This window comes from Cavia porcellus, unplaced genomic scaffold, assembly GCF_034190915.1.
Source record: "Cavia porcellus strain 051 isolate PalLab524CR breed Dunkin Hartley unplaced genomic scaffold, mCavPor4.1 scaffold_17, whole genome shotgun sequence".
NCBI lineage: Eukaryota > Metazoa > Chordata > Mammalia > Rodentia > Caviidae > Cavia > Cavia porcellus.
In genome coordinates this window covers 51272828-51417006 of record NW_026947500.1, presented here as the reverse complement: position 1 = coordinate 51417006, position 144179 = coordinate 51272828, and the positions used below count along the sequence as shown (strand labels likewise).

At 44.1% G+C, this 144179-nt stretch overlaps 2 protein-coding genes and 1 pseudogene across 2 annotated transcripts; 2 read left to right on the top strand and 1 right to left on the bottom strand.

The window, feature by feature from the left end:
- Window positions 1-2158: 2158 nt before the first annotated feature.
- Window positions 2159-3112, top strand: LOC100734041 (olfactory receptor 6Q1). Its single transcript, XM_003464311.3, has one exon. It carries the CDS (start codon window positions 2159-2161, stop codon window positions 3110-3112), a length of 954 nt encoding a protein of 317 aa, XP_003464359.3.
- Window positions 3113-47834: 44722 nt separating this feature from the next.
- LOC134471108 (extracellular calcium-sensing receptor-like) lies at window positions 47835-62342 on the top strand. Its single transcript, XM_063229078.1, has 6 exons — window positions 47835-48034; window positions 48840-49131; window positions 51692-52516; window positions 55898-56125; window positions 57830-57953; window positions 61669-62342. Exons 1-6 carry the CDS (start codon window positions 47835-47837, stop codon window positions 62340-62342), a joined length of 2343 nt encoding a protein of 780 aa, XP_063085148.1.
- Window positions 62343-66519: 4177 nt separating this feature from the next.
- Window positions 66520-143452, bottom strand: LOC100734324 (olfactory receptor 6Q1-like; annotated as a pseudogene).
- Window positions 143453-144179: the final 727 nt, after the last annotated feature.

The following is a 144179-nucleotide window of genomic DNA, read 5'->3' as shown; positions in this document are numbered from 1 at the left end:
GAGGCTGTCCATTGAAGGTTGATGTGGCATGGACCTGCACCTGGTAAAAATACACACAGGGATCCGAAGACCCTACCTTGCTCATTTCTGGTTTGGTATCTCTCTGTGCTTGCGCACTACCAGGAAGTCATGGAAAGGTGAAGCTGGAGGACCTTGGTTATTTATACTGGAAAGGACAGGGGGTGGAGAGCTTGGCAAATCTGGATACAGACTCTAGCTCAGAAATTTGTGACTGTAAACATAAAATTATTTGTTTTTCTCCAGAGAATCAAAAGCTTAAAATTTTGCTCTAAGTTACAAAACTGGTATGTAATTGCTTTTTATTATCTGCCACTTAGTAAACCACACCTAACTTAGTGGCTCAGCTATGATCAGTTGTTGAGCTCACAGATTTGCAGTCTGAGAAAGGCTGCTCAGAAGGGCTGGTGTCTGCACAGCTGCCTTCTCTGGGCACTGAAGGTCTGTTTCTCAGGCCCCTCGTGCACCAGGCTGACTGTCAGGGGTAAAGGCCCTTAGTTCCTCTGCAAGGATCTTTCCACACAGAGCAAGGGCTTTCTCACACCATGCACTGGGGTTCTGGCAGCAGAAAGCAGAGACTGATGGCTCTTAAGCTCTGGATCTCTAAAACAGGCACCACAGTGTTTGTTTCTTTCCTATTGCTGATCAAGCAGCCACAAAGATGTGACTGTTGTCCCCACTGTGCGATAGGAAGAGTATCAAGAATGTGTTATAAAACTGCGGTGGCACTGGAAATGCTGTATTTTTTCATCTAATCTTAAAATAAGGTTGACATTCACTTCTCTGAATCTCTGTGTTACTCTCTGGTTTTGAAACGGGATTGTTCAGCTTGCATTGGAGGTCAGTCTGCTGATTCTGTGTCTGTTAGCTATGTTCAGCCTCCAAGTCTTCTGACAATCCCTCACCCGCAGCAGCCCTGGCTCCTGGTCTCTCGCCTCTCCTCTCAGTACCTCCAGACCTGTGTCTCGAGAAGCACAAAAAGGACAGCAGGTTAGGACCCCTCGAGTTCTGCTGCCCTTTCCCCTGCTCTGGTCATTGCCCCTTCCTAGTGTCCCCCTAGCCTACCCCACTCTTCAATACAAAAAGAGTCATTTGTCCTTTACCCTCTGCCCCAGTAGAGGTCAATGTGTAAAATTCCCCCTAATACTTACCAACTCACCGTGATGCTAAGTGCTTCTCAGTTTTAAATTTCACACGTCTATTAGTTATGTTCTCCTGAAGCTGTGATAGTTCACTGCAGTGTCCATTTGAATAAGAAACACCTTTCAGATTACTTTAGCAAAGTTCTGTGTGTGAATGATGATGGATTTACTGAGGAGGGCAGACCCTCCTGGGCATGGGTGGCACCAACCAATAGGCTTGCATCCTGGATGGAATCAAAAGGGAAAGAAGGAGGAAATGTTGCTTCAGCTTCTTTGGAGGACTCCAGCCTTCATCACTGCCTTTAGACGTCCACCACCAGGCTTCCTGGGCAGACCCTCTGGCTTCCTGCTATGGACTCACATGGGACTCTGCAGTGAGCTCCAGGTCTTGGATCCTTGACTGGCTCCTCCAGCTCTGCAGTGCATGGACAGCCTTCTTCCATTTCTCCACCTTTGACTCTGCAGGCAGCCATTGGAAGGCTGCCTTGTAATTCTTTAGCTATCATTCTATCAGTTATATATATTTATGTATGCTGTTCCTCTAATGAGCCTCATGGATACGCCAAATGCGCTCTTAGCTTCTGTGATAAACTGAATCTACTTGACGCTGCCCCCAGCACAGTGTCTTCCACCATGCCTGGGGTTTTACACTCAGTGCCCTCTCTACTTCTCTACATTTCCTCTCATTAACCGAGACTTCTTTTGGATTCAAGTTTAGCCAACCCTGTCTCTGGAAAGATTTCTCAAGACTGGTTGAACGTTCCTGCTGCCTCTTTCCCTCGTGGTCTGTCTTTTCATCCAGCACGTTTCATCTTTAACTGAAAGAGGGTTTTTATTTTTTTGGTCCCCACTACAGACTTTAAATTCTCAATTGCAGGTCCCTGTCTTGACTTCACTCCCCTCTCTCAGTGGAAGTTGTTTTAGTTCAGCATCCTCTCAGGTTCTCTGACCTTGGGAACTGTGAGGTTGTTGGATATTCTGAGTTTCTGTTCTCAGCCATGCAGCCATGTAGCCCAAATAAGACCCAGGTGACAGAGTTTATCATGCTGGGCTTTGCTGGGGTGCAAGGAACATACCTCCTTTTCTTCATGCTTTTCCTCACCATGTACCTGTTCACCTTGGCAGAGAACCTCACCATCCTCTTAGTGGTGGGCTTAGACCACCGGCTGCGGAGACCCATGTATTTCTTCCTGACACACCTGTCCTGCCTTGAAATCTGGTACACCTCGGTCACTGTGCCCAAGATGCTGGCTGGTTTCATCGGGGCAGATGGAGGCAAGAGCATCTCCTATGCTGGCTGCCTGACCCAGCTCTTCCTCTTCACTTTCCTGGGGGCGACTGAGTGCTTCCTCCTGGCCGCCATGGCCTATGACCGCTATGTGGCCATCTGTGTGCCTCTTCGCTATGGGTCCCTGGTGTCCTGGGGCACCTGCTTCCGTCTGGCAGCTGCTTGCTGGTTCTTAGGCTTCCTCACACCCATCTTGCCTGTCTACCTCATGTCTCAGCTGACATTTTGCGGCCCCAATATTGTTGACCACTTTTTCTGCGATGCTTCCCCCCTGCTGGCCCTGTCATGCTCCGATGTCACCCTGAAGGAGACTGTGGATTTCCTGGTGTCTCTGGCTGTGCTCCTGGTCTCCTCGACAGTCATCACTGTGTCCTATGGCAATATTGTCTGGACCCTGCTGCACATCCGGCTGGCAGCCCAGCGCTGGAAGGCCTTCTCCACCTGCGCAGCTCACTTGACTGTTGTAAGCCTCTTCTATGGGACGCTCTTCTTCATGTATGTCCGCACTAAGGTGGCTTCCTCCATCAACTTCAACAAGGTGGTGTCTGTCTTCTACTCTGTTGTCACGCCGATGCTCAACCCCCTCATCTACAGTCTTCGGAACAAGGAGGTGAAGGAGGGCCTGGGCCGCGCATTTACCCTCAGGTTTTGGAGGGGGCAGTGAGGAGACAGATCGGGATGACTCAGATTCCTCACCTTGCATATTTACAAGGACGGTAGTGAGGACTGTGGAAGGGACCTGGGAGTGCATAACTGTGGGTGACAGACTGTGTCAGAATTAGCAGGAAACTATGAGCTGCTGCCACGGGAGATGACTAACTGCAAGGAGGCTGACAGAATGGAGCACGCTTTCTCTTCCATGGGAGAGTCCAAGGTGCTGCCTGGTCCAGATTGATGCACAGCCCAGATCCAATGGTATCCAAGGACCTATGTTCCTTCAATCTTCTGGGGCCAGCATCCCCTACAACACTTGCAAAGCCAAGTCTTCAGGGTGAATCTGGCTTAGCGCTGGATTTGTAATAGTCTGTGAGCTAAGAACAGATTTCACACTTTTAAATGATTAAAAGAACTGCAAAGGAGAATCATACTGCATGACTTGAAAGTTTTATAAAACTCAAATTTCAGGGTTCATGGATCAAGTTGTATCACCTATGTGTCTTGCTCTGATGACATTGAAGGCTACCCTTGTGCTTCAGTGTCAGACAGAGGTGACTGACCTAGGCTTTCTTGTTATGTGCATAGTCAAACTGGGCAGAGGGTCAAGGATACAGCAGGTAGCAGAAGCACCCCGGGGCTCAAGGGTTCTCTGGATACAACACTGACCACTTCCACTCACCTCAAGGTGGGAAGTGAGCTGGGGATCATATCTCATTTCAAGGGTGGTGAAATGCTCTACCGTTGCGCAGCACTCAGCCACCGCTGAGGTACAGGAGAGAAAGAGGAGAAGAATTGGGCTGACAGCAGTTTCTACCACAAATAGAGCCCCTGGAGTCACAGCTGGCTTTCTGTGGGATAGATGCTCTTAATCTTTTATGTGTACAGATTCTCTTATTTGGGACAGAATGGTCTTCCCTCTCCAGACCATGTTCGAAAATTGGTTAAGGAAATCACCGAGGCAATGTCATGTCTCTCAAAGCAGTCTTAAAAAGGCAACTATAATTTGAATAATCTCCTTCAGGTAGATAATGGAATTTCTAAAGACACTAGATGTCATAATCAACATTTGAATGTGAGTTTCCCAAATGACAGTAAATTCAAGAGGAATCTGCTGAGCTTGGTTCTGTGTGCAGAGGAGAGGTTTTCTGTGACAGTCTCTGCCAAGTAATGTGAGCACTGCACCACAATGTCTTCAGCACAGTTTTGCTCGATAACATCTGAGCTATTGTATTTTTTGTAGTTAACAAGGAAGACACAGATTATACATTTTTAAATCTTTCAGGATTAAATAGAACAATTCCTGTGAACGAAAGAGGATTCCATACTTTTAGGTACCTAACCAAATAGATGTGAACACAAAATGAGTTAGACTCAGGTTTCCAGCTGATGGAAACAATGCAAAATATGTTGGGTTATAATTGGGAATGTTTTTAGTAGTAGTTAGAGTGAAACTTTAAACACAGGGGCTGGTCTCTGAATTTTGAGGATTACTCTAAGAATGACTCTAAGGGAAGTATCAGGAAGAGTTACCATTTGTTAACGCAGATGACATAGTAGGGTAAAAATTCTGAAGTATACCCCTAGAAAGGATCCAATACATATAAAAGTGTATTTTGCTTTAATGAAACTTGACTTCAGGAACTAATCTGGAAAAAGCCTGTTTTTGTGAGTGTGATTATTTACATTACAAAACTAAAACGATTGCTGTTTTAAAGAAACATAGCTCCGGGGCGGGCCTACACTAACCCCCGAGCCCAGCCGCACCTAGCCATCTCCTGCAGAGGAGGAGCTGGGCGGATCCGGAGTCCCTGCAGAAGCCCGTTCCTTTGTCTGAAGGACTGAATACTTCTGCAAGCAGGGAGGCATCGCAGCTTCCTGAGGCACCTCAGCCTGTGGTGAGTGCCCAGCACAGTCTGCCCAAATCTCAGACTGTTCCGGACCCCCCAGTCTTCTGGGTGCAGAGAAGTGGAACAGTGGGTTAGAGGCCACTACAGCTGCCTCCCCATCCCCCCCCCCCCCCGGCTACACTTGGAAGTCTGCTGAGCTCCTGACGGATGGGCGGGCCTACACTAACCCCCGAGCCGAGCCGCACCTAGCCATCTCCTGCAGAGGAGGAGCTGGGCGAATCCGGAGTCCCTGCAGAAGCCCGTTCCTTTGTCTGAAGAACTGAATACTTCTGCAAGCAGAGAGGCATCGCAGCTTCCTGAGGCACCTCAGCCTGTGGTGAGTGCCCAGCACAGTCTGCCCAAATCTCAGACTGTTCCGGACCCCCCAGGCTTCTGGGTGCAGTGAAGTGGAGCAGTGGGTTAGAGGCCACTACAGCTGCCTCCCCATCCCCCCCCCCTCGCTACACTTGGAAGTCTGCTGAGCTCCTGACGGATGGGCGGGCCTACACTAACCCCCGAGCCCAGCCGCGCCTAGCCATCTGCCTGCAGAGGAGGAGCTGGGCGGATCTGGAGTGCCTGCAGAAGTCCCTTCCTTTGCCTAGAGGACTGTGGATATCTCTGCAAGCAGGGAGGGATCACAGGCTCCTGAGGCACTGTGGCCTGTGGAGAGCACCCTAACCCGGCTGCAATTGAAGAGCTGTGGATCTTCCAAGGGGCAGGTGGGCGCACAGTGTCCCTGAGGCCCAGCTTGTCTGGAACTGCGGAGTTCTGAGCAGGCAGAGGAGGGACACTGGTTCTGCAGGCCCAATGGCTTGGGGTAGTGCGGTGTCAGAGGCTCAGTAGCTCCAAGCATAGAAGGGGATTTTCAACAGATCCTGAGGAAGCTTTCAAATAACACTTGAAACACAGAAATATACAAAATGACAAAACGAAAGACCAAATTACAAACTCAAACCTCCAGCCCATCTCAGGAAACCCTAGGAGCGATGTATATAGAAGAAAATATATCCCATCCACCTCATATATCGGACATAATAGCTACTGAAGTTGACAAACAACTCCAGGAAGCTTTAAAGAAATTCAAACTCGAAATAATCTCCCAGATAAAAGAAGAAATGATAAAAGAAATGAAAGAGATTCTAAATATATCTAAAGAAAACACAGATAAAAAATTGGAGGAACTAAACAAAAAGATAGAATCCCTAGACGAGCAATATAAGAAACAAACAGAATACATAATGCAGATGCACAGAGATATACAGGAAATAAAAAACTCCACTGAAAGTTGTAAAAACCGCCTTAATGAAAGTGAAGATAGAATTTCAGACCTTGAAGACAGGATTGCAGCTAGTGAACAGGAAAGGAAAGATCTCTTGAAAATAACAAGGAATCAGGAAACAACAATTCAACAACTGCAAGACGATGCAAAGAAGAATAACATAAGAATGATAGGGATTAATGAAAGAGAGGGAGACAACATAAAGGATGTCAAGAGGATATTTAGAGAAGTAATAGCTGAAAATTTCCCAAGCATGAGATCAGAAACTGACATCAAGATCAGTGAAGCATATAGAACTCCAAACACTCATAACCAAAATAAAACTACACCCAGACATATAATAATCACCATCCCAGAAATCCAACACAAGAATAGATTACTAAAAGCTGTCAGAGAGAAAAGACAGATCACTTATAAAGGAAAACCTATCAGAATCACAGCAGACTTCTCAGCACAAACGATAAAGTCAAGAAGAGCATGGAGTGAAATATTCCAGATCCCAAAGCAAAATGATTTCCAACCAAGACTGATATATCCTGCAAAACTATCATTCAAAATAGATGGTGCAATACGATACTTCCATGACAAAGAACAGCTGAAGAACTTCATGAACACCAAACCGACCCTGCAAAAAATATTGAAAGACAGTTTAGATACACAAAGGAAAAAACCACTAAGCAAAGCAAATAATTAAACAGAACAGAAAGATAAAGATGCAACAGCAGAGAGATAACATTCCTACAATTAACCAGCATTTAACAGTAATAACCATTAATGTAAATGGTCTCAATGCACCAATCAAAAGAAACAGACTAGCAGAATGGATCAAGAAACAAAATCCAACCATATGCTGTTTACAGGAAACCCATCTAACCCAGAAGGATACTCACAGACTGAAAGTCAAAGGATGGAAAACAATTCTTCATGCAGCAGGAATCCAGAAAAAGGCAGGAGTAGCCATTCTGTTTGCAGACAACGTGAACTTTAAACCAACAATGACCATAAAGGACAAAGAAGGTCACTACATACTTGTAAGGGGAAAACTCCAAGAGGAAGAGATAACTATCTTAAATATATACGCACCAAACTCCAGAGCACCAAGTTATATAAAACAATTATTAACAGAAATGAAAACTCAAATTATCAGTAACACAATTGTAACAGGAGACCTTAATACGCCATTGACACCAAGGGACAGATCAACCAGACAGAAAATGAGCAAAGAAATAACAGAACTGAATCATACCTGTGAACAAATGGGTTTGATAGACATATACAGGATGTTCCACCCAACAACATCAGAATACACATTCTTCTCAGCAGTACATGGATCATTTTCTAAAATAGACCATATATTAGCTCACAGAACATATTTAAACAAGTACAAAAGACTGAAATCATCCCTTGCATGTTATTGGATCATAGCGCTCTGAAATTAGAAATTAATGATAAAAGATACTGCAAAAATCCCACAAACACATGGAAACTGAATAACACACTCTTGAGTAATCAGTGGGTAACAGAGGAAATTAAAGAAGAAATCAAACAATACCTAAAAGAAAATGAAAATACAGATACAACTTACCGGAACCTGTGAGATGCAATGAAAGCCGTCCTGAGAGGAAAATTTATTGCACTGAGTTCCCACATCAGGAAAACAGAACGAATACAAATAAGTAACTTGATGCTACACCTCAAACAGCTAGAAAAAGAAGAGCAAGTCAAGCCCAAAGCCAAAAGAAGAGAGGAAATTATAAAAATCAGAGCAGAAATCAATGCAATAGAGACTAAGAAAACAATCCAAAGAATCAACAAATCAAAGAGTTGGTTCTTTGAAAGAATAAATAAAATCGATAAGCCCCTAGCCAACCTTATTAAAAAAAGGGAAGAAAAAGCTCAAATTCATGCAATAAGAAATGAAAAAGGAGAAATCACTACAGACCCAATAGAAATACAGAAGATCATCAACACCTACTTCGAAACCCTCTACTCTCAAAAGTTTGATAACACAGAAGAAATAGACAGATTCTTAGAAGCATATGAAGTGCCAAAGCTAGATCAAGAGGATGTAAAACTGTTGAATAACCCAATCTCTGTTACTGAAATTGAAAATGTAATTAAGTCCTTACCCACCAAGAAGAGCCCAGGCCCAGATGGATTCACTGCAGAATTCTACAAGAAATGCAAAGAAGACCTAATGCCGACACTCCTCAAACTGTTCAATGAAATTGAAAGGGAAGCAATCCTTCCTAAGTCGTTCCTGGAAGCAAATATTACTCTAGTACCAAAACCTGAGAAAGACCCAACTAAAAAAGAGAACTATAGACCGATCTCCCTAATGAACACAGATGCAAAAATCCTCAATAAAATATTGGCAAATAGGATCCAGCAAATCATCAAGAAGATTATACACCATGACCAAGTGGGATTCATCCCAGGAATGCAAGGATGGTTCAACATACGCAAATCAATAAATGTAATCCACCATATCAATAAAGCCAAAAATAAGAATCACATGATCATTTCTATAGATGCAGAAAAAGCCTTCGATAAGGTCCAACATTTATTCATGATAAAAACTCTACAGAAAATTGGAATAGATGGTCTTTACCTCAATATAATAAAGGCCATTTATGACAAACCAACAGCCAGCATCATTCTAAATGGCCAAAAATTGAAAGCCTTTACTTTAAAATCAGGCACAAGACAAGGATGTCCTTTATCACCACTCCTATTTAATATAGTACTGGAAGTACTAGCCAGAGCAATTAGGCAAGAAAGAGAAATAAAAGGGGTAAAGATAGGAAAAGAAGAAGTTAAGATGTCGTTGTTTGCAGACGACATGATACTCTACATAGAAGACCCCCTAAGCTCCATTGAAAGACTCTTAGATACAATAAATAAATTCAGTAATGTGGCTGGATACAAAATCAATACTCAGAAATCAATAGCATTCCTATACTCAAACAACAAAATCACAGAGAGGGAAATAAGAGAAACTGGACTATTCACATTAGCAAGCAAAAAAATGAAATATTTAGGAATTACTCTTACGAAAGAAGTGAAAGACTTATACAGTGAAAACTATAATACACTGAAAAAGGAAATTGAAGATGATCTCAGAAAATGGAAAGACATCCCTTGCTCATGGATAGGAAGAACAAACATTGTGAAAATGGCCATTCTCCCAAAACTCTTATACAGATTCAATGCAATCCCAATAGAAATACCATCAACATACCTTATAGATCTAGAGAAATCACTCCTAAATTTCATCTGGAACCAGAAGAGACCTAGAATCGCAAAGGCAATTCTAAGCAGCAAAGGCAAAGCAGGAGGCATCACAATCCCTGACTTGAAATTATACTACAAAGCAACAGTAGTAAAATCAACATGGTATTGGAATCAAAACAGAGACGAAGATCAATGGAATAGATTAGAAGATACAACCACAACTATAAACACACTCAACCACCTTATCTTTGATAAAGGAGCCAAGCAGGTTCACTGGAAGAACGACAGTCTCTTTAATAAATGGTGCTGGAAAAACTGGCTCTCCATTTGCCGAAAACTAAAGCTAGACCCATGTCTATCACCATGTACTAAATTAAAATCTAAATGGGTCAAAGATCTGAATATTAAAACAGAAACACTAAATCTATTGGAAGACAAAGTGGGTAGAAACCTTGGAGACATAGGAGTAGGTAGAGAATTCATGAACAGGACTCAAACCGCACGGGAAACACTTCCCAGAATCAATAACTGGGACCACATCTTATTAAAAAGTTTCTGCATGTCAAAAGAAATCTCCAGCATAGTGAAAAGAAAACCCACAAACTGGGAAAAGATTTTAGTGAACTCTCTCTCAGACAAGGGACTCTTGTCTAAAACATATAAAGAATTAAAAAAACTCAGACCTCCAAAATTCAAAGATCCAATCCAAAAATGGGCATCTGAGATGAATACGCAATTCTCAGATGAAGAAATGCAAATGGCAAATAAATATATGAAAACATGCTCATCATCATTGGTCATCAGAGAAATGCAAATTAAAACCACACTGAGATTCCATCTCACTCCTGAAAGAATGGCCAGGATCAAGAAAACCAACAACAACAAATGCTGGAGAGGATGTGGGGAAAAAGGAACTCTCCTGCACTGTTGGTGGGAGTGTAGACTGGTACAGCCTTTGTGGAGGTCTGTCTGGAGGTTTCTCAAAAAGTTGGGATTGGAAATCCCATTTATTCCAGCTATTCCACTTCTAGGCATATTCCCAGAAGAACTGAAAGCATCATACCACAGTGATTTATGTGCACCTATGTTTATAGCAGCACAATTTGTAATCGCCAGATCTTGGAAACAACCCAAGTGTCCATCAACTGAGGAATGGATAAAAACGTTGTGGTATTTCTATACAATGGAATATTATTCAGGTATAAAGAAGGATCACATTGAGATATTTATCAATAAATGGGCGCAGCTTGAGACCATACTCATAAGTGAAATAAATCAATCTCGCATGTATGAATACCGAATAGTTTCCCTAATGTAAGTAATGATTCAAATATATGAAAATATGTGGCAATCATGACTCCCCATTATGTGGCCTTGAAGCCTTATAAAATTTTCACTTATTAATTAGAAAGGCTTTATTCCGGGCTTCTTGATATGGAAATATTTGAAGCTATAGTATATGAAGTTTTATCCAAATATCTCAAGGAAAAAGACAAACACTATGGTAACTATTATTCTTTAAAAAAATTATTTAGTTATTTCTTATGTTTATTTTAATTAAGGGAAAAATTTTAAAAATTAGGATATATAATAGTAACTCTTTGCGATTTCCTATTAACTTGTTTTGAAGTCCTGTAATGCTCCCACGATCTTGTTTTGACTGATTAGACTCTGTTCCATTCTGTGGGATAGTATCAGGTCTGAGGGTATAGGCAACTACTTTGAAGGCAGTAAGATTCACTGAGATGCCCATTCTGGTTTGACTATTGTCTCCTTTGGAAGTCCTGTAATGTTTACAATGTCTAAGTTTTATTGGTCTTGTTCTCTACTGTTTTGTCCAACTTTATAATATCTAATGAGATAGACAAATCTTTTTAAGGAAACAGGAGACAACGTTGATAACTATTGTTAATAACCGTATACTCTGTTCTACATCATGTGCTAAGTCTATCCTTGGTTTTCACTGACAGCTTTGTTCTGCCATATTTGACTTTATTCTCCCCCCCCCCAAAAAGTAATAAGAACTAAGGAGTAATAAAATCTAAAATGTGTAAATTTTGTTGTAAAAAGAGAGGAAGGGGAAAAAAAGAGCTCTAACGGATATAACAGCAAGTGTGTATAGGGATGTTGAATAGCTGACTATATTAATGTTTTTGGATCATTGAACACAGCTGTTTGAAGTCTCTCTGTTTGAATGTCTACTTTGTATTCTTTGATACTGTGATTTGAGCAACTATTTCCAAGATGATAATATGTAATCTATTAACAGGTGATTTCTTACTGTTATGCTTTTTTTTTTGTAGTTCTGTATTATATGTAACCTTACACTGCTTTGTTTTGTTTTGTGTTTTTCTCTTTTTCCTCTTAAATAAAAAAAAAAAAGAAAGAAAGAAACATAGCTCCCCTTCAGAATCTGGGTTGCATGATTTCTGTAGGTACAGACAGCTAACATTTTTAAAGCCACTAGCAATAGCAAATCAGTCTATACCAATATATTATGAAATCATGTTAGGTAAAATGCATAGTTTTGTAAATAGGGCATTTCTAAAAATTGCTTTTCGGGATATATCTATTTATCCTGTGAAGCTCAGGCTCTGAAGAGCTGGTTCAATGCAGACACTTCATTAGCACACAGAGAACGTCACAAGGAACATTCTAGATAAACAAAACTCAAAAATACAGGGTACGTGTCTTCGTTACTTTTCCCTCATTGCTGAGACAAAATACCTGATGCCCAAAATTAGGGATGGAAGAGCTTACTTAGCTTCCAGGTTTTTTGGAGGTTTCAGTCCATACTCAGATGGCCCAAAGGCAGGATGTCATGGCTGAGGGGCTATCATTAATGGTGGCAGCAAACAGCAAGAGTCAAAAGGGCAAAAGAAATGCATGCTTCCTTCCCACCTTACATTGTATGCTGACTCTGCCCCAGAGTCAGTGCAGCATTGGCACCATCAATCCCAGCACTAGACAACGAACCAGTCACAAATGCTAGATTCAGCTGCTTCCATGACTGCATGAAGCTTGGGGAGTCACCTAGACACAAACCATAACAGTACAGGAAAGAGTGCTGCTTCTCCAGTTTTCCCCATGCTGGGTGCTAAAATACTGACTTATTGTACTGACTTATTCTCTATTTGGTAATCATCCTGCAAAACCCTTCGGTTTGGAACTTGGTGAGGATGACTAGATTTACAGCCTGAAATCAGCACTCTACATTGTTCCATGCGCTGATATATGAACAAACCAAAAGCTTAAATATAGGTCTTCTCTTCATGAAGTCTGTCTATCTTGCCTGTGTCCATGTTGTTCTTAAACCTTGTGCCTACACTGGGATTCCCATTTTGGTCTCATTAGTCTGTTTAGTCTCTTCCTTTTCTATTTCTGCTGCTCAAGTCCTTAGGACTTAGTCCGAAGGCAGGTTTCTCAGAGTGTTGCCTTCAGCTGAAGAAGGCTTACAGCTCTCTGATCTCTAAACAATCTGATTTATTGATATCCTTGGCTTTTGGTGACTTCATTTTCAGCATTTGGAGCCACATCCTTGGCAGCCGTGTCCCTTTGGCAGATCATTAAAATGTGTTGCGAACACAGAACTGCCAAGGCCTTGGTCCTTGGAGACATTTAGTGCAACACCATAAGTCATTCCCTTGCCCAAGGAGCAGCCCGCCACACCATCAAATTCATGATCCCGTGTTTCCTGGGCCTCGTTAGCATCCGACCAGTCTCGGGGAGGAGAAGAGGCTTCATTTGCACTCTGCCCTGGGTTCATTACACTGAGTCTGTGGTAGCCACCTGTTCTCAGCTGCTCAAAGTTATTCAGGTGCCCAGAGTAGGTACAGGTTGTTAAGAAAAGTTTTCCTGACCAGTGTGTTCAGTCTACTCAAATCAAGTCAGTCTGGAAATGACTTGATTGAAATGACTTGATGGAAATGACTTGATGGAAATGACTTGTCTCGTTCTTTATAGGAACGAGACTTTAGCCTCTCCAAGGCCTTTTCCTTGGGACTCTCCTCATGACCAGGCCCTTTTAGAAATTTCAGTGTTTCCTCAATGAATCAGAGACCTAAATTTGTCACTATGTATAATTTTATTCAATTATTGAGCCGATTGTTGATTAGTGCTTCTTATGCACCACACACTACTCTAAATGTTTAATATTAATTCATTTGCTCCTCATCGCTAATCCCACAAAGTTGTCACTGGTCTCCTTTACAGACAAAGGAAGAGAGTTACAGAGAAGCTGCAGAAATTGTCCCAATCATGCATCCCATTAAGCCTTAGAGCTACGGTTGAAGTCTTGTTCACCTGCCTGTCCACCTGCATGACGAGGCGGGGGCAATTGTTCTTCTCCCTTGTCACTTATTCCCTTATCTCTTACAGTTCACCATGCCAGAGGTTTTCACAGATCCGCTTTCTCAGGGTCTGACCTGTGCTGTGACATCACACGGTTTCTCATTTCATCCTCACCTGCCCTCAGAGAAAGGCTCAGGGGCATCTTAGATGGAGGACAGTCGGGCAGCAAGGGGTTAAATAACACGCTCAGGTTCTGACAGCTAGCATGTGAAAGAGCCAGGACGGGAGCCCAGTCTGGTGACTCCACCGAACCTTGAACCACTCCACCGCCTCTGTGAAGTCTCTTCCCTTGCTAAGTCTGCCTAGGGTGACATTTCCATCAGTGACAGCGCTGTTGCAAACTTGTCTGTCTCCCCCTGGTAGACTGAAATGTAAAGTAGACTGAACTGTAAAGCAGCTCGGTGACTGCAGGGCCTGAATGGTGTGACGGGCTCAGAGAAAACAGCATTTCCATGGTGGGAAGTTCAGGAAGGGCATCACAGGAAAGTGGCCTCCCTGTGGTCCACGTCTGTGTTGCTCACTTGGGATCTCGTCTGCCAAGCACTTGTCCTCTGGTGTTCCTTTCAGGGTGGAGAAGGATGATGTAGCATTTGGGGAAGAAGAGGCAGCACATGAGGCCTGCAGCTGATGCCAAGATGGCGAAGACCCCCACGGCCACCGTGTCTTTGCCTTGGGTGCTCACATGGGCAGGGATGAAGGACACCCAGACGCAGGAGCAGACCAGCATGCTGATGGTGATGTGCTTGGCCTCATTGAAGGTGTCAGGCAGCTGGCGGGCAGGGAAGGCCATCATCAAGCTGACCAGAGCCAGCAAAGCCAAGTAGCCTAGCACGGCATAGAACAGCACCACGGAGCCCCTATCGCACTTGACCGTGATGCTGGCCCCGGGCTCCATGGAGTTCATAGGTCTCAGGGGCCATCGGGCCACCCAGAGGGTGCACAAGGCAGCCTGGATCAGGGATCAAACACCAGGGATGGTGCTAGGAAGCTGGGATCCCACTCACCTGCTGATGTGGATGCCAGCTGTGTGCCATGGAAGGCAGTCACCACCACCACCGTCTTGGCCAACACAGTGGACACGCAGACTGTGAAGGTGACCCCAAAGGCTGACTGGTACACAGTGCAGGTGAAGACACCTGGGTGGGAGTATTACAGGACTTTCTCTCTGTTTGAATGTCTACTTTGTATTCTTTGATACTGTGATTTGAGCAACTATTTCCAAGATGATAATATGTAATCTATTAACAGGTGATTTCTTACTGTTATGTTTTTTTTTTGTAGTTCTGTATTATGTGTAACCTTACACTGCTTTGTTTTGTTTTGTGTTTTTCTCTTTTTTCTCTTAAATAAAAAAAAAAAAAAGACACCTGGGTGGCCCAGGAACAGAAAAGGGCAGCAGAAGCAGTGTGCCAGGGAAGCCAGCAGTAGGTAGCTGAGCTGGCGGTTGTTGGTGCAGATGATAGGGCTGTGATGGTGCCAGATGAAAATGCCCAGGACAGCCAGGGCGAGGAGGAAGAGGAGGGCCATGCAGGTGGCCAGCACTGTGGCGAGGGGCTCATTGTAAGACTGAAAGTCAAAGGTTCTGGGGATGCACTGGCTCTTCCCCATACCAGGCTACTGGTCCCTAGGACACTTCTCACATAGGGCACAGTCTGAGGAGAAAGAGAAGCTGCGGGGAAAGAGAAGCTGAGAAGAGCAGCGTGGGGATCCCTGGACGACGTTCCACAAAGGAGCAGCTGTCCCACACATAAGGACCTCTCCAGAAGTCCAGCATGTTTTGGTCTCACAGCCATGGGCCTTCTGCACTTCTGCTTCCCCTGGATCTAGGATCAAGCCACAGAGGGCAGGAATCCCAGCCTCAGCTGCTTATCTTACATCAGATGAAGATGAAGTAACGCTGTGTACTCTGTAGTTACTCTGACTCAGAGTGTGCATTTCTTTGAAATGCACAACACTGTAGAAGCCCCACATTTCACTACCACAGCTAACTAGACTAAGCATGATTCATACTTTGACTATTTAATCTGAGCGGTGTGTATGGGTTCCTTTCTAAATGCCCACACTCTCTTTCAGAAATAAAGCCCTTCAAGCCTAAACAATTTCAGGGTGAGATGTTTGAAGATGTTTGCAGTTCATAGTGATTTTGTGGCTGGAGTCTTGAATCCCCCTTTCCCACTTTATGTCTTTCCTTAACTTGGTAACATCCTTCTACTCCTAGATCCTTTGATGGCATGTCCTCCCCTAATCTCCAAGCTTGTGAATCTCTTACTTATCAGGCCCTGCATCCTTTCTTCAGGATCTGGTTGCTTCTGAGCTTTCTTCAGTGGCATCATTTCCTTTCAAAGGCAAAGGATATTCCAGCATCTCTCTATGATGTGGGAGAACTTATTCACATTCCTTTTTAGTGTACCACTTGTTTCTTCATCTCTCCCGAGCCATACTGAGACATTTGCTGCTTTTCTATTGAATTATATCAGGGGATCCCCATTCAGGAATAAAGACCCTACCCATACATGTGAAGCATAGAGCCCTCTCTGATCAGCCCACCTGATTCCTGCACATCTTCCACCACAGGCTGCCCTCAAGCTGTACTTGGATCCTTATTGTTTTCACCCCTCAAATGTGTACTTGGTCCTTGACCTCAGTGTTTCTATCATGAATCACTTCCCCAGAAACCCTACTCATAGTTTTGGACCTGTGTGAACTGCAGCATAGATGTCTCTCTCCATACTCTTCACTAGAGTCAATGATCCCACCCTATTCTCATATAAGGGTGAACTAATAGAAATTAGTAAAACTATCTTAAGTACCTTGTATATTCCTTTGTCTGCCTCTCTAGAATGTCCTTCAGTATTTTCTGTAGAGTTGGATTGGTGGTCATGAACTCCCCCAGTTCCTCTTTGTCATGGAAGCATCTTGTTTCTCCATTAACTTTGAAAGACAGTTTTTCAGGGTACATCAATCTGAGTTGGAGGTTATTTTCTTTCAGGGCTTGGAAGATTTCACTTCAAGCTCTTCTTGATTTGATAGTTTGTGTTGAGAAACTATCATAATTCTTTGGGTTTTCCTTTATAGGTCTGTTTCTTTTCTCTGACAGATTTTTTTTTGTCTTTTTCCTTTTTATCGGTACCAGGGATCAAACTCACGACCCCCTGCTTACAAAGCAGGCATTTATGCCGCTGAGCTAAATCCCCAGCCCCCTCTCTGACAGCTTTTAATATTCTTTTCTTGTACTGACTTTCTGGGATCTTCATTATTATATATCTGGGTGTAGGTCTATTTTGGTTATAGCTGGCTGGAGTTCTGTATGCCTCATATTTGAATATCATTTCCTTTTTCTATGCTTGAAAAGTTTTCTTTAATTATTTTGTAAATAGCCTTTGTATTTCATTTGTGTTTACCCCTGCTTCTTCACTCACACTTTTTATTCGTAAGTTATAGATCCTCTTGTCATCTTCTAGCTTTTGTATTGTTACTTCCTGGTTCCTTGTTATTTTTAAGAGAACTTTCCTTTCATGATCACAACTTGTAAATCTGTCTTCAAGGTTTGATAGTCCATCTTTAGTTTCTTTCAAGCAGTTTTGCCAGCTTTCAATGGAGTTTTTAATTTCCTAGTAATCTCTTTGAATCTGTTTCATGTATTCTAGATTTTGATTATATTCTTCATCAAAGGTTTCCCTCCTTTATCTATTCTGCTCCATTCTTCCATCTGTGTCTTCTTGAGAGGTGCTTAGCATTTCTTTTATTATTTTTCTTATATCTTTCTTTACTTGTATTAGTATTTCTATTTTAAGTTTTTTTATAATTTTACAAAGATATTTCTTTATGTCAGATGCTATTTCTTCAGAAACCACAGGTGTGCAACCCCTAATCTCTTCTGTGTTTATCTCTCCTGGGCCAGTACTGCCTGGGTTGGAGGCTGGAGACTTCCTTTCCTTTCTTCCTCTTGTCAGGTTTCTGGTTTCTTCCAGATAAGTGGATAGTGGGGGTCCCCAGCACTTCCTGTCTTGGTTATAATTACTCTGAAGCATTCTGGCTAGGGATTGCTGCCCTACCCAGTCTGCTAATGATCACTACAGTACAAGCAGGGGTGGGGCAGGCTGGCCCCTCCCTTCTGAGCTGGTCAACCACTGGGAGTGTTCACTACATTAGTGTGTGCCCTGTGGTCAGTGCTGGTTAGGGATAGCTTCAGGGAAACCTTGATCTTGGCTATTGGATTGCGCTCAGTGGCGGAACTCGGTCCAAGCAATTCTCACCAATCTGTCCTGCGCCAGGAGTGCCTGAATGAAGCCAGCTGCAGTTCTGGTTCTGGGCTTATCCTTCCTGACTCCAAAATGTTGCCCAACCAATTGCCCAATCCCTCAGGAGGACTGAGTCCCCCACACTTACCATCAGCTGGTGCTGTTCTCTGCTCTGCCGCTCTCCTCCACAACCGCATCCTCCCACCAAGACTCTCGGCCTTACCAACCCCCAACTTCACCGTGACCATGTGTCTTTGGATTCTAGTGGTGTTTCATACACAGTGGGACCAGCTCCAGTGACAGTGCATCTGTCTATAGCTTTCTGTCCACATTTTTTTTTCCTTTTCTTTTCTTTCTTTCTTTTTTTTTTTTTTTTCACTTTAATTTCTTCCTGGGTCAAGAGGATCCATCTTCTATCTGGTCTTCTCCAGGATGCTATATTCCAGCATCTGAGATGCTTCTCTCAGAGAGGCTTTTTGCTTTGCTGCTTCTTGATCTGCCATCTTCCCAGCTTCCCCTTTTTTATTATTTAAAGAGAAAAAAAAACAATTTAAAAACAATATAGGAGAAGAGGGGGCTGGGGATTTAGCTTAGCAGTGTAAGTGCCTATCTGGCCAGTGCAAGGTCATAAGTTCAATTCCCAGTACCAAATAAAAAGATAGTAGGAAAGTAGTAATTGCTAATACATTGCATACTGTTATCTTCAAAGTAGTTGCTCAGATCACAAGATATAAGCATGAAAAATATAAGCACAAACCTATCATTTTGGTGAAGTAATAGAAATTAGTAAAACTATCTTAAGTACCTTGTATATTTTTTCCCTTTTCTCTTTCCTCTTTTCTCCTTTCCTCCATCCCAGTTTCTCTTTCCTTTTGAACAGCTTCTTCCCATTTCCCAAAATCTAGTGTACAAAATACAGTAAATAAGATTTAGTGAATCTGCTACATCTTATTTACTACATTTTGTATCTTATTTACTGTGACCTTTCGTATACAGTCTGACCTTGGCTGCTGGCTGGCCACCCTCTGGCCAGGGTCCAGCCCCCGCTTACCTGGTACCTGATTGATCTCCCCTTGGGGCAGGGCAGGCAGTCGTAGCAGCATTTTGACTTCTCTAGCAGGGCTGATTTCCTGGTCCCCACTGGGGACTTTTCATTGCAGATTGAGGAAGGGACCTGCACAGGAGAGGAGAGAGGGCTGGGGGCCACCAGGAAGCTGAGTAGCATCCCAGTCAGGGTTAGAAGGGATTACTCACTTGTCGTTCTCATTAACTGGGTCTTATCCTCTTTCTCCCCCTCCTTCCTTTTTATTAAACTATTATTTCCTCACTTTTCCTTTTTTAATCTTTCCTTTCATCTCATACTGATATGCAAGTTGTGTTTGAGAAACAGAAATAAGAATGAGTTTGTGGACTTTAAAGTCTAGTGGAGAACTCCAGAAATCTTGAACAGGATCTAGACTTGGATTAAATTTCTGGTTCTTGCCTCTTCTACCTGAGCAACTCTTGGCTGAACCCCACTAAACCTCAATGTCTGTTCAATAAAATAGAAACAGCCACCATGTCCGCTTCAGAAGACAGTGAGATGAAGCAAGGGAGCCACAGCAGAAGCCAGGATGCAGTGAGGACACAGCAGATGGGTGGAAGGCGGGAAGTATGCTAAGGTGTTATCCAAGAGGTTCACCCTTTGCTCTGGCCTCAGGGAATACCTCGGTCTGCTCTTCCAGGGACTCACTTCTCCACCAGTGCAAATGGAACCATAGCAAAAGCTAAGGCCACACACACTAGCTAAGCCTGACACCATGCAGGGATATCTTCATTCCGAGGTTTCCCACTACTAACTCTGGTGCAGGATAGTTCTCAGTAATGCCAGCTGCCCTGAGCACACTTAGCAAGACTGCACCCCGGATGCCCACACCAACTCCTACCTCTACCACCAAACTGTAGCAACCAGACATGCTTCAGGTATTGCTGAGGTTTCCTGGAAGGTAAAATCACAAGTTGAGATCACTGATACTTGGACTAGCAGAATGAAGTTTTTAAAGCACTGATGAAAGAAGAAATAAAAGAATGAGAGGGAAAATAAGTAATGTTATACTCTTATGTCACAAGTATGTAGAAGATGTTACCTTTCTATCATTGTTCACCCTGAATTCACAAGTTGGAGGAAGTTCAGGGGAGTGTGATATTTTAGTGGACATGCAAGCAAATTCAATTAGAATCCTCCGTTCAATGACTCAAGAAGCAAAGTAATCCTGGAGGCTCCACTGGTTATTTTCCATTGCTTAAATAAAGCTCAGTATTGTCTACTTTTGACCTAAGGCTGCAAAGCTACCAGGGTAGCAACTCTGTGTAGATATGGACTACCTTGGGGTGAACCCAAATACATGATTCCCCACCACCTACTCTCCCTTGGCTCATTACCATCCCCTTTGGCCTGCTTCTGCATTGTGGGAGTCCAGGAGTGGTGTCAGGAAGCCTCCTTTCCTAAAGAGCCTCAAAGGTGCACCAGCCTCCCGCCCTAGCCCCTCCTGACCACATCAGATCCATGCAGCAAAGCTTGCCCCACGCTGGGATACTCTAGGGGCTCTGGGCTCTCACCTTGGAGCCTCCCATTGCCCAGGTGACAACTCCTTCCTGGATCTCCAGCTCTTCCCAGGCAGGTACCCTGAAGTCACAGTGTGTTTCTGTCAAATTTTCCACCATCCACTCATGAGACTGCACAGAATGTTTCTTTGTGCCAGCTGACCAACACCCAGAATCCGGTGCTCTGTCCTGCCTTCAAAGCACCAAGCAGGGTGACTGGTACAGAATGCTTTTGATTAATGGCACATATGGTCTGAGGAGTGGATTTTACTTTTTTTTTTTTATTTTAAACAGGATAAAACCAAGAAAAATAAAACAGAATAAAATCAATCAAAATAAACTAGTATAAGTGATACAGAACTTCAAAACATTACAAACATTACAAATCAACAATAATTACCATAATGCCTTTTGTTGTTTTCAAAATAGCTTTGGAAACAATAAAAATCAAACAGAACAGAATACAATAGAAACAATAAAACCAAAACAGTGAATGCAATAAAGGACTTCAAAACAAGCCAACAGTAAATCCAAAATGGTTACCATAATGTCTTGCTATGTTTAAATAGCTGCCCTGGCATCAAAATTAACATAATAAAACAAAACAAAAGAGAATAAAACCCAACCCAACAAAACAATGAAAATGATATGGTTTCCAGGTGGGAATCACCTCCTGGTGAGGCTTGGGGTCCCCCCCACTACCACAGCCCCCGGACCCTGCAGTCCATGAATAGCACTGACTCATGGAGAGAGGTTTGGATCTGGCTGTCCGATTCAGGCAGCTGCCCACACATGGCACTGGTTTCTAGGCGGACATCATTTCCTTCAGGAGTGTGTTTTTAATGCATCCCAAATTATTTACCTGGAGAAACTTCTGATCTGTGACCATTGGTGGGTTGTCAGCATGCCCTTTGAGGAGCAGTTAAAAGAGGAAGACAAGTGTTTTAGGTCAACAGCTCCTCTGGTCATCTCCCAGTCCTCAGCCCTGGGATCAGAGGTACAGCATGGTAGCTATTATTAACAACATTCAATTATTTATTTGAAATTTCACGAGAGAGCAGATTCTAACTGTTTTAAACTCACACCCCTCTACACACCCAGATCACCAACTCTAGGTGGTAATGCATGTGATCACTTAGCTGTTGTAATTATCAAAGTGTAAATTTATATCAAATTATCACCCCTATGCCCTTGAATATATTCTATATCTGCTAATAAATTTCCCTTGTATAAATCTAGGGAAAATCTGCAAAAAAAACAGGCACAGAGTACTGGGGAATCCCTGAGGCCCCTTCAGGGCAGGTTCCGAGAGATTTTTAAATGCTTTTGGAGAACATGGGTCAGACTTTGATTCTGTGATTAGGAAGAAAAGGTTGTCATCTTCCCAGACACTTGGAACTCTCCGTCATAGCACTCCCACTTGCCTTTCCAAACTGCTTCTCCTATCTGTCCCCAGGGCTTGAAGAATCTGGTTCCTATTTGCACTCTGCTTACGCTACTTCCTCCAACCCACTTCCTGTTTATGATTATTTATCCTCCTTTGCAACTCGAGTGTGCACACCCCAGGATAAGTGCACACGCTGCACATTGCTTATCCCCTGCAACTCTAAGGAACCTGGACATTGTTTAGTAAATTCTGTGGCATAAAACCATATTTGTTGAGTTAGGCCAGAGGAGCCTGTTAAGACTATGAAAAGGAATTTAAGCAAAGTGCTTGTCTGGGAGAAGAGATGGACCTAGATGCTGAAGGAAGTTGGAGATTCTTCAGCACAGAAAGGGAATGCAATTCCTAAATCCACCTTGAACTGTCAGTGGGACTATCAATGTCTTATTCTAGCTTTTAATTTTCTTGTATATGCAAAGCAGACCTACCTGGAAAGATTGTTGACTTTAAACATCACATAATTAGTGACACAGTAAGTACTGTTTGTAACAGCAGGGGCTTTGGGTTTTCCAGTTGCCTTGCTTCCCAGCCCATCCCTGTCCTGCTCCCTCTGCAGAGGTACTCTAGGGGTTGTATGAAATGAGGGACTCTCTGCCAGGTTCCTCAACTTTCATGGACTCTCAGAATTTACAAAAACAGAATCAGGAAGATCAAGGGGTTTTTATTACACAATACTTCAAAATTTCTTAAGACACAAAGATGAAGGAAATCTGGAATTGTAGCAAAAAAAGGAAACAGCTTTTTTCAATCCAGGGAACTGGGCTGCTGGAGGTGAGTCCCAGCACACCAGCACCAGCCTGGGGAGAGTTTAAGGTCATCGATCCCAGTGGTCAAGGACCCGTCCAGGTTCCAGCCACACTAGACTGGGCTCTGCAGGTTCCCATCCTGGCTGGGCCACACCCAGCAACCTTCTTTCAATCCGGGGAACTGGGCTGCCAGAGGTGAGTTTCAGCACACAAGCTTGGTCTGGGGAGAGTTCAAGATCATCACTCCCAGTGGTTAAGGACCTGCCCAGCTTCCAGCCACACTAGACTGGGCTCTGCAGGTTTCTCAGCCTGGCTGAGCCACGCCCAGTGACCTTCTTTCAGTCAGGGGAACTGGACTGCCAGAGGTGAGTTCTGGCACACCAGCTCAGCCTGGGGAGAGTTTAAGATTATTGCTCCCAATGGTTAAGTGCCCACCCAGCTTTCAGCCACACTAGACTAGGCTTGGGAGTTTTGTGGCCTGACTAGACCATGCCAAGCAACCTTCTTCAATCAGAGGAATTGAGGGCACCTGAAGTGTGTTCTAGCACATTGGTACTTGCCTGGGGAGAGCTTTGGACCATCACTCACAGTGGTTAGGAGCCCACCCAGCTTCCTGGAACACTGGAGGTGGCACAAGAGATACTGTGGGCCTGACTGGACCATGCTCAGCAACCTCCATTAGATCCCAGGAGCTAAGGGCATAGAAGATGATTTTCAACATGCCCAGGGAAAGCTTGGGAACATCAGCTGAAACACAGAAATATAGGAAAATGACAAAAATGAAAGACCAAAATGCAATCTTAAATCTCCAGCCCATACCAAAAAGCTTAGAAGCCATGAACATAGAAGAAAATATATGGCATACACCTGAAGTAATAGCAACTGAAATAAAGAAGCAACTCTGGAAAGCTTTAAAGAAATTCAAATTAGAAATAATCTCTAAGGTAAAAGAAGAAATGACAAAAGTAATGAAAGAGATACTAAACACATCTAAAGAAGACACAGTTAAAAATTAGACAAACAAAACAAAAAGATAGAATCCCTGGATGAACAATATAAGAAACAAACAGAATACATGAAGCAGATTCAAAGAGATATACAAGAAATCAAAAATTCCACTGAAAGTTTTCAAACCCGCTTCAAGGAAAGTGAAGATAGAATTTCAGATTTTGAAGACAAAACTGCAGCTAATGAACAGGAAAGTAAAGATCTTTTAAAAATAACAAGAAATCAGGAAATAACTATTCAACAGCTGCAAGATGATGCAAAGAAAAACAACATAAGATTGATAGGGATAAATGAAAAAGAAGGGGACAACACAAATTATATCAAGAGGCTATTTACAGAAGTAATAGCTGAAAATTTCCAAAACACAAGAATGGAAACTGACATACGGATTAGTGAAGCATATAGAACTCCAAATAGCCATAACCAAAATAAAACTATACCCAGACATATAATAATCACCATTCCAGAAATCCAACATAAGAAGAAAATATTAAAAGCTGTTCGAGAGAAAAGACAGATCACCTATAAAGGAAAATCTATCAGAATCACAGCAGACTTCTCAACACAATGAGTCAAGAAGACCTAAAGGAAAATGACTTTCAACCTAGGCTGATGTACCCTGCAAAACTGTCCTTCAAAATCGATGGAGAAATAAGATACTTCCATGACAAAGAACAGCTGAAGAAGTTCATGATCGCCAAGCCAACCCTGCAAAGAATACTGGAAGACACTCTAGATACACATAGGAAAAAAACACTAAGCAAGGCAGACAGTTAAACAGAATGGAATGATAAAGATGCAACAGCAGAAAGATAACATGTCAACAATAAACCAATATATAACAGTTATAACCATTAATATAAATGGTCTTAATTTCCCAATTAAAAGAAACAGACTAGCAGAATGAATTAAGAAACAACATCCAATCATATGCTGTCTACAAGAAACCCATTTAACCCAAAGGGATACTCACAGACTGAAAGTCAAATGATGGACAATAATATTTAATGCAACAGGAACCCCAAAAAAATTCTGTTTGCAGACAATGTGAACTTCAAACCAAGAATGATCCACAGAGATAAAGAAGGTCACTACATACTAGTTAGGGGAAAACTTCAAGAGGAAGAGATAACAATCTCAAATATATATGCACCAAATTCCAGAGCACCCAGTCACACAAAGCAAGTATTAACAGAAATGAAAAATCAAATAAGCAATAACACAATTATAACAGGAGACCTTAACATATGATTGACACCAAGGAACAGATCAAGCAGACAGAAAATCAGCAAAGAAATAACAAAACTGAATCAGACCTGTGAACAAATGGACTTGATAGACATATACAGAGTGTTCAATCCAACAACGTCAGTATATACATTCTTTTCAGCAGTACATGGAACATTCTCTAAAATAGACCATATACTAGCCCACACAATATATTTAAGTAATGCAAAAGAGTTGAAATTATCCCATGCATGTTCTCAGATCATAGCACCGTGAAACTAGAAATCAATGATAAAAGAAACTGCAAAAACCCCAGAAATACATGGAAATTGAATAATACACTCTTGAGCAATTAGTGGGTCACAGGGGAAATTAAAGAAGAAATTAAACAATACTACAAGCAAATGAAAATACAAATACAACTTACCGGAATCTGTGGGATGCAATGAAAGCTGTCCTCAGAAGAAAATTTATTACACTGAGTTTCCCACATCAGGAAAACAACACGAATACAAATAAACAACCTAAAGCTACACCTCAACCATCTACAAAAAGAAGAGCAAATCAATGAATCAAAGAGGTGGTTCTTTGAAAGAATAAATAAAATTGATAAACTCCTAGCCAATCTTATTTTAAAAAGGGAAGAAAAAACTCAAATTCATGCAATAAGGAATGAAAAAGGTGAAATAACTACAGACTCTGTGGAAATATGTATTATCAACAACTATTTCAAAAACCTCTACTCTCAGGTTTAATAACACAGAAGAAATAGACAGATTCCTAGAAACATATGAAGTACCAAAGCTGGATCAAGATGTAAAATTGCTGAATAACCCAATTTCTATTAATGAATTGAAAATGGAAATAAGTCTTTACAAGAGCCCAGGCCCAGAGGGATTCACTGTGAAATTCTATAAGAAATACAAAGAAGACTTAATGCCAACACTCCTCAAACTCTTCAATGAAATTGAAAGGGAAGCAAATTTTCCTGTCATTTCTGGAAGCAAATATTACTCTAGTACCAAAACCTGAGAAAGACTCAACTAGAAAAGAGAACTACAGGCCAATCTCCCTAATGAACACAGATGCAAAAATCCTCAATAAAATTTTGGCAAACAGGATGCAGCAAATCATCAAGAAGATTACATACCAAAACCAAGTAGGATTCATCCTAGGTATGCAGCAATAGTTCAACATACATAAATCAATAAATGTAATCCACCATCTCAATAAAGCCAAAGGTAAGAATCACATGATCATTTCTATAGAAAAAACTTTGATAAGGTCCAACATTCATTCAGGATGTGAACTTTACAGAAAATTGGAATAGATAGTCTTTACCCCAATATGATGAAGGCCATCTATGACAAACCAACACCCAGCATCATATTAAATGACCAAAAACTGAAGACATTTCCCTTAAAATCAGACACAAGACAAGGATGTCCCTTATCACCATTCCTATTCAACATAGTGCTGGAAATACTAGCCAGAGCAATTAGACAAGAGAGAGAAATAAAAGGGGTAAAGATAGGGGGCTGAGGATTTAGCTCAGCGGTATAAGCGCCTGCCCTGCAAGCAGGCAGTCGTGAGTTCGATCCCTGGTACTGATAAAAATGAAAAAGACAAAAAAAAAGGGGGGGGGTAAAGATAGGAAAAGAGGATCATTATTTGTAGATGACATGATATTCTACATAGAGAACCCCCAAAACTCCATTGAAAGACTCATATATGATAAATAAATTCAGCAATGTAGCTGGATACAAAATCAATAGCATTCCTATAAACCAACAACAAAATCACTGAGAGAAAAATAAGAGAAGCCACATCCTTCACACTAGCATCCAAAAAAATGAAATACTTAGGAATTCGTCTCACAAAAGAAGTAAAAGATCTATACAGGGAAAATTATAATACCTTGAAAAAAGAAATCAAAGAGGGTCTCAGAAAATGGAAAGACATCCCTTGCTCATGGATAGGAAGAACAAACATTGTGAAAATAGCCATTCTCCCAAAACTCTTATACAGATTCAATGCAATCCCAATGAAAATACCATCAACATACATCATAGATCTAGAGAAATCACTCCTAAAATTCATCTGGAACCAGAAGAGACCTAGAATAGCAAAGGCAATTCTAAGCAGCAAAGGCAAGGCAGGAAGCACCACAATCCCTGACTTGAAGTTATACTACAAAGCTACTGTAATAAAATCAACATGGTACTGAAACAAAAACAGATCTGAAGATCAGTGGACTAGATTAGAAGATATAACCACAACTACAAATACACTCAACCACCTTATCTTTGATAAAGGGGCCAAACATGTTCACTAGAAGAATGACAGTCTCTTTAATAAATGGTGCTGGAAAAACTGGCTCTCCATATGCCAAAAACTAAAACTAGACCCATGCCTATCATCATGTACTAAACTAAAGTCTAAATGGATCAAATATCTTAATATTAAAACAGAAATACTAAATATGTTGGAAGACAAATTAGGTAAAAATCTTGAAGACAGGAGTAGGTAGAGAATTCATGAACAGAAATCAAACCACACAGGAAAAACTTCCCATAATCAATAACTGGGATCACATCTTATTAAAAAGTTTCTGCATGTCAAAAGAAATCTCCAGCATAGTGAAAAGAAAACCCACAAACTGGGAAAAAATCTTAATGAACTGTGCCTCAGACAAAGGACTTCTGTTTAAAACATATAATTAAAAAAATCAGACTCCCAAAATTCAAAGACCCAATCCAAAAATGGGCATCTGAAATGAAAAAATTCTCAGATGAAAAAATGCAAATGGCAAATAAATACATGAAGAAATGTTCATTATCATTAGTCATTAGAGAAATGCAAATTAAAACAGAACTGAGATTCCATCTCACTCCAGAAAGAATGGCCAGGATCAAGAAAACTATTTACAACAAATGCTGAAGAGACCCTGTTGGTGGAAGTGTAGACTGGTGCAACCACTGTTGAGGTCAGTCTGGAGATTTCTCAAAAAGCTGGGATTGGAAGTCCCATTTGTTCCAACTATTCCACTTCTAGGCATCTTCCCAGAAGAACTGAAAACATCATACCACAGTGATATATGTGCACCCATGTTTATAGCAGCACAATTTGTAATATCCAGGTCTTGGAAACAACTTAAGTGTCCATCAACTGAGGAATGGATAAAAAAAGTTGTGGTACATCTGATTATTGCTGTTTACATTCCTTTGTTGAACCTACATCTTCATAAGCTTCTTAGCAGGTAAATTTGAACACTTCTGCTTCATGATCAAGATGGAATCAGAGGCCATCATACAGGCAACTGACTTGTCTGTTTTCTTATGTCTTTTTCCATGACTCTACTGCCTCGTCTTGATTTATAAGCAAAACCTGGAAAAGCTACAAAATGAATGTTTTGTGGTTTATCTAGAAATAATACAGAAAACATTGCTGTTATTTTTGGTGAAGAAAATTTTGTATAGTTTATTTCAATTAAATAAAATGTGAATTTTGTTTAAAAAAAAGTTGTGGTATTTTTATACAATGGAGTACTACTCAGCTATAAAGCATGATAACATTGAGATATTTATAAATAAATGGATGCAACTTGAGACCATACTCATAAGCGAAATAAATCAAACTCACATGTATAAATACCACATAGTCTCCCTAGTGTAAAAAATGGTAAGGGTACATAAGATTTTATGGTAATCATGATTCCCCATTACATTGCTTTGAACCTTATACTGTTTTCGTTCATTAGTTGGAATGGTTTTGTCCTGGTTTGTCTGATTCTATTATCTGTGATGATATCAACAGCCATTTTCAAGAAAACAAGACATTATAATAGCCAGTGCTGATTTAATATCATCTTGCTTTGAAGTCCCACCATGCTTTTGTTTTTCTGTTTCCATGGATTTTATTATGTGTGATAGTATAAAAAAATTTTCTATAGAAAATGAGATAATATAGTAGCCATTGTTCATTTTCTGTTATTTGGTTCTAAATGCCCTATAATACTTTCATTCTCTTGAATGGTTTTATACTATTTTGTTATGTTTGGTACTATTATTATATATGAAGTTATACTCAACTATTTCAAAGAAAAAGACATTATAGTAGCTACTGTTAATCATGGGTTACCTAGTGGTAAAATACTGTGTTGCTTTTATTGTTCTGTTCTAATCTGCTTTATTATGTCCTCTTTTGTCTTAATTTATTAAAATAAAAAAATTTAAAAATAAAGGAAACAGCTAACAGGCAAAGGTGTGCTGAGGGAAAGATGCCAACAGTCTCAATGAATCCACCTGCAGGACTGTGGACCTAGGAGTCTATGGCCCCTAGGGTGCATCCTGTGGAAAACCACTTCACACTGTCTGAGGTCAGCACCTCCTCAGTGCACCCGCTGGGCTTGATGCTAAGGACACACAGGGCTGAGCCAGGTCCACTCAAGCCTGGATGGACTCAGAAAGCTCTCTCCAGGCACATGCCTAGCAGTGTGCTGGAGAACAACTCTCCCTGCCTGGGTGTTTCCATGGTCCCTGATGAGCCAAGCACCAGTTATCCAGGGAGGTCTGACCCCATAGGGACCATGACCCAGTCATCTCCCTTGCCCAGTGCAGAGTGGTGGGGCACCCTTCTGAGAATGCTTTGGCTTGAGGCAGGGGCTTTTCTGCAAGGAAAGACTGTGCCAAGCAGCCCACACAGCGCTGCTGGTCTCAGAAGCTGCCTTTGCCCTGCCAGGTCATGAGTACAACAGTATCTAGTGTTGATGGCATTTGCATAGATCCCAAGCTAGCCCGTGGGTACCATCATTCTTGGATGAGGCCTGCTTCCTCATGCCAGGACATTGCCCCACTGTCTGTGACCATCAGCTCTGAGCTCCACAAGGTTGGCAGCTGTGTTTTCCTGTGCTCAGATGCAGCTGTCCTTCAGAGCTCCATTGTGAAAGGGCTAACCTGAGGCATGGCTGGAGCCATGGGACAAGTCTGTGGTAATGGGTCTGTGGGGAGCTCTGTGCCCCTGGCTGTGGAGCTTGACCCTGATAAAGAGGTAACTGCCCTGTTCTGACCACGATGACAGGAGCAGGAAGGAAGAAGAGGCACTGGAGGAGTTAGGGGAGCATGTGGGAAGGCCTGGGTGACCATGGCTGACACTGACTAAATTATGGATGGATATAGTAGCTCTTTCGATATTAACAACACATCACACATTTAGCAGCTTAACTTTTAAAACAACACAAAACTCCTAATCACTGTGAGTCATTGGTATGTTGTCTGCTTCCAGATCCCAACCTAAAGTCACATTGTCAGGAGAGCTTCTGTCTCAGCTGAGTCTTGAAATCTTCTTCCCTGTTCTTTCATGCTTTAGGCAGAACTTCTTTCCTGGCAGTTGTGTGGTTGAGGTGTCCAATTCCTGACTACCGCTACTTAGCATATGCTGTTTCAGTGGTCACCCTTAAGCAGCTTCAAAGTGCCCCACCAATTCCTACCACAAACTAAATCCCCAGAATCAGTACCAATTTTTTTTTGTGGTCTATGCACTTTACCTTATTTATACCTGGTTTATTTAAATTATTGATAGATCTTTTCTCTTAGATGTTTGGAAATGGAGTTGAGATCTCTGTGGAAACTCAGCAGCTTCAAGTAAGTGACAAACACAATCACATCCATTTGTCTGTTAATGGACAGGCGATGGTTTATGTTCTGTGCTTTTTGTTTACAGCACATGGTCCATCGACAGATGAGTGGGTACAGATACAATGGAGTACTATTTATCTATAAAGAAGGATAGATTTCAGTTTTTTGGTAGAAAAATGGTTGGATCTTAGGACCATAATGTTAAGTGAAATACATGAGACATTGGAGATTAAATATTGCATGGTTTATCTGATATAAGACACTTAAATAAATAATTTAAAGAACAAAACAAAGGAGAAATGTTAGTAAACAAGGAGATAGACTCTGTGGACATAGGACAAATATCTGGGAAAGAGGGATAAAGGGGAGGGTGAGAGGGAAATAGGGAGCAAAACAATCAAGATACTACATGTAGATGCACGACCTCCCCAAGATGAATGCACTTATCTTGAATTGCAAACTAATATGAATATAAATTCAGGACAAAAACAAAAATCCCACAATTATAATTCAGGTAGTAAAGGCAGTAAGCTTCACTCTTAAAAGTAGTAAGCTGCATTCTTAAAGATACCATTTGTATAATCATAAGTTAAACTTGTATTCCACAAATCACAAAAATAAAAGAACCTGCTCCATTTGGAAGTGGTTGGAAGGAAATGATTTTTAATGGCAGTATTTCTTAGCTGTCCAGTAATAAGCTGTTTACATTAAATTATGTTTTGGCACCACAGGTTTTCCCAATATCATCTGAGCGATTGTGTTTTTCATAGTACACATACAGGGTAGAAACCATACCCTTTAAAAACCATTTTGGTTATTGAGTAAAATACCTGTAATGTGCTTCAGATTCTTTTGAGTGACTCAAAATGTAACTGTAAAAATGATGCGACTGTGAGAATATATCATTTCATCTCAATGATATAGAAGCCTATACACTTTTCAGACACATGATTTAAGCAGATATAAATCAAAGTGAATTATACTTTTAGGTTTCTAGCTGACGGAAAGAAAGCAAACATGTTGGGTTACATAGTTCCAATTTATAGCAGGAGAAAGAATTAAAGTTTAAAAACAAGATTGTTTTTTAATTTTAAGAACTACTTTTAGGTAACTATCAGAAGCATCAGTGAAGCCTTTTGGGTTTCTTGAAAAAGTTTACAATTCGAGAGAAATTATGTTAAATGTTTAAATTCAGTAGCATAGTCTTAGGAAATTTTATCTTGCTTCAATGAAACCTGACATAAGAAACTAAGCAAAAAAAAAAAAAAACTTGTGTGAGTGTGATTATTTACATTAAAAAAATTAAAACAAAAAGCCATATCTTCAACTAGAATTGGGGATGTATAACACATAGACAGTGGAGATTATGAAGATATTTCTTATGTTGGATAAGTCTCTGTGAAAGTTAAGCTTGACTGTGTCAGGGTGATTGAATTGCAAGCTGTGCAAATTTCTGGGTGTGTCCAGATGGGTTATGCAAAAGATGCATAAGAGACTCCTACCCCCATAGGTGAAAAAAAGAAAGTTATCATCATGAAATTATGCGGTCCACTAGGTTAGTAGACAAATAAGTGAGAAACAAAAAAGAATAACATCAATACAGTGAACCATAAAACCACAATAGTGCATAAAACTTAAATAATATTCAAAAAAACCAAGAAAAATAACAAAGTAACTAGAATAAAACCACATATTAATAATAAATCTGAACATACATGATCTGTTTTACCAGTTAAAAGATGTAGATTTAATGAATGAATTGAAAGCAAATCCAACAATATGCTGTCTACAAGAAATACTTCACCTATAAGACTCACAGATGAACAATAAAGGGATGAAAAATGATATGCCAAGTTCTTCCGGGAGAACATGGCGGACAGATAGCAACAGCTACGGAGGCTCTCTGAGAGACCCAGCTTAGAATCCAGGAATGGTGCGGAGTGAGGAATCCTAAGCAAAAGGAGATATGCCCTGCTGACCCAAGAACGAACTGGGCTGAGAGAAAACAACTGGGAATGCAATCCTGGTGCTATAACAGGAACAGATAAAGCCTCAGCATGGAAGCTGGAGCCAGCACCATCGGAAGTCACGATTTGGGTTTCCTGCCGCCACTGCTGCGTCTGAATCAGCTCGGCAGGGAGAGAGACTCGCGAAAGCTCTGAGAACGAGAATCAGTGCACGAAGTTGAGAGTGGGACGGGTGGGGAGCCGAGCATCAACCTGCGGTGAGTGAGGGAAACTGGGACTCTTCCACAGTCCAGGAGGCTCCAACAGAGGACATTCTGGGACCAGGAAGACTTGCTTGAACAGGGCACTGTAATGACTTCAGTCACATATCCCCCTCTCAAGTGGGAATTGGTGAGCAGTGCCTAGCCTACACAGTGCTGCTGGCTGAGACCCAGTAGACTAGCACAACCCAGGTCCCAGGGCCTGGAGGTGCACCCTCCCAGTGAAGTCTTCGGTAGGTTGACCTGGAGAGGCAGGCCCCACATAGGCTGCCTGGTGCACTGTGGGGGGCGGGAACACCTAGCCGGCGCAATTCAATCAGACTGTGGCCAATAGGGAAGGAAGCTGGGCCTCCTATATACCCTTGCATATACAAGGAACAAAGAATATGGGAAGAGGCAGCAACAAGAAAGGCCCCTCAGCCCCCAATCCTGAGAAACAGGCAATAGCAGACACGGCACCAATAGACATAAAGCGCTATCTCCAGAGCCTCATAGACGAGTTCAGGAATGAAGTTATTAATGACCTGAAGCAAGACATTAGCAGAATAGTTAGAGAAATGCTAAGCACCACCCAAGAAAAAACAGATGGTGGAATGGAAGAACAGAAAAAGAGGGGAGAATTATTTCTCTATGGAGAAAACATAGAATGCATGAAGCAGGTTCAAAGAGATTATCAAGAAACTAAAAACTCTATCAAAAACTGGCATAATGGCTCGAAAGAAACTAATGATAGATTATCTGAACTGGAGGGCAGATTTGTAATATGGGAGCATGAAATGAAAAACTTCTTAAAATAACAAAGAAACAAACAGCAATAATACAAAGACTAGAAGATGATAAGAGGATCTATAACTTAAGAACTAAGAACATAAAAGAAGAGGTAGGGATACAAACAAATGAACTACAAAAGCTAGTCACAGAAATAATCCAGGAGAATTTCCGTAATTTAGCAACAGGTAAAGATACTCAGATGTATGAGGCATACAGGACCCCAGCCACCTACAACACAAACAGAGCTACACCCAGGCATATAATAATCAAAATACCAGAAATCCAATATAAGAACAGAATATTAAAAGCTGTCAGAGACAAGAAACAGATCACTTACAAGGGAACACCCATCAGAATTACAGCAGACTTCTCGGCACAAACCATCAAATCATGAAGAGCATGGGGGGAAATAATTCAAGCTTTGAAAGATAATAACCTCCAGCCAAGATTGATATATCCTGCACAACTATCCTTGGAAATTGATGGAAAAACAAGGTGCTTCCAGGATAAAGAGGAACTAGGGGAATATGCAACCACCAGTCCAACTCTACAGAAAATACTTCAGGATATTCTAAAAAAGAAAAATACGAACAATCTAGAAATAGTGGCAGAGAGGCCACAATGAATGGAGCAGAAAACAAAGTGAAGAAGACAAACTGACAACTAATGACAGAAAAAGAGCTCAACAGAAATGAGGCAGAGAAGATTGGATGATAGGAACAGCTATTTTGGAGAAAATGACATCATGATAGGTAATGCCGATTTAGTATCATCTTATTTTGAAGTCCCATCAAGCTTTTGCTCTTCTGTCTCCATAAGTCTTAACATGTTGTATCTTATTAGATTTTATTATATGTGATAGTATAAACAAAATTTTTTATAGACAAGGAGATTATACAGAAACCATTGTTCATTTTCTGTTAGTTGATTCTAAGTACCCTGTGATACTGTCATTCTCTTGAATGGTTTTACATTGTTTTGATATATTTTATGCTACAGTATACGAAGTTATACTCAAAGATTTCAAGGAAAGAGACAATATGGTAACTACTTTTATGTTGGAATTATCTTGTGGTGAAACACTATTTTGCTTAAATGGTTATGTTTTGATCTGAGCTGTTTTGTTGTTATGCCCTCTTTTATCTCAATCTCCATTTTATTATTTACTTTTTTATTTTTATCCTTTTAATTAAGGGAAAAATAAAAAAGTAGCAGGATATATTATAGTAACCCACTTTGATTTTTCTATTAAGTTGATTTGAAGCCCTGTATTGCTCTCACCATCTTGTTTTGACTGATGTTCCTCTATTCTGTTTTGCTTGATAGTACCAGGTTCGAAAGTTTATGTAACAGCTGTGAAGATAGTGGGATTCATTATGATGCCCATTCTGGTTGACTATTATCTACTTTTGAAGACTTGTAATGGCTCCAATGTTTTGGTTTTGTTGGTTTCGCTCTTTACTGTTTTGTTCAATTTTATTATAACTGATGATATAGGCAATTCTATTGGAGATAGCGGGAGGCATTATGGTAACCATTGTTGTTCACCTTGTATTATGTTTTTACAATATCTATTATGCCCACCCTTTTGATTTGACTGACTCTGTTCTGTTATGTCACATTTGGTTTTACTCTCTTCCAAAAAAAGTAATAAGAACTGTGGGAGCAATAAAACCCAAAATGTGTAATAATCATTGCACAAAAGAGGAAAAGAAAGTGCTCTAAACGATATAACTGCATGTATATTTAAGTGTATAAGATAGACAATGATATTACTGAGTTTTGTTGTATCATTGAACAGAACTGTTTGCAGTCTCACTGTCCACTTTATATGCTTTAATTTTGTAACTTGAACAAATATTTCTAAGATGACAATATGTAATCCACTAACTAGTGATTTCCTACTGTTTATTTTTTTCTGAAATTCTGTATAACTTGTACCCTTTTTCACCTTTTTTTTCTTTTTCTCCTTAAATAAAATTTTAAAAAAAAGAAAAAAATGGTATGCCAAGCAAAAGGTATGCCAAGAAAGTAGAAATTGTACGTAAATATATGTAGCTATACATATCAATAAAAGACAAAGAAAGCCACTTTATAGTGATCAAGAGATCATTTCATCAGGAAGCTACAACAACTATAAATCTACATGAAGCAAATATCAAAGCAACCAGTTTTACAGAACAGAATGATTAGGCATGAAAGCAGATATGCTGTCAAATAATAACAGTGACTAACTTCAATAACCTTTATGTTTTAATAGAAAGGTCCCACAGACAAAAAAGCAGCAATGAAACAGCACAGTTAAATCACACAATGGGTTAGGAGGATTTAGACATTTATGTCTGTTCTATCCAATATTTGCAAATGACACATTCTTTTCATCTGATCAGGGAAATTTTTCCAAAATTAATTATATTTAGGCCACAAACCAAATATAAGCAAATCAAGAAATAATATGCTGCATCGTCTTAGATCACAAACAAAATGAAACAGCAAAAGAAACTGCAGAAATTATACAAAAATATGGACATTGATATGAAATACTTTAAACAAACTGACTCATTAAAGAAGTTGGAGTTACTTTAAACTTTTTGAAGTTTAAAGATTTATTGAAACCAGGTGTGGTGGTACATGCATGTAATCCCAGCACTTGGGAGGCTGAAGCAGAAGGATTGCTGTGAATTCAAGGCCATGCTGGGCTATAAAGTGTGTTCAAAGCCAGCCTGCCTTACATAGTGAAACCCTGTCTCAAAAAGACAAAAAATATTATTGAATGAAATAAAAATACAAACAAAACTTATCAAAACTTGTGGGATGAAGCAAAAATTAGTAAGAGAGAAGTTTATAGCAGAGAGTGCATTTGTTACATAAAATAAGGAAGTCTCAAATAAAGAATTTAATGGTGCATCTCCAGGTTCTAAAAAAGCAAGAATATTTAGACAACAGAAAAATTAAAGGGCATACAAAAAGGGAGGTAGGAAGTCAAATCATCTCTGTATATGATATAGTTCTATATAAACAAAAACATGAAGCCACTATCTAAAACTCTTAATATGGATAATTGAATTCAAAAATCATCATGTGAAAATCAGGAGCATTTCTATATACCAATAATGAATGTGCTAAGAAAGAAATCTGGAAAACTCTGCTCACAACAGTGTTTAAAAAAATCAAAATACATAGGAATAAACCTAAAGACATGAACAATCTCTACAATAAAAATTACCAAAAAAAACTGAAGAAAGAAGTTGAAAAATAGAAGAACTTGCCAGTAATAGCCTTTAAAATATTAGCTATCAATACTTCCAAATACCATGCACTGCAAATGCTGTCAGGTAGGCCTAATATTATACTATACTGACTTTAATCCTTAACTAGTAAGTCAAAGAGTGGTATAGCTAGGTCCCATGGTATTTCTACTTTCACTATTTTGAGGAATTGCCATACTAACTTTTAGAATGGTTATGTTACTGTACATTCTAACAAACAGTGCAAAAGTGTTCCTTATTTCCTATACCTTGGCTAGTATTTTTTTTTTGCATTCTTGATGAGATAGCCATTCTGACCCATTAATCCAGATTTTTAAATTTTATTTTGAGACAATGTCTTATTAACTTGTCTAGGCAGGCTTCAAACTTGGAATCCTCCTCCTTCAGCTTCCTGAGTAGCTGAGATTATAGGAATATGCGTGTTTGTAGGAATAGGTAGAGATATACAAGTATATCTTTTAAGGGGATGTTTTAATTTTATAACATATCACCATCACAAGGTGAGGGAGGGGGTTCCCAGCTTAGTTTCTTATTTCAGTTTTATTACAGCAAAATTTATTTTCCATCTATAGATCCTTCCTATGAGTATGCTTCAAAGTATTTACCATCATATATAATTTGTCTGCAAATATAAATTTACTCTTTAAGAAGCTTAAAATGATAAGTCTTACTATGGCTTCCCTTAGAGTTACACCTAAAGCAGTTCTCAAAACTCAGAAGACAGCTTTTGAGTTTAAAATCCAATTCTTTCTGCTGCTCTGAATGGAATTTATGCAGCCCACTATGCCTTACTTTCTTTCCATCAACCAGAAACCTAAAAGTCTAATTCATCTTTTTTGTTTCTGTATAAATACACTTGAGTCAGATGCCTGAAAATATATACTCTTTCTATTTCATTCAAGTTAATTCTTCTGTGTGCTCCTGAAAGGTTCTCATCTTGCTCTGTTTTTACATATTGCAATCATTCAAGGAAGTCTAAAGCACACTGTTGATACAATAGTCAATATAGATGAAATAGTTTGCAAAAAGTATGACTTGTGCCTTCCCTGTTAACTATGGAAACCAAGACAGCTGAGATGCTATTGGGCAAATCTGTGATGGTGGAAAACACTGTAATACAACTGCTCACTATTGAACAGTTAAGAAATAACATCACAAAAAGTCTCCTTCTACTCTAATCAACTCTAAGCTGAGCATTTTCCTCTTCCAATTACTGTTGTTTCTAAAATTTGCATTCAGATGATGGTCATAAGTGTCTTTTGATATACAACTACCAATATACAGGGAACTACTTGAATCATAATTTTCTTTTTTTAAGCCTTACTCCTATTGCCATAGAGAGATACTCTGAAATCAATTTCCAAACACCATCTGATAGAGAAAATCAGTATATTTCAAATATGAGAATGCATATACAAGTAAGATTAAATATGTAGATATCACACACACACACACACACACACACACACACACACACACACATTAAAAAAAAAAAAAACAGGTCTAGCTCAGTAATAGAAACTACTGGTAAGGGTGGGAAATGGCAGATGGTGACCTCTAGACCAAGCCCAGGCTGATAGCAATCAAGAAAGGGAAACAACCAGACAAGTGCCAGGAAATGAATTCAGCCTCAGGCTAAGGAGCTTGAGAACCACAAGTCTAAAATAAAAAGAAACTGAAGCACCTCCCAACTATTGCATTTCAGTCTTGGAAAAGTGCAAACAGACAGCAATAACCTGGCTTCTGACTCATGGACATGATGAGATTTGCATTATTTTAAGCTTTTAAATGTATGGTCAGTTGCTGTCCAGCAACATAAAATTAATTCATGTGACTCTCCCCTGTATGTCTTGTGAACTAAATATTAAGTTGAAAGCAGGGCCCAATAAATTGCTTTTTCTTTAGAGGATCAGATAGTGAATATTTTGACATTTTCAGGCCAAATAATCTCTGTTAAATTATTCACATTCCCCATTGTCACAAGAAGGCAACAGTAAGCAAAAGGTAACTAATGAGATGACTGTGTGATAATAAAACTTTATTTACAAAACACGCAGCGAGCCAGATTTGAACCATAAGCCATGTGCTGCTGAACTCTGGGGTAATGTGTCCATAATACCTGGAACGCAATTGGCACATGGTGAGTTATAATGCTTTTAAAAATTGTTAATAGTTCCCCACAGTGAAGGTATTCATTATGTATCACAAACATGCATGAATGAAAAGGTAAAAATAAAAGTTATTCATATTAAAAGAGCAAAATGGATTGCACAGAGGTCAGCTTTGGACTCTCAGATGCAGTTATGTATAGAACCTGCCTACATGGATCCTCATTTGTTCAGGCTACTATAGCAAAGTGCCATACACTGGGTAGCTTCTAAGCAGTGGAAATGTATTTCACATAGTTCTAGAAGCCAGGAAGACAAAGATCAAGGCACCAGCTGATTCCATATCTAGTGAGGGCCCATCATGTCATTCACAGATGGCAACCCTTAGCTGTGTTTTCACATTGTGGCTGGCCAGGCAGCTCTCTAGGGGCTCTTTTTTTCAGTCATGAATCCCATTCAAGAGACCTAATAATCACTCCCCAAAGGCGCCACCCCTTACACTGCCACAGGGATTATGTTTGAGCAAGTTATTTGGGGACATTTGAATATTAAGACTGCATCCCTGCTCATCTCTGGGAAGTTTTGCTCATAGCTGTGGTGAGCTCATCCACCTTGATTTTTGCTTGCTAACCAGCCCTCTTACACCAGTGTGCCCTATCAAGGCAGATCCAGTCAGAGGAAAGCAAGCTGACTTGTGCAGGCTCTAGAGAGCCCCAGGAGAGGGAAGCTTCTGTCTGACTGCTGGGGGAATTAAGAGTCTTATGAGCAAAAACTGCAGCCTGTTTGGGAGACAAAGCAAGGACATGACTTTGAGAGGGGAAAGTTTCTCTTCTCATGGCTGTACCTAAAGTATCTCTGCCCCTGCACATACAAACCAGAAATGACAGAATGTGACAGACAAGTGACAGTAAGGCTAGGAGTGTTTGGGTCCCCCCTCTTGGGAGTGGAGGGGAGGGAGCCACACAGAAGGAAGCCAGAGAGTGCATTGAGCTCGGTGATTCCTGCAGGGTGGTAGTCCCCCTGACAAGAGTAATTCACAATTCACAAAGCTTCAAGGTAGGCTTCAGCAGCTCTATCCAGGATAAGCTCCTCCTGCCTTGGAGAAGGAAGTTAACACTGAGACCAGCAGACACTCAGAAAGCTACAGCCAGAAGCAACTGAGAGGCAGCCTATTATCAGGGAGTAGAAAATTCAGAGCAGTCACAATTCCAGGTTCCCACAACTCAGAGGCACAGTAGGAGGCAACCACGCAACAGGATCGATCATCATAGACCATGGCTGAGGAGAGAGCAGCCCACAGTCACCAAGAGCCTGCACAGCAGGGAGTTCAGACTGGGATGGAGATGAGAAATGGCAGTCAGTGGTCCTGCTACAGGCAGCTGAGTAGGATAGAAATTTTACAGGCAGTGAGAAAAGGCTAGGTCCTCAAAGAAGCCAGTGCAGAAGCCCAGGTATGATGTAAATATGGGGGAGACAGACACCTCTTGCTGCAGTCCAGGCCTCAAGACAAAAGATCAAGCAAATGCAACAATATAATAAAGACTGATATTCTACATAGTTCCCTATCACCCTGAGGAAGCCAGAAGTCACCATCCCAGTACCCTAGGGAAGAGTCTGTGCTCCATAAGAGTGCTTACTTTCTACCTGACTGGATTCCCCATTTGTCCCCGATTTAATCAATTTTATCTGAACTGCTAATCTGATTGGTTAACTATAGCTCTCTCCCACCTTATGCCCATCTGCCTTGTGAGTTTCCAGTTTTCCCCACCTCGAACGAGTCACACCCCTTAATTTTACTTTATAAAAGTCCCTAGAAAACAGTCTTTGCCAACCCACTCGGGACTCCTTCTGCCTCTTTCAGACAGAAGCTTTCTTTATCTCAATAAATATATTCTGCTCTTAATCCCCGTTGTTCCTAAACTTCATTCTTCACGTTTAGAGAACACGAACTCGCCCTGGACATCTAGTAGGCTGGGAGTTTCATTCCCCTTTATCAGTCCCACCTCTGTGGTGAGGACAAGGTCAGGTGTGTGGTGAGCAGTCAAGTCTGCTGGGGCAAGGGGGACAAAAATGGGGTCCCTCTGCCCCCACACCCACCAGGGCAAATACCAGGGGTTTGACCCTCCCTCTCCATGCCTTGGGTGTGCCAGAGCTTGGACATGTGCTAGGGCTCTGGGCATGCGGACTGTAAACAGCTGGACTGAACATATGCCTGCCCAGCTCAGCCCATGTGAGCCGGAAACCCGAGAGGTAAGACACACAATGTGGCCCAGCACTGACCACCGCACTGGACATGCAGACCAGGGCCCCTGCCAAGGCCTCTCCAGTCCACCCTTGGCCAGGAGGAACTGCCCACTCATTTCTTATTCTCTGTTCTTCTTTCCCCTTCACTGCTTCTATTATCTCTATTTTATTTTTTGCTACGTCTGTCTGACTTTTAGCTCATGTGTTACACTTTATAGGATTCTCCCAGATTTCTTCGCCTCATTCCCTTCTGCATTTTTACTTTCACTCATTTATAACCTTTTAGTTTGTTGTTTAATAAATATTTTGCTCCCTTCTTTTCTGTTACCAGAGTTGGCATTGATGTAGTTTTAATACAGTGTTCCTGTATTTCTATATTATTATTGTTATTTAAAGAGAAAAAAAAAAACAAAACAAAACAATGAGAATGATATTTTAGTTCACAAACGAGCCTGCAGGAAATCAGCAGCAGTCACCACACTGCACCTTGCTGTCCTATACATGTTGCTCGGATGTTAGACACAGGCATGCGAAGATAAACAACACGAGCCCAAATTGTTTCTTCACTTCAGTTTCTATCAGTACAAAAATTTTAGGTGTGTGACCTCTAATTCTTTTGCATCCATGTCTCCAGGACGTGTTGTGGGTGGGCTGAGGTCTGAGGTTGCACTTGCTCCTTCATCTGAACATTTTCCTCTGAATCAGAGGGTTGCAGAGTCCCAGGTGCTCCCTGCACTGGCTGCCCATTCCACAGTGCAGCAGAACGGGCTGGAAACTTGGGTTCCTCTTATACAAGGTTCCCAGGGTGGCTGAGAGGTGTGAGGCAGCACTCACCAATGTTCCTCCCAGTGGTGCTGGGGCCTCAGGGCATGGCTTCTCCCCCACCCACTCACTCCCACCAGGCGGGCAGCTTTAGGCTGCTCCAATATTTCTATATCTGATTTATGTTTACATTCGGCTGTCACTGTTGTTTGTTTTCTTCTTTCTGAACAGAGCTGGGGATCAAGCCTGGCACCTCGAGCACATTGGGTGGGCGCTTGGCTGCTGAGCTATAACCGCAGGACAATCCAAAGAAGTGGCACTTTGCTCCAGACATGACCTAGCCCTGCTCCATCCACAGGGCATATTCCAACCTGAAGAATAGGAGAAGGACTGGGGAATTAGCTTAGTAGCGTAAGTGCCTGCCTTCCAAATGCAAGGTCGCAAGTTCTATCCCTGGTACAAAAAAAGGAAAAAAGAAAGAATAGGAGAGACAAATCCTTGAAGTATTGATGGCTCGGGATGGGGGCAGAAGTCTGTTCCTAGACTCTCACCCTCATAGCACCAACACAGAGAAATAACCCAGCGATTATAGGCACTGAGCCTGTTCATACAACTCATTCCTCCACCCTGCACACAGCACCTGTGAACAAGGCTGGAAGAGTAAGCACAGAAGCACATTTCCTACACTCTGTTGTCCACAACAATCTGCTGAAACACCAGACGACATCACTCCTGCAACACCAGAGAGGATGTGGGTCCCTCAGGCTCCATCACAGCACACAGTGCGTCAAAACTCACCAGAAAGGCCACGGAGAAACCGCACTACTCAGTCCACTTGGAGTTAAATTCAACATGATACTACAAACCAGTAACCCAGAGCACAGAATCAAAGGAAGGCTACTGCCTAAGAAGACTCTCAGATAAACACAAAAGAGAGTGCTTTGCCAACAGAAAATACCAATATAAAAATGAGAAAAATAGGAAATATAGACAACATGACTTCTCTAAATTTTCATCAATCTCTAGTAATTGATTCCAACTTCGACAGATAAAATGCTGAACAAGAAAGTAGAAATAATATTTTACTTGATTAATCAATTCCAAAAGAATACAGAAAAACCAACTGAGTTAAGCAAGTGCACATATGAATGAGCAATTCAATAAAGAGAGATTCTGAAAAAGATCCAAACAGAAATCTTAGAAATCAGGAATCCAATCAGAAGTCAAATTAAAAATTCAGTTGAAAGTCTTGCCATTTGACTCAATCTATCAGAAGAAGAAACAGCTAGGCTTAGAGACAGGTGTGATGACTTATTACACTTATCCAGTAATAAAAGAATGATTAGAAAGTCTAAGAAATGGTTAAATGCCAAATATGTGAATAATATAGAAGCAAAATTACAGGCTAAAAGCATATAAATCTATTCAGTCAAATAACAGCATGAATTTCCCAAATCTGTGAAAACATATAGACATCCAGATACAGGAGACATTTAGATCTCCAAATAAACATGATCAGATGAGAAGCCTCTACGTCACACAACGATTAAATTGCCAGGAATGCAGAACAAAGCAAGAATATTAGGAGGTGTAAAAAAGTAGCAAGACCCTTAAGGAGACAAATTCATCAGACAAAAGATTTCTCAAAAGAAATTCTGAAGGTTAGGAGGGCAGAGAATGATATATTTCAAGCCGTGGAAGAAGGTAACTGCCAGCCTAGATTACAATCTGAAGCAAAATTATCCTTGAAAATCAAAGGAGAAAGGAAGACTGCCCTGTACAACCCTAAGCTAAAGGAACTCATGACCCCAAACCAGCTTTGCAGAAAATACTCAAGAAAGTCCTATGCACAAAAAAGAAGCCAGATGACATTAATATGAGAGCACAGAAAAAAGAATGAACCTCGCTAGAAGAGTATGTAAACAAATGTGAGTTAGGAAAGGGCCAAACGTTATTAGTTAAATAATCATAAAGCCTCTGAGATGAATAAGAGAGGAAGAAGTGGACATAGATTGCTGTAACAAGCAGAATAAAAACAACAAAATGACTAGGAATGAGTATATAAATTTTAATAATTATCATGAACATAAATGACCTTAATTTTTCAAGAAAGGACACAGACTTTTCATTGAAAAAAACTGCCTGAGTGGATCCAAAAACAAGACCCAACAATCTATTGCCAGCAAGAAACTTCATTAGAAAAAGATATACATAGACTAACAGGGGAGGGATGGAAATGATATTAAACTGACTATAGAAGCTGAGAAGCGTAGTCATACTCATGTCCTACATAATAGACATCAAGCCAAAATCAGGAGGTAAAGTCACTGTGATGGGTGACTGTGGTGTCAACTTGGAGAAGAAACAACAAGCTGAAGGGCACAGTGTAGTTCCTGTGTATGGCATCAACCAATAGGCTTGCGGCCTGGATGGAATAAAAAGGGAAAGAAGAGATTTTCTTTTCTGCTTCTTTGGAGGACTCCAGTCTTCACCATCGCTTTTGGACGTTCATCTTCAGACTTCCTGTGCAGGTACTTGGCTTCCTGATATGGACTCACACGGGACTCTGCTGTGAGCTCCCAGCCTTCAACTTCTGACCGCATCCTGCAGATATCCAGCACACACAGTCCCTCTTGCAGTCTTCCACTCCAACTCTGCAGGCAGCCACTGTGCATCTAACTTGTACATCCATATGTATCTTATATTAAATCTGTTCATCTAGTGAACACTGACTGATACTGAAGCTACATCATTGTAACAAAAACAACCCATCATGGAGGTATAATGACTGTAATTATGCATGCACTGAACAGCTGAACATCCAACTGTATAAAACAAGCAGAACTGACACAAAGGGACAGAGAGACCTCAATACAATAATAGAGGGAGAGCTTAGTATAACATTCACAACAGTAAACACACTATTCAGAGAAAATTCAAATCCATAGCCTAGACCACATTTTTTCCTTTTTTTTTTTTTTATTAGTACATGCTTGCAATTCATGCAATTTGCAATCATCTTGGGTAGTGGTTACACGTACATATCAGAGCTTCCTTCTCTTTTTTAAAAGTCCCTTCCTCTACTCCTCTTCCCTACACTGGTTCTCCCAGCCTCTTTTTCACACTTGTTGATATTCCTTATCTTAGCTCATGTTATGGTGAATAGTGGTCACAATAATCGGGGTTAGTAGGTTACTGTGCATGGCATAGCTTTGTTGCTCTCATTCCCCTCCTCCTCCTCACCTCTCTCTTTTGTACCCTTGGCTCACTTCCCTGCTGCAAGAGATCCACTGCCTTAATCCACTCCATCCATCCTTTGTCGTTTTCTTTATTTGTACTTTGCCTCATTCAAATGAGCAGTATCATACGGTATTTAAGCTTGTGTATCTGATTTATTCCTCTCACAGTTATATATTCCAGGTAGTCTATTTTCCTGTAAATGTCTCAAATATGTCATCCTTTATAGCTGTATCCCATTTTACATAGATACCACAGTGTTTTTATCCAGTCATCTGCTGATGGGTGTTCAGGCTGCTTCCAGGATTTAGCTATTAAGAGCTGTGTTGCTATAAACATCGGTATGCGTGTATCACTGTAGTATGATAATCTAAGCCCTTTGGGGGATTGTTGGGTCATATAGAATTTCTAAATTCAGCTCTTGAAGAAACCTCCAGAATGATATCCATAATGGTTGTACTATACATTCCCACCAGCAATGCTGGGATTTGTTATTATTTGATTTCCTAGTGATTGCCATTCTTTCTAGCATAAGATGGAATCTCAGGGTTTCGATATCAGACTGAATAGCAAAAAATAGAAATAATTTCCTCTAGAATCAGGAATGAGGTCCCAGTTTCACTAACCTCATTCACTACAATACTCAAAATTTTAATCAGATCAGCCAGGCAAGAAAAAGAAATAAAATGCAAACAAATGTAACAGGAAGAAGCCAAATATCTTTGTTGGCAAATGGTATGATTTTTACATTTAAAATACCCTAAAAATTCCACCAAACTCATAGAACTGACTTGTAAAAATTCAACAAAGCAGCAAAACACAAAATCAGCGTACAAAAATGCAGAGCTTTTATAGATGTCAATGATGAACTAACTGAGAAAAGCATCATTAGAACCACTCCATTCACAAGAGCCTTAAAATAAGTAAATAAACAAACAAACGAATAACAGGCATGAGAATGAACCTAAAACAGAGAGTGAAGGACCTCTGCTTGCAGATCATAAGGAAATAGAGAAAGTAACTGACGAGGACACCGGGAGAGACAGACCCCTCTGGTACCCATGAATTGGAAGAACAAACACTGCTGTGCTAGCCTTGCTGACCAGCGCCATCCACACAGTCAGTACAGTCTCCAAATATCAATGTCGTTTTTCACAAAACTAGAAAAATAATTCCAAAATTTATATGGAACTGCACAAAACATTCTAAGCAGCAAAAGTAACCCTCAGGAAAAGGAGCCACCATCACCTGATTTGAACTCAGTGCCTGGTTTTAAAATATTCTGCAGAGCCACAGTTATACAAAGAGGGAGCTCTTGTGATCAAACACAGACCACAGAACAATGCAAGAAAGTAGAGGAGACAGAAATGAACCCTCCTATAAAGGGAAACATTTCTGCCTACCCAGTCTCTGCACGACTTTCCTTTAATGCAAGCAGGAGCTGGAAGGTTTCCAGAGACGGGTTCCACTTCCTGCAGTGCCCAAAGAAGTGACCCTATCTCTTTGCACTGCAGCTGCCAGTCTGTGCAGTCACAGTGGGGATTCTCACTGCACACAGACCGTCCTGAAAACTCGATGGGACACAGTCCAAGGGCATTTCTATTGCTATACTTTGGTGGCTACACACACCTGCCCTCAGGGTGTACAGGACCTGTCTGAACCACGGCTGCATTTGTCTCAGAGGCCCCTGCTGTCCACCTCGACTATGTGCCATGAGAGGGCTCTGCTGTGGAAATAAAGTTTGATAACCACCTGTGGATCCAAAATTTACATCAGAAGATGAAACCAAGGCCCAAGAAAGAACGACAACTGACATATGATGACTCGGAAAATTGCTACCAGAGCTGGGAGTAAGATTCAAACCAAAAGAGACTGAAGCTGAGCCCGGAGGCAAGCTTCCCGCTGTGTGCCACTGTGCCTGTGACACTAAAGTGTGTTGTCTCCAGAGAGGCTCAAAGACGCAAACCTGGGAAAGTGTGTTTCAATGGTCTTGTTTTCCAGGCTCTCCCTGGAGACCTTGGATCTCTGCGGTGCATTGCTCCGATAGATTCTGGCTGTGATTGTCCCAGGGTGGGAGCAGCCCAGAAGCCTGGGAGCAGAAACCTGACTGCTTCATAAACACTGTAGCAGTGTCCCTGTGAGCAGTGCAGGGTCCCAGGCCAGGGCCCACACCAGTTCCCCGCACTCGGGCTGTCTCCGCCAGGTCCTGCAACTGGAAAGTCAGCAGCAGTGTAGCTGCAGATGCAGAAGGTGAGGCTGGCAGTGGCTGGGGCTGGGCCGGGCAGTGTCTCTGAAAGCAGGGGATTAGACATGGGGTCCAGCAGGGCAAGGGCTCCAGGGTAGCCCTGCTCACACCTCTTCTTTCTGGGATCTCCTGGAAGCCCCAGCAGGTCACTCTAGAGACTCCTGGAGGGGGAAGATACAGATGCTCTGACCATGGAACGAAAGCCACCTGCCTGTGGGTAAGGACGATCCTCATGTCCCTTGTGGTCCTGCTCTCCACGGTGCCCTTGGTCAGTACAGCCCAGACTGCTGGCTCCCTGCCAACCATCAGACCCTCAGATGTCTTCTCCACGGAAGGAGATGTGCTCATCGGGGCTGTGACCCCCATGCATGCGGTGATGCACCAGACTCACGTCAGTTTCCAGCAGCCTCCAGAGCAGCCACTGTGTACACAGTAGGTCCTGTCCTCAGCCCCTGGGGGGAGGGGGGAGGGAGCAGCCTTCCTGGTCACTGTAGGCAGCTGGGGACCCTATGTCCTCTCACCCACTCGCTAGCGATGCCTGGCAGGGAGCTCCTTGGGCAGTGCAGCTGCTCTCTTCGTGAGGTCCTTTTCAGTCCTCTAAAGGTGTGAGAGACCAGGTTCAGGCCAGCTGTCTCCAGCAACTGAGGAGCCAAAGCCAAGTCCCTTTTACTCTCTGGGCATCACAGAGTCACCACTCCTTGACTCTTGTGGAGGCCAGAGCTCAGCAGCCTGAGCCCAAGAGATTTTAGCATCACAGCAGCAACAGCTGTGGTGAGATGTGGCTAAGGGGGTGACAGGTACAAGGAAGACACCCCCTGGCTTGTCCTACCCGAATTGGTCACCCATGAGTCCAGCTGTCAGGAACATCTGGAATGTCTCCCAGGCAAAGCCAGCTTCAATCAGATGCCAACTTGTGACTGGCAGGTCCTATCCAGCAATATGCCCAGGGAGACGGCCGCAGGTCCCTGGGTCATCCACCCACATCTGTCTGTCTTCCTCCTGCCAATAGCAGTCCTATCCAACAGTGGCCACTCTCCATGGCCAGTGTGTATATATCTGTCTCTCTGAAGCGCCCACTTTCCTCTCTAAAAAGAGGCACGTCAGTGCGTGAACCCCACTCCCTCCCATGCTCTCAGTCTCACTCTTCCCAGGGAGAGGTTCACCAGGGCTGCCTGGGGCTCCTCCTAAGAATGTTACTGACCTACAGCGATACCCCCTGTCCTATCTGCCCTCTCAGATTCAAAAGCCAATTCTTCCTGAATGCTCTGGGCCTCCTCTTTGCTGTGGCTGAGTCTCAGGAGAACCCCAGCTTCCTCCCAAACATCACCGTGGGGCTGCAGATCCATGACTCCTGCGTCTCGGGGACCCAGGCCCTGCGCAGCACCCTGGCTCTGCTGTCCAACCAGCTCCGGCCCACGCCCAACTTCAGCTGTGGTCCCCAGCGCCTGCTACTCGGGGTGATCGGGGGCATGACCTCGCCAGAGTCACTGCCCATGGCTGAGCTTCTGTCCATGTACAGAGTCCCACAGGTGAGAAACATCCCTGGAGAGAGAAGTCACTCACATAAACATGTGCCTAGTTACAGTGGGGTCAGCTCCCAATAAACCCATCATAAACTGAAGCCACCCAAGGTGACAGCCCATTCCTCACGCCTGACCTGCCCAGTGGCCTCACTAATGACATGGCTGCTGCAGTCTCGGTGTGGACCCTCAAGAGCATATGGCTGACCCACAGCCGCAGCTGACGCTGCCCAGGCTCACAAAAAAACCTTGCTCAGTTCACCACTAGCCCAGGAAAAGAGCAAACCTCGAAAATTTAAGTATGGTTTCTACCAAGTGCCTGTCTCCTTCATAGCTTTGTAAAGTTGCAAAACCCTAGGACAGACTATCATAATTCTGGGACTGCCCTTCTCAGTGCGCGAGTACTAGGGCAACCTGGTAAAAAGAACAAGCTTATCCCCTTACAAATGTCACTTTCCTGTGAGGCAGTTTTTCCCTCCTGCAGAATCAGAAGCGGGCAGGGGACCACCTGGGTGCTTTCCTGGTGCTCACCATAGCCTGGTGCTGATCCACGGTGATATTATCCTGAGCCTGAAAGAAAATTACATGAAAGTGATTCAGGGGGCACACATACAATGTGAGGTAACAATCCCCTTAAACAGTGGATTCATTTCCCAGAAAATATTTGTGGCAAAATAAAAAATTGATGCACTTGAACCAAGCTCCCCTCCTGCTCCCGCGATTGGCTGGGCTGCTGAGACACACGCTGCTGCTGACCCTAGAGACCCCCACAGTCCGGCAGTCCAGGAAGCAGGCCTAGTCTTCCACCTGGCCTGGGAGGATCCCCTTTTTCTCTCTCCCCTAACCTCGTCAGAAACTTGGGATGTTGTACAAATAACAAGGCACAAGGCTCGATCTCTTGGTGCATCAATGGAAACAGCCTAAGTTGACTTCTGTCAGATCTTCAGTACCAACCGATTAGGCCAAGAAGCAGCACCTAGCAAATTATTTCTATATGGAGAACCGTTATTTCTTTTCTCCTGCACCCCTAAGAGGAAAGTATATGATGATCTAATGGAGATCTTTAAAACTCACTCCTCCAGCACTTGAGAGACTGAGGCAGGAGGATCATTTGCAAATTTGAGACCAGCCTGGGCTACAAAGTGAACCCAAGGATGGCCTGAACTGCATAGCAAGAACCTGTCTCAAAAAGAAAAAAAATAATAATAATACTAAATTTTTGTTATTGAAAATAATGATGGGCCTAGAAAATAGCTCAGTGGCATAGCACCAGTCTGGCAAGCACAAAGTCCTGAGTTGAATTCCGTGTATAAAAAAAAGGAAAGAAAGAAAGAAACGAAGGAAGGAAGGAAGGAAGGAGGGAAGGAAGGAAGGAAGAAAGAAAGAAAGAAAGAAAGAAAGAAAGAAAGAAAGAAAGAAAGAAAAAAAGAAAGAAAGAAATTATAACAGTGTATGCTGAATTATCAATTATTTTCCTTTCTGTATCTCTTTTAAACAGCAAACAGAGACTTTTGTTTCATCAAGTTCTGGTATAGTAGTCAAAATACACCAGCCACCCTGCAGCAGGAGGGCTCAGCCCTCCTCTTTGCCATTGAAAAGGAGATGCTGAGGAGGGGAGCAGGCATTAAAGTGAGACTCTTACCAGGAAGATAAGGGCGCAGAGTGTAGGGCACTGTGGCAGGGAGCTGCAGGAGGAGCAGGAGAGGCCACCTGCAGAGCTGTGCCTTCCACAGAGAAGCCTACACCGCCAGCCAGCCCGGGGCAGAGCATGGTGCACCAACTTCACTGTCCTGCTGGATGCCTGCAGAGGCTCTTGGCAGGAGAAACAGGGCAGGGAGTTGCTAGAGATCAGACTGCTGGGGCCCCCACCACAAAGGGGGTGCAGAATTCCCCTTCACGGGGAGGTGGGAAAGATGGCACAGGCTCCTCACTAGAGAGGACACCAGTGCCATACTGCTGTCCCCGCCTCAGGGTCTCCGGTTGCTCTGCTGGCTCACAGGTCTCCTCCTGATCCTACTGCCTTACTGCTTCCTCCTGATCATAAAAGACTACAACACTGGAAGTAATACAGAGCGTTTTATTAGCTTTGTGCTTTTGTGCATTGTCTCTGACTATGCTCTATTTCAGTCTTTCTCCTTTTGTCTTTTTCTGGACTTTCCTCATCTGATTCATTTTCATCTCGCTCAATGTTTCCTTCTGCTGTGCTGGAAGCTCTGCCTGCTGTTTTTATCTTCTATGCTTAGTTAAAGTTTTAACTCACATGATTCTTCATCCTTCAAGGATGCTGACAAGGACGCACTGCAAAGACAAAACCCTTAGCCCTTCTAAAACTCTGCTTCTCCAGTGGAAAGAGTAAACCTTGCCATGCAGTCTGGAAGAGAGGGCCTCGGCTCCTCAGGCCTCACTGAAGGCGCTAAGGAGGACGTAGATAGAGAGTTTGTCAGAGGCCAGGAAAATGATGACTAAAATGCTAGGGAGAGCTAGGAGGGTTCCCAGGGCCATCGAGGCACCGAGAATCCCAGGGGATTGTGCCTGGGACAGCAGTGTGCAACTCCCTTCCTCTCCCCAGATCAGCCACGGATCCCAGCACCCCCAGTTCTCCAACCACCACCGGTTCCCGTCCTTCCTGCGCACAGTGCCCAGCAGCGCCCACCAGCCCTGGCTCCTGGCCAGGCTCCTGGACCATTTCAAATGGACCTGGGTGGGCCTGGTGGGTTCTGACAACGGCAACTTTGAGCAGCTGGACCAGCAGCTGCGGGCACTGGTGCAGGCCCAGGGTGGCTGTGTGGCCTTCTCAAGCAAGATTTCCGGTCCAAACAACAGCATCCAAAGAGCGGCCACACACATCACCTCGACTCCCACTGCCCGGGTGATCATCTGCGACTGCTACCACTTTCACTTCCAACTCTTGGCTGAAGCCCTGGAGGACCGGGTGGTTGGAAGGACCTGGGTCTTCTCCACTTCCTTCCTCTACAGCCCTTCCGTGCTGGACCCCAGGGCCCAGCGTCTGCTGGATGGCAGCCTGAACCTGGCCATCTCTGCTGGGACCATGCCTGGCCTGCAGGGCTTCCTGCTGGCTCTGCGCCCAGCCGCACACCCTGACAGCAGTCTGCTGAGGAAGCTGTGGGAGCAGCTGCATCAGTGCAAGTGGCCCGGCCTCGTGGCTTTCCCCCAGAGCTCCAGGGAAGGGGCTCCAATGTGCACGGGTCTGGAGAACACGACTGTTGCCCACCTGGCCCCCTTCCGACTTTCCGACCTCAGGGCCACCTACCAAGCCTATCTGGCTGCCCGCGCCCTGCTGGTCGCCTATCAGACCCTGACCTCTTGCTCTGCAGGTGAAGGACCATTTGTGGGAGGCACATGTACCCAGGCACAGGCTGCCAGGCCCTGGCAGGTGAGTGGACGGGAAGCCCAGCACCGCGAGGTGGCTCAGTGTAGCAGAAAGGCCTGTGGCTAAGGGAAGGAGCTGAATTTAGAGCTGCAAGGTCTGGGGGCTAGGCCTACAATGAGATTTGCAAGGACCCCTCACCTGCCTCCCTGAAGATTGGCCCCTGCTCTGTTGAGTGAGTAGAGCAGCCTTTGCTCTTGGGTTCTTATGAGGAAAGTGGCAGGGAGTGTGTGTGGTGAGGAGTGTGTGTAGCTAGTGACAGCGCTGTCCTGGGACTGAAATTCCCTGACAGTAACATCGGCAGTAGGAACACTGATAAGTTTGAGAGGGCACTGACCTAGCCCAAAGCAGAAGGAGCACAGAAACAGGAGGGGGAACCTGACGGCAGCCCAGCTGTCCCCAGGGCTGGGACACTGTGTGCAGGAGGGAGCTTCAGAGCTGTGTATACGGCCACACGGCTGAGGACAGTGAATCTGCAGTGTGGACCTGGAACCCTTCTTGGCCACCTGTGCTTCTCCTGCTGCTCAGCCCAGGGCCCACAGCTCACTGTCCCCTCCTGAGCTCTCACAGGTGACCCCGGAACCGTCTCAGAGAGATGGGAGACACATTGAGAAGGCAAAGGCCTCAGCCAGCAGCGTCAACAAAACAGCCTGGGGTTTGTAGCCAGGAGAGTGGGGCCTGAGCTTTCTGTGTCCCTAACCCAATGTGGGGTTCAAGGCCAGTTCGGTCCCCTCCAGACATAAAGTGCCCTTGCACGTGAATCAGGCAGGGCCTCCCTTGGCTTTTCAGAGGCTCTAAGTGTGGTGGTGCTGACCCAAGACTGTGAGCTTGGTCTGCGGAGCCTGAGGGTCCCATGGAGGGAGCTGAGGGCGCCCAGCTATAGGACAGTCACTCTGACCCCTGCAGGCCAGGGGTGGGGTTCTCGACCCTCCGTTGGGCCCACCAAGCAGAGCTGCTCTGTTTTCCCTGCCTAGTAGATTGGAATCCAACACAAAATTTTGGGAATGGTGGCACATGCCTGAAATCCTGACACTCTCTGAGCCTAAGGAAGAAGGGTCACTAATTTGAGCCCGTCCCGGACAATTTAGTAAGCCCCTGCCTGACTTAACGTAAAAATATCCCAGAACGTAGCTCAGTGTGAAGGCCTAGGGTCCCATACCTGTATGCCAAAAAAAGAAAAATTAAAAATGACATTGACATAAAAATTTTACATGAAAACAAAAACTTTTTCAAAGTAGCAATTACAGGACTAGGTCACACCACTGATTCCTACATAATGAGACAGATAAGGACTTAAGATTTTCAAACAACCCAGCCTAGGCCTAATGCTCACCCCCACGGCAAAGGACAAAAGCAGCCCTTGGGGAACCTTGAGCCTGTGAACATGGCTGTGCTCCAAGAAAGCTTTACAGACACTATACTTTGAATATTGTTTTGCCGTCTGTAACAATACACTATTCTTCCTTTAGTCTTTTGAACTAGTTACAAAACTAGAAGCCATTGTCAACCCAGTAACAGGTGGCAGCCAGGTTTGGCTGCAGGCAGTCTGTGGTCTATAAGAGTCTGGCAGAGGGAAGGCGAGGGTGCCAGCTTTCTGTTCATGACCTCTGTAAGACACCTCAGGGCAGATGCAAAGGGTCAAGCTGGAACAGCCAGACTCGCCTCCTCCTGCCGGTGACCTCCACTGGTAACGATTCAGGAGTTATGCAAGCTGTTTTTAAGCTATTTTTGGTTGAAACTGGCCATGCTGGGGCTATTTATTCAATAGAAAACTGAAAAATCCAAGCTTCTTGTCCTTCTGCTAGTTATTCAGACATTAAGCAGCTCAACACCGCAAATATCCAAGCAACATTACAGAAAGAAAGTTAGAAAAATTCTTCTGCTATTAAACAAGGTTTCGCCTGGGAGTGCAGCCCCATGGTAGAGAGCTTGAGGGGCATGGGCGGGCCCTGGGCTCAGTCCTGCACTCACTAAAGAAGGTTGTCTTGGTCCCTCTGTGCTGCTGGAATAGGATGAGGTTGGATTATTTACAAATAACAGAAGTCAGGAAACAAGGAGGTTTAAGATTAAGACAGTACTATCCAGTGCATGCTGGGCCTTTCTGCTGCCCCCAGGCTGAGGCAGAGGGTAGGGCAGCTCCCTTAGCTCCCTCCAGCCCTTGCAGGGGTGAGAGAAGCACTAGCATGGTCATGACACCCCGGTCCCCTGGCTTCATCTGTTTTCAAAAGGAGCCCCTCCTCACAGCAACCCGAGAGAGAAAGTTTCAGCGAGAAATTGGAAGGACATGTGTTCAGAGCATTGCAAAATCAGGCATGAGCTCTTTAGGATGGGTTTGAAGAAAATGTGTCCCTATTTACAGGATGTGTTTTCTTTAAGGCTGTAAGATAAGAAGAGGTAGCACACATCAAGGGTCTGTGCCAGATGAAATGCCGAACCCCTCATATGTGTTAATCTTTGAGATGACTCCAGGCGTAGACCCCTTTAAACATGCAAGAAGCTCAGGAGGTGGCACAGGATCTGCAAGGTCCCCCCTGTTAGTTCAGGATGACGGTAGGGGTACACCTGGCTCCAGGGTCTGTCTGGCTCCATACCACTGTATCTCGAAGAATCCCGGAAGTCCTTCAGAGTTCCAGATCCCACAGGCCCCAGCTGAGTGATTCACTCATGATTCCTCCTGTGGTCTTACTGGACTCTGCTAGCCTAATCCCACAAACAGATTTCTATGCTGCCAGTGTGTACTGAGCAATGTCCACGGACCCGCAAGTAGAAAATGTACAAGTGTGCTTGCCCTCGGTGTGTTTGCACTCTACTTGGGAAGAGCAATGTACTAGCGCTGGGCATTAGGGCACAATGGGGAGATGTTGATTAAAAACTCCTTTTGTACTGATCCTGAAAATGGAATGATGAAAGTCCTTTATTGATAGTCACAAATCTAAAGTTCCCCAGGTGTGAAATCTAAGTTACCCTGAAAATCTCTCAGACTGTATCTGCTATTAATTTCTTTTTAATTCTGTACCAGCCACCCTGCTTGGTGCTTTGAAGGCAGGACAGAGTATTGGATCCTGGGTGCTGGTCATAGCTGGCACAAAGAAACACACAGCGCAGTCTTCATGCGTGGATGGTGCATAATTCCATAGGTCCTCGTCCACTGAGCAGCCCTCTTGTGAGTCTGTTTGAGACAGGAGCTAATGCTTCCAGACTTCTCTTGCCTTGAGCTGTGCCCGCACACAGGGTACAGGAACAGAGCAGAGCTCTTCTCTCACTAACTGTGCAGACGAGGTGCCTCCTTCCTGCCCCAGAAGATGTGCAGAGCACCCGCAGCAGGGAGGCTGCATGCCCTCCCAGGCTCAGCTCTTCACCTGGTCCTCCCCCTTCTGTCCCCCTCAGCTGCTCTACTACACACAAAACGTCCGCTTCACCACCAGCGCCCAGGAAGAGATTTTCTTCACTAGAGAAAGGGAGATGCTGACGACCTTCGACATCCAGAATATCAAGGTCCTTGAGGCACAGAGGGGACAGAAGGGCACAGTGGGACATTTTAACTTCAGGGCACCCGCCGGGAAAGAGCTAGAGATCCAGGAAGCAGCTGTCACCTGGGCGGGAGGAGGCTCCCAGGTGAGATCCCAGAGCCCCTCGTGTACCCTAGCTAATGGTGGGCTTTGCTGCATGGATCTGACGTGGTTAAGAGGAGGGCAGGAGGCCAGTACACCTCTGAGGGTCTTCAGGAAAGGAGGCTTCTGAACACCGCTGCCCGGCTCCAACAGTGCAGAAGCCGCTAAAGACAAAGGTAGCGACAAGAGGACAGCAGATGGTGGGTAATCCTCTATTCAGGTTCACCCCGAGGCACTCCACGCCTACCAGGAGTTGCCATCTTTTTATCTTTCTGGCCCTAGGCAAAGAAATGCTGAGCTTATATTAGACAACAGAAAATAACCTGTGAGACCCCACTGGTCCTGTCCAGGACCCCTTGGACTCTAATGTCACTGGATGGGGGAATTCTAACCGAGGGGGAGTTGCATCTCAGTGGGCAGGTCCTGTCTGCACTTCTCTCCACCCCACCTAAGCGGGGGTGCATGCTCCCTCTGTGAGCAACCCCAGCACATCTGGAATAAGGGGAAACAGTGGCTCTCTCCAGTATGGGGCTTTTCCATTCCCATACTCTCCTCTCACCACATCATGGCTGTCTTTCCCTATTCCCACATCTATCATACTCAGTGTCCAAATTTCTACACCTTGGGATGGGAAAGGAGGTGGCTAGTGAGAATACTGAGGAGGAATCAATGTACTGGCTCTGCAGTCACCCCTGGGTGTTGAGGTCCTCACTCGGGACCATGTTGGGCACCCTGTAATGGGTACTGCTCTTCTAGATCACTGTCATTCCCCACACCACAGAACCCTTCCTTCAGCCTGTGTAGGAAAATTCACACTGCAGTCAGGATACAAACTCAGTGGTTCCCATGTAAGGGTGGTTTTGCCTCTAAAGGGACGATGACAATCTTTGGTTGTCATGACTTGGGGAAGGGCATTTAGTCTCCAAGGAGGAGATGCCAGGGACACTGCTAAGCACCCTACAATGCCCGGTTCGGCCTCTACCACAAAGGACACTCCGGCTCAGTGTCAGTGATGCTGAGGTCGGGAAACCGGGCTCCAGAAACCCCGCTGTGCTGCTGAGGCTTTGCTTGTGACTCACTGTGCTGGGCTCAGCTCTGACAGTGCTCGGGAAAATGAGTGTCTTGAAATAAATATCAGTGTGTTTGCAGAACTGGGTTTGAAGGACACACTCCCCAGGTAATATTATCCCCGCACATTGGTTTTGGCCACTGCTTCATCTCAAGTTTCACATCGTCTTCAAAACATATATCACTACTGTCCAGCTCCACTGGAGACAAACTGAAGCAGAAAGGGGAAATGCAGTCTCTACTCCCACAAGTGCAGACCCAGAATCTAACCAAATCTATCATCTCCACCCAGGATGTCTCCATGTACCCAACAAGCTGGGGAGTCAGAAAGGGCTCACTTTTACCCAGATTCCCCAACACTCTGTAGAGGGCATGAGACAGGTCATTAACTATTTGGATCAGAGATGGAGGGAAGGGGAAAGGGAAAGAGAGAGAACAAACCAAAAATGGAAGGGGAAAAGGAGGGGGAAGGTGCAAGGGAAGAAGGCAAAGAGAGGTTAATTTAAAACAAAGAATGGGAGAAAACAAGAAAAGAAGGACTCAGTACCAGAGAGTTCACCGCTCTACTCCCTCCCAACCCTGAGCGCTGATGCTACTCAGCTTCCCAGCAGCCCCCAGCCCTCTCTCCTCCCCCGTGCAGGTCCCTTCCTCGGTCTGCAATGAAAAGTGCCCTGTGGGGACCAGGAAGTCAGCCCTGCACGAGAAGTCAAAATGCTGCTACGAATGCCTGCCCTGCCCCAGAGGGGAGATCGCCCCGGCACCAGGTAAGGGGGGCTGGACCCTGGCCAGAGGGTGGCCGGCCAGCAGCCAAGGACTGCCGTATATAGAAGATCAGTTCACAAGCAGGGAGGGTCCTTTAATGAGGACAAGTCCAGCAATGTCCATGTGCCCTTCCAAACGCTTCGCTGAAACCATTTAAGACGATTGTGTTCATTTTTTCTTCCATCAGCGGTGAATTTCCCCAAATCCTGTGTCTAGTTTAACATCTGGCTCCCAGTAGGAATTACATACATGTTCTTTTAAAATCCCCCCCCAAATCCTTCTAAAAAAGAGGAGGAGGAGGAGGAGGAGGAAGCAGAAGCAGCAGCAGAGCAGCAGCAGTAGAAGAAGCAGATGCAGAAAAAGAAGAAGAAAAGGAAGAAGAGAAGAAGAAGAAGAGGAAGAAGAAGAAGAAGAGGAAGAGGAGGAGGAGGAGGAAGAGGAGGAGGAGAAGAAGAAGAAGAAGAAGAGGAAGAAGAAGAAGAAGAAGAAGAAGAAGAAGAAGAAGAAGAAGAAGAAGAAGAAGAAGAAGAAGAAGAAGAAGAGAAGAGTGTTTTCCTTTTATGATATAGAATTTCTACACCATAAGAGTCGCCTGCACTTCAGTGATTTCACTGGGGTTTCTAGAGTGACGCAGCCTCTCCCACAACCCAATCCTAAAGCTTTCCATCATCCCACCCAAGATTCCCGTGGGCCCCGTGCCTTCGGCCTTTTTTTGCATCACCACTGCACCTTTTCCTGCCTCCATAAACTGGCAGTTTCTGGATATTTCCTGAAATATCCAGGTCCATATCATATGTGGTGGCTCCTGTTTTCATTATTATATGTTTAGTATAAATGCCTATTCTTTGGTGGAATTCACTGTGACACACACCCGTGCCCTGACCCCGACCCTCCACTCTTCCTGGACGTGCCGTCTCTCCCTGCCTTCCTCCCCTCCCCCACTGACTCCTTCCCCATCCCTCAAAGCCCTTGTTAATTTCTCTCAGTGCTTCCACACCTTTACATGTCCCTTCTCTAGTGACCACTTCTGTTCCATGCCTCTGCAAGGCTAACTTCATTGATTTCTGTGCACGAGTGAGGACATGTGGGGTTTGTCTTTCTGTGGCTCATGTGTTTCACTCAACGTAATGTTCTGCACTTCCTTCTGTGTTCCCACAAACGACAAGATCTCATCTCTTGATGGCTGAGTAGTATCCTATGACACATCGGTGCTACATTTCCTTTATCCATCCAACCACTGCAGGACATCAGGGCCAACTCCATAGTTGGGTGGCTGTGAATAGTGTCACCAAGCCAAAGGGGTGGGTATATTTTGAGTATAATATTTCACCTCCTTTGGGTGCACATCCAGTAGTAGAATGGCTGGAATAGAGCAGTTTTCTCTTTCATTTTTTTAAGGAGTCCCCTTCTATTCCCCATCATGCCCATTTGCATCCCTCCCAAGAGTGTATGACTTTGAGAAATGTCTACTTAACCCATTTGGGCACTGGATTCTCCATCTTTTGGTCTTCATGTGCTTCATTTCCTTGTATATCTCAGGCTCTTATCCGATATATGACTCATCCATATACTTATGATTTTTACTCTTCTTCATCTTCTTCTGGTTGATGCATAATTTCCATCCATGATATTCTGAGATGGTGCCTGACAGGATTTAAATGTTTTTAAATATCTTAAGACCAGCATTTTACAGGGTGTCCACAGTCCCAAAACTGGAGGTTGATGAGGAGCTCTTCCTAGATTCTGGGGTCAAACAGGTGAGTGACAGGTTTATGGCCATGGTAACTGCTGTCCTGAAGTTGCAGGGCATGGAGGGGCTATGTTCCACCCAGTGACACACTCAGCAGCCAGAGCCTCCTGGCAGGACCCTCCACTTCCCAACCATCCCTGAGCCACCACAACACCTCACAATGTCTCTACTGGGAGTTTGGAGCATGGGGCTTATGGAAAGTGAGTGTTCTTTGAAGCAGAACTATTACTTTTAGATCAAATCTCTAAACTAGATGTTGTTGTTGTTGTTGTTGTTGTTGTTGTTGTTGTTGTTACTGGGGATTGAACTCATGACCTCACGTTTGCCAGGCAGGTGCTATGCCACTGAGCTAAATCCTCAGCCTCTCTAAATTTAAACCTTGCAAAAACTGTGGATTTCTCCTGCAGTTAGAAAGGCTGGTCTGCTGTTATTCTCAAGGGAGGCCACCCTTTCCAGCTAGGCAGATAGGATGGGGGCATGGCTCCCTGCGAATTACTTTTTTGCCCTTTGCTCTTCCTGTTATTCCTGCCCCCAAGCCATGCGGCCTCTGTGGTTCTCCAAGCTGCTTAGGATCACCAGTGCATCCACATTGGTTCCCAGAGTCCTTCCTCCCTCTCATTCTCATTATCACATTTTCCCTTCCACTTCCCCATCCTTCTCTGTCTCAGGGCCACAGAAGGGTTTATCTGTTTGGCCACCATGCCTTCATTGCCCCCCATCAACTCCACCTGTGTTTAACGAAGATACGACACAGTCACCATGTACCAGCTGGTGTCTCCTTTATGCTTATTCTGTGTTGGATGTAAGCGTATCGGAATTCTACCCTCACTCGGGCACAGTGCTTGTTTCTTGATAAAGAAACTAGACTATCACACGAAGGCAGTGCACCCCAACTGAAGTTCAAGCACTGAGCCACAGATCGGAGTGGGACAGCTCATTCTAATGAGGGGAGACTTTTGGATGGAAGGTGCCATCTGTGAGTAGGACACCAAAGCCAGTGAACCAGAGAGAGAGTCAGGCCAAGGACTCAGTTAACAAACATCTAAGGAACAAGCAATAGGAGTCAGCTCCTGGTGGGAGGGGTGCAGGAAGCAGGTGGGAGACCAGAGAGGGCCCGGGCCCCACATTCTGGAGCATGGAGTGCGCACTCTGCAGGGGTCAGCGGTGGGAGGAGCAGAGCAGACAATGGATGCGGAAAAAAGAAGGTGAATGCAGCAACTTTTAAAACCTAAATCACTGTTGATTCACAGATTTGGACAAAGCTTTTTCCCACATTGAAAACACTCCCAGGGGCAGGGGAGATTGTGGGAATGCTCTTTGCTCTCTTAAAAAAAAAAAAAGAAAAAGCTGTGCCACTGGAGAAAGCTGAGGAGCTACCCCACACTGAAGAGTGGAGGAGGAAAGTGACAGACAGGAAGTCCTCAGATCTGCACGCTGGCGGGACATGGAAATCAGGGATCTGAGAACAGAGAGCCAGACCCAAACCAAGGCAAGGATTATTTGGCAGTGTAGGCCTCCAGCACAAAATGCGTCACTATGGAGGGTAACTAGCTGCTAAGTGCACACTGGTGTCAGCCAGAGGGAGGTGGCTTCATTTAGAAGGAGAGGCGGCCAGCGCTCCATAGCAGAAGGCACTCACTGATCAGCTCTGGCTGGGAATCATGGCACTTCCAAGCTGGTTATTCAGCCCAGGGGAAAGAGACCCAGACAGGAGCCTGGTGCCCTAGGCTGCACCATGGCATTTCCTATTCTCCTTCAGAAAGAGCAGCTGCGGCCAGGATTCCTGCCATCTGTGGCTTGGTCCGTGGATTCAGGGAGAGCAGGCAGTGCAGAAGGCCCATGACTGTGAGACTGAAACTCGCTGGCCCTCTGGAGAGGTCACCATACAAGGGACAGCTCCTCCTTTGTGGGACGGTGTCCAGGGCTTCCCTGCGCTGCTCTCTGACTCAGCTTCTCTTACTCCTCAGATAGTGCCATGTGCAAGAAGTGTCCTGGGGACCAGTGGCCTGGAGTGGGGAAGAGCCAGTGCATCCCCAGAACCCTTGACTTCCTGTCCTACCACGAGCCCCTTGGCATGGTGCTAGCCGCCTGCACAGCCCTGCTCTTCCTCCTCACCCTGGCTGTCCTGGGCATTTTCATTCGGCACCACCACAGCCCCATCGTCCGTGCCAACAACCGCCGGCTAAGCTACCTCCTGCTGGGCGCCCTGGCACTCTGCTTCCTCTGCCCCTTCCTGTTCCTGGGCCACCCGGGTGTCATCACTTGCGCTATGCGCCAGGCAGCCTTTGGGATCACCTTCACAGTCTGCGTGTCCACTGTGCTGGCTAAGACAGTTGTGGTGGTGGCCGCCTTCCACACCACACAGCCAGGCATTCACATCAGCAAGTGGGTGGGGTCCCAGCTCCCTAGCACCATCCCCAGTGTCTGTTCCCTGATCCAGGCTGCCTTGTGCACCCTCTGGGTGGCCCGATGGCCCCCAAGGCCTATGAACTCCACGGAACCTGGGGCCAGCATCACGGTCAAGTGCGATGGGGGCTCCGTGGTGCTGTTCTACACCATGCTGGGCTACTTGGCTTTGCTGGGTCTGGTCAGCTTGCTGGTGGCCTTCCCTGCCCGCCGGCTGCCTGACACCTTCAATTGAGGCCAAGCACATCACCATCAGCATGCTGGTCTGCTCTTGCGTCTGGGTGTCCTTCATCCCTGCCCATGTGAGCACCCAAGGCAAAGACACGGTGGCCGTGGAGGTCTTCACCATCTTGGCATCAGCTGCAGGCCTCATGTGCTGCCTCTTCTTCCCCAAATGCTACATCATCCTTCTCCACCCTGAAAGGAACACCAGAGGACAAGTGCTTGGCAGACGAGATCCCAAATGAGCAACACAGACGTGGACCACAGGGAGGCCACTTTCCTGTGATGCCCTTCTTGAACTTCCCACCACAGGGATGCTCCTTCCTCTGAGCCTGTCACACCATCTGGCCCCTGTGGTCACCAGACCTGGCTCCTAACCTGGCTCTTTCGCGCACGCTAGCTGTCAGAACCTGCGCATGTTACTTAACCCCTTGCTGCCCAACTGTCCTCCGTCTAAGATGCCCCTGAGCCTTTCTCTGAGGGCGGGTGAGGATGAAATGAGAAACCGTGTGATGTCACAGCACAGGTCAGACACTGAGAAAGTGAATCTGTGAAAACCTCTGGCATGGTGAACTTTAAGAGATAAGGGAATAAGTGACAAGGGAGAAGAACAATTGCCCGCGCCTCGTCATGCAGGTGGACGGGCAGGTGAACAAGACTTCAACCGTAGCTCTAAGGCTTAATGGGATACATGATTGGGACAATTTCTGCGGCTTCTCTGTAACTCTCTTCCTTTGTCTGTAAAGGAGACCAGCAACAACTTTGTGGGATTAGCGATGAGGAGCAAACGAATTAACATTAAACGTTTAGGGTAGTCTGTGGTACATAAAAAGCACTAATCAACAATCAGCTCAATAATTCAATAAAATCACACATAGTGACAAACTTAGGTCTCTTGATTCGAGAAAACACTGAAACTTCTAAAAATCCCTGGCCCTAAGGAGGGTCCCAGGAAAAGGCTTTGGAGAGAGGCTACAAAGAGCCTGGGACCTCACATTTCCAGCCTGACCTGATTTGAGTAGACCAAACACACCAGTCAGAAAAACTTTTCTTAACTACCTGTACCTACTCAGGGCAGCTGAATAACTTTGAGCAGCTGAGAACAAGCGGCTACCACAGACCCAGTGTGGTGACCCCAGGGGAGAGTGCAAATGAAGCTCCTTCCCCTCCCCGAGAGCGGAAGGATGCTAATGAGGCCCAGGAAACACGAGATCATGAATTTGAGGGTGTAATGGGCTGCTCCTTGGGCAAAGGGGTGACTGATGGTGTCACACTAAAATGTCTCCAAGGACCCAGGTCTCGGCAGTTCTGTGTTCGCGACATATTTTAACGATCTGCCAAAGGGCCAGGGCTGCCAAGGATGTGGCTCCAAAGGCTCAAAATGAAGCCACCAAAAACCAAGGATATCAATAAATCAGATTGGTTTAGAGATCAGAAGGCTTGTAAGCATCTTCCAGCTAAAGGCAGGACTCTGAGAAACCTGCCTTAGGAATAAGTCCTAAGGACCTGAGCAACAGAAATAGAAAAGGAAGAGACTAAACAGACTAATGAAACCAAAATGGGAATCCCAATGTAGGCACAAGGTTTAAGAACAACATGGACACAGGCAAGATGGTTCAGACAGACTTTGACCAGAGCAGACCCATATCAAAGCTTTTGATCCATTCATATATCGGCACATGGAACACTGTAGAGTTCTGATTTCAGGTTGTGAATCTGGTCATCCTCACCAAGTTCCATGCCAAAGTGTTTCACAGGATGGTTACCAGATAAAGAAGCAGTCAGTATTCTAGCACCCAGCCTGAGGAAAACTGGAGAAACACTGCTCTTTCCTGTACTGCTATGGTTTGTGTCTAGGTGGCTCCCCAAGCTTCATGCAGTCATGGAAGCAGCTGAATCTAGCATTTGTGACTGGTTCGTTGTCTAGTGCTTGGACTGGTGATGCGAGTGGTGCACCCACCAAAGGGGGAGAGCCAACATACAACGTAAGGTGGGAAGGAGGCATGTTTTCCCTCTCTTTTGCCCTTTTTGCTCTTGCTGTTTGCTGCCACCAATAACAACTGCCCCTTAGCCAGGACATCCTACCTTTGGGGCAGCTGAGTGTGGACTGAAATCTTCAAAATATCTATAAGCTAAATAAACTCTTCCATCCTAATTTTGGGCTTCAGGTATTTTGTCTCAGCAATGAGAGAAAAGTAACCAAGACATGTACACTATATTTTTGAGTGCTGTTTATCCAGAATATTCCCTGTGGCATTCTCTGTGTACTAATGAAGTAAACCAGCTCTTCAGAGCCTGTGGTTCACAGGATGAGTGTATATATATATATATATATATATATATCCCAAAAAAGCAATTTTCAGAAATGCCCTATTTACAAAAATATGCATTTTATCTGACATGATTTCATAATATATTGGTATAAACTGATTTGCTATTGGTAGTGGCTTTAAAAACATTAGCTATCTGTACCAACACAAATCATGCAACCCAGATTCTGGAAACAGTAATCACTTTAGTTTTGTAATGTAAATAATCACACTCACAAAAATAGGCTTTTTCCAGATTAGTTCCTGAAGTCAAGTTTTACTAAAACAAAATACACTTTTATATCTGTATAAAAGCATACCCCTTTTTAGGGGTATGCTTCAGAGTTTTTGCCCTACTATGTCACTTGGGTTAAGAAATGGTAATGCCTCCCGTAGAGTCATTCTTAGAGTAATCCTCAAAATTCAGAGACCAGCCCCTGTGTTTAAAGTTTCGTTCCATCTATTACTAAAAATATTCCCAATTATAACCCAACACATTTTACATTGTGTCCATCAGCTGGAAACCTGAGTCTAACTCATTTTGTGTTCACATCTACTTGGTTAGGTACCTGAAAGTATGGAGCCCTCTTTCGTTCACAGGAATTGTTCTATTTAATCCTGAAAGATTTAAAGTGTATAATCTGTGTCTTCCCTGTTAACTACAAAAAATACAATAGCTCAGATGTTATCGAGCAAAACTGTGCTGAAGACATTGTGGTGCAGTGCTCACATTACTGGGCAGAGACTGTCACAGAAAACCTCTCCACACAGATCCAAGTTCAGCAGATTCCTCTTGTATTTACTGTCATTTGGAGAACCCATATTTAAATGCTGATTATGAGTGTCTTTAGAAATACCATTATCTCCTGGAGGAGATTATTCAAATTATAGTTGCCTTTGTAAGACTGTTTTGAGAGAGATGACATTGCCACATGATTTCCTTAAACAATTTCCGCACATGGTCTGGAAAGGGAAGACCGTTCTGTCTCCAATAAGAGAATGTGTATGCAGAAAAGATTAAGAGCATCTGTCCCATGGAGAGCCAGCTCTGACTCCAGGGGATCTGACTGTGGTAAAAACTACCGATTGTCTACGCAATTTGTACTCCTCTTTCTCTCCCGTTCCTCAGCGGTGGCTGAGTGGCTGCCCAATGGTACAGTATTTTGCCACTCTTGAAGTGAGATGTGATCCCCAGCTCACTTCCCACCTTGAGGTAAGTGGAAGTGGCCTGTGTTGCATCCGGAGAACCCTTGAGACCGGGGTGCTTCTTCTCCCTGCTGTATCCTTGCCCCTCTGCCGAATTTGACCATGCACATAACAAGAAAGCCGAGGTCAGTCACCTCTGCCACTGAAGGACAAGGGCAGACTTCAATGTCATCAGAGCAAGACACAGAGGTGGTACAGCCTGATCTAGGGACCCTAAAATTTGAGTTTTATAAAACTTTCAAGTCATGCAGTGTGATTCTCCTTTGCAGTTCTTTTAATCAAGTAAAAGTGTGAAATCTGTTCTTGGCTCACAGACTATTACAAAGCCAGTGCTAAGCCAGATTCACCCTACACACTTGGTTTTGCCAGTATTGCAGGGGATGCTGGCCCCAGAAGACTGAAGGAAAGTGGGTCCTTGGATACCATTGGACCTGGGCTGTGCATCAATCTGGACCATGCAGCATCTTGGGCTCTCGCATGGAAGAGAAAGTGTGCTCCATTCTGTCAGCTTCCTTGCAGTTAGTCATCTCCCATGGCAGCAGCTGAGTTTCCCGCTAACTCTGACACAGTTTGTCACTCACAGTTATGCACTCACAGCTCCCTTCCAAAGTCCTGACTACCATCCTTGTAAATATGCAAGGCTAGGAAACTGAGTCACCCCAATCTGTCTTCCCACTACCCCCTCCAAAACCTGAGGGAAAAGGTGAGGCCCAGGCCCTCCTTCACCTCCTTGTTCTGAAGACTATAGATGAGGGGGTTGAGCATCGGCATGACCACAGAATAGAAGACAGACACCACTTTGTTGAAGTTGATGGAGGAAGCCATCTTGATGCAGACGTACATGAAGAAGAGTGTGCCATAGAAGAGGCCTACAATAGTCAGGTGAGCAGCGCAGGTGGAGAAGGCCTTTCAGCACTTGGCTGTAGGCTGGATGTGCAGCAGGATCCAGACGATGTTGCCATAGGACACAGCAATGACTGTCAAGGAGATCAAGAGCACAGCCAGAGACACCAAGAAATCCACAGTCTCCTTCAGGGTGACATTGGAGCAGGAAAGGGCCAGCAGGGGAAAGCATCACAAAAGAAGTGGTCAATAATATTGGGGCCGCAAAATGTCAGCTGAGACATGAGGTAGACGGGAAAGATGGGTGTGAGGAAGCCTAAGAGTCAGCAAGCAGCTGCCATATGGAAGCAGGTGCCCCAGGATACCAGGGACCCATAGTGAAGAGGCACACAGATGGCCACATAGCGGCCATAGGCCATGGCGGCCAGGAGGAAGCACCCAGTAGCCCCGAGGAAAGTGAAGAGGAAGAGCTGGGACATGCAGCCAGTGTAGGATATGCTCTTGCCTCCATCCGCCCCAATGAAACCAGCCAGCATCTTGGGCACAGTGACCGAGGTGTACCAGATTTCAAGGCAGGACAGGTGTGTCAGGAAGAAGTACATGGGTCTCCATAGCCAGTAGTCCACACATACCACTAAGAAGATGGCCAGCTTCTCTGCCAAGGTGAAGAGGTACATGGTGAGGAAAAGCATGAAGAAAAGGAGTTTCTTGCACCCCGGCAAAGCCCAGCATGACAAACTCTGTCACCTGGGTCTGAGTTGGGGTATGTGGCTGCACAGCTGAGAACAGGAACTCAGAATATCCATAGCCTCATAGTTCACAAAAGGTCAGATGTCTTGAGAGGATGCTGAACTAAAACAACTTCCACTGTGAGAGAGGGGAGTGAAGTCAAGACAGGGACCTGCCCATGAGAATTTAAAGTCTGTAGTGGGGACCAAAAAAATAAAAACCCTCTTTCAGTTAAAGATGAAACGTGCTGGATGAAAAGACAGACCACGAGGGAAGGAGGCAGCAGGAACGTTCAACCAGTCTTGAGAAATCTTTCCAGAGACAGGGTTGGCTAAGCTTGAATCCAAAAGAAGTCTCGGTTAATGAGAGGAAATGTAGAGAAGTAGAGAGGGCACTGAGTGTAAAACCCCAGGCATGGTGGAAGACACTGTGGTGGGGGCGGCATCAAGTAGATTCGGTTTATCACAGAAGCTAAGAGCGCACCTGGCGTATCCATGAGGCTCATTAGAGGAACAGCATACGTAAATATATATAACTGATAGAATGATAGCTAAAGAATTACAAGGCAGCCTTCCAATGGCTGCCTGCAGAGTCAGAGGTGGAGACATGGAAGAAGACTGTCCATGCACTGCAGAGCTGGAGGAGCCAGTCAAGGATCCAAGACCTGGAGCTCACTGCAGAGTCCCATGTGAGTCCATATCAGGAAGCCAGAGGGTCTGCCCAGGAAGCCTGGTGGTGGACGTCTAAAGGCAGTGATGAAGACTGGAGTCCTCCAAAGAAGCTGAAGCAACATTTCCTCCTTCTTTCCCTTTTGATTCCATCCAGGCTGCAAGCCTATTGGCTGGTGCCACCCATGCCCAGGAGGGTCTGCCCTCCTCAGTGAATCCATCATCCAGTCACACACAGAACTTTGCTAAAGTAATCTGAAAGGTGTTTCTTATTCAAAAGGACACTGCAGTGAACTATCACAGCTTCAGGAGAATATAACTAATAGACATGTGAAATTTAAAACTAAGAAGCTATTAGCATCACGGTGAGTTGGTAAGTATTAGGGGGAATTTTACGCATGAACCTCTACTGGGACAGAGTGTAAAGGACAAATAACTCTTTTTGAATTGAAGAGTGGGGTAGGCTAGGGGGACACTAGGAAGGGGCAATGACCAGAGCAGGGGAAAGGGCAGCAGAACTCGAGGGGTCCTAACCTGCTGTCCTTTTTGTGCTTCTCGAGACACAGGTCTGGAGGTACTGAGAGGAGAGGCGAGAGGACAGGAGCCAGGGCTGCTGCGGGTGAGGGACTGTCAGAAGACTTGGAGGCTGAACATAGCTAACAGACATAGAATCAGCAGACTGAGCTCCAATGCAAGCTAAACAATCCCGTTTCAAAACCAGAGAGTAACACAGAGATACAGAGAAGTGAATGTCAACCTTATTTTAAGATTAGATGAAAAAATACAGCATTTCCATTGCCACCGCAGTTTTATAACATATTCTTGACTCTCTTCCTATCGCACAGTGGGGACAACAGTCACATCTTTGTGGCTGTTTGATCAACAATAGGAAGGAAACAAACACTGTAGAGAACCAGACCTTAGGAACCATCAGTCTCTGCTTCCTGCAGCCAGAACCCCAGTGCATGGTGTGAGGAAAGCCCTTGCTGTGTGGGGAAAGGTCCATGCAGAGGAACTAAGGTCCTTTACCCCTGACAGTCAGCCCTGGTAGCCTTGGAAACAGATGTCCAACACTCAGAGGAGGCAGCTGTGCAGACACCAGCCCTCCTGAGGAGCCCTTCTCAGACTGCAAATCTGTGAGCTCAACAACTGATCATAGATGAGCCACTAAGTTAGGGGTGGTTTACTAAATGGTAGATAATGAAAAACAATTATATATCAGTTCTATAACCTTCAGCAAATTTTCAAGCTTCTGATCCTCTGGAGAAAAACAAATAATGTTTTGCCTACAGTCACAAATTCCTGCACTAGAGGCTGCATCCAGATTTGCCAAGGTCTCCAGCCCTACCCTTTCCAGTATAAATAACCATGTTCCTCCAGTCTCACCTTTGCATGACTTCCTGGCAGTGGAAGCACAGAGAGATACAAAACCAGAAATGAGCAGGGTCAGGGTCTTCAGATTCCTGAGTGTATTTTCACCAGGTCCATGTCCATTCCACAACACCTTCCAAGTGGACAGCCTCTAAATACTGGCTTCCTGGCTGGATACTTTGTCGCAACGCCATATACCTTACCTTCTGTTGGCTCCATGAGACTTCAGAATGCAATCCCGAGTATTTCCCACTTTCCTATCTGCCTTCCATGGTGGCCATCTCTGAACAGCACTTCCCATCTGTGGATGCCCTCCCTGATGGGGATGCCATCGAAGCCTGGCTTAATGTTCATTGTTTCTCATGGTCTAAAGAGCATGAGACTTAGACTCATGTGGATCCAACACTGTGTCCTGGATCTGTAATATACTGACTTGCTTGTCTCATTGATTTGTTGTGAGTATTCTTCCTGAGTCTTCTTGAAGTCTTCCTTCTAAGTCCCTCCAGCTGTGGCTCATTTGCTAGTCCTGTCTTCACTTGGAAGCCTTCTCCTTCACTTGCTTCTATAAATACATATAAGACTAAGACCAAAACATGCACAGAGCATCTCTGCTCCCTACCAGAAAGCACGCCGGGCACTGAGGAGCATCCCAGCCCAGAGCAGGAGCCCCAGAACCCAGCATGTGCTCTGGACAGCTCAGGGCTGGCTCATGATACTTTCAGATCTCTGATCCTTAATGCAGATAGAGGATGCCAGAGACTTTAGAGTTGTATCAGGGGCAGAATTGTTACCTGGAATACCAAAAAGGGGTAATGAAGTGGTATATTTCAGACAGAGAAAGAAATAGCAGAGATCCATGCTTGGCTTTCCTCCATGCCCAGTTATTGCCAGGAAAAGCTGCCTGAACCGCAAATACATCTTTCCCCACAGCATCCATCAGCGACACATGTCCTCTGGGTTCTTTGAGAAGCAGGTGTCTTTCCCCACTCTCTCTTTCCCCATCCTAGAGCCCAGATCCCTAACGAAAATAACTCATGTCTTCCTAGTGCTGCAAGACTCAAACTTTTCCTGTAGAGAGCCAGGCTGTAAACAGTGTGAAACACAGAGAGTCTCTGACCATGTTTTCGTATCAGATTTTTTACAATGCTTTAAAAATGTTGTTTAAAAACATTGTTTTAAATTTATGAGTTCTAGACACTGCAAGCTGGATTTGGAGCCTGGGCTACAGTTTGCAAAACCCTAATCCACACCAGACTGTGGGGAAACAGACACCACTGTCTTGTGTTAACCTAGAGTCACCCTTTTTGGTGGATATGTATAGCAGCTCTGCCACCACCAGGATGCCAAACTCCCCAAGTCATCTGTTTTCTGGTGCTCTGCAGAGAGGTAGGCCATGGAGAGGATGACACCCAAGAATCTAAAGGTTGGACACAAGTGGGTGTGTGTCATTACCGTTTCCCCAACCCTGGTGTCTAGTTAATAAGTGACAAAGAGACCTTTCCTGAAGTCCATATTGAAAGCTGTTATCAAATGATGCTAAGAAAGAGCCTGAGTCTTCCCCAGCTCCTCCTCCACACTCTGACACACAGCTACATCCTTTAAGCCTTCAGGGATAAATTCAAGCTTGAAAATGGATTCGATTGAAACATTTCCTGCAGCTGGGACAAAATATCCAACACCCACAGCTTCAAGAAAGAGAGGTTTATTTGGCTCACGGTTTCTATCCATTGTTGACTGGCTCCAAGGCAGAAACAGCATGGCAGAAATGCGTGGCTGAAAAAGGCTCTACCACCCATGGCAGCTGGGAGCAGAGAGACAAGGAGGGAGTCAGGGACAAGAATCTTCCAGGTCACAGTCCACCGACCCTCTCCAGCCAGGGCCAGCCTCCTAAGAGCACTTCAACTATGAACTCATCCATGGATGAATGCACCAATGAGTAAATGCCCCTGGGGTCCAGTCACCTCCACACACACAGGAGAATGGGGCAACATCAAGTGGACTGGACTGATACACTGAGCAAACCACTCAGGAAGCTCAGATGAATGAAATAACCAAGTGAACATCTCATTACTTCATTTACCAGCATTCAGTCATGCACAGTTCAGTGACAGGAGTATGTTCTTCGAAATTCATGGTGAAGCAATGTTGTCAGTGTGCAAACATCAGAGTCCACTCATACAAGCTAAGACTCTAGATCATCACTAAATGGTATCACCTTACCTAACTACTTCCATACATGTGGCCCATCACTGCCCAACATGAACCATGACACCTATGACGATATATTTATTTGCTCTCATTCATTAAAAAGAGAATCTCTGGTTTACCTAACTCTTGGAAAATGTTGAAATCTGTGGCTCACACCCACCTTCATGCCCAACACATCCTTCTTCACACATTCACCAAAGAGACCTGCGATGGCTGTGGTAGTGGGAATCAGCCCCACAGCGTAATTGTGGCCGCATGTAGTGTGAGATGCCCTAGTACCTTCAAATCCCACCCCACTCCCAGGTCCCGCCTCAGAGAACAGGATGAATTCCTGCTGGAATCACTGAAGGCAGCAGACATGGTATAATGAAGAACATTTCCAGAAAGGGCGGTCTCTCCTCAGAGCATCAGTTCCTAGGCTTGTTTGTTTGTTTGTGTTTGTTTGCCGCAGTACTGAGGCCCACCCTCTTTACACCTGAGCTACATCCCCAGTCCTTTTCTACTTTTCACTGTGAGACAGGGAGTCAACAGTCCCTCCTTCCCTGGTTCCCCAGTGTTGGCTATACAGGTGTGCGCCCCTAAACCCAGACCCAAAAGCTGCTCTTCGTCTGTCCCCCCACCTGCTGGCACCTGTGTTGCCATAAAGAGCCCCAACACCAGGCCACATGCAGCAAATACCCAGATGAGTTCAGTGGCAAATGCCTGCTCCTGCCATATGCTCACCCCCGTGCTCCATTCCTTTCCCCCTCAGCTCCCTATTTTCGAGGGAACAGGGGTAAGCACAGCTGCCAACCCTTACAGGAGAGCCACATCCCCATCGCTGTCACCACGGCCTCCTGCATATCTGGGCTAAGCATCCCTCAAGGAGGCACCTCATGTGTCCACAGCAGCCTCTGTCACTGGCTGTGACAGGAGGCAAACAGAATTGATTTGCCATTATCATGTCATCTTCTTACTTCAGAATTATATCTCCTGGAAATCTCCTGGAAACTTGTTTTTAAACTTTGGTACATCCAGGGTTTAAGTTCTCTTGTTTGTCAGGTAGCTGGGAAGAGAAACAGGAGCTCCCAGCTTGCAGGATTCCCACGGGCCTGGCTTCAACGAGCTGGTAATTGAGGGCTCCAGGTGACAGAGTCAGACCCAAGCTGAGCCCTAATCCCACCAGCTCCCTGGCAGGCCAGGCACAGAGCCCTCTCTAACACACAGGTGGGATCTGGACATGGAGGGCTCCTCTTGTGGTTGTAGGGGCTCCGAGCTACATACACGTGGGCTCCTGTGTGAGGATTAAACACAAGAGAAAGCAGGGAGAAGATCGGAGCAGCCTCCCCAGCCACAAGCACAGCAGAGACCCAGCCAGCTGAGCCCAGGAGACCGAGATAGCAGCTAGGGACCAAGGAGAATGAGCCCCTCTTGGCTTCAGGCTGCCACTTCCTGAAGACCCCACAGGGCATTCTGGCAGGCCCTGGGTCTGCTAATTAGGAGCCATGAGATCACCATGGCCTCCCAGGGAAAGGACAGCCCACAGGGCTACACGTAAGTGGAACTTAACAAGATGGGAAAGCCAAACCAGAACAAGCAGGTTGGTTCTGACTGGGCTGATGGTGTCTTTGAGGGGGGCGACATCAGATGAAAGGGAGTCTGAACTCCAAGCATCTCTCAGCACCCTAGTGCTGTGTGAGCTTAAGTGATCTCTAGAGTTCTGTGTGCTTGGCCTCCCTCACTTAGGAAAGGATTGGTATTTAAGCACCGTGGCTCCAGGAAACAGCAGGTAAAAGACAAACACGAGATCACAAATTGGGAAAACTCCAGAGAAGGTCAAGTTATATCAAAGTCAGAGTCATTGCTTTAGATCTACCTGACTGAGGATGCTTTCCAAACACCAGCCCCCACATGTTTTTGGCTTTGCCCCCCCCCCCCCAGTCTCCAACACGGAAGCAAATGTCTGTACCCTAAGATCTCTAGAGGAACCACTCACCCACCCTGGGTTATTTCTCCTGTCTCTCCTTCTCTAGGTAGAACACAAAGACCAGACCCACTTGGAACCTGGGAGGTGATGGCAGGGGCAGGCATCTGGACTCCAGTGTGGAATGGACACCCCAGATTCAAGGAACACAGCCTCTGCACCAGAGGAAGAGAGCAGAGGCCTGCCTTCAGCGGGAAGAAGAAGTGAACAAACAGGAGTTAGCACTGGCTGTAAAATGACTCACATTCCACTCCCAGCCTGCAGAGGGCACTGGAGGGAGCCCATCCCTGTTGGGGGTCATAGCTCCAGACAACAGGAGAAGAGCAAGAATCAAGAGGGATTCTTCCCCAGAGGGTTGCAGAAGCTACAGGAAAGTCCCAGTTTTGCAGATAAGAGATGCAGAGGAGAGGATGAGAGCCCACTCAGGGAGGGTCCCAAGTCAGCTGTCTCTGCCGAGAGCAGGATAGAGTGAAATTAAATCTCAAAAGTTCCCAAGGCTCTGGGGCAAGCACTGTTGTCTTCTTCTACTACACAGGGTGACACAGCCACATGCACCAACCCACTGCTTACCTGCTACCCTTGGAAAATAACCCAGGATGATAACAGAGACATCACCCAGCAGCCATCTGGGCTGGGCTCCATACAGCATAGAGGTAAACAACCCAGCCTCAGCCCTCAAGGAGTTCAGTCATCCAGCAGGCTCCCTCTCTTAGTGGGCTTCCTCTCAAAGACGTCTCCAGAGCCTTGGCAACTGACTACTGTCTCTCTCCCAAAGGCAAATATGGCACCATTTCACTGTCAAGCTGAAAGATGGCCAGGGAATGCTGCATTTGATCACAGGAAGCAGCTGAGCCAGCACTAGCATAGCCTGAAGGCCCTGTGGCAGGCCAGCCCTTCTGATGTCCTTTAGGGCTCAGAATTGTTCCCTAGAGGTCAATGACTGGACTGCAGCAGTAATGGCTCTGGTACAGGTAGCTCGTGCTCCCCCAATGTACAGTAAAGCTCTTTCTGTGTGTCCTACTCACTGCATTTACAAAAGCTGAGCTCAGCACTGTCCTTGTAGACTTGGATGTGAGCCCCTCAAAAGCCTCTTCGTGGACACACACCCCTGAGCAAACCACCCCTGAGCCAGTATTGTCTTCCCTCCTATAAGGAGAGGAATCTTGCCTGACACAGATGGGGATAGAGATAAGCAGGACACAAAAGTGAAGGGGGCCCAGTGTGGGTGTGGGTCTAAGCAGCATGCTCCGCCCATTGTAGTTAAGACACGAAGTCTTCACTGCATAACATACTTGTGACTGTTTGTGAGTTAGTCCTTGAGGAGGTAGGTGTCTTAGTTACTTTTTACCTGTCACTGAGACAAAATACCTGATGCCCAAAGTTGGGAAAAGAAAGGTTTATTTCTTACAGTTTTTGAAGGTTTCAGTCCATACACAGTTGGCTCCAAGGGAGTGTGGCATGACAGGCAGCAGTTCATGCAGCTGCAAATAGCAAGGCAGAAAACGGGCAAGAGAGAGATATGCCTCCTTCCTGCCATTACATTGTATGCTGGTTCCACATGCATGACATGTGTAGCATGACACCATCAATCCAAGCTCTAGACAACGAACCAATCACAAATGCATAATGCAAAGGCATGAGGCCTAGGGGCCACCAACATAAACCATGACAGTAGGGTTCCCCCCACAGGGCACAATGACATTTTAAGGGCACACATTGTGCACATTCCTTCAGCTTCCAGGCCACCTGAAAACATGCACAGCAATCCTGGGAATGATATCAGACAGGGGAGCTGTCCACCAAGCCCTTTGTCTTTGCTGGGACCCCGTAGATTCTCTGATGACTGAGGCCCCTGCAGGAATACTGATCACCTAAAGGGAACATCAAAGATATTTCTGAGACACTGACATCCCGAAATCAACCCTAGGAGCACTGTCACTCTAGTTCCCTGAACCCCAGGAGTAACTTTTGTGGGCATGAAAAGCAATCCGCAGTGGCACTCAGGGTAGAGGCCTCCATGACACTGCCGACTTCTCTGCTGAGGGTGTCAGGCTCTCTATTCCTGATCAAAGCTGATTCAAACTTCTGTGCCTCCCCTGAATCTGGACTTTTAATTCTTTCATCCAGGGCTCCACAACCCAGGAACAAGGGAGTGAGTGAGGGGCCTGGCTTCCCGCTGACACTGTTTGCCTTTCTTCTCTCTTCAGCCATGGCAGTGGGACAGCGGCTCCTGCGGGGCCAGGCAGAATTCTCCTCCTGCCCTGAGCAGAGACCCAGTTCCAGACCAGACCTAGGGCGCTCTGGAAGCCCATGGCTCCTGCTGGCTCCTTCTCCCCTTTCCCTTCCCAAGAGGGCCTTTGCTTTTTGATGCAAACTGTGCTGCTGCCCCAGTTTTACACCACAATGGTGCAGTCTCAGGGCCACTGAAAGCAGGATTCTCTGGAGTGCAGGTGACACCAAGGGTGGGAAGGGTCACATTCCTGTTGTTTTCCTCTTGCCTGAAAAATCAAATATCCAGGCCAAAAACCAGGACATCGGCGAGAGAAAGCAGAACTGAGCTTCACAGGGGAAGATCAGGCCTCAAAAGCAAAACACCAAGGGCCTGCACCTTTCCTCCAAGCAGGGGCTGAAGCCACCACCTGCAGGAATGATTTTTATAGAGCATGGTAGCTGTGAAGTGACCGGAACCCCGCGGTGTCCTCCTCCCTGACAGGAGGCTCCATCTGCTCATGGTGATGTCTATCAGCCTTGGTGTTGTCCATATTCAAAGTCCAATGCAGTATTTCTGTAGGTATTCTTTTTTTACTGCATTTTTATCATGAAATAATTCAAATTTATACTCCGGAAGAAACATAACATAATGAAAAGTTGACACATGTGACCCAGCATTATCGATTGTTAACCTGTGATGAGATTTATTTATTACCCTTTCTTGTGAAAGTATGATGGGTAGATGATAGCTAACTAAACAAAAATAAAACACACAGCTGTGGTCCTGTTTGTCTTTCAACGCCATGGCCCTTATCAGAACTAGTCAATACTATAAACTCAGTGTCTACTCTTGTACAGTAAGTTTTTAATCACTATGACAAAATATCTGAGATAAACATCTTCAAGGAGGAAAGCTCTTTGAATAGACTCTGTTGGTCCGTTTTTATTTAGAAGTTTATTTAGACTCAATCACATGACCCCCAGGACACTCCAGTCTGAAAGAAACCAGAAACATGACAAGAGATAAAAATTTTTAAAAAATCTGCAACTGCCCAAAATGAGAAAATAAGCCCAAGAGAAGTAAACACAGAAAAGAACAAGCACAGTAACCATCCAATACTGGACACAGCATCAGCCGAAATAAAAGAATACCTCCATGACCTCATAGATGAATTTAAGGCTGTACTCCTGATCCAAGTGAGATAAGATATGAAGAGATTAATTAAAGAAATGATGAGTCCCACCCAAGAGAACACAGATGGAAGAATGGAGGAAATCAGAAAAGAAAGAGAAACTTCTGAAGAAGAATTTAAACATAACTTAGAATACATGAAACAGATCCAAACAGATTACCAGGAAATTAGAAACTCCATTGAACACTGGCAAAATGCCTTGACAGAAACTAAAGTTAGCCTTTTGAAACTTGAAGAGAGATTTATGATATATGATCGTGAAAGAAAAGACCTCTTAAAAATAACGAGGAACCAGAAAGAAACAATTCAAAGGCTAGAAGATGACAAAAGGATACATAAGTTAAGAATAAAGCATGTGAATGAGGAAGCAGGAGCAACCAAAAATGAAATACAAAGAATATTCACAGATATATTAAAGGAAAATTTCCCATTTATAGGGAAAAGAAATTATATCCAGATAAAAGAAACATACAGAACACCAACTACCTACAACCAAAACAGATCTACACCCAGACATATAATTATCAAGATTCCAGAAATCCACCAAAAGAACAGAATATTAAAAGCAGCCAGGGAAAAGAAGCAGATTACCTACAATGGGAAAATTATCAAAATAACAACAGACTTATCAACACAAGCTCTTAAATCAAGAAGGGAATGGGGAGAAATATTCCAAGTCCTGAAAGAAAATAATTTGCAACCAAGACTCATATACCCATCAAAACTCTCCCTCAAAATTAATGGAGAAATAAGATGCTTCCAAGACAAGGAGGAACTGTGGGAGTTTGTGGCCACCAACCTAACCCTACAGAGAGTGCTGAAGGACATTCTAGAGAAAGAGAGGAAGAGATACCAGGATTCCAACAACAGTGGTAGAGAAGCCTCAATGAATGGGGCAGACAGTGGAATGAGGGAGTAAGGTAGACAAATTATAACAGTAAAGTGGAGTAGCAGACATGAGGCAGAGACAGTAAGCTATAATCTTTAGTATAGATAGCTTTGATTACACTATTAAAAAAGGCAGAGATCATTGTTATTGGTGTATCAGGATTTAAAAGACACAGTAGTCTTATTGCCCTGTTTAGTTTGAATTTAATTTGTTCTGGTCTCCACTCGTATCAGATTTGAGAGCACAGACATCTGACCCAAAAATAACCGGTTATACCATGGTAACTATCCTTAATTTCCTATTAACTTAAACTGAAACCTTATATTACTTACATTGTCTTACTATGACTGATCTTATTTGAAGCTGATTCATTAGACCGCCGTTTTGCCATGGCTGATTTTATCTGAATCTGGTATGCTTGATAGTATCAACCCTAAAAGTAGAGGCAACTACTCTGAAGATGGCAAGATGTAAAATATATCCGTACTGGTATTGATTATTAACAGCTCTCAAGTCCTACATGTTTTCAAAGTTGTGTTTTTATAAAAATAGCTATGTAATACTATGCTTAACTGTATTAAGCCCAATGATATGGACAAGTCTATTGAAAATAACAAGAGAAAGCATAGTAACTATGGTAGATCACCTAATATTGTGGTCTTATGTGTCTTTTTCATTGCACATTTTTCTAGGTATTTGTTTTGCTGTCTTGTTATGATTTGTTTTTCCCTATAATACAGAGAGGATAGATATACATGTAGAAATTCACACATGAGAAGATTTTTTTAAAACTATTTACGGGAACAGATTATATAATGCAAGATGTAATGAACAGATACTCTGAAGAAGAAGAGACACTAAGAAACTCAATGCTAATTCTGTAGCATTATGATATAAAATCTAACAATACCTTATTCACTGATCAGAGTGATATTAGTCTAGTCTCAAGTTCAATTTCAGCATATGTAAAGATAAGGACAGCTATTACGAAGAGAATGAGAGACACTATGGTAATTATTATTGTCTTCCCCAATGTCAGATCTTGAAAACCTAAAAAGCCTTCATCATCCTGTAATGATTTGATTAGTTCTAAAATATGCAGTATGTATTTAATGTGCATGAAAATGGGGACAACTATTTGGAAGAAACTAGAGACAATCAGATAAACAATGAAGATCTACAGTGGACTTGCTTTGAAATCTGTATTTCTTTAAATTGTTTTTTTTAACTGTTTTGTTCTGTTTTGATATGTTTAATCTTACCCTCTTTAAGATAAAAAATAAGTGTGTAGGACTGATAACCATATTACTGAGTTTTTGTTAGATCATTGAGCAGAACTGTTGGCAGTCTCTCACTATTTGAATGTCACTTTACATACTTTAATTTTATAACCTGAACAGCTATTTCTAAGATGACAATATGTAACTTATCAACTGGTGATTTCTTACTGTTTATTTTTCTGTAATTCTGTATTATTTCTACCCTTTTTTATCTCCATGTATATTTTGTTTCTTTCTCTTTAAATAAAAAAAAAGAAAGCAATGTAAGAGACATAGATATCAAAGCAAGACAACAGAAGATCTTCACCATCTATCATATTGTCTCTGGTTCTCTTCCAAATAGTTGTCCATATCTTCACATACAGTGAATTCATACAAAACAAAATGGTATAAAACTGATCTGAACAGGATGATGAAGGCGTTGTAGGTCTTCAAAACCAGATAATAAGGAAGTCAATAATGGCTGCCATAGTGTACCTCATTCTCTTCAAAATAGCTGTCCATACCTTCACGTATGTTGAAATTAAACAAAACAAAACAGACTAAAATCACTCTGAACAAAGAATAATAGTATTGTTGGACTTCATGTCATGATGCTACAGAATCAGCATTGGATACTATAGGGTCTGTTTTTCTTCAAAGTAGATGTTCATTTCATCGTGTATTATATAATCGATTCTCATAAACTATTTAGAAGTTCTACACATGCACAAGTCTCTATGTGTATTTCTATCCTTTCTATATTAGAGGGAAAAACAAGAAAAAACAAGTTCCTAGAAAAAACACAAAACAAAAAAGACATATAAAATCACATCTACAGTGGTTACTATGATGTCTCTTGTTATCTTCAGTAGAATTGTCTATATCATCATAGTATAACTGAACATAACAGTACATAACAATATTAATAAAAACAAAACATTGGAGATATTACAAAACTTCAAAAGCAGATAACAGTCAAACCATAATGGTATTCTAGTGAATCTTGCCATCTTCAGAGTAGTTGCCTGTACTCTTAGACTTGATACTATCAAACATAACAGATTCAAATAAAATCAATCAAGACAAAACACAATCTAACAAACCAGATTCAAATAAGATCAGTCATAATAAGACAGTGTAAGTTATACAGAGCTTCAGATTAAGTTAATAGGAAATTAAGGATGGTTAACGTATTCTATTTTTTGAATAGCTCCGTGCCCTCAAATCTAGTATACATACACAGACTGGAATAGAATATAATCAAACTAAACAGAGCGATGAGAATAATGTGGATTTTAAATCCTGATACACTATTAACAGTGTCCTCTGTCTGCCTTTTTTAGACAATTCCTCCCCTTTCACTTTCACAGGGTGCTTTGTACATTTTGGGTCCCACTAACTCCTTTAGTTTTTAGATTAAGGGGGCAACTTGCTATTTACCTAAGTGATTCTGAACGTTTTTACCCCTGAGCTTGATCTTAAGTTGTATTCCTTTACCTACAAAAGCCTCAAGGTTTTCCTTCCTCATAGCTGAGTAGTTCTGCACTGCACAAAAGTGTCATGACTTTCCAACCTATCTGCAGCTGCTGGACGAGCTGCCCATATTTCTCTCTGGTTCCCTATCACATAGAGTATTGTTTTCTCATATTTGACTTTCAGTCCAAAAACTCTCTTTCAGGTTAATTATACTTCCTGTACAGAGCATCTTGATGGGCTCATCTCCTGCTCTGCTCTACCTGTGTTTTTTTGTTGTTGTTAGTGTATCAAGGCCATCTATGTAGAGATTATAGCCAACCCTTTCTGCCTCATTTCTGCTATGCTATTTTTCTGCCATTGGTTGTCTACCTTTCTCCTTCATTCAGCTGTCTTGCCAGTTCATTGAGGCCTCTCCGCCACAGTTCTGAAATTCAGGTGTTTCTCTCTCTCTCTTTCTCTCTCTCTCTCTCTCTCTCTCTCTCTCTCTCTCTCTCTCTCTCCCCCTCTCTCTCTCTCTCCCTCCCTCTCTCTCTCTCTCTGTCTCTCTCTCTCTTTCTAGAATGTCCTTCAGTACTTTTTGAAGGATTGGGTTGGAGGTCACAAACTTCCCCAGTTCCTCTTTGTCATGGAAGCCTCTTGTTTCTCCATTAATTTTGAGAGACAGTTTTTCAGGGTACATCAATCTGGGTTGGAGGTTATTTTCTTTCAGGGCTTGGAATACTTTGCTCAAAGCTTTTCTTGATTTGATGGCTTTTCCTTTATAGGTGATCTGTTTCTTTTCTCTGATGGCTTTTCTTAAAATTTTTATTTAAAAAGAAAACATGCAAAACAGAAAAAAGGGTAGAAATAATATAGAATTTCAAAAAAACACTAAGAAATCACTAATTGATAAATTACTTACTGTCATCTTAGAAATAGTTGTTCAGGTTGCAAAATTAAAACATACAAAGTAGACATTCAAATAGTGAGACTGCAAACAGTTCTGCTCAATGATCCAACAAAAATTTAATAATATGGTCATCTATCTTATACACTTAAATATACATGCAGTTATATCCTTTAGAGCGCTTTCTTTTCCTCTCTTTTTTACAATAGCAATTACACGTTTTTGGTTTTATTACTCCTACAGTTCTTATTACTTTTTACACCAGAGACACAATGTGATATTTATAAAAAGAATTCTTATTTATTTCACTTATAAGGATAGTTTCAAGTTGCCTCTATTTACCTAGGAAGACCTCAAGATCCTCTTTTTTATAACTAAGTAATATTCCATTGTATAAAAATACCACATCTGTTTCATCCACTTTGCAGTTGATGGGCATTTTGGTTGTTTCCAAGATTTAGCTATTACAAACTGTGCTGCTATTGAACATGAGTGCACATATATCACTGTGACATGACCTTTTCAGGAAGGGAATAGCTGGGTTGAATGGAACTTCCAATCCTAGTCTTCTGAGAAATCTCTATAATGGTTTCCATAGTGGCTGCACCAGTCTACACTCCAACCAACAGTGGAGCAGTGTTCCTTTTTTTTCCCCTGCAGCCTCGCCAACATTTGTTATCAGTTGATTTCTTGATGGCAGCTATTCTTTCCTCAGTGAGATGAAATCTCAGTGCTGTTTTAATTTGCATTTCTCGAATGACCAGTGATGGTGAACATTTATTCATGTATTTATTTGCCATTTGTATATCTTCATCTGAGAACTGTGTGTTCACCTCAGATGCCCATTTTTGAAGAGGATCTTTGAATTTAGGGGGATTGCTGTTTTTCAGTACTTTATATGTTCTGGATATAAGTCCTTTGTCTGAGGGGTTGCTGGCTAAAATTCTTTCCCACTCTGTGGATTTTCTTTTCACTCTGTTGGTGATTTCTTTGGAAGTGCAGACTTTTCAATAATATGAGATCCCAGTTGTTGATTCTTTGAAGTAGTTCCCATGCAGTTTGCATTTTGTTCATGAATTTGCTGCCTACGCTTATGTCTCCAAGATTTCTACCTACCTTGTCTTTCAGTAGCTCTAGTGTTTCTGTTTTAATATTTAGATCTTTGATCCATTTAGACTTTAGTTTTGTGCATAGTAATATACATCGATCTAGTTTCAGTCTTCAGCAAGTGGAGAGTCAATTTTTCCAACACCATTTATTAAAGAGGCTATCCTTCTCCCAGTGAACATGTTTAGCACCTTGTCAAATATCAGGTGGCTTGAGTGTCTTTATAGCTGTTTGCATCTTCTAATCTGTTCCATTGATCCTCAAGTCTTTGCCAGTACCATGCTGATTTTATCACAGTAGCTTTGTAGTGTAGTTTCAAGCCAGGAATTGAGATGTCTCCTGCCTTGCCTTTGTCTCCCAGAATTGCCTTTGCTTTCTAGGCTTCTTCTGCTAAAAATGAATTTTAGGAGTGTTTTCTCTAGATCTGTGAGATATGCTAATGGTATTTTGATTGGGATTGCGTTAAATCTGTATAACAGTTTTGGGAGTATGGCCATTTTCCCAATGTTTGTTTTCCTAGCCAAGAGCAAGGAATGTCCTTCCATTTTCTAATATCCTCTTCAATCTCCTTTTTTAGCATAGCATAAATTTTAGCATTTAGGTCTTTTACATCCTTAGTTAGGTTGATTTGTAAGTATTTCAATTTTTTAGATGCAATTGTGAAAGGTGATATTTCCATAATTCCTCTCTCATGGAGTTTTTGTTGGTGTACAGGAATATTATCAATTTTTGAGGGGTGACTTTGTATCCACTACACTGATGAATTTATTAGATCTAGTAGTCTTTTAATGAAGTTTTTTGGGTTTTCTATACAGAGTATCATGTCATCTGCAAATAGTGATAGTTTAACTTCTTCCTTTTATTTCTCTCTCTTGTCTGAGTACCTTGGCTAGTATTTCCAGAACTGTATTGAATAGTAGTGGTGGCAGTGGACATCCTTGTCTTCTTCCTGATTTTAGTGTGAAAGCATTAGATTTTTGTCCATTTAGGATTGGTTGTTGGTTTGTGATACATGGCCTTTATGAGATTGAGGTAGACACCATGTATTCCAAGTTTCTGAAGAGTTTTGATCATGAACATGTGTTGGACTTTATCAAAAGCTTTTTCTGCATCTATTGAGATGATCACGCAGTTTTTGTTTTTGGCTCTGTTGATGTGGTGTATTACATTTATTGATTTGCATTCCATGAATGAATCACACTTGGTCATGATGTATATTCTTCTTGATGATTTGCTACATTCTGTTTGCCAGTATTTTACTGAGAATCTTTGCATCAATGTTCATTAGTGAGACTGGTCTATAGTTCTCCTATTTGGTTGGGTCTTTCTCTAGTTTTGGTATCAGAGTGATACTTGCCTCCATGAATGATTTAAGGAGGATTGCTTCTTTTTCAATTTCATTGAAGAGCTTAAGGAGTATTGGCATCAAATTTTCCCTAAATTTCTTGTAGAATTCAGCCATGAATCCACTGGGACCTGGGCTTTTCTTTGTTGGTAAGTTTTTAATTACATTTTCAGTTTCAATATGGGTTATTTAAAATTGCTATATCTTCTTGGTTGAGCTTTGGTAGTTCATATATTTCTAGAAATCTGTCCATTTCTTCTGTGTTTTCCATCCTATGTGGGTAGAGATTTTCAAAGTAGGTATTCATGATCTTTTGAATTTCCATGGGATCTGTAGTAATTTCCCTCTTTTCAGTCCTTATTGCATGAATTTGGGTTTTTTCTTTCTTTTTCTTGATAAAGTTAGCTAGAAGTTTGTCAATTTTGTTGATTCTCTCAAAAAAACACCTTTTTGATTCATTAATTCTTTGTATTGTTTTTTTAGTTTCAATTGCACTGATTTCTGCTCTAATCTTTACAATTTCCTCTCTTCTGTGAGCTTTAGGTTTAACTTGCTTTTTTTTCTAGTAGCTTGAGATGAAGTCTTAGGTTGTTTATTTGTGCTCATTCTGTTTTCTTGATTTGACAATTTATTGCTATATATTTCCCTCTTAAGACTTCTTTCATTGCATCCCACAGATTGCAATATGTTGTTTCTGCATTTTTATTGAATTGTAGGTATTGCTTTATTTCATCTTTAATTTCATCTGTAGCCCACTGGTTGTTCAGAAGTTTGTTATTCAATTTCCATGTATTTATGTAGGTTCTGCAAATTTCTTTTGCCATTAATTTCCAATTTCAGTGTGCTACAGACAGATATTATGCATGTAATGATTTCAATACCTTTGCATTTACTTAAGAATGTTTTATGGGATAATACATGATCTATTTTGGAGAATGTCCTATGCGCAGCTGAGAAGAATGTGTATTCTGATATGGTTGGGTGGAACACTCTATAAACATCTACTAAGTCCAATTGCTCACAGGTATGATTCAGTTCTATTATTTTTTTGCTTTTTGTCCAGTTGATCTATCTCTTTGTGACAATGGAGTATTCAGGTCCCCTGTTATAATTGTGTTCTTGTGTATTTGGTTTTTCATGTCTATTAATATTTGTCATATCTAGTTGGGTGCTCCTGTATTTGGTGCATATATATTTATAGTTGTTAGTTCTTCCTCTTGAATTTTTCCACTAATGAGTATGTAGTGACCTCTTTATCTCTTTTAATCATTTTAGGTTTGAAGTTCACATTATCTGCAAATAGAATAGTTACCCTGCTATTTTCTGGGTTCCTGTTGCATGGAATACTGTTTTCCATCTTTTGACTTTTAATCTATGAACTTCATTTCAGATCAGATGTGTTTCTTGTATACAGCATAATGTGGGATCCTGTTTCATGATCCATTCTTTCAACCTATTTCTTTTGATAAGTGAATTGAGGCCATTTACATTTATGGATATAACTGATATGTACTGGCTCAATTTTGCCATGATATGTTCCAGTTGCTTGCTTTCTGCTTTTTCCCTTTGTTTAATTGCTTATCCTACCTGGTGTTTTGTGTGTGTGTGTGTGTGTGTGTGTGTGTGTGTGTGTATGTTGTTGATCTGGGAATTGTGGTCATTTTTAGCTCTATCCAGTATGTTTTTCAATACTCTTTCTAGGGTTGGTTTGCTGCATATGAATTTCTTCAGCTGTTCTTTATCATGGAAGTATCTTGCTTCTCCATTAAATTTGAATGGAAGTTTTTCTGGGTACATCAGTATGGGTTGAAAGTTGTTATCTTTTAGGGCTTGAAATATCTCACTCCAAGCTCATCTTGACTTGAGGGTTTGTGCTGAGCAACTCCTTTACTAAGGTTGTCATTTCTGTTTTTACATGAGAGATTATTTCTAATTTGATTTCCTCTATAGCCTCATGGAGTTTTCTTTTTATTTCACTTGCTATTTTTCAGAGATTTCTGTTGTGTTACTTTTGAAGTCCTCTATTTCAGTGTCTCCTGTACTTGCTCCTGGGTGGACTAGAAGTTTGAGACTGCCTTTTACTTTCTCATTTTGCCATTTTTCCCTTTGGTCCTTCAATCCCACTAGTGTCAACTGTTGGTAGTGTGTATCTTGGGGTCCTACAGTAAAATTGATGTTTGTTTAATTGCTGGGTCCCACAATGAAGAGGTGGGGCAGTCACCTGAATTCCCACTGCAGGGCCTGTTGGGTGAGTCCTCTGTTCTTCCTAGGCTTTCAAGATTAGGAGTACTGATGGAAATCAACCCCTAGTTCCTGCTGTTATTACATCTTCAGGTTGTTCAAAGTCACCAGATCTCCCTGTTTATAGTGTTTGTCTAGGCTGGGACCCTACTGTGCCTCTGGGTATCCCACAGACCCCCCCCCTTAATTGTCTCCAGGTTGGGGGAGGCCTTATTGGCACTCTTCTCAACCCACCTGATATTCTCTGTGTGGAGAAAGGACTCACCACCCCTCCCCCCACTTGCCAAGCTCACTGAAGGCCTACTTCTGGAGAGGTTTTCTCTATTTCTCCTGTTGACTCCCTGAAGGTGGCAAACTCTATTCCTATTTTAGGGGCAAACTCACTTCACTGATGGAAGCCTGCTGAGTTCTTCTTAGTGAATTTCCCCTTGATACTGCATGGTTAATCCACTGCAGTCCAAGGCTTTGGGGGGAGGTGTGGGAGCCAAAGATCAACAGCAATACTAGGTCCAGGAGGTGGGAGGATCCCCAATGGCAGCAGCGGGATGTGGGGCATGCATCATGGGTTGGAGTTCCTAGGTCCTGAAGTGGGTGGCCAGGACTGCGTGACATGGGAGGGGCCCAGTTTTGGCCAGAGCTCCTATGTGCAAGCTGGCTGGAGTTCTTGGGTCGCGCGAGGTTGTCTCTGCAGATGGTGGCAATTGTAGGACGGTTCTGGGTCTAGCAGAACTCCATGTGTGCCACTGGCTAGAGTTCCCAGGCTCTGAGAGGTCATCTGCAGAGATGGCAGGAGTCACAGGAGGGGCCCAGGTCTAGCCCAGCCCTGTGTACACTGCTGGCTGGAGTTCTTGGGTCCTGTGAGGTCATCTGTAGAGACTGCAGGAATCATAGGTGGGGCCTGGTCTAGCCTATGCATGCCACTGGCTGGAGTTCCTGGAGGTCCTCTCTTACAGCTTTTAATATCCTGTTCTTATGATGAATTTCTGGGATCTTGACTATTATATGTCTGGGTGTAGAACTGTTTTGGATGTAGATGGCTGGATGCCTCATACATCTGAATATCATTTCCTTTTCCTATGCTTGGGAAGTTTTCTTTAATTATTTCTGTGAATAGCCTTTGTATTTTATTTGTGTTTACCACTGCTTCTTCGCCAAATTTTTTTATTTTTAAGTTATAGATCCTCTTGTTGTCTTCTAGTCTTTGTATTTTTACTGCCTGTTTCCTTGTTAATTTTAAGAGATCATTCCTTTCATGATCACACATTGCAAACCTATCTTCAAGTTTTGATAATCTATCTTTAGTTTCTTCCAAGCAATTTTGCCAGCTTTTAGTGGAGTTTTTAATTTCTTGGTAATCTCTTTGAATCTGTTTAATGTAGTCCAGGGTTTTTTTATATTTTTATATCAAAGGTTTCCCTCCTTTTTCTATGTTCCTCCATTCTTCCATCTGTGTCTTCTTGAGAGGTGCTTAGCATTTCTTTTATTAACCTTCTTATATCTTGCTTTACTTGTATTAGTATTTCAGCTTTGAGTTCTTCTATAATGTCATGAAGGTATTTCTTTATGTCACCTGATGCTATGTCTGATATTGCATGTTTGCTGCCCTCAATCTTGTCTGTGTTTACCTCTCTGAACCCATATTCCCTGGGTTGGCTAGAGGTTTTTTCCTGTATCTTTCTCTTGTCATGTTTCTTGTTTCTTCTCTACAGGTGTATGGTGGAGGTTCCAGCCTCTTTCTGTATTGGTTATGGTTCTTCTGAAGCATACTGGCTAGGGATTGCTGCCTTCTGCAGTTTACTGTTGATCACTGAGGTGCAAGCAGTATAGGCTGGCCCCTCTCCTCCGAGTAGGTCAACCAGTGGGGGCCTTAACCATGTTAGTCTGTGCTGTGTGGACAGAACCGGTTCAGGAAAATTTCTGGGGCAATTTCATCCCTGGCTATTGGGTCCTGACCAGGGGCATGACCCAGCCTTAGCAAATGCCATCAATCTGCTCTGTGCCAGGAATGGCCACTGTGGTTCCTGGTTCATGCCTGTCCTGACCAATTGCAATATGTCATCCAGCCGGTTACCCCCTTCCCACAGGAGAACCAAATTCTGAGCACTCACCATGACTTAATGCAGGTTTCCATGCCAGCTCCATTCTCCATTTTGACTTGTCCTCCTGCTGAGGGCCGGTGGCTCACCAAACCCTGACTACAACACAATCGCAACTTCAGCACAACAGCAAGTCCTCTGACTCCAAGGCCCCTAGCACAGCGTGAGACCAGCTCCAGTGAGAGCACTTCTGGCTCCAGCCTTCTACCCATGTTTTTCTTTTTTTGTTGTTTTTTTTTTTTCCTTAGTTTCTTCCTGGGTCATGAAAATCCATCCCCTTTCATCTGGTCTTCTCCATGATGGTAAATTCTAGCATCTGAGCTGTTTCTCTCAGGGAGGGTCTTTACCTTGTTACTTGTCAATCTATCATCTGCTGAAGCCCCCCCCCCCACACTGATATTTTAATAGCTTCCTGAACTTTTAAACTATATACTTAAATTTCCTGGTGAGGCTTACAGTTATTTCATTTCTCCCAACTGCAGTAAGAGTCTTCTTGTGTTTTAAGGGCCTCACATCTTGAACAGCTTCTCTGCCTTGCTACTTTTTAAAGGAATTTTAACTCACAGACATCAACCATTCATTAAAATTTTCAACACATTTTAACACTGTGCTCACTAGAACCCTTTATTCCAGAAATAGGAGAGACAAGCCATTTAGAAAATACTTGGTTTTCATATTCCACATCTTTTACAATTTTCATTTTTTCCATTTCTAAAGCAAATTTTAACACCTTAGAATGACAGTATTTAAGTAGTGTTGTAGTCAGCGGTTGTACACAGAGAACAATTCAGATCAGGACATGGAGTTTATAATATTTTTATAATGGTCACTGAGAGTTAACACAGGAAAATTCAGGAAATCTATCCACAACACCAAAGACATAGATTATTTAGTCAAGAGCCTAAACCCCACAGCAATGTCCCACATGAGTCCAGATAAAAATCCAGAGCTCAGGACAATGCCTCCCACGAGTCCAACTGGAGGTCCAAAGCCCACAAGAAGGACTCATGCCAGTCTCTTTTACAGATCTGTGCTGGAAAAACCCAAGGGTCAGTGGTGGAAGCTAGAAAGTCTATGCCAGCAGGATGAAGGAGCTGTGCTAGTGGGATAAGGTTTCTATGCTGGAGCTGAAAGTCACACTCACAACAATGACCAGGGCTATCCTGAAAGGCACCACAGCCATCCTCAGTGACACGGAGGCCCCAAGCTCCTCCGATGACAAGCACAGTCAGGTACATGCCAGGAAACAGCATGACGAGTTCATCCTGGAGACCAAGCAGCACACTTCTTCCCCTCTAGAGCCAGGAAGCAATGATCAATATGAGGGCCAAGCTTCTCCAGGAGAACCAACAGCTCAGACAGCAACTTGTAGGAGTACCCACAATACCTCCTTAACACCTCAACCCTCAACACCTCCCTTCTTCTCCACCTATTTATCCTGGCAACTTTCCTCAGGTGGAACTTCATCACTCAATGCCATGCTGATGTAATCAAGCTGGCATTAAGTTGACCACCAGTTCTTAATCCATAACAAGTAATAAACTCTTTTAGTATATGTATGTCTAAAGTTGTTTTTACTTAGCATGTTTTCTTGAACAATAGTTCAACTAATGTAAAATTACAGGCCCACAAAGGATTTTTTGTACCATGAACTTAACTATTCCATTATCTTCTAACTTCTATTGTAAGAAACAAGCCTGGCATGCTGGCACCTGTAATCCTATCTTGGCACTCAGGAAGCTCAGACAGGAGGGTAGCCATAAATTCAAGACCAGCATGAACTACCCAGTGAGTTTAAAACCAATCTGGATTAGATAACAAAACCCTACCTCAAAAAAAAGTAGAATTTTAAGAAATAAAAGGAGAAAAAAAGAAAAATCTGCAGCAAAAACAGACTTCATTATGATAAAGACCTAGGAGGGGATGCTGGCTCCAAAGTGCCAGGATAACAGTTCTCCTATGACTCTGGGTGCTTTTAAGGAATTGAGGAAGAAGAGGACCTGCTATTCTCAGGGTCGGGCCTTTGAGTCTGTGGTCCCTGGTCCATCTCATGTTTGCTTGAGGTTTCTAGTTCAAGATGCTGAACATCGCTTGGCCTGGAATGTTTTCTACAGTAAACAGATGCAATGAGCTTCATAATTACAGGGCACAGAAGAAGGTGGGTAAGGGTCACAACTCATGGGAAAGCATCCACCTTTCATCCATTATCACAAGAAGTTGTCTGTCCATCTCATCATCCCTTACTCTTCTGCATCATTTTCATCTCTGTGTTCCATTCTGAATTCCCATATTCTGTTTTTCAGTTCTCTAACTCTTTCTTTTCCTATACCCAATCTAGAGTTCATCTTCTTATTACAGACAGCTAATTTAGGTAGAAACATTACAGGCTGTCAGACAGGGCTGGGCCCTCCAACGTCAGTGCAGAAGACAACTGGCCAGAGGTGGATTCATTGAAGCCAGACTTCAGGAGCAAAGGAGCTACTCACTCATACACCTCCCCCAGAGATTAAGGGGACAGTGATTGATATTCTAAGTAGCCATCAATCACCTTGGGGCAGAGGACCAAACCTCCTTAACCCTCCCCCTCCAACCAACTCCTTATCCATTCCATGTGCACTTGTTACCTGACTTGCTTCCCAATTTGATCCCCATTTAATCAATATTACCCAAGTGACATAGTTTTGTCCCACCTCATACCCACATTGTGATTTCCCATTGGATCAATGCTACCTAAGCAACTGCTTGCAATCTTATCCCACCTTGAACCCACCTCCCCTCATGGCTTTACTCAATAAAATATCCTGAGAAGCGGGGTTGCCAGGCAACCAACTTTCCAGACCCTCTTTCTATCCCACTTAGACAGAAATTTTCTTTTTTCAATAAAGTCTTTGTGCTTTTAACTTCCATGGTTCCTATAATTCACTCCTCGGTGTTAGAGAATGTGAACTCGGTGTTTCAAACATCCAGCAGGCTGAGAGTTTCTTTCTCCTATATCACTGTTTATTACATATGTTAATACTTTCTTAAAAATGAGTTTCATATTGCTCAAATCCAAAGGTTATACAGGGTATTTTAGTTACTTTTATTACTGCTGAGACAAAATACCTGACACTCCAAGTTAAAGGGGAAAGGTTTATTTAGATCACAGTTTGTAGAGATTTTGATCCATAATCAGCTGACTCAGTGCCAGGATGGCAAGTAGATGGTGGCAAAAGACTGCACAAGCAACAGTTGCAAAATGGGGCAACACACCTCATTCTTCCCCTTTTATCCTTCCCAGACTTCTGGAATTAGGACAGTGCCAATCCAATCAGTGAGTTGACCCAGCAATCATCCACCCTTAATCACAGCACTGAACCATGAATCAGTCACACACTCCAGATTCAGCTACCTCCGAAGAAGTCCCATCTAAAAGTACATGGAGCTTTGGGGGGACATCCAGACACAAACCATAACACAGGGTAAATGAAAAGTTAGCCTCCTCTTCTCCAATGTTTTCAAGGTATCTTTGTTGGAGCATAGTTGTAATGTAAGAACACACTTATAAAACAGCAAATTTATAGGTATTTCATGATCAATGAGAGGTCTCTGACCAAGTTTCTTCTGCTTCAGCTGAATTTAATTGACCTTGACAGTGTCTCAAGCCCTGCTGTGCCTCTGAGGAGCACAGAGTCAGAGTAATTGTCTATTCCTTAAGGCACCCTGGGCTACTCAAGGACACTTGTAAGTGCCCCTCCCCTTGTTCCTGGAATGTCTCTATATTATGATTAGCAATTCCTTTACTTAAACAAATCTGCTCAAGGCTAATTTGCCTGTCAATATATGACTCAATGCATGTAACCAATTATGTAACATTTGTCACTTGCTTTGTACCTCCCATTTCTACATGCCATATAAACTAAACTCTTTGTAAACTCAGGAATGTTGCCTTTGGGAGTGATCCTGCAATAGTCCTCTGATATAAAGGTTAAAGCCTGCCTTCTTATCTCCTCGCTGAGTCTTCCTTTCAGTTTGACTTGGAATTCTCCCACGACATCCTGAGATATTCTATAAATGTGTATTAGCAGACTTTGGAGTCTCATGGGCTCTTTTCAGGGATTCTTTCCAGGTTATTGGTATCCTGCACAAAGAAATGAACAAGTTATATAAAAAGAGAGAGAGAAGCTTTACATTTATTCAGGTAAGAAAAGAAATAAACTCTGCAGAGTGAAAGAAGCTCAGAGTGGTCACAGTTTCATGATGAAAATCTTGTATCTTTTATTCTTCATCCCATCATCAGACCTAGCCTGTCCTATCAAAAACCTACTTGACTTTGTTGCACAAAAAAAATTAAAGATAGCACTTTCTGACTAGTCCCAGGTGCAGAGTTCATGAAGTGTGCTCTGCACATGTCCTAATACACTGGGATTGATAGACCACGCCCACTTGTTCAACCAGCTCACCCCTCCCTAACCACCTGCCTCATACATGTAGCAATGCACATATACATTCACACAGATCGCAAAGACACACATCCATACCAGAGTCCTTTCTCCCCTTTTTTGCCAAATGTTGATGTCTTCTGATACTTTCTGTGTCTTGCCTCTGTTCACTTAGCAAAATATGGTGGGGATAATCTTCTGTAATAAATAAGGATCCTTGGGCAAGGGAGTTAGCTCAGCAGCTTAAATTCCTACCTGGCAAGTAAGAGGTCGTAAGTTTGATCCCTGGCACCAAAAAATAAAATAAAATAAAATCATAAACAAAGACCCTCATGGTTGACCAAAGACCTTCATAGTGCTTCTCCCTAAAGATGAACATGAGTAATTCACAAGGCCCCTCTGAACTTAGTTCTAGTCCATGCTGTTAAAATAATTCTCTTTTACCAGGCATTGTGGTGAGTGCCTGTCATACTAGCACTCTGGAGACTGAAGCAGGAGGATTGCCATGAGTTTGAGGCCAACCTACACTACATAGAGAGTTCAAGGCCAACCTAAAGTACCTAGCAAGACCCTGTTTAAAAAATAATAACAATAATAATAGTAATAATAATTCTCTTTGAAATGTCACATGTACACCAGTTTGAACTTGAAGCATTATCTGTAGAGTGCATTCCTGTATTCCTGTACAATACAGATCTCTAGAATACTTTCCTGAAAGTCAAAGGGTTAAAGGATTATATTCTTATAAGTAAAATGCACACAATGAGATGTGTTTATTTACCATAACTTACATTTGAATTAAATTTTTATATGTGTTTAATTTTTGAATTGGGGTACCGACACATAGTATAAATTTTTTAAAAAGAGGAAACAGATAACACTAGTTTGTCATCTATCCTTCCAGAGTCTTTGCACGGTTACACAGGTGTTTGTGTGGGAAGATTTCCCTTACCCAGCCAATAAATGTCTTGTTCTGCATTGGAGTTTACAGAAAGAAGACCCTGCATGCTATGCTGTTGATGAAAGGAGACGCCAAATTTCAGCACAATGACTCACATTAGAGCATACTTCTCAGCTGCTTTATTATTTGGTCTCCACCACGCAGACTCATCACTACAGATACTGGGTAAAAGTGATGACTCCCCTTGGTTTCACAATGTCTTACTCTGCAGGGTGTAGGCCTGAAATCTGCCTTGTGCTTGACCACAAATCTCCAAGCCTGCTCCAGATGGACTATCTTCCTTACTATACTTAATGCATGGTGATTACCCTCAGTTTTGCCCTTGGATCATCTGAGGGCTTGTTTTCCCACTCCTCTGACCAAATCTCCTGTTTCCTGAGTTCCACCCAATTCCCTTTCTGGGTTTACATCCTCATGGTTTTGGAGCACGTCCTTCTATAGCTTTCTAAGAAATCTTTTTTGTTTTTGTTTTTGTTTATGTTTTTGAGTCCTGAAAATTCACACTTTAGTGATAGGTTGGCTAAATGGGTGATTTTAAACTTGTAAATGCTTTCTCTTCAGAACCTATACGGCATTTCTCCACTTCCATCTGGGCTCTTGTTGAGATACTGAGACCATTCTGATACCTGATTCTCTGAATACATCTTCTCTCCTCTCTCCTCTCCCCTCTCTCCTCTTTCCTCTCTCTCCTAAATCATTTCCATTGTTTTGTTGGGTTGGGTTTTATTCTCTTTTGTTTTACTTGATTATGTTCAATCCCATGGCAGGAGCAGCTATTTCAAAGATAGCAAGATATATTATGGTAGCAATTTTGGATTTATTATAGGCTTGTTTTGAAGTCCTTTATTGCATCCATTATCTTGTTTTTATTGGTTCTATTCTGTTCTGTTCTGTTTGATTTTTACTATGTCTGAAGGTTTCTGCAGCTATTTTGAAGACATCAAAAGGCATTATGGTGACTGTTGTTGATTTTATAATATTTTGAAGTCCTATATCTCTACATTGGTTTGTTTTGATTGATTTTATTCTATTTTATCCTCTTTAAAATAAAATAAAGATGTTTGTCTTGAATTGGACCCTGTCCTTGCCTTCTTCTCTTTTTTCTTTTCCCCCACACTGCTATGTTTTGGAGGAAAAGAGATGCTTGGAGCATGACTTCACTACTCTACCGTATCCTGGCCAACAGCAGGTTCTTCTAAAGTTACATAGTCACACTGTGTCCACCTCTGCTGTGGCTGAATCACGATGCCCAAAGCAGCTGGACCGTATCAGCAGTGAGCGTCACTGTAGTCGGGTTTGATTTCATCTCCATCTGTCACATCTCACTGAAGCACCAAGCTCACAAGAAGTAGTGGCGATTAAATATTAGCTGAATCTGATTCTAAATGTTGAGAATTCAAGAAACAGTAGTGAAATCAAATGAAGTTGAAATACAGGTTTGGAATTAATTCGTTGCAGAAAGCTCACTGGTGCCCTCAAGACTGTCCAGTCTCAGGGGGCTGTCGTGAGAGTTAAGTGCATGATGACTCCGGGCCCTTAGTACATGGTGCAGCGTGTGTCAAGCATTTGGCTGCATCAAGTGCCAGAGTACACTGCAGAAGGCCAGAGGATTCAGGGAGCACAGAGGTCTTTAGATGATCAACAGGAAGAGAGAAACAAAAGGAGCAGGAGGTGACTCTCCAGCCGGGGCGGGGTGGGGAGAGGAAAGTAGAAACAGGGAGATGGTTATCACCAATAAAAATGAAGCTTTCCTCCTTCCTCCCAACCTTCACCCTGCATTCAATATGCAAAGAGACATCAGGCCACAGAGACCCAGAGATGCTTGGGGAAGAAGTGCACGCAACCCCCAGGCATGCTGGGGTGTACATTCCAAGGACAGAGACTCACCTCTGTTGTGCACAACTTTATGCCTAGCACTTGACAAGCATTTAATGATTGTTGAATGAATAAGTGAAAGGCATTCAGAAGCAGATCCCACTGTGGGCATCTGTGGGAATAAATACAGTAGATCCAGAGAAGCAGCCAATCAGCAAAGAGGATAGATATCCTCTCAGTACCCAGATCCAGTACAACTTCAGTTCAAAATGAGAAGAATCGAACCAAAGCAATGCACAACTAGCATTGACCTATGGCATGGAGCAGGTGTAGGGCCACTGGGGAAGGCCTGAGTAGCCACAGTGGGTCACCCATCTTGAGAGCTGGGCAATGCGAGGTTGCCCACTGGCAGAGTTGCACAGTGAGGAAAGGCTGCTCGTCGGATATGTATGTGAATAACGTTCTCAGTGCAGTCAATGAGCCAATGCAGTTCTGGACCTGAGTCCTGGACCTAAATCTTGGACATTTCCAGAAGTACTGGGAAAGTAAATATGGCAACCAGGAGCAACCCTGGAAGCCGGCTGAGAGGGGATTCAGGAATAAGCTGCATCAATGTCAGGACAGACTGCATAGCCCCTGGCCCCAGAAGGCAGCAAGCGACCTGGGTCCTTCGGATGAGCAGCCAGGATGATAGATGTCCTATGCAAGACGTGTACCACAATGAACCCCAGTTCCTGACTCTGGTCCTCAATCCTGGTGCCTGTAACGTAAGATCCTGTCTACCAGGAACACTTTGGTTGCAAATAACACAAATTCAACTTGAGCTTGTTAGATTGAAAATTCTGCTTTATGGTCTGGTGTGACAGCAGGGCCCTGGGGGTGTAAACTAGGCTCCGAGCTCACTCTGTTTCCTACCCCTGCTCTTCTGCCTGCCTCTTGTGTTGGCCTCATTCTCCACAAGTCCTCTCTCCTTGGTGGCAGGTGGCTGCCAGCAGCTCTGAACCCATGGCTCTCCAGTTCTCAGGGGGAGGAAGTATCTCAAAGTTTTAAGGGGTGAGGCACCCATCCTGGTCATCACAGTGGCCATGGGGGAGGAGGGGCACACTAGTCTCCTACCCTGGCTGATAGGCTTGTGCATCCCCAGAGCTGGGCAGGTTACCGAGGCAGCAGGGTTAGGGCCCGTGACCTCGTGTTCAAGGATTCCAAGCTTGTGTCACATTAACACCATCCATCTCCTTTCCCTCCACTTTCTTCCTGCTTAGGGACCTAGGTATCCCACGATGCAAGGCTTAAAACGGAAAAAAAGAGGCGAAAGAGCATTGCACCAGCCTTACACACGGCTGTGCTTCCCCGTGCACTTCTCCCCAGTGCACTCCCCTCCACACCCCTTCCCACTCTCCTCCCCTGCCACTCCCAGATCTTCTGGTTCCCATTGGAAAGATGGTATCAAAGCCCCATTTCACCAGCTATCTCTGTCACTGCCTAATGGCCAGTTGGTGCCCCAGGCATGTGTCAGAGCCCCTCTGGCTACACAGCCTGGGTTTCTCCTGCACTCCCTCTGCCTTGGAAGGTGCCTGCCATTTCCAGTGGATGCATTCAGCTGGGACTGAGTGAAAACAGAGGAGTTGTCCTCCTGCCTCATCTCTCCTGCCTCCTCCTCCACCACTTCTCTCATACTAGCTAGAGAAATTTAAACTTTTCTGCAAAGAACCAAGACTTTCATTGTGCTTTTATGTCTGAAATGGGAGAGAATGTCATAAAGAAAGCAGCCAATGAAATGGTTTGGAAGAAAGCAGTCTTTTCGGTTTGGTCTTATTTGAAAGAAAACCAATTAAAATTAGAAAAACGTGGGTTCAAGCCTCAGGCACATCTCTTAGTGTTAATGAAATATTCTGCTTAACTGTATCACAATATTAAACATGGAATCTGAAAAATAATATTCTTCAACCTAATGAGAAATAAACATTAATAAGTGGGACATAGGGTCACATCCTCTCGTGTATTCCCCAAGCATATTACTGTATCCTGTCTACACTTCAGCTTTCTTCTCTGAGAAGAATCGCTTTTCCTCCTGGACTTCCTGTGAGTCCCCCGCGGCTCGGAGTGCTCAGTGACCAGCAAGTAGCAGAAGCTCCTCGTTGTACTGTAGCAGCCCCTCTGAGCTGCTGCTCCTGAGCGTCAATCAGTGAGGATATTGATTAATCCCTACTATTTCCTCAGCACCTGGGAGTCAGGAAGGAGGCGTTTATAAAACTCACCAGGAAACCGCAAGACTGCAGCGTTCACTGCAACAGGTTTTCAGTTGACCAGAGCTGAACAGGTCAAGAGAGGGCGGCAAAGAGCCACAGGGCTGGAAAGCATCTGGAAACCTTCAGAGAAGAGTCATCATCTCTGATGAGGTCTACACCTCAGGAATCCAGGCCAAGGGTCGGAACCCTCAGAAAGGCACCCGGGTTTGGCCACTCCCTTGCTGTGTTAACTTACCTAAGGCACCTAGCGTCTGTTTCCCAGTCCCTACATTGGGGATAATTAATCCTAGGTCTCAAGGATGTTGCGAAGACTTTAAATTGGAAGAGGGGCTCAGTTCTCCAGCTGGGCCACCTCAGAGCAGAAAGGAAGATGGTACAAACCCTTACCAGGGAACCGACTTTGAATAAATATAAATTGGGTTATTTTAAATGACAAAGCCTGTGTCATACCCAAAATGCAGGTAGTTTCAGGAGGGTGTGTGGATTCCCTTGGTTCCCAGACCCAGGCATACTGAAAAGTGGCTGAGTTAAAGGCCATGTGCTCTGTTCACTAACCCACACACCCCCACTCCCCCACTGCAGTGCACCAGGGAGATTGTCGGCAGCCCATACAATGGGAGTGATGTCAGCACTTGCACAGTGAAGCAGTGATAAGCCCCAGAGGGACTCCTGAGCTCATCTTCTAGGATGGAAGCGCCCATGGGCCAAGTCCTTCCTCCACCCTGCTTTGGACCCTAACTGCATGAGGAACAGAACCTTGTCATAAGAGACCTTGGGTCTCTATATTACTGCAGCATAACTACAGGTTCTAATACAGTAACAGAAGAGGGAGAACCTTACAAGGGAAGCACACATTATAATATTCATCCAGCAAGATAGAACTTGTAGCCAAAATTTTTCTACATTTTAGAGCATCATTCCACACTGATTGAAGATACACTGCATCAAGAGGCCATGTGAAGTTAAGCACATGACTCAAAATTTTATAAAGAGAATCTTTTGAAAGCTAAGGGGTAAATGACCTCGACAGCAAGCCTCTTGTGGGAAATCAACAAAGAGGTTTGGGCAGAAAAGCGACATGGGCTGGCCGAGATTTTAAAAGGGTTGCTCTGCCTGTTGTTTTTTAATAGAGCCAGAGAGGCAGCGGCAGGTGCAGGAAGACTGGTTAGGTGGGTAGTTACGTAATTCAGGAGGCTCAGGGGACAGGTGAGGAGGAGCAGTCAGAACCTGGACACGTTTGGAAAGTTCAGACAAGGGAGGTTTTTATTAAGGTTGGGATGTGAGCTCAAGGCAAAGATGAGACACCAAGAGACAAGACGTAAGAAAGGTCTTTGGAATAGTAGGTGTAGTTTTAACTCTAATAGAAATTTTCCTTCTGGATGCACCTAGAGTGAAAGATCAAGTGGAAAGCTGCATTCAAGAGGCTGAAGTTGGCAAGCGCGATCAGGACTGAGATATACATTTGGAAGCCATCGTTAGATTGATCCCATCGAGGGCAGTCAGACTGCCGGAAAGCACCAAGGGTGGAGCAGAGGTGGAGAGCAGAAGCTGCCCGGAGCCGCACCCTGAGGACTTCTGCACTGAGGTTACCCTGAGGACTTCTGCACTGAGGTTAGGGAGATGAGGGGCAGGGATACAAAGGACAGAGAAGGTGCAGTGGGTGATGAAAAGGACACCAGAGGAATGTGACCAGCAGGTGACAAGTGAAGAAAGTGTCCTAGGGCACCTGATACTCCCACCCACGTTCAATGTTGCCAGTTCACTCAGTGAAGCAAAATCTGAATCCCCACTGGACTTAATAATACAGAGGCCAGTAAGGCCTCTCGGAGGGGCTGGCTTTGGTGGAGTCAAGAGAGTGGAAACTCACCAGCATGAGTGCATAGAAACCAGGAGGCAAAGGACTGGAGATGCCGGGCACAAACAGCCACTGAGAGGAAGATACTGAGCTGTTTAGAGGCCCTGCAATCAACTAGTGCAAAACAAATAATAATTATTAAAATAAGGCAATGATGGAGGAGAGAGAGGGAAAAGGTAATGTGGCTTCTTTGTGTCTTCCAACTATAAGGAACAGCCTGATGTTTACTGCAGATGTGTTTGACCTCAAACTTATGGTGAAAGGTTCCTGCTTCCCAGCCCTATGGTTCTTGCAAATGTGAACTCATGGAGACTTCAGAGAAAACGCCACATTCCACACAGCCAAGTGCTGTCCCAAAGGTGGACACAGCTGCCCCTGGCCATTCCTGCGAGTACCAACCTCTGCGGCCAACAGACCCCAGAGGACGTGGTACATGAAACACCACCACATTACCATCCTGCCTATCGTGGCATTATTCTTTATCATCAAAGATTCCTTCACCACTGCTGAAAGAGCTGAATGGTTCGTGAGATTTATAACAAGAAGCTGCCCTGGTGACCCACTCTTCCCTAAGCCCAACCCCACAGCTGTTTTCAGTTCAGCATTTGTTTCTTCTCTTGCTTACTGTCGTATATACATACGACATATATGTACATACATACATATATGTACATACATATGTCATATATACATACGTATATACATACGACATGTCGTATATACATACGACATATACATACGTATATACATACGACATGTCGTATATACATACGACATATACGATCTATACAGATCACATGCACACTGATTTTTATAGTGATTTTTCAAGATTTTAACTTCAGGAAAACCCAGATTGAGATTTCAACCTACACGTCCCATTCGTATTCCTGTATCCCTCTCTTTCATCCTCTTAATAAAGTTATATCAAGATCTTCATTAAAATTGGTATTCATGCCATGGTTGGCCCAGGAGAAGTAACAAGAAACCAATTCACCCTTCTTGGAAGCCAACTGGCATGCGGGCTCGGAGACAAAATACACACACACACCCTCCGACCTGCTGATTCAGAGGATGGGCGGAGTTGACAATGACTGAGCACTAAAACAACTTAGCACTTGTATTATTTGGTCAACTTTCCAAGTCAAAGGCTGGTAGTCTGAGCATCTATTGGGGTAACAATACGCAATAGAGCAAACAGTGGGGATTTCCTTCTGCCTTGTGTTTGAAATCCAGTGTTGTTTTCATTGTTTTGTTTTATTCTGTATGTTTTGTTTTATTCAATGTTCTGCCTTGTTTGATTTTATTACGTCTGCTGCTATGGGCAGCAATTCTTTTTTTTTTTTTTTTAATTTTATGTAAGGAGAAAAAGAAAAAAAAGCAGAAAAGGGGTACAAGTTATACAGAATTCCAGAAAAAAAAAAATATAACAGTAGGAAATCACTAGTTAATGGATTACATAGTGTCATCTTAGAAATATTTGTTCAAGTTACAAAAGTAAAGCTAATATAGTGGACATTCAAACAGTGAGACCAAACAGTTCTGTTCAATGATCCAACAAAACTCAGTAATATCATTGTCTATCTTATACACTTAAATATACATGCAGTTATATCATCTAGATCACTTTCTTTTCCTCTCTTTTGTACAATGACTATTACACATTTTGGGTTTTATTGCTCCCACAGTTCTTATTACTTTTTTTGGAAGAGAGTAAAACCAAATGTGACATAACAGAACAGAGTCGGTCAAATCAAAAGGGTGGACATAATAGATAATGTAAAAACATAATACAAGGTGATCAACAATGGTTACCATAATGCCTCCTGCTATCTCTAATAGAATTGCCTATATCATCAGTCATAATAAAATTGAACAAAACAGTAAAGAACGAAACCAACAAAACCAAAACATTGGAGACATTACAAGTCTTCAAAAGTAGATAATAGTCAACCAGAATGGGTGTCATAATGAATCCCACTATCTTCACAGCTGTTGCCTATACTTTCAAACCTGGTACTATCAAGCAAAACAGAATAGAGGAACATCAGTCAAAACAAGATGGTAAGAGCAATACAGGGCTTCAAATCAAGTTAATAGGAAATCAAAGTGGGTTACTATAATATATTCTACTATTTTTTATTTATTTTTCCCTTAATTAAAAGGATAAAAATAAAAAAGTAAATAATAAAATGGAGATTGAGATAAAAGAGGGCATAACAACAAAACAGCTCAGATCAAAACATAACCATTTAAGCAAAATTGTGTTTCACCACAAGATAATCCCGACATAAAACTAGCTACCATATTGTCTCTTTCCTTGAAATCTTTGAGTATAACTTCGTATACTGTAACATCAAATATATCAAAACAATGTAAAACCATTCAAGAGAATGACAGTATTACAGGGTATTTAGAATCAACTACCAGAAAATGAACAATGGTTTCTGTACAATCCCCTTGTCTATAAAAGTTTTTGTTTATACTATCACATATAATAAAATCCAATAAGATACAACATGCTAAGACCAATGGAGACAGAAGAGCAAAAGCTTGATGAGACTTTAAAACAAGATGCTACTAAATCAGCATTACCTATTATGATGTCGTTTTCTCCAAAATAGCTGTTCCTATCATCCAATCTTCTCTGCCTCATTTCTGTTGAGCTCTTTTTCTGTCATTAGTTGTCAGTTTGTCTTCTTCATTTCGCTTTCTGCTCCATTCATTGTGGCCTCTCTGCCACTATTTCTGGATTCTTCGTATTTTTCTTTTTTAGAATATCCTGCAGTATTCTCTGTATAGTTGAATTGGTGGTTGCATATTCTCTTAGTTCCTCTTTATCCTGGAAGCACCTTGTTTTTCATCAATTTCCAGGGATAGTTGTGCAGGATATATCAATCTTGGCTGGAGGTTATTATCTTTCAAAGCTTGAATTATTTCCCCCCACGCTCTTCGTGATTTGATGGTTTGTGCCAGGAAGTCTGCTGTAATTCTGATAGGTGTTCCCTTGTAAGTGATCTGTTTCTTGTCTCTGACGGCTTTTAATATTCTGTTCTTATATTGGATTTCTGGTATTTTGATTATTATATGCCTGGGTGTAGCTCTGTTTGGGTTTAGGTGGCTGGAGTCCTGAATGCTTCATACATTTGAGTATCTTTACCTTTTGCTAAATTAGGAAAATTCTCCTGGATTATTTCTGCGAGTAGCTTTTGTAGTTCATTTGTTTGAGTCCCTACCTCTTCTTTTATGTTCTTAATTCTTAAGTTATAGATCCTCTTATCATCTTCTAGTCTTTGTATTATTGCTGTTTGTTTCTTTGTTATTTTTAAGAAGTTTTTCATTTCATGCTCCCATATTACAAATCTGGCCTCCAGTTCAGATAATCTATCCTTAGTTTCTTTCAAGCTATTATGCCAGCTTTCAATAGAGTTTTTAGTTTCTTGGTAATCTCTTTGAACCTGCTTCACGTATTCTATGCTTTCTCTATTTTCTCCATCAAACAATTCTCCCCTCTTTTTCTGTTCTTCCATTCCACCATCTGTTTTTTCTTGGGTGGTGCTTAGCATTTCTCTAACTATTCTGCTTGTGTCTTGCTTCAGGTCATTAATAACTTCATTCCTGAACTTGTCTATGAGGCTCTGGAGATAGCACTTTATGTCTATTGGTGCGGTGTCTGCTATTGCCTGTTTCTCAGGATTGGGGGCTGAGGGGCCTTTCTTGTTGCTCCCTCTTCCCATATTCTTTGTTCCTTATATATGCAAGCATATATAGGAGGCCTAGCTTCCTTCCCTATTGGCCACAGTCTGATTGAATTGCGCCAGCTAGGTGTTCCCGCCCACCACAGCGCACCATGGAGTTACGGACTGGGCAGCCTCTGCAGGGCCCGCCCTCCAGTTCACCTTCAGGCCTGGGACCTGGGCTGTGCTAGCCTACTGGGTCTCAGCCAGCAGCGTCATGTAAGCTAGGCACTGCTCACCAATCCCGCTTAAGAGGGCGATATGTGACTGAAGTCACTATAGCACCCTGTTCCAGCAAGTCTGACTGGTCACAGAATAGCCTCTGTTGGAGCCTCCTAGATCGTGGAAGAGTCCCAGTTTCTCTCACTCACCACAGGCCGATACAAGGCTCCCCACCCATCCCACTCTCAACTCCGTTCACCAATTTCCATTCTCAGAGCTTTCGAGGGTCTCTCTCCCTGCCGAGCCAATTCACATGCAGCCGTGGTGGCAGAAAACCCAAATCGTGGTTTTCAATGGTGCGGGCTCCAGCTTCCACACTGAGGCTTTATCTGTTCCTGTTATAGCACCAGGATTGAGTTCCCAGTTGGTTTCTCTTAGCCCAGTTCATTCTTGTGTCAGCAGGGCATATCTCCTCTCTTAGGATTCCTCACTCCACACCATTCCTGGATTCTAAGCTGGGTCTTTCAGAGAGCCTCCATAGCTGCTGCTATCTGTCCGCCATGTTCTCCCGGAAGTCCAGGGCAGCAATTTTGAACATAACAGGAGGCATTATAATAGTCACTGTTGATTTCCTAGTATTCTGTTTTGAAATCCTTTGTCACTTTCACTGTTTTGTTTTGATTGGCTTTATTCTCTTTAAAATATGCATTAATTCTTTTGTTTGGATTGGTTTTATTCCTTTTTGTTTTGTTCGATTTTATTATGTCTGATGGTATGCACAGCTATTTTGAAAAAACAAGAGACATTAATGGTAGCCATTGTTGATTTCCTATTATCTGTTTTGAAGCCCTGTAACCCTTTCATTATTCTTCTCTAGTTAGCTTTATTCTGTTTTGTTTGGTTTGGTTTATTCTCTTTAAAATACAATTTTTTTTAAAATTGGTATTCAGTGTTTGCATTACTAGCTACAAAATATAATTCACAGCTCAGTCATTTGATATGCTGTGATCATATATGTTTTTGAATGATTTTTTGTTTTTCCTGAGTTAATAACTTAGTTTTTCATTTGTTTAGTGGTCTATGTACCTACAATTAATGCATGTTTAAATCATCCCTAACGCATTCCCAAGCAGACCTCAAAGCCCACCTTTATACAATTATATCCAGTAATCCGTTTGCTCAGGATGTTTCTCAGAGACACTCGTCCCTGGGGCCCAACACCCTCCTCCTCCTCTTCCTGTCTTCCTCTTCTTCCTCTTTGTCTTCTTCCTCCATTTCCTTCTCCTCCTCTTCCTCCTCCTCTACCTCTTCCTCCTCCTCCTCCTCCTTCTTCCTCCTCTTCCTCATCCTCCTCCTCCTCCTCTCTGGATGCTCTGGGTGCTTTCTTGGCCTGATGCAATCACCCTCAGGATGGGAATCCCTTTCCCTTCTCTCCTCTTTGGATTCTCCTTCCGTTGTACCCAGGACTCCTCTTTCTTGGTTTATTCCCTCATTTTTTTCACTTTGTCTTCAGCATCTTTCCAGAAGACACATAACAGGTACACTTTTATGATCTGACACACCTGTATCATGCTTGATTTCAAATCACCTTAGCTCAGTTGTTCTGTGTCCGCAGTGGACATCTTACCTCTCACAGTCTTTTGAAGACATCCGTCGCATTGTCTGCTGGCTTCCAGCTCTACTACTGGGAAGTGGGACTCCAACCACCTGTGTTTGTGGTCTCCTTTTACCCTGTGGCATTCTAGTCACTTTTATTATCACTGATAATCTGAAATTTTATAAATATGTGATTCGAAACAATTCTCCTGTCATTTATTTTCCCAACTGGTAAACTCTTAAATTCTGGGAATTCATTTCATTTTGTTCTACACAATTTTCTTTACCATCTGTGATCATATTTTCCTCTCAACTTCCCATTTTTTCTATCTAGACTTCCTGTCGGTCATGTTTTAAAACGCTTTACCTAATCTTCTCATTTTCTTATGCTTTGTTATCTTCCATCATTTTACTCTGTATTTTGAAGATATTTTCTCAATTTTATTTTGTACATCTCCATAGAAATTTTAAATTTTCCTTTCACACTATTAATAGTCCTAGTCCTTTTCTGCTGTTTAATCATCGTATTGCATAATGCCCTGTTCTTGTTTATGGATACAGTTTCTATCCTCTCAATCAGCAATAATCACTGAGCACTCTCATTCTCAGTCATGAGCAGTAGTGATGGAAAAATGACTAAGATGAAGTCCCTGTCCTGACACGGTCTGGCCTGAGAGATGGCAGAGAGCACACGCATAATTAACAGACACATTGCCTAGATACGATAGGATCACAAAGAAAGAATTTTGTCGAATGTGGTATGGAAACACAAATAGGCAGAGGTGGGCAATAGCCATCCCAGGCGGAGGCTCTCGTATTCCACCTGTTACATGTTTTGAAGTTGATGTCTTTTCTCTGGGCCATTTCCTCTAATTTACTTGGTTTGTTGCCTGTGATTTTGTCTTTCAATCTTGCTACCTCCCCCGACAAGCCTGGCTGGCTGTCCTCTCACATGTAAGAGTGAAGCATAGCTCAGCACATCTGGGTGAGGTTTCTTGGCTGTTAACCATCAGCACAGGAGAACCGAGAGGGATGCTGGCTGTCAGCAGGGCCCTCCCTGCCTTGTCTCCACTACAGGAGCAGGCGTTCTGGGAGCCAAATGCATGAGCAGCCTAGAGCCATCTTCTGGGCTTTCACTAACCACGGTTTTCAGCCAGGCATGTGGCCACAGTCCACTGGACTCGGTGCACACGTCCCAAGACTCTCTGGTTCACTTCTGCAGAGATAAAACTCTTCTCTGATCATTTTCTGGGGCAATCACCCCTCATTTGGACACCTGTCATCTTCCCAGCTTTCTTCTCCACTCTGCCTTTGCCTGAAGGCAACCTTGTGTCACGAGTTCCCTGGCTTTTGGAGATCTGCAAAGCTCCTTGGTGCCCCACTGAGGGCTGCAGGAAACAGCTTTCTTTATTTCTCCCCTGTTCTGTTCTTATTCTCTGACCTTATAGATTCACATTTTTTGTGGGTTTGTTTTTCTTTTGCTACCATTTCAGTAGAGCCAGGGAAGATAGCACCTATAAAATCACATGCCCACTCCCCCATATTTAACCAGAATAATTCTTGGTGGCTGCTTTTCCTAACTGGTGCTGATAAAATAAAAATAACAATTCTGAATCAGTGTGAGTGTTATCGTGAGTTTACTGCTGGGCAAAGCAGTAATCTCTGATCCAGCCTAGAAGGCTGTGGCCCTGTGGGTTGAAGTCTTTGGATTAACTGTCAAATATAACTCAAAATCCGTCAGTGTGAGCCCTGAGGGTTTTACCACACCCAAACCCAGGGAGCAGGCATGTTCTCTGTGGGGTTGTCTGCTCAGGAGAGCCCCATCCTGACATGCTTAATAACTGCTAAGCAAGAAGTCCACAAATTACAGAACCAGTTCTGAGTGTACAGAAGCCCTGGGCAGGGCAGCTCATCAATCAAAGAAAATCAGGAGTGAGATATAAAAAATCAATAGCCATTAAGTTTACCAGGGAAAGAGACTGCCTGAGTTAAACGATTCATTTTCTCACATCAAGATTACCCAGTAGTGGTGCTCAACTCAAGCCACCGATGAACCCCCCAAGTCCATTCCTGTGTGTTTTTGGAACCGTGTGATCAACATTAGATCTACTAGGTTGGATGCAAATCAGACATCTGACTCACTGCAGCAAGCAGTCACAAGTCTCAGCGCTTCTCCACGATTCCCATCAGCTTCTGAGAAGCAGCTCTTCTGGTTTTTCTGTGGCCCTGACCTTGTTATCTTGCAATCTTTCACACCCCTCAGCTCAGGCTCCTGTGTGGGCAAGTCTGCATCACACTTTCGGGGCCAGCTAAAGCCTTCTCACTGTGACTCACCATCCAGGCCTCCTCCTTCTTACTTCTAGAAAACAAATATTTTTGTGAATGCGGCAGCCGTGTGCCAAGCTAAAATCCGTAAGTCACAGGTTGTCCTACATTTTGGCCAAGTTAGCTCAAGTCGAAGTTGGCTATTTTTCCCAGGCAGGAATGCTTTATTTACTTACCCTTTCTTTTGTGTGTTATCCTTCCTTCTGCTGCCTAGAAAGCCGAAGTGACAGCTACAGCTACAACAAGTCATTCAACATTCAGTTAAAGTCATTAAACATTCAATTAAAAAGTATTTGTTATGTGCCAGGCATTCTTCCAGGAATGGGAATACGGCAGTAACAACATCAATATCCTTGCCCTGGTGCAGTGCCCATTAATTCCAGTGGAATCGCTGCCAACATGAGGAGAAACAAGGAGACCCCCAGCAGCCTCAAGTTTGATATTTCTGAGTACTTGGACCAAAGACAAAAACCTTACCTGAGAAAAATAGAATCCTGGTTAGTTTGTTTTCCAGTGACTTGCAATCGAATGCATTCCTAAGCAACATATTTCAGTTTATTGTTCAGTCACAGAAAAATTCCTTACAGTTAAGACGGCTGGAGGAAACTCACTATGAAAGCGTTTCTCAACTTCATCATCCTTGAAAGTCCACTCTCAGGAGCCCTGCCGAGAACTGTCATATGTTTGTTTAGCCACAGAGCTGATCTCTACCCTATAGACTACCTCCACCACACCAAGACATGACCATCAAAACTGTGTCTCACATGGAGGAAGGACCACACAGGCAAGAGACTGCATTATCAAGTCAAGGAAAAAGACCTCAGCAGGAAACAAGCCTGGGACCACATCATCCATGGACACCTAGCCCCAGACCTGTGCCGAAACTGCCATCGCTTAAGCCACCTAATGTGTGACACTTGGTTAGCACAACTCTAAGTAACCAACACGCGTACTCCCTATGACCACCTTAGGTGAGTGAGGGATGTCTTTAATTTTACCTAAAGCAGTCATTCAAGGAATGAGAAGGAGATCAAAACTTATTAGATTCATCCCTTATGTCCAGCCCTGTGTTAGATTCTTCACATGTAAAATCCCAAAATTTTCCTAACAGTACTGTGAAATGCAGACCACCATCAAGCCCATTCGATAGCGAAAAATCAACACTAAGAAGACAATAACTTAGTGTATCCTCTAAATGATCCCAAGACATCCTCTGTCTCTAACGTTGCCCAATGTTCCCTAGAGCCCACCACGTCTTAAGTTTAGAACGTCTGCATTCAGAGCCCAAGGCTGGTGGTGCTGGCCAATGCAACACAGAGTATTTGGAAGTCACTCATTACCTCCACTGTAACTAGCCTTCCTCACTGGCTCCTGGCTGGCTGAGAGCTTGGGGCTGCTGGTCTCTGAGTGTCTGCTCACCACCCAATCACCCGCAGTGGCTACGGCACAACAGCCCTTGTGTGAAAACACAAGTGTACTTGCTCACATACACAGCGGGCAGCTCCAGCCTGCTCACCAGGACAGGATGAGCACCTCTGAGCAGTGAGCCTCCTCTGTGTGGAAGCCTTCTGCTGAGACACACGTGTCTCCTCCCTCCACGCCCACCTGGGAGGGAGGTCCACCTATACCTTCCACTGACCTCAGCCTGGCCAGCTTCCTACTCTGCCATCTCCCAAATCCTGACCATCAGGATGCCTCTGGGTCTTTTGGGGGATGCTATGAGAAAATACCATCGATGGGATGATTTAGAAGCAACAGAAACTTATTTCTGTCAGTTGGTGAGGCTGGGAAGTCCAAGGTCAGTTGCCAGCATGGTCAAGTTCTAGTCAAGGTTGTAGGCTGCTGGATTGTCTTTGTGCCCTGATTGGTAGAAACTCCCTAGGGTTTCCTTTATAAGGGCACTAGTCTCTGCCCTCAGGCCCCAGCCACCTGTGAAAGTTCCCACTTTCCACCTAATTCTGCCACTTTGGAATGAGGATTTTAGTGGATGAAAACAGGGACGTGTGGACACATTTGAACCACAGCAGAGTCCAGTGCCAAACCAGGGGTAATTTTTTCCCTGCAAACTAATCAAATGGCATCCTATTGCCTACAGAACGTTCTAAATTTCAGGAGCCCAGAGGCAGAGGCTCTTCCCCTGAGGATCTTTTCTCCTGGCCCAGCACAAATCCAGCCTAATGGCTCTCAGATTACCCAGTAAATAGGTCAAGTAGGTGCTGAATTTTATTCTCAGTGTTTTACTAGGAACTATATCAGGGTGAGTAGTGTGATACATGTGAATAAGTCAAAATTTTTTAGCCTCTGAGGTGTAGTTAATTTGCATAAGGAATATTAGAAATGGCTTTGATGGACAGTTTACAGCTTAAGTTATGTGATTTATCTGAGACCACCAATGTGGCGATTGATCCAGGTTAGGATAATGAAGGGGTGTGAAAGCCCTGGGTGACAGTGGTGCACAAAGTATTCATGGTCTAAAATATCACCCAACAAATTGCTTTTTAATTACAAAGAGAAGAATACCCAGTGGGAGCACAACCTGATAGACATCAGCCTGAGGAAATAAATTAATGCCATCAGGAATGGGACAAATTGGCATTTCGTATCTCCTGGGTGAAAAGGACACATTATCTTATAAAGGACACTACTAAGTCAACTGGAAAAATTTGGAAAGATTTCATTTGGATACATATTGTTTGGTAAATAACATGCCAGTGTTAAATTTCCTTTACATATAATTGTAGCTGTATAAAAGCGTGTCCCAGTTCTCTGCAGACTGTATTTAAGAGGAAGACATCACAATGTTCCAACCTACTGTCGAAAAGTTTGGGAAATAGTGAGTCCGGGTCAACCTGAACCACAAGACCCTGTCTCAAAAGGAAGAAAAGGAGGAGGCTTGAGGAAAGATACAAGTTTATCAACAGATAAACGGATTAACAAATATATGGGTATGAAGTGATCGAATATTTTGAAGTGAATGTTTAAATTTTTTGAAGTAAGAGCCACAGAAAATACTCCCCTCACTTCTGACACACTTATCCCATCGTCCCTGCCGCCTTCTGAAGCAGTTGGGGAGTCCTCCTCCATAGGTATCTTTAAAAAGTGTGATCACAAATTCGGTAAGTGAATGCTACTGCTGAGTGCCACCAAAGGGGAAGGCAAGCTCATAACAGTGTAACTGCAAGGTTCTTGCCCTAGGATAAATTACTGTACAACTATGGCGGTGGTCTAACATGGCGGAAGGCCAAAGCGGGAACACACCATTTCCTGCTTCTTCTTCAGCCCTCATTGCTACTCCCCTCCCTGTTTAAGTGCAAAGAAAATTCCAATCAGTTCCTCACACATCATCAACATCCGCCCCATGCGCCACTTCCGATCAGAGGTCACATAACTCTCTTTCTGTGTTGGGTCAAAGGAGACAGCCCAACCGCCGTGAGTTGTGTGCTCCTTTCCATGATCTCAATAAACCTGTTCTTTTCTTTTTTTTTTTTTTTCTTTTTACTTTTCACTTCTCTATTGCACCAGAAAACTCTAACAGTTCCATGTGTCTTCATGGCCGTGTTCACCAGATCTGGCATTCCATGACTTCTGGCTTTTCCCCAAACTCAAAGTAACCAAGAAAGGCCAACATTTCCAACTGATCCGGGACATGGAGGCAGCCAGGACAGGGCAACAGTGGCTGGAATCATGGGATGAGTGTATTCAAAGCAGGGGAGAGGATTTCAAGAGAGAGTCATGGTAATGTGCCTTTTATTGCAATAATTTTTAAATTTAAACACCTATCATATATATCAACCCTTAAAAAGGCACAAATGCCATCACATGCTGCAGTATGGATGAACTTGAAGACACCATGCTGAGTAGAACTAGATAAATACTGCGGGGTTTCCCTCACACGAGGCATCTGAAGTAGTCAACATCGCAGCCACAGAGGGAAGGCGGCTGACAGGGCTGGAGAGACGGAAAGGGAGCATTATTAATATTTAACAGGTTAGCGCTTTTGGTTTTACAAACTGAAGAAGGACTAGAGCTCCGTGGCATGCTACCAGGAATGTGCTTAACACTACTGATCTACACACTTAAAATGATTAAACTAGCAATTTATTGTCATGTCTTTATAACCACAGTTTTAAAAACAACATTTAACAATATATTTGCATACATGTTAATCAGGTACATGCAGTATATGTGTAAATGTATAGATATATTCATTGTTGAGAAAGAAAAATGGGCAAAGCAAAGAAGGAAAATGCTAATAATGCTAATAATAAATATAGGAAATGTTAATAATTGTGAACTTAGATGTGTTTATGTTCTCTTTTCAACTCTTGAATAAATGAGGCAGTGGGGATTTGTGGCTCACTTAGCATTGTGTGGTGAGACCCATGTGACAGCTCTCACAGCAGGGCAGCCACCTGGGGGAAGGTGTTGGCCCTCGACTGTGCTCTGCACAGGCTCCACCATCCCTCTGAGAGCAGGTGCCTGTTTCCAGCGAGACCTCCAGGCCGGTGCTGGCCTGCAGGCCTGGCCGTGGAGACACAGCCCCTTCCACTCTACACAGCTGCTTGGGCCTCAAGAGAGAGAAGCCTGTGCCCTGCTGGCTTCCGGTCCAGGGCTTGCTGAGATCCACACCCAGACCAGCCCACTAGCACCTGCTTCTAACACCAATCACCAAAAATAACCCGACACTTGAGTCATGTCCTGGGCAACAGCGGGACAGCAACTGTGGAATGTGAGAGCCTCTGGAATCCAGAGAGGCATTGGTGATGTCATGCAGGGGGAGAGGCTGCGGAGACAATGGCACTGTGTGTGTAGGAGGAAGGGAGAAAGAAGGAGGGAGAGAAGGAGGGAGGGGGAAGGTGAGAGGAAGAGGAAAGGAAAGGTGGGAAAGGACAGGACAGGAAAGGGAGGGGAGGGCAGAGCAAGGAAGGGAAGGGAAGGGCAGGGAAAGAAGTCCATCTCTGGAGATCTGCATGCATACATTTACAATGTGTGTATATATGTATGCACACATAAAAATCTCAAAAGACAGACATCAAACCATGGTTCTTCTTAGAGTGTATCTGAAGGTAAAAGTCAGGTTTTCATTTTCTAATCTTATTTCCTTGTAATTATTTAAATTGTCCAAATCGATCTATTACAATTAGAAATTTCCCATGAAGAAAACTTAAAGCAATGAACTCTTTGAGAGGGGGTTTCCCTTGAGGGAAAAGGGCAGCTGCTCTCACTCGAAACAATTTAAGCAAAGAGCATGCTGGTTTAAATGCCAGTAAATGACAACTGGTGGGCCTCCTAGGGGGCTGCCCCCCATGTTTGATTAATAAGTTACGTTCGAACATAGCCACCCCCACTGTGCTGTAACTGCCCTGTTCTGTGTCACGGCAGAGCCTATGTAGCCTACAAAGACAAACGTGATGTTATAAATGTGCCAGTCCCTGCTTGAATCTTTATTAGCCCCAACTCGGGAGCTGCATAGCCCATATTAGATCACTGACACACAAGGTCAAACTTGGAGACGGAGGGGAAAAGGAAATTTCCCAATTTATTTTACGAAATTTGAAAATTGAAATCAGTAGATGTCACCTCATCATAAAAATTTTCCTTATTCACCCAATGTCAGCAGTTCCTAAAGCAATCCTGTCCATTATTCCTTATTGATTTTCTTCCAAGAATTGATCAACCTCCACATTCATCATTCTCCTTGCCTCTTCCATCATGGTGTAGGCATATGAGCCCAGGAGTCTTCTCAGACTTCTCTGTCCCCATATCCCCGAGGCCAAGAGCACCACCAGGCACAGATGAATGCTGCATAATATGGGGAGGGTGGATGGATGGATGGATGGATGGGCAGAAAGATGGATAAATAGCTGAATGGATAGACAGGCAGATGAATGGATGGGTGGATAGATGAATGGGTGATGGGTGGAAGGATGGGAGGAAGGATGGATGGAGGGATAGATGGATGGACAGAAAGGTGGATGAATGGGTAGATGGATGGACAGGCAGATGGATGGATAGATGGATGGATCGATGGATAGATGGATGGATGAATGGATGGATGGATGGATGGACAGGAAGATGGATGAATGGATGGATGGACAGACAGGCAGATGGATGGATAGATGGAAAGATGGGTAGATCAATGGATGGATAGATGGAGGGATGGATGGATGGACAGCAAAATGGATGAATGGATGGATGATGGACAGGCAAATGGGTGGATGGATGAATGGGTGGATGGAGGGATGGATGGATGGACAGGAAAATGGATGAATGGATGGATGGATGGGCAGGCAGATGGGTGGATGGATGAATGGGTGGATGGAGGGATGGATGGATGGACAGGAAGATGGATGAATGGATGGATGGATGGACAGGAAGATGGATGAATGGATGGATGGATGGACAGGCAGATGGGTGGATGGAGGGATGGATGGATGGATGGATGGATGGATGGATGGATGAATGAGTGGATGGATTTGCAATTCTCTGACAAATTTTTAAAATCAGTGTGAGGAAAAGAGAGATGTGGTCAATAGCAGTGGGAAACAGATTGTAAGGGTAAATAAAAAGAGTAGCCAATCTATAAACATATATCAAAACTATAGACTGTAATACATAGAGCTTATGCACCCGTGACTCTGTTGTTCCATTTAAATTAAAACTAATATGGAGAAAAAGGCCTGTCGGAGACAACAAACAGTAATGAGATACAATAGCAGCAGCAATAGGGGAAGGGTTCTGTATTATGATTTTGTTGTCTAAGGCAGGTCCTTGAGATCTTTGCCTGTAGCAGAAAGGGAGCCTGTAGCGGGCCAGGGACGACCACTGTTCAGGGTTTGGGGGCAGCCTGTGACTCAGACTAGAGAGAAAGTGGCAAATGTCCAAGCAGGAAACCTTCCCTATGTCTTGACTTTTTAAATGAAAAAGCTGTCAGGTGGGACCCAATGAGTTCCAGAGTCCTTCTCCATCCCTCAGGCATAAACAGTGTCCAGCAGGGGATAAACTAAGAGATGTGTCCTCCAGGACCCAGGGCCCAAGCAAGCCCAGTCCTGGCTGGATGAGAGGGACTGGCACAGGGGTCCTTTGCCTGCTGCCAGTCATCTTGTAGGGGGCAAAGTGAGTCCTTGGCTGCCGGCTACGCGGGCTACCGGTTGGCTTCCAAGTCTTCTCCACACCCCACTCCTCAGCTCCACCTCAGCATCATCCTTTGTTTGCCGGGCAGAGCAGTAAATGGAAAGAGACCTTGAAAGAAATGAGAACATTTTGTTTAAGAGCACAGAGAACAGAGATAAAGGAACTGTGAAACCTTTCCCCTTTGGGAAGAAAGCATAGATGCCTCCTGGGAATTTTTATTAGGTTTTGTCATAGATCAAAACCATCTCCACAGGGTCCATGGAGCTTTTCCATCTCCCCAAGAAGCATTCAGTAAAATTGTCATTATTCATTAAACTCTTGTTGAGTTAGATTTGCTTTTTGGGAAATGATAACAAAGTTCCTGCCTCAAGAACAGAGATTACTCACAGTGCCCAGTGACATCTGAGATACAAGAATAGCCTATTATATTCCGCAGCCCTGGAGTTCTTATCTCGGCCTTAAACAGAATGCAGAAAAATGTGCAACCTTGAAATACAGAGACCCATTCACTTTTGTAGGTGAAACCAGAAAGCCTTGTACTGTTTTAGAAACAAATTAACTCCCGGTTGGCTTGCAGAGACGGAAGGAAGACAACAACCCATTGAAAGGTAAATTAATCCTTTGCACAAATAAGCAAACTCAAATGCCAAAGCTAGTGGGAACTCACACACCCATTTAGAATTTCTCCAAACTTTCCACAATGTGCCCATTCTCTCGGGTGAACAGTCCAGTTGTTTGTCTAAAGTAACCTGCGTATATAAGTCTAGAATCCCATATTTTTGTTAACTCTTTCACTGCAGATCCCTCCTCTGTAGATACAGCACACCTAATATGTTTCTATTTTGAAGAGAAAATAGGGAAGCTAGACACCCAAATTTATCGTTTGCAATCTTAAGAGAATCCAGTGTTGAGATCTTTACCTTTTTTCCTCTTCAGGCGTCTGCTTTTTTCTAAAGCATCTCTGTTCCTCCTGAGCTATACAATGAGCTCAAGATCAGCCTGAACTACATAATGAGACCCTGACTCAAAAATCGAATAAATAAATAGAATCAGAAATTGTCTCTTTAACAAGACAATTGAACAGAAATGTGAAACTCAGGTCACAGAGAAAAAATGGAGTACCTGGAGAAACTGGCGGAGATGGAGCCTTAGTGGCTTGGGTAGGAGCCTGAGCCCCAGAGTACTCCGGGCACAAGAACACCTTGTCTTCTCATGACCTTCTCGAGCCATGTCTTCTCCCCCCTCATCCCAGCATAGGACCTCAAAATGTTAACGCCACCCTCACATCATCTGAGGGCACCGCCTGGCCAGAGATCACTCTCTGAAGGACTCTGATGTAAGTCAGAGGCTCTCAGCCCAGTCGAAACATTACAATTGCCCCAGAACCTTTCTTTAAAAAGTGTGCATGTTAGGACAGAGCTCACAGAAATGCTGCCTATCTTAGCCCAAGGGGACCAAGGCAACAATATTACTTGACCCTGTAGGTGATCCCAGTAGGCAAAGAAGATATTGTTATAGACAGGTGATGGATAGATAGGTGTGCATTGTCTACATTATAATTATGCAAATAGAGCATGAATTATCGACATTATGATTATGCAAATAAGACAAGACATATGGTTAACACTGAGAACAGTATCATTGATCTTTCTTATGCCTGAAGCTTCAGCTCTGACCTTCTTACATCTCATCTCTTCTTCAGTTGTTCTTCGCTCTAGACAGCCCCTCTCCTACTCTCCTGCCAGGATTTCCAGTTCTTGTTCTAGTTCTACAGCTCTCAGAAGTCTGCGGGTACAGCCACATTGACCAGGTCTCCCCGCCTCCCACCCTTCCCTCCTGTCCCACTTCCCTCCCTACCCAGCTTAGATCCTCTCATTGTCAGCACCCCTGCTCATGCCCTCAAACCCTTGCTCCCCTGACCACTTCTTATTTCCTCAGTGGAAGTTAGCAAAATTGAAGAAGAAGCCAGTCTTCCCCAGTTCCCCAATGGCCAGAGGTTGGATTCCTTACTGTTCCTTCAGGCCTCTTTCAGTCTCCTGCGTATAACCCAGAGAACTGCAAGATCATTTCCTCCACCCTACATTTGGACTACTTGAACCCAGGACTCCATTTCTCCCATTCCATGCCGTGCAGTCTCTCACTTAAGTCTCCAGTGGTACTTGTTAAAGACACAAGCCTAATAACATCCCAAAATACCTATTTTTCTAAATGGCCAAACTTATACAGGTTTACATCACCACAAAAAAGTGGAGAAAATTTTTGTAAATTTTATTAGAACCAGCAGGCTGTTTATATCCACCTCCTGGTTCCACCATGGCGCCACAGATGCAGAAAACACTGCATGCTTAGAGGTACAATTGTGTGTCCTCACCTTGTCCAAGACACAAAGGTACCAGCACAACTTCAGTCGCACACAGAAATACTACAAATCTCACTTTCACCCCTAATACTCAGTTACAGGTCCTTGCTCTCTTGCCATGAGAGCTTCCTGTCAAACAACACTGGAGCACTGTCCCGGGAGTCACACCTGGGTTTCCTTACACACACCTAGGGTTTCTCCCCACCGCAGACATACGAATGAAGTCTCTGTGGACTTCACTTCAGCATCTTTAATACCCAACAAACTGAGTAAAGCTGACACAAGAAACATAGCAACATATCTAGTCCTGTAGCTCATCAAGAACTTGGATTCACATGAAAAGTCTTCCCACAGAGAAAACTACTGACCTGGAAGGCTTCACCAGGGAGAGTTTTCACACATTCAGTGAAACAAGTGAAAAGATCATTTCGCAGCGCTATGATAAGACCAGCCTAACCTGAACCCATAATATAAAAAGAATATGTAGAAAAGGAAGCTATTAGGTCAGTCTCTCTGATGAAAACAGATCCAAAGAAATCTAAGCAAAACATTTGGTTAAACTCTCATAGTCGGTCTGAAGTCCTCACAGAAAGGGACACAAACACAACAGAGGTGAAGGATTGGTGCCAGTAGTGCATCTACCATGGGCTCTTGAAGATAATTCCTCACACCCTGGACACCATCGAGGAAGGAGGAGGCAGGGGCACTGTCCGAGTCGCTCAGGAAGTGATGTGACAGAATACAAAGCCACTTCTTGTGTGGCTATTTGGTAAAAGTTCAGGGTTGTATGATGTCGTGCAGTAGAAGGAGATGAAGCAGGCAGTGCCTGCTGAAGAAAATCGTGACACCCGATAGTGGGGGTTGGTGTCTGCGCACACCCCAGACTCAGCGCCCAGAGTTAGCATGGTCTCCCCGAAGCACATCCACCACCTTCTGCGAGCGTGCGGCGTCTCTCCAGACCAGCGCTACATCCCAGACCCAGGTACCTGGAAGTGGTTTTCTTCACACCTCCCTCTTCTTACCAATACTTTCCCGGACATCTGGAAGAGAAAAGCTCCCAGCTGCATGTGAGAGGAGCCGGTCCCTTGCTTCCCATCTGGGAACAGCCTTCCCACTTCAGTCCATTCCTGCAGCCCTTGCCAGCCTCACACCTCGCCCCAGAGAAGCCACACCCAGAGAACAGAGCAGGACTCCCAGATCAACACAGAGCCTGCCATGAAACATGTGAAGGTGACTTTGCACCCTGGCCCAGGGCATCGGCTTCTGAAGTCGAGTCCAAGCAGAGAGAGGGCACAGAGAAGCAGCAGCCTGAGCAGCCACAAAATTGTCACACAAACAAGATCGATGCAGAGACCAAGCCTCACCTCTGACCTCTCTCTTCCCTCTCTTTGTCTCCTTCATGGGGTGCAGGAGCCAAGCGGCCTGATCCCCAAGCCCATGTGCAGCACTGCTGGGACAGAGCCCAGTGTGACTCAGGAGACAGAGTCAGGCACCACCGCTGTGTGAGCATCACCCACTCCATGTGGGCTCCTCACACTCCACCAGGAGGGCGGAGAGCAGAGAGTCTTGTGGAGCAAATGCAGATGTACAAATCTGATGGTCTATTATGTCGATAGCAAGGAGCAGACAGGGAGAAGCAATGCGAAGGACAGAGATTCGAGCAGAAGCAACCCACCTGAACCCTGCACAACATGGCTATGGTGGGGGCCTCCTATAGGCTTTGAGCTCTGGACAAAAAGGGATCAAAAGAAGATGCCGGGGCCCACAGCTACTCTGCCACAGCTGCAGGACCTCACGTGCCTGGCTACTGTTCTGCTCACCCTGCTCGCAGAGTAACTGCACCTTCTGTCTGTGTGTTGGATGCAGAAAATAAGTGGAGCCAAAGGGATGTCCCGAGGGTGCCCACGTCAGATTTCCCAAACACAGAGTGCTTCATGTAACGTATGGAGCTCCTTGGTCCTTTCATGGCTTCCTGTAAATACACATTATACACAGTCTCTGCTTCCTGAATTGTAAACTTACTGGTTCTACACTTAGTTTCTCTTACTTTTTAAAATAAGGATTAAATAATGCAAGCACCTGCCACAGGTCCCTCTATCACAAGGATTTTCAACCTGAGCCTCAAGACAGAGAAAGCCAAAAGTGCTCACATCCCAGGACCACGCAGGCATGACTCGGACACTTGCCACCAAATAGAGACAGAAGCGAAGCCACAGGACACATGGGTGAAAGACAGGGACCTCTCAGATGGCAGCCATAGACTCAGGAGCAGCAGCTGTGAGCAAAAAGGCTGGTGACATGGGGAAGTATCCAGGCCTGGGACGATGCCATACCCGAGCCCAGGTGCACGAGCTGTGTCACTGCTCCCGAAAGTGACACTTACACAGCTTACAGTGTGAATGTGGTCCTCTGAAGTTGTTAAGCAAAAGACTCCAAGCCCTGTGACAAACAGGACTCCGGGCCTTGGGAACTTGTTGTGGACAGGAAAGAGAAGGCCCCTGGCCCCACAGTCTGCTGCTAAGAGGTTGTGTCCAGGGTGGTGGGGCTGCAGCAGAGGATGACATCCAGCCCTTTCTGCCTCACCTGACAATGATCTTGAGTATTTCTCGAGGCTGGGCCGGTAACAGCAAGTAACTCTAAGATGACTGAACTCAGAGGCTGGACAGAAGCAAAGATCACAAGCTGCAAGCCCCTGCCTTTGTGCCCCTGACCAGATGTGGCCTTGGACAAACCACAGCACTTCCTGAGCCTCTCATTTTCCCTCCATCATGCGGAGACCAGAACATTTGCTGAGCAGACCTCGGAGGGTTTGTGTGAAGACAAAATGAGGTGACACACACACAAGCTGTTGCCAGTGTGTAAATATGCACAATCCTTTTCTACACATAGAGGCTCCCTACGCATCCTGACTCAGTTTGTGTTACTGGAACAGAATAGCCAAGGTTGGGTGATTTACAAAAGAAGGATGTCCCTTCATATTTATCCCGCAGCTCTATAGTCTGGGAAGGTCAAGGTAGAGGGGCTGCCAATGAAGTGGGCACACGCTGTGTCCTTGCTCTAGGGGTGGTATCATGGGGGAGGCAGTGTGCACAAGTGGGCATGGCCTTGCTTCACTACATCAGCTCTCCTAGGAAAGCATCAGTTTGTCAGGACCCAGCCCACTCGTGAGAGAGCAACCCAGTCTCCTTGGAAAGACATTAATCCTTCACGGGGGCAGAACTCGTGCTGATGATCTTCAAACACCTCCCCTCTGATACTGCTGATGTAAGAATTAAACCTCAACCTGAGCTTTGGTGGAGACAACCCACAGCCAACCACTGTCCTATGTGGCTGGGAGAAAGCAAGCAAATTCCACTGGGTCTTGGGCTTTTCTTATGAGAAAAAGGAAGACAAATATTAACAGCAACAACAATCAAATACCATTAACAAACTCTTTGCTGTTAATAAGGGAAAATGCTAACTGCTGCGAGCCCCGAGATGACACTGTGAAGCTTGCCAGAGTGGGTTTCTGAGCACATCACCCACTCTGGCATCTGAGGTACACTAAACATAGACTCAGTGAGTGAAGGAAGGCAGCCCCGTGCCTGGACCCCCACAGCTCCTGGATCTGAAGGGCTCCACCTCCCAGCATCCTCCGCTTCCTGCTCAGCCCCTGGGACAATCCAGATGAGCCCGTTGGAGGGGCTTAGCCAGAAGCCTCCCGAGAGGACAGTTTTCCAGGGCTCTGAAAGCACTCTTCCTGGAGCTGGTCCAAGACACTCACCGCTGGGTGGCAATATGACACCTAGGGGTTCCTGAGAGCTAGACTGGGGGCGAGGGGATATGCTATTCCTCTGGAGGTCTGCATACTCAAGCCCCACGTCCCTGATCTATCTTGCTCTGTGCCCCTTCCTCCCAAAAGCCTTAAGCTCCCTCTTAGAAAAGCACCTAGTGTTGAACACTCAAACCCATCTCCTCGTTTATCCTAACAGCTCCCCATATGTAGGGACTATTACTTCTACTTTGCAGAAAACCAAATTGAATGAGTGAGGTTAAATAATGGTCCTGGGTCACGAAACTAGTGTGGCTGGCATTCAGATGCAGAGCTGGTATATACTGAGTCTCATGCCTTTAATTACTGGGCCATAACACTCCCCAGAATCAAGCAGCCAAGGCCTGCAGCCAGAGGCAGAAGGAGAAAAGCATTCTCAAAAGGTGGCAAGGTTTCTAGGTGTTAGAGGGCACTCCTGACAGAGACAGAAGTACAGGAAGAGGGCTGTGGTGGTCCACTGTCCCTCCAACTGTTACAGAAAGCTTCAGTGCTCACCCTGCCCCTGGGAGCTGGGCACTCAGGGAAAAGACCTCAGCCTGGTGTCTTCCACAACTCAGGACCCCTGACACCCATCAGGCCAACCTGCACTGCTTGATAAAGTTCAATATTTCCCTGCTACAGAGCAAACAGTAATTCATTATCCAAGGTGAGAGAGGGCCAGTGTCTCTCCAACATTCTATGTCCAAGCTGCAGGAGAGTAACATCTTCTTCTCCAGGGCTCTCCCTCAGCTAACCATACCACCCTGCCTCCGTAAGGCTTCCCCAACAACACCTCCCACCCACATCACTTTCAGATGCTCAGAAAAACTTACTACCCTTTAAAATTCACCCTAGCTGAGGTCTTGGTGGCACCTCTGGTCTCTGCACCTCTGTCCCTGGCTCCTGCTCTAACTCTACCCTGCTCCTTGCCCACTAAAGTCAGACGGTCTGGGGCTAAGCCACTTTGCATTTCTCCTGAGTACCAATGGCACTGATACTGCTAGCATGGGTCACACTTCAGTGACAAGGTGATAAAGATCAGGAGCCACAGCTTGTGAGTATCTGTCACATCTGCCTGAAGGGGAAAAGACCAGGACCAAAGAGCAAGCCAAAGACAACACTGAGAAAGTCCAGTAAGCTTGGGAGCTTGCGGCATGAAAGAAGCCAGGGTCTACACAACACAGAAAGGGGTTTGAGAGAGGATCTCCCCAGCACTGGATTCCAAATTGCTTCAACCGTACTGGGTTGAGGCAGGGGCTATGTTGCTGGTCAGTGCAAGATAGTGGCATTGGCCCAAATACCTCCCATTAGGGAACTGTTCAAATGGACACTCATTAAAAAGCAACATGGTGCAGAATTTTCCCCAAATGGCCAGCCTTTAATACTCACATGGAAAGATTTCCATTACGGGAACAGCTACAGTCTTGGTGCTGCTGCTTGAACTCGCTGCTTGAATTTGCTGCCACTGCTGTACTTAAACTGGCACAGCTGGGATAGCCCGCTAGTTTCAACTCACTGGAGATGCATACCCACTGAGGGCGGGAGTCAGCAAACTGAATTGAGAGCAGAGCTGGCGGGGGACCCTGCATCGACCTGCAGTGAGTGATGGGAATAAAAACCATTCCATAGGGAAGGGGGAGCTCCAACAGATGACATTCTAGCCAGAACAAGTGACTTCAGCCAGATATTCCCTTCTCAAGCTGGATTGGTGGGGACCACTTGACCTGGGTCAAGCCGCAGACTGAGACCCAATAGGCTAGCCCAAACCAAGTTCCTATGTCTGGCAGCACACCCTAATACAGTGAAGCCTTCAGCAGGTTGACTGACCTGAAGGGTCTGTACCTCCTAGTACACTGCAGTGGGCGGGAGCACCTAGCCAGCACAATTCAGACAAACTGTAACCAACAAAGAAAGAAACTGGGTCTCCTATATACACCTGTATGGAAGGAACAAAAAATATGAGAAGAGGAGGCAACAAGAAAGGGTCCTCAGTCCCTAATCCTAAGAACATTGATCCAGGAAAGGTAAATGCAAAGGAGAATGAGGACAGCAAACATGCAGTATCAGACAGAGCACCAATAGACATAAAGTGATATCTTCAGGACCTCATAGATGAGTTCAAATATGAAATATTTAACCAAGTAAAGCAAGATCCAAATAGAATAATTAAAGAAATGCTAAGCACCTCCCAAGAAAAAACAGATGGAAGAAGGGAAGAACACAAAAAAAGGGGAGAATTGTTTGATGGAGAAAATAGAGAAAACATAGAATACATGAAGCAGGTTCAAAGAGATTACCAGGAAATTAAAAACTCCATTGAAAGCTGGCAAAACTGCTTGAAAAATACTAAGGATGGATTATCCGAACTAGAGGACATATTTGCAATGTGGGAACATGAAAGGAAAAATTTCTTTAAAATAACAAGGAAACAAGCAGTAATAATAAAAAGGCTAGAAGACAACAAGAGGATCTATAACTTAAGAATAAAGAATGTGAATGAAGAAGCAGGGGTACAAACAAAGGAACTGCAAAGGCTATTCACAGAAATAATTAAGGAAAACTTCCCAAACATAGGAAAATTAAAAGATACTCTATGTACGAGGCACACAGAACTCCAGCCACCTACAACCATAACAGAACTACACCCAGGAACATAATAACCAAGATTCCAGAAATCCAATATAAGAACAGAATATTAAAAGCTGTCAGAGACAAGAAACAGATCACGTACAAGGGAAAACCCATCAGAGTTACAGCAGACTTCTAGGCACAAACCATCAAATCAAGAAGAGTGTGGGGCGAAATGATCCAAGCCTTGAAAGAAAATAACTTCCTGCCCAGATTGATATATCCTGCACAATTGTCCCTAGAAATTAATGGAGAAACAAGATGCTTCCAAGATAAAGAGGAACTGGGGAAAATTCTCAACCACCAATCCAACTCTACAGATAATACTACAGAACATTCTAAAGAGAGAGAAAAGCACCAGGATTTCAGGAACAATGGCAGAGAGGCCCCAATGAATGGAGCAAAAAGCGAAAGGAAGAAGACAAACAGACAACTAATGATGGAAAAAGAGCACAACAGAAAGAAGGCAGAGAAGGTTGAATACAATTTCTAATATAGATGGCCTAGATGCACTAAATTAAAGGAAAAAGAGAGAGAATCACAAGCAGACTGGATCAAGTGGTAGGGTCCACCAAGATGCTCTTTATAAGAAATATAATTAACCTGAAGAAGGGTATATGGACCAAAATCAAATATGAGAAAACAGAACTCAATGTGATAGGGAACCAGAGAGTAATAGGAGTAACTGGACCAGTATTTATGGATAGGTTGAAAATACAGGCTTTAATAAGTGAAGAAATACAACTACAGATCAAGTCCAGGGGTGAGAAAGTTCAGAAACACTTAGGTAAATAGCAGGTTGCCCCCCGCAATATAAAACAGAGAGTATTGGGGGGACCCAAAAATACACAGTACATCCTGAGGGAGTGAAATGGGAGGAATAGTCTTTAAAAAGACAGCAGAAGATATTGCTAATAGTGTATCAGGAATTAAAACCCTTATTACTTGCACCACTCTGCTTGGATGTAACTTGTTCTGTCCCAGTTTGTATACAAACACTGAATCTGAGGGCACAGACAGCTGTCCTGAAGATATCAGGATATAGCACAGTGGACATCTTTAATTCCCTATTAACTTAATCTGGATCCCTGCATGACTTATACTGTTGTATCATGACTGATCTTTGTTAAATCTGATTTGTTTGATTGCTGCTTATTATTGACAGATTTTATTCAGAACTGTTAGGTTGCTGGTATCAAGTTGAGGAGTATAGACAACTATACTGAAAATGACAACGATTCATTATGATACCCATTCTGATTTGATTACTACCTGTTTTTGTAGCTCTACACTATCTACAAAGCTGTATTTCTATTAATTGTTATGCACTGATATATTCAATTATACTGTATCTGATGATATAGCCAATTCTGTTCATGATAACAAGAGACAGCACAGTGACCATGGTAGAACTCCTTGTACAGCAGTTTTATATGTCTTTTTAGTTTTATGTGTCTATAGGAATGTATTTTATTCTGTCTTGCTTTGTTCTATTTCTTCCTCTAATATAGAAAGGATAGAAATACATGTAAGACTCATGCTTGTATAAGACCTATAAACAGTTTGTGAGAAGTGATCTTATGACACATGATGAAATGAACAAATACTTTGAAGGAAAAGGGGGGCACTGCAGTACCCAGTGCTGATTCTGGAGTGTCATGATGTGAAATCCGCAATACTATTAATCCTTGTTCAGAATGATTTTAATCTGCTATGTTTTGTTTGGCCTCAACATAAATGAAGCGTACATGTCTAAGTGTATAGGATTGATAGCCATATTACTTAGTTTTTGTTAGATAGTTGAACAGAACTGTTTGCAGTCTCCCTGGTTGAATTCCCATTTGTATGTTCCACTTTTATATCTTGAACAATTATTTGTGGGGGGACTATATTTAAACATCAACTAGTAGAATGTATATTTCTTTTCTTTGAAAGTATGTACTATTTCTGCCCATTTTCTGTTTTGTTTTGTCTTTCTTTAAATAAATTTTTTTAAAAATTTAAAAAATAAAAAAAGATTTCCATTACATTTTATTACCTTTAAAAAGCAAAGCACGGAGAAGCACAGAGTCTGCCACATGTGTATGTATGTTCATGCTCTTGAAGCGAGGAGAATATATAGGGGCACACACTGCCGATGCAAGTAAAGACTAACCATGGAAAGGAACCTTTTTTTTAAAAAAATGGGTAATTTCTACAGAAGAAGGCTGAGAGTTTGGGGAATCAAAGGGAAAAGTTAATTTATTTTCACTAGTCCCTTCTGAATTCCACAATACCGAAACATATTTCATACTCAAAGCAAAAACTCGAGCTGCAAGATAGTTTCCTTGTTCTTCTTTCTTTGGTCCGGACACCAAAAAACTCAGTGACATCACTTTACACAACAGACGCTGTGGCACAGCCTCTTAGTGAGCCCTGGTGGGATGAGCTGTTGGAACAGCCCTGTCTCATGTTATTGCTGGGGAGCCCCACAATGTAGAGCTCAGAGGTTGTGAGGGTCCTGGTTTACCCTGAGGATACAAGAGACTTGGGGCCAGGACAGGAACCATGGCTTGAAGAGACCCCACATGCCTGTGTCCAGGTAGTCCCTTGGAGGACAGGACAAGCAGGGAGCCCAGAACTCTTCCACACAGGGACTGCAGGGCTGGGATCTGTATCCAGTGACCCATGATGGACAAACAGTGACTTCTGAAATGCTTCCTTGTAACACACTGTACTTCCCCCAGGACTCGTTCCTTCCTCCTGAGTGATTCTGGTTTAACTATCTGATTCTGGCTGTCCAAGGTATTGGTCCCCCACCCTGGTTACCATGGCACCACAGTTCCAACCTAATCGCTCTTGCTTGTGCTACAGCCCTGAGCTGCATCCTCAGCAGAGAAGAGGAATTGTGCCCGCATCCAAACACGTGGCCAGCAGGACAAATGTCAGGTAGCGTCTGAGACCCTCAGCAGGGTACGTACTTCATTGATGGAGTCGGGGTGGGGAAGCAACTGCCCAGGAAGAGTACAAAACACACCTTTGTTTCCTCCATCGTACTATTCCTTGCTCACTCCACACAACCCCCGAGGATAGTTAGAAAAGCACCCTTCTCTCCGAAGCACCTTGGGCACCTGTATCCCCAAAGTCCAGCCCAGGTCGTCCCCTCCCCTTTCCAGATGAGTACACCCAGGACCTATGGTCTCCCAAGTGACCAGCCAGGGCCTCCTCTTACACCCTGAGGGACAGGAACATTGCCCTGCTCCACGGAGACCACAGCTCCTCAAGCCACAGCTCCACCCTCTCTATAAACACGAACCCACAACTATGGGGGTCCCCGCGACACACCATGATGCAAGCGAGGTACTTCAGTACTGGTGTCTTTAGTGAATGGCATGAATTACCTAAAGCTATTTATTAATTGATCGTAATAGTTTAAGTGTAAACTTAGAACTTTTTTTCTTGGACCACAAGCATTTTTTCAATATCTAAAGTTCAATTGTACATTCCCTAATCGTGGTGCTTAAATCTAAAACTGTGAAGTTTATCTTCAACTAACGTTCCTCTAGCCCAAAATTTTAACAGATTAAATCCCCTCAGATAATGTGAGTTTTGTAACCCCCCCAGAAAAAACCAAAGGCCCCATGATGAAAAACGGGGCAAGACAACGATGTCTTTTTAAAAGAAGCGCTTTTATTTTAGCTGGCCCAGCGATACAGTGCAGATGGAATTTGCAAAGCCGTGCAACTAAGTTAGAATTTTGACTGATTTTTATAGTTCATTTATGATTAGTCATTGATCATGAAGTATATAGCAATAAGAAACAGAAACAAGGTGGGCCTTTGTTCGCCTTTGCTTGAGGTCAGAGGCATTTCACAGTGGGTGGTTAGCCAATTCATAGCCCTTGGTCTGCCAATTCCAGGAACATTTGTGTCTCATAAAGGGAACAATGGTTGACACAGCATCATTTGTCTCTTGCAAGGGGAACAAAAGTTGACACAGCAAACAGGTTACTAAGGTGGGGGGGAATGACGCATACAGAACTGCATGACGACTCGCTCAGTTAATTTATAACAAATTTATAACAATGTGGTCGGTGCTCCAGGTACATGGTTACTAGGGCGATAAGCATAGAGCATAACAGTGAGTACTGTTTATTATCAAGTTCTTTCAATTCAGTTACCAAAAAAATCAAAGGAAACAAATTCTCCTAAATATTTAAGCACTACTTATAAACTTAATTAATTAAATTCTCTTAAAGTTTTTAAATTATAATCACAAGCTTAATGGATCTGATTTCTAAAGTCCTTCAAATGCCTTCATAAGCACTTCACTTGAGAAAATCTACTAAATTAACCTAAATCTTTTGGTACCGGGGGTTGAACTCATGACTATATGCTTGCAAGGCAGGCACTTATGCCGCTGAGCTAAATCTCCAGCCCCAAATCTACTAAATTAAAATGTATACATTTAATAAAGCAAATACTCATCTGCATCTTAGCAGTCAAATTGAACATAAATTTAGTTAATTCAACCTAACAATCATCTTCAATATTTCAAGTCAAATTAAGCAAACACCCATAAATGTTTCAAACACCTTAAGCAGTGTACACATTCTACATTCCATTATTCAAATTTGTATTAAATAGTATAATTGTTACAGAATATATGCATCTGTATAAATAGATCACATATAAAATTACTAATAAATAAATTGAAAGCACACATCCAGCTGAAAAGAATCAACCCAAGGCTTCCACAACATCTGACGCCATAAAGTAATGGTTGTCCAAAGGTCAACACCAAGAATTCAGGGGTTTGAGGACTGGAGTCCCAAATCCAACGTTGGTGGAGGGGGACACATAACTTCCCAGAAGCCTCAGCCCACCTTAGCAATTGTCAAACTGGACCTCCGTAACCAGGTTCCAATGCCATGGCAACAAGGGGAGCCCTCCTACACCAGGCTGTGTTGTCGTGACTACAGGACTGAGTCCTCCTACACCTGGTTTTGTACGACAAAGCACCACAGATCCCAGCTTTCAGCCAGTCTGGAGTGTCACAGTGGGCTGCATCATGGTCTGAATTCGGGTCTTAGTTCTGGGCATAACCATTCTCCAATTCTGTGGCCCTCTCTCAGCCAACAGAATTGTGTACTCACCCATCGGGGTAGTAATTACCCTCTTCATGATCTGATCTGCTCCAAAGACATTCTTCATCTCCTTCATAGCTTCTGTTCTCTCATTTGACAGCTGTTTTCTGAGGGCCTACTGCGTGCAGACAGCTGGAGACAGAGCGATGAGCAAAACAGACAAGAAGGCATCTCGAGCAGCTCATGCCCTCCCGTCTGCGCCAAGACCCCAGGAAAGCCACAAGCTGCATGTGAGGCTAGAAGAGAATAAGCATGTCCAGAGACAGAAGAGGGTGGGGAACAGCACATCAGGGTCACCACCGTGAGCTGCATGATGGGGTCTTCACAGGGCAGAGGTCAGCCCCTCTCCTGAAAGTAGAACCAAGGTCACCTGCTAACAGATGCAGCGAAAGGCAAGGGAAAAGATGTCAAGAGCAGCTCCGAGGTCTTAGTGAAAACAACTGAAAAACCTGCAGAGATCACCTGAGTGAGGAAAGCTCCCTGCCAGGCACCATGATAGCTCGGTGGGCACAAGCTGCTGAGGTGCTAGGTCACCTTCCTCCTACGGGGAGTAAGAGATCCAGAAAGGAAGACACATGGGAATTATTTCATGTCAAAATACAGAGCCGTTACTTCAGCTAACAGAAAGTATCTATGAAATCCAGGGAGAAGGGCGGGGATTTAGCTCAGCAGCATAAGCGCCTACCTGGCAAGCATAAGGGTGTGAACTCAATCCCAGATACCTCCCCCCCCCCAAAAAAAAAGGAAAGAGAAAAGAAAAAAAAGTCCAGGGAGAGAGGGGGAGGGACAGAACTCTGCATGGGTTCACAGAGACCAAAGACATTCCAAGAAGAAAGCACAGAGTGTGGAAAGGCATAGACCATGATATTTGTAAGGAGAAAGATGTTCAGAATTGCTACCAGGTACACAGAACAAGGCAGTAGGTGGATGTATCACTAGGGACTCTGATAGACTAAAGAATTTATTTTTTTTATTTTAAAGAGAATAAAGCCCAACAAAAGAAAACAGAGTAAAAAGCAACCAAAACAAGGCAGTGAAAGTTGTACAGAACTTTGAAGCAGGATACTAGGAAATCATCAATGGCTACCACAGTATATCTTGTTATCTTAGTAGCTGTCCATTCCACCAGCCAGAGTAAAATCAAACAAAGCAAAGAGGACAAAACCAATCAAAACAGAACACTGAATAAGGCAAAACAATAAATCGGAACAAAATGAAGCAGTGAGAACAATATTGGATTTCAAAAGCAAAGAAGGAATCCCCCATATTTGCTATGTTGTGTACTACCATCCTCCTAGTGGATGCTCAGACAACTACAAAGTCAATCAAATAATACAAGCCATTAATTGTTTTTGTACTTTGGTTGCTATCAACTCAGGCTGTCCTCTGTACCAGCAGGTTGCTTATGGTCAGGTTGTGGGCATGCGGTTCGGGTCTTGATTCTCAGCCCTCAAGCTGGTCAGCTCATAGTGAGGGCGATTTGGCTTCTCTGTTCCTGGACACCGCATGATTTACAGGAAGAGTGAACTGGCTTCCTGGTGGGGTCCTCCCAGACCCAGCATAGCTTCTCAGACTGAAGAATTTAGATGTTCACAATTGTTAAAATGCGGGGGCAATGCCAAGTGTTCATGGAGACAGGTGAATGATAAGCAAAATATGTCACATGCATACAGCTCCCCACAGCTGTAGCTACCTCTTATACAATTCCATTCTGCATCACAGTTATGAAATACCTGAGGCTGGGTTACTTTATAAAGAAAATAGGCTTCATTTGGGAGGGTGAGGTGTGGGAAGCCCTGTAATTGGCTGCCACCTTATATCTACAGGCAGTAGCCACCTTAATTTAAGTCTCCATTTGGTAGTTAAGCTTCGCTCCTTGCTTAGCCTGTTTGGCCCATTCAGGGATTATGTAAATAAACCCACCTTATGAGCCCGAGCCTGGGAGATTTCAATTACCCTATAGCCCTCGGTCTTGCCACTGTTGCTAAGTTACCTGCTGACGTCTCAGAACCCAACTCCCTCCTCCCCAATACCCTATATATTCATTACTCTTTCTTTGAATAAACGAGACTTGATCAGAATCATGTCTTGTCTCCATTCTTTGAGTCTCTTGTCTCTTCTCATCCCCACTCCCCCTCTAGCGTCTACGTTGACTCACCCGCAGGCCGGGACAGTGAGGCAGGAGGATTATTGTAAGTTTGAGGCCAACCTGAGCTACATAATGAGCTCAAGATAAACCTGCACTACAAAGCAAGATCCTGTCTCCAAAAAAAAGGCTTATTTAACAGTCCTGGAGGATCCAGGGCCTGAGTCTGGTGGTGACCTTCTTGCTAGAAAAATCTCAAGGCAGCACCAGGCATCACATACTAACACACAGGGAGCGGGCCTATGGGTCTGTTCTGTTCTCTGCCTCCTTCTCCCCTGATTCTCCCCTGCTATGTTTTATTCTGTTTTGGAGGTGCTAGGGGTTGAACCCAGGTTCTGTCCCATGCTAAACCAATGCTCAACATCCCAGCTCCTTTCCTCCTCTTGGAAAATCACCAGTATTCAATCACAAGGGCTCCTCTGTGGCCCTTATCAAACCCCGATCACCAAGAGCTCCACCTCTGAACACCACAGTTGGGTTAAACTCCCAGCTTCCAGATACCACCCAGTGGGGATTAAATGTCCACACCTGTGTCTCTTGGGGACACAGGAAAACCACAGCACCCACCAAGTGGGCTGTCTGTCCAGGCATCTCGTCCAGGAGCAGCTTGCAGACACCACCTGGCAACTGAAGTTGTGCCCCTGGAGTAACCACCTTCATGCCATCCCTGCTGACTGGAATGGGAAGGTATGGGGAAGGTCAAGGGTAGGTGCAAAAGGGTCCCTGCTTAGGAGAAAGAACCCCATGGCAATCTGAGGACAGCAGCCAGGGAGATTTCACAATCAGCTCAAGAAGCTGAACTCTGACCCCCCCACCTGTACGACATCATCAATCCAGTTTCACCCTGACTTTTTCGGAGACGAGACCTCAGAGAAACTGGCCATCCATTGAGTTAGACAGGAAGGGAGCCTGGCTCGCAGGTGCTGCCCTGATGAGCTATGTGACCCTGGATTTGCTCCACGATCTGTCACTCACAGAGCCCTGTTCCTGTGCTCCAGAATTCGTGATATGTCTGAGATATGATCGAGGGGTCTGAGTAGGAGAACTTCACTCCTGGGTTATTTTTGCATCTGACAGCCTAGTTCACTCCTCTGCCGTCTTGTGATTTCAAGCACAAAACTTCAAGTCTTTATGAAAAATGATTCGGCCTGTACTATGTACACATAGAATACCTGCAAACAGCTGCTGCAAGTGGGCAGGAAGCCCTCAGACGCCCCTGTAGATGGAACAAAGCAGGGAGGAAGCCCAGAGCAGACGGCTCTGCAGGCTAGCCGGGTCCCAAGATGCCATCTCAGAAACTTCTGTCCCAGCAGCACCACCCCTGGGACCTTTCCTCCATTGACCACCCCAGGCACAAGGACTGCAATCAGATATCCCCAGTGCCAAAGCTCTGTGACACAGCTCCTGGAGAAGCCACCTCCAACTCTGAGTGTTGCTTTACCAGCCAGAGATTTGCACTCTGGGTGTGACAGTCGCTCTGGGTGGTGACAGTCGCAGAGGCTAACTCTGGTTCACATGTTAGCCAAATGCCCTCAGTTTCCCAGAGGCCGGCACCTCTGGGCCACCAGCCGCCTCACCACCACCAGGCTGAGACTGCAATTGTGAAAAAGGCCAAAACTTCATCTTGGGGAGAAAGCAAAGCTACCTTTTCATTCTCCCTTGACAGCAAGATCATTGCTCAGGTCGTTCCCACATTTCAAAGCCCCTGGGTCTGTCTTTACTGCACACACAGCCTAGCAGGATCTTGTAAGGGCTTTCCCTAAATTCCCAAATCTCAGCCTCCACTTGGTCATCGAGGTATTGGCTTCCTGGGTATTGGCATGCTTCCTCCTGAGGCTGTCTTCTGTGCTGCCTTAATCCCAGGATATAGAATCTAGGACAGTTAAACCTTGGGAAAGTGCTGAAGCCAAGTGACATAGAGTCATCTGGGGCCTTTTCACATGTCCCTGTGTCCCCTGAGGTTGTGTCAATTTGTTTCCTGGGTGAGACCAAGGAAAGTGCCAGGTACAACTGGCCAGTCAGCACCAGGTGGACAGTGTTAGATCCAGAGCTCACCTTAGGCATGGTGATCCCTTGTGGACCCCCAAGGGGCAGGGACTGAAGCTCCTGGCCCCATGCACTCTGATCAGGAGGACTGGAACATCAGCCAGACCTCACTGAAATTCCTACCCTGATAACAGCTAGCACAGCCCACACCTGCTCCAAGCCACGGAATCTTCTAACCATTCCTGTGAGACCCACACAACTGATGTCCTCACTTTTACGATGAGGAAACTGAATCCCAAAAGGATGAAGCCAGGAACAATGTGCCTAAGGTCCATCCGGGCTGCCACCAGTATTCTAAATCTGTCCCATTTAGGAAGTTTTTCACGGCCTTGAGGTGGAGGGTCCCCAGGACACCACTGTGAATTCCTTCCTCTCTGAATACACACACAGCTCCCCAGGCAGGAGCTTGTGCTCACTGGCCTCAGGAATTTGCACTTTTTGACTCCAGGTATAAGACATAGCAAGTGAATTTACAGAATGTCCAACTGGATTGGAATTTCATATTTTAAAAACAACTTTTTCAGATTATATATATATATATGCACACACAGACAAAGATAGATAACTATACAACTAATCTCTTCTAGTTCATCAAAAAGAATGTTTTGTGCTTTTATTGATTATTTGATCATTTTTGGTGCCTATATCTTATAATCTGAACAACTATTTTGATAACGGTACACAATATAGGTACACTGTTAATCTGTTATTCTGTTTTGAAATTCTACATAGTTTTTCTTTTCATTTTAAAATTTAAAAAATTCAAAAGAAGAAAGAAAATAACTTTTTAACATAACAATACATTCCCAATATTGCATGAGAGGCAATTATATGAAAAATTACTTGTTGTTAGCGAAAATTTAAACTTCGTGCACTTTAGCAGGCAGCCGGCCACCATGTGACTGGCAGGAGTGACCGTGCGCCCTTTCCGAGGGTGCCCAGTGGGAAGAGCATTTGCCTCTAGTTCCTCGTCTTGGTCGCCTGCCCTGGCACCACTGTGGGGGACAAAGGCCAGCAAGCCAGTACAGTAGCTGCAGGGAGCGGCCCCAGACACCGGACACGGACTCAGGCACATGAGCTTCCGGGACAGACTGGCTTCCCCTCCTTCTCCTCTACCAGCGAGTGCCCCAGCCTGGGCCACGTGGACAGAGATGTGACCGACTGCTGCCCTTTGAAGACAATGTTTTCTGGAGGTTTCTCACACAGTGAGAGACAACTAAAACAACCCTCACCTCTCCCAGGCCACCTGGAACTTAGGCCCAAAATCTCACTGGGTCCAGGGAAGCGTCTCCATGGGACCTGGCCATGGCGCCCACGCAAGTCTTGTCTGGTTACTTCTGCTCATTCCCATTTCCCCTCGAGGACACAGGGCATCCTTGAGGTTCAGAGCATGGGAGCTGAAGCCAGCCGGATTCGGGGCCACACAGCGGCACGTCCTTGGTCTCCTCATCTGACACATTAGTCTCTTGGTGTTGATTTCCTCCCACAGGGGTTCACTGGGATTGAAGGAGATTTAGTCTTCGGGTCAGGCACCTATCCTTGGTTGTTCCCAGTCAGAAAAACTCCCGCACTTTAGACACACTTATCTCATCCTTCTTGCCTCTGTCTGCAGCAGCTCTGGAGTCCTCGTTCCCGAGGGTCCTTACAAAATGCACAGTGAGTGCTGCGGCTGAGCGCCGCCGTCCTACAGAAAGGCAGGTTCATAACACATGACGCTGTCTCCTCACCCACTTATTCACCAGATCTGACACCAGCTTCTCTTTGGTTTTTCCCCAAAGTCAAAATGACCATGAAAAGGAAACATTTTAAATCAATTTAGGACATTGAGGCCATCAGGACAGCGTAAGAGGATAATCGTGTTTGAAATGAGGGGAGGATTTGGGGGGATTTCTGGCAGTGTGTTTTCAGGAAGTTTGTTTCTTCGGTGTTCACTGTATGCTTGAATTACCTCTACTTTGCTGAGCCAAGCTCACAATCCCAGGTTGGTGAGCTCAGCCTTGGGCTCTTAAAGCCAGAACAGTGACAGGATGTGTCATCAGATCCCCAAGGGCAGAGTGATGACCCCAACCCAAGGCAAGCCAGGGGCCAAATACCAGAGGAAGGCTTGGATTCCAGAACCTAGGACAAGAAAAGAGCTTCATGCGTCAGCATCAGACAAGAAACTGGAACAGAGGCCCCCTTGGGGTCAATGGGATATCAGATTCCTTGTCCTAGATGCCTCTGGAGGGGAGAACTGGCTCATGAGGAGCGATTCCTCTGGACTCAGGCTTTGATATGATGCCCATTTGGAGTGAAGCTTCTTCTGAATACTTCTCTCATGCATGGGGTGCTGATACGGACCTCTCTGCCCCATTCCTGCACCCCTGAGTAAGAGGCAGCAGCCAGCAACAACTCTTCTGCAACTGAACAGATCACACTGTCATCCAACATGTGCCCCTTCTCAAGACCCTGGTTTGTCACGAGCTCTCCCCTCCCGTGAACACACAGAGACACAAGGCCATCTATCACAGGGACCATGCTGAATTATTTCTGCAGGTTCACGCTCCTCCAGCCCTGTTCACTGCTCTATCTGGTTGTGGATCACCCCTTGTAACTAAACTGTAGGTCCCAGTGTAAGAAGCAAGCCCCAGGCCTGGCACAGTGCCTACCACCTGATACGGGATTAAGGAATGTTTGTTTACATGCCATTTACCTCTTCTGCTTTGGCTTTAGGCTTCTAAGTAATGAGTGATTAAAAGATACAAGGTGGATTTCTTTCTTAAGTATTAGGAGTTCAATCAAACATTACTGCTCTCTGAGGAATTCTCCAGTAATGACAAGTACCAGCTAATATTTACTGACTATGATATGTGCCAGGCATCCTGGGAAGCACCATTCATAATATCCATAGCAGCACCAAGCACACTATTTAATTAAACACTCGATGTTCTGTGAGCAGGTGATGCCTATTTCACATATGAAATCGCCTCAGGTCTTAGTTCAGATCTGAAAGAACCAAGTCCAGCTGACTGCAAAGCCATGGTCTACTGTCTAAAACCTTTGCGGGTTTTCCAGGGAATTATGCAACAAGTGGACATTTCTTCTGCCTGAAAAAAATTCAAAGAGCTGACCTCATGTTTGCCCCCAGGGTTCAACTTCCTGCTAACCCAGTACAGCCAGGAAGAAAGAAATGAGGCAGAGAGGCAGAAAAAGTCCAAGGGCCTAGAGCCATTGTGGTGTCCACTATGGTGCCTATTGTCACTCAAGAAAATCCAAATTCCCCTAAGCGAGTTGCCTCTCTCTGGATCTCTTCCTGTACTGCTAAGATGGAGTTTTCTCTGTGAGTCACAGCAAAGCATGAGGCCGCTGCTTCTCTCAAGAGACATCCAGCCTGGCTTCAAGAATTGTCAAGCAGTGATTCACTGATTGCATCAAAACTTCAACTACAGGTGATGTTGCTTAAGAAGCCAACTTTAGTGTCTCTTCTCCCATAAAAGGCAAGATCTCTAGCTCATTTCTTCCTGCGTGCTGGGGAGATATTTTGAAAAGATTGTGAGTATGAGCTGCTTTCCAGGCCTGGGGTTTATATTTAATCTGATCTCTCTTGGCAATACCAGCTGCTTCACCTGCTGATGAGGTAAGTTCCATTCATGGAAGCAGTGGTAATTCTGCATTCCTGAGCAGTTATCTTAGAGAAATAGAGATGGATCAAACAGGAAGCAAATTGCCTCAAGTTACCCTAGGGAAAGAGTCAATTATCAACTGGTAGCTACTGAAAAAGCCCTACTGAGGCTACTTGTGGGGGGCCACCCCTAAATCCCCAGCACACAGGAGGCTGAGGAGAATGACGAGTTCCAGGCCATCCTGGAGTATACAGGGAGACCTTGTCTCCAAAAGGGGGGGAAAAGACCACACTGATCAACCAAAGCTAAGTTGATTAGGCCTACTATAGCAAGAATCTTAATAATATTTCAAGGGAAAAAGTCAACAAAAGATATTTAACGGGTTTGAGGGTCTGCAGTTAAGTGATTTAAAGAGGAGTTTTCAAGTTGGGAACAGATCAGGGCTGGACACTGCTTACAATGTTATATTTCAGCCCTGGAACTCAAGGAGACAGAAGGGCCCAGAAGCAAACCCTCAAGAGCACACAATCATGTGATGGGTGCACCGTGTGGCCAGTTGAGCCCTCTGTGCTCCCACAGGACAGCTGCTGCCCAGAGGAGACAGCGCTTGGCTCTGAGAAAGCAGCTTCCCATGAAGTGCACGGGAAGTTATTCACTGGTTCATAGCCACCTCTGCCTTGGCCTGGTTAAGTCATGTTAGTCTTAGTTCCCAGTTCCAATAGGGGTAAAGGAGATCTCAAGCCCCATACTAAACTTACTGTTTTTGAAGTTTACTATAAGACTCCTCCTCTGCTGGCAATAACCCTTCTGGGTGGTGGCCTAGCAACTGAATCTCTTTCACCTGACTAAGTTGTTTGCCTGACAAGGCACTTTGCTTTGCAGGTGGTTGTGAAACAGGACACACATACACACACACACAGAAGGAGAGCTAGGTCTTTTTCCCTACTGAGAAACTAGAATCTCTGGGGCTTCAGCTCCACATCCATGTCCGGAGCCAGCTGTCTAGGTAGGAGTCTTCCTAAAGGTGGACCAAGGGGGACCAGATAAGGATTGCAATGGTGCACGCCCAGCTAGAAGATGCACCGCTGTACCAAAGGCTGCTCTTCTTGACATGGACAGACATGTGAGCCACCATACAAAACAATGAAAGAGCTCAGAGAATGAGATCCCGCTTAGGGCGGCTCTCATAGTGAGCCCCAGTCCTCTGCTGGGGGGGCAGAGGTCAGAGGACATTCACAATTCTTTTCTGTGGTGTTTAAATTTGCTTTACAATGTGCATTGTTTTTATAAAGGCAATAAAGCTATTCAGGGAACCAGAGAATAATGCTTTTTAAAAGGTAAAGTTGTATTTTCAGTATTAAATGCATATGTGATATCTGTATATATGTATATCTGTACCTATGCATATTTCCCCCTGCATCGCTGTGGACCTCACTTTCATAGATTCAACCAACCAACAATCCAAAATAGTAGGGAGACAATTATGCCTGCACTGAACATGTGTGGGTCTTTTATTCTTATTAACATTCCCTAAACAATACATATAATTACTATTTACATAACATTGACATTGTGTTTGGTACTGAGTGATCTAGAGAGGATTTAAATTTTGTGGAGGACCAGAGATATAGCTCAGTGGCACAAGTGCCTGAGTTCAATCCCTAATACCAAATATATATATATATATATATATATATATATATATTCCACCATTTTATATAATGACTTTGGGCATCTGTAGTTTTATTATCCGGGTGGGATCCAGAAAACCATCCCCCCAGGTGTGGAGGAGAGAGAGACAGAAAATAAAGTATCACCTGCAAATATCACCAAAGATCCTCACCAAGGATAATCTGAAGATCAAAGGGATAACACTTGGGGAAGTCACACCGAGACCTCTAAAAACACCCAGTGTCACTTACTGCCATCTTTAGCATTGCCAGCCATCTCTCGTGGGGGTAACACCCTGGCCTGATGGCTTTTGCCAGGAGGGGCAACCAAGAATTGAACCCAGGGAGTACTAAGCTACAACTCCAGACCTGTTTTGTTTTGTTTTGTTTTTCGTTTTGCATGGAGTTCTGCTAACTGGCCTAGGCTGGCCTCAAACTTGCAATCCTCTTGCCTCAGCCTCCCAAGCAGCTGGCACTGCAAGCGTGCACCATCAGACCTGGCCCAAGGAGCCCTTTGAGGCTCATTAAACTGCAGGGAATGGGCACTGAGAATGAAGAGGCTCTGTCCTGGGGTTGGTGGCGGCCCCTGCTCCTTGGAGGCCCCCCAGACACCCCGCTGAGCTCTCCCTGCAGTCCTCAGGGCCGACCTCCAGCTCTGTGTGCAGCTGCCCCAGGAGAGGCAGTTACAGATTCCCATGCCATCGTCATGACACAAAGCTTCATTACAACCGTCTGAGACGCTTTCCTGAGGAAGGCGGTTAGAGACCCTCTGTGAAGAGGAAAGGTTAAAGGCCATCCATGAAGAGGAAATGTCCCCGGGAGGCTTCCGGTGACAAAGCCCATGGGCAGACAGTTTCTGGTCCCCAAGGGGAAGTGGGCTAAGGGACGGGATTACATCACCCCAGTCTCAGACATCCTGGGCTCCTTTTGCCATGAATCACACTCAGAGTCCTTTACGATCCCCCTCTGGCCCCAGCACCAAGGTGAGAGGGGGAAAGAAGCTCAGAGCAGTGTGCCATGTATCTGAAACCAGCTTCCTTAGGAATTTTTCCTGGAGCCTCCTGTAACCAGCCCAGGTCTCCCACACACACCCTAACCTCTCCTGGAATCCACCGCCAACTCTGGTTTGACCCTGAAGACCTTGGGATCCACTCCAACGCCACTATCTCTCACCTGGCATCTTTGACACATCAAATCCTTAGATCCATTTACCTCTGTCCATCTCTACCATCCGGCTCTGCTTTAAGCCAAGAATCTCCCCTGAATGGTTTCCACATCCCCCAAACCATGTCGCCCACCCATTGCCCTGCTCTAGTCCCTTCTGCATGACCGCAGAGTGTACCGTGATCTTGTCCAAAAGCAGACACAACCGTGCTGTGTTCTCAGAGTCTCATCGAACAGCTTACCTCTTGATGTGGTCTAGGGCTCAGGCACAGCACAGAACCCCACCACCCATACTCACATCGCAACTCTGCCACATGTGAGCTGTGTCTCTTGGCGAGCTATTTAACTTCCTTCTGCCTTGGTTTCCTCGGAGGTAGAGCAGAGATGGCCACAGCACCTCCCATAAAGCTGTTGGGAGGAGTAAAAACAATTGAAGACATTTGGAACAGTGCCTGGCACTCAAAAAGCATCCAACGAATGTGCAAACGCCGCCTGCTTCCTGGGCCCAGCTTCCACCATACATCCTGTATTTGTGTCCTCCTCATCCGGGCTCCTCTTCCTCACCAGATGCCCCGGACCTCGGGGTCTGTGGTACACTGAGTGCCCTCTCCTCTGCCATGGGTGCCCAGGGGGGCTTCCTTCACCCAGCCACACCCTCCACTCTCAGGCTCAGACCACTGAGGTCCTGTCCTGTAGAACTGTCGTGCCAGGTGATTATTTTATTAATTTCCATCTCTTCTTCTAAACTCCACCGAAGTGGGGGTCATTGCTGCTTCCTCCTTCTCACTGCATCCTCACCTGCTCCTCAGGGCCTAGCATCCAGTAGATGCACAGTAAGCACATTTTCCTGATGGCCACACCAGGGACCTCTAAACCTCCATCTTCTATAGGAAACTCCCTTTTAAGCTTTGAGAAAGTATAAACCACCTATCTCCAGGACCTGTGTGTTTGACTTTCCCAAAGCCACCCATTCAAAGACAGACTTCACCACATCCTTCCCTGTCAGGCTTCCTGCGGGCAGGACTCTCCCAGCACCCAAACTTCTGTCAGCAGCAGCATCGTTCTCAGAGAAAACCCCATCAGCACCAGCCCCACTGCCCTCGGCACACACGGGATGTGGTAAAGGGAGACAAGGTGCAGCATGGAATTTTCCAAGCACCAGGACCTCTGAAATGTCTAAATATTTGCACCGACATCCAAGGGCTTTGCCCACAGAGGCACCAGATGTTCAGAGAACTCTGAGCACTGATGTTTACCAAGATCCTCCTAATGTCCCTCGCCTTCTTTGGAGCCCGCTTCTCTTTGTTCCCTCAGATGGCCTTTCCGCCCTCTATCCGCCTGCACCCAGCTATGCACCGCATGACCACTTTCGCAAGAAGCCTGCGGGTGGTCTCTGCACCCCTCGCTCATCCACATCCCCCAGATTCATTACCCCCTGCAGCGTCCATCACCACTATCGCCTGCTACCCACACCAGGAGACTGGAACTGCTCTCCAACCTTCCTTGGGCCCACACAGCAGAGTAATAATCAAGGACTGAAAAGTTCAGCAGCCAGTGGCACTCACCTGTCATCCCAGTGCTCTCAAGGCAGGAGAACAGCTTCGAGTTCAAGGCCAGCCCAGGGACCCAAATTCAACAAAAACAGAACTAATAAACCCACCATCTGTGTGCGTCTTCCACTTTCCCATTCTTCAACCTGGAGGGCAAAGCCCGTGCATGTGGTAATCACCGTGGGGTTCCCAGGTTTAATAACAAGACTTAACTATTTGTCAGCAAATGAAATGCTCCTCCAGCTAAGGCCTCAGTGACCCGCTAGCTGATGTACCCCTTCTCTGCTCTCTGCTCCCCTCAGATCCAGTTTTACAGCTCTGTCTGCCCACACCGCAGAGAACCTTTCAGCAACTCCACAGCTGTCCGAGCCAGTCCTCCAGCAGGGGGACACTCTGTCCACCCTGCGGGCTAACAGTGACTGGGACCAGTTAACAAACGTTTGTTTGTTTGCTTTGGTTTTTATCCTGGCTGTTTCTTTTCTTCCGTTCACCCTGTGTTAGTCCCTGTCTGCAGCACCCGGTGATTACCCTGCTAGCACAGACCTGCCTGGACACCACATGTCTTGGTTCTCCTTTCATCCGCTCTGCCTCCCCTCTGTCTGGATCTTGTCTTCCTTCCCTTTGGCAAAAGATGGGTCTCCCTGTGTCCCATCACCCATCTTTTATTTTGCTTGTTATTTATACATTGGGTTTCTCATGTTAGAGAAACCATCCACAGCTTAAACTTGTGTGTCTGATTTATTTCCATCAATGATCTCCAGGTGCATCCATTTTCCTATAAAGGACTCGAGTTTATCCTTCTTGATGGCACAGTAGTACTCTATGGTGTGGAAATACCACATCTTCTTTATCCATCCATCTGCTGATGGGCAGATAGGCTGCTTCTAAGATTTAGTTATCAGTTGTGCTGCTAGAACAGGGAAGCATGGGTCACTGTAATGTGATGCCTTTAATTCTTTCAGGAGATACCTAGTAAGGGAACAACTGAGTCTAGTGGAATTTCTAGTGCTACTTGTTCTTTGGGAATCGAACTCCCGACCTAGCACTTGCCAAGCAGGTGCTTACGCCGCTGAGCTAGATCCCTAGCTTTCTATTGCTATATTTTTGAGGAATCTCAGCCTGATTCCACGGTGGCTGCGTAGTTTCTATTCCCTCCAACAGTGTAGGAAAAGGGTTCTTTCTTCCTCATGACCTTACCAGCCTTTGCTAGTATTTGACTTCTTGAGGACAGCCATTCTCTCCACAGTAAGATGAAACCTGTGTCATTTTAATCTGCATTTCTCTAATGGTCATTGATGTTGAACATTTTTTCAAGTATTTATTGGCCATTTGCTCTTCCTCTTCTGAGAAGGGTCAGTTCATTTCAGTTGCCCATTTGTCATTGGTTCTTTCATCTTGGGCACCTCCTGTGTTTGAGTTCTTTGTATGTCCTAGACATTATTCATCTACCCAAAAGCATTTCCCTGTTCTGCAGGCCGGCTCTTTACTCTGGAGCTTGTTTCCTTTGATGTGCAGAAGCTTTTTAATTTGCTGTGAACCCATTTGTTGATTTTTGATATTATTTCTCGTGCAGTTCAGGTCCTCAGAGAGTTTTTGCCTATGCTGACGATTTCAAGAGTTTCACCTACTTTACCTGGCAGGTTAAGTGTTCTTGTCTTAACATTTAGATCTCTGATCCACTTTGATTTTAGTTTACATGAGGGAAGACATGGATCTGGAGTCACACTTTTGCTTGTGGGTAGCCAGGTTCCCAGCAGCGTTTGTTAAAGCAGCTATCTTTTCTTCAGGGTAAGTTTTTGGCCCCTTTGTCACAGGTCAGATGTGTGCCTGGGGTTGTTTCCTGCCCTCTCTATTCTGTCCCGCTGATTCATGGTCTGTCTTTTTTGCCAACACCATGCCGTTTTTATCACTGAAGCTTTATAATATAACCAGAAGGCTGAAATCGTGACGTCTTCTGCATTTCTATTCTGAGCATTCACTTTGGAGGGAAGAAACAGTGCCAAGATTCCCTGTTGGTCTAAGACCTTCAGACTCTTCTCCCACATACAGGAGCTCTTTCTACCAAAAGGAACATCATTCACTGTATTAGTTACGTTTTACTCATCGCTGAGACAAAATACCTGAAGCCCAAAGTTGGAAAAGGAAAGATTTATTCCTTTCAGTTTTTGGAGGTTTCAATCTGTACTCAGTTGGCTCCCAGGCAGGCGGGCAAGGCTGGGCTGCCTTTTCATGGCGGCTGCAAACAGCAAGAGGGGACCGGCAAAGAGCAAGACACACCTTCTTCCTGCCATTACATCACATCCTGGCTCCACCCCTATGTGGGTGGAGCACTGACACCATCAATCCAAGCACTAGACAATGAACCTTCACAAATGCACAATGCAAACTCATGAGGCCTGGGGGCCACAGACATAAACCATGACACTCACCACGGGGACAAAGACCGCACTCTCCAATCACTGGACTCAGCGCACAAAGAATACAAGTCACAGCCTGCAGTGCTGAGTGCCCGTTTTGTACCCAGGGAAAGAGCAGAGAGAGAATCATGGGAGCAAGGTGCCTCCAGAGATTCTTCGGGGTGTCCTGCCTTTCTGAGCCCTTCTCTCCAGCTTTGTGACGCCCCCTCACCATCTCCTGTTGGTCAGGACCCTTCAGTCACTCGGAGCTGCAGCTACCACTCACCGATGCCTCCACCAAGGAAGCGGCCCTCCTGTCCTTTCAACCAAGATGGTTCCTGGGAGTCCAGGGTCCCCTCAAGGCCCCTGTTTCCCATGTTGCAGCTGCTCATCTCGGTAGGCTGGGCAGCTATGAGCCCTGCTCACTGAGTTACCGCCAAGGCAGGACCCACGGATCACCCCTGAGCTTCCTCCTGTGACCAGCACAGTGTCTGCGGCTTCCTCAACGCAGATTCTGAGCCAATCAGGAGAGAAGACTCAGAGGCGAAGCAGGCAGCTGCAAGGGACCATATCGCTGATGAACCCCATCACATATGACAACGTGACTCACACCTACAGGTTAAGTGCTCTTTTAATACCGAACCCCAGATAGAGCCAGACTGACTGACTGGGGCCTAAGCTCTGCGTCAGAGGAGCAGAATGGAGCAGAACCAGCACTTGCAGGTGTCCTTGTCCCGACAGGGAGGGTAAGAGGGTCATGAGACCCCTTGCCCTCCACAGGCAGGGAGACCCACAGGTGAAGACACCCCCTCTGGTTCCCCACTCCAAATCTGCGTGCACCGTTTACAGCTGAGGGGACCAGGAGTGTCCACTGGAGGCCAACAGCACAAACCCCAAGCTGCTTCACTGGGGCTCTGCTGGCCCCTCCTCCCTTTTCAGCCTCACAGAGACCCTCAGACGTGGGAGCTGAGGACCACAGCAGCCGCCAATCACAGCAGTGGCCAATCATAGCAGCCGCCCTCCCAGTGGGCCCTCCCACCCGGAAGACTGGAAAGCCAAAAGGACACGGCAGACGGTCAGTCCTCGGGGCCTGATGACACCCGCGACCAGGCCTCAGAA

What these genes read in the sequence shown, in the direction of transcription:
- LOC100734041 (XM_003464311.3), top strand. Translation starts at nt 2,159, where the DNA reads ATGCAGCCATGTAGCCCAAATAAGACCCAGGTGACAGAGTTTATCATG.
- LOC134471108 (XM_063229078.1), top strand. Translation starts at nt 47,835, where the DNA reads ATGTCCCTTGTGGTCCTGCTCTCCACGGTGCCCTTGGTCAGTACAGCC. An exon ending in AGGCTGCCAGGCCCTGGCAG is followed by an intron (nt 52,517 to 55,897) that starts GTGAGTGGACGG and finishes TGTCCCCCTCAG; the next exon opens with CTGCTCTACTACACACAAAA. An exon ending in GGGCGGGAGGAGGCTCCCAG is followed by an intron (nt 56,126 to 57,829) that starts GTGAGATCCCAG and finishes TCCCCCGTGCAG; the next exon opens with GTCCCTTCCTCGGTCTGCAA.